This window comes from Lasioglossum baleicum, chromosome 5 (genome assembly GCF_051020765.1).
Source record: "Lasioglossum baleicum chromosome 5, iyLasBale1, whole genome shotgun sequence".
Lineage (NCBI taxonomy): Eukaryota > Metazoa > Arthropoda > Insecta > Hymenoptera > Halictidae > Lasioglossum > Lasioglossum baleicum.
Genome location: NC_134933.1, coordinates 9,826,982 through 9,971,160, shown reverse-complemented (window position 1 = coordinate 9,971,160; position 144,179 = coordinate 9,826,982). Strand labels below are relative to the sequence as shown.

At 43.7% G+C, this 144,179-nt stretch overlaps 2 protein-coding genes across 2 annotated transcripts; both read right to left on the bottom strand.

The window, feature by feature from the left end:
* Positions 1-27,763: 27,763 nt before the first annotated feature.
* On the bottom strand, positions 27,764-33,532 carry LOC143208537 (homeobox protein E60). Its single transcript, XM_076422994.1, has 2 exons — positions 33,518-33,532; positions 27,764-32,873 (listed from the first exon to the last, which is right to left on the bottom strand). Exons 1-2 carry the CDS (start codon positions 33,530-33,532, stop codon positions 32,490-32,492), a joined length of 399 nt encoding a protein of 132 aa, XP_076279109.1. The 3' UTR covers positions 27,764-32,489.
* On the bottom strand, positions 32,871-130,861 carry LOC143208630 (uncharacterized). The gene is made up of 2 exons (XM_076423199.1): positions 128,528-130,861; positions 32,871-41,811 (listed from the first exon to the last, which is right to left on the bottom strand). Exons 1-2 carry the CDS (start codon positions 129,903-129,905, stop codon positions 41,798-41,800), a joined length of 1,392 nt encoding a protein of 463 aa, XP_076279314.1. The 5' UTR covers positions 129,906-130,861; the 3' UTR covers positions 32,871-41,797.
* Between the last annotated feature and the right edge of the window lie 13,318 nt (positions 130,862-144,179).

Sequence of the window (144,179 nt, the reverse complement as noted above, 5' to 3'; positions counted from 1 at the left end):
TCGTCCGACGGATCGCAGGAAGAGAATAGAAGTCGAAGGGCGCAGCCGTGTAGGACTAAGACGTACGTCGGTAGAAGAAAATTGATTTACCGGGTCCGTTAATTAATCATGAAACTAATGGCTCTGCGAGAGAATAAAGCCGCTGTCGGCCGCTCTGCCCGTTCCTATCGAGAAGACAAAAAAGTGGGAAAAGAGAACTGGTGGAACGTTGAAGAAGGGATGATGTAAGGGAGGAGAGAGAGAGGGGGTAGACGACGAATAGTAGAAGAGGCAGAGGTCTGAGAAGAAGAATAAGAAGATGAAGAAGGGGGTGGAAAGAGAGAGGAGAGCTCGCCTTATTCGCTGCTCGCCGAGGGTGGAGCGTTAACGCCGGGTAATATAACGGGTGGCGTCGTTTTCCACCCCTGAATGGGGGGTTGTTCTCCGGTTCCTTGAAGGGGGTCGGTAATGAGACTAATAGACACGTACCGCTCGTAAAAACTGCTTCCGGGAGAGTTGCTGAAGTTTAAACGCGCAGGGGCGGGGAGGGCCACCGGGGGCAATTTTATTTTGTGGTGCTTCGCTCTCGCATGCTTTTCCATGAATGCAAATTAACACGGCGTCCGTTGCCTCGAACGAATCGTTGCCGCGTAATTAACGACGATCCCGGGCACGGTTCACGCTTTCACCGAAACTGCCGCTTTTCGTTTCCCGCCTCCGGTAAACAGAATATTTCGTTTAATTAATACCAGAGCGGCAGGAGATATGGGTCGGCGTCGATACCCGTTGCCGTTTTATCACGTTTTTATCACGCCGATAATGCCTCCGCTCATTTTTTCGATCGCGATTTTTAAGCCAGCCCCGTTCCAGCTCTCTCTCTCTCTCCCTCTCTCTCTCCTGTCGACGGAAATTGTTTCGAACGTTTCGAAGAGCACCCGGATGAGAATTAGCGACCCTCTTTACGTAGAAGCGCCGAGGGGTTGCCAGACAGTTAATTAAAAAGCGGCGGGAAGTCGAATCATCTTTCCTTGGGGCTGTTTCTTCGGTTTGCTACCTCCAAGCAATTGACGGAGTGATGCGGGATTTTTCGCCAGCCAGTTTCATCCCCTAGGTTGCTGTTCCTCTGCGAAGGCGCTCGGAAAATTTAGGGCTTGCTGGAGTTTCAGTTTATGATTTTTCAAATTGTTTTCCTTCTTCCGTCTTCGTCCCGAAAGATGTCACAGAAGAGAAAAGAAAACATGTCTGTAGTTTTAGTAATTGCAAAAGGACCAATTAGGAATTTCATCATGTTGGCTCGGTAGTTTCAGCGTTAATTTCCGAACACCGAATGTCGATGAACCATCGCGGACGACCACTTCGCTAGGCGAGCGCTAATGCCATTAAACGATACCGTTTAATCGAATCAGTATTCCGCAGGAACGGACAAGTAAATCCACTTTGCGGTTCGCGGATCATTTCCACGATACGCGAGCAGGAAACGAAGGGAGCGAGAATAACACCCTCGAGCGGTAGCATATTGTCGAATCCGGTGCGGGGGCAAGTCTCGGGAAAGCGAGGGAACCCTAAGCCGAACAAATCCCGACAAATGGCCGGAAAAATAAGTGTTGTATCGTGATCCGACGTTATCGGCCCGGTTTTACTGGCAACAGTCGACTGTGCCGAAGGGGTGTAGGTGGCTGCTGGGAAGGTCGGATTCTGCGGCCGAAATGGCCTCCATCCCTTTCGATTGTTCAGCCAGAGGGCTGGAAAAGGGTCGCACCCTACGGTGTTAACACCCGCCCGGCTGAAATGTTTGATTAAATAACCGCGTCGATGAATTGAAACGAGCGATCAAGTGCATGACTTGTGCTTTCGAGAGGGTGCATCGGCAATGAGAGGGGTGAAATCAACTCTGTTAGTGTACTCGCCGCGATACTTCTGTCAGCGGACTTGTCTCCCAAGTTGGACACGCTGTTTCTCTTATGCTCATAATGAAGTACAGCAAATCCTAAATTTACGTCCTCGTCTTGTTATTATTACCACGCTTATATTAGCTTGCCGAGTTATCGTTGGTGTTGTTGTTGTATGCGTCAAATCTTGTAATCGAATTTTAAACCACTTCCCGATGACATAGAGACTTGAAACTTTTAACATACATAGTTCAGAACTGGATGACAATGCAATATTAAAAAACAAATTTTAAAAAAAACTGTGCGTTCAGGAGAAAAAGATGTTAATATTAACCGTCACACCTCGTCGTGCGACGCTTGGTAGTACGTCATTGCGTTCAGCGATCCCCACTCTGCGCGCCAGCGCTCCCTACTCCACTACGCGTTGTCACTCCGACTCATCCCCACTCCACTGACCTATTTCGCACCGAAGGAGCTCGGTCAGTGTGGTGTTTCGTCCATTAAGTTCCACTTCGGGCAATTTCGGACTCTATCAAGAGACGTCGTCTCTCGGAGTCATCCCCTCATTCTATCTCGCGTATTTCCATATCTTGCGTTTCTATATCTTACTATTTCATACCAGTATTACTATATCTTGCGTTCCATTTAAAAAAGACTACAAAGTAGAAAATAAGAAAATATATTTTAAAAAACTTTTTAAAAACCACGCTTATATAGGGTGTCCGGTATAGACACATCTAGGGGGCCCCATCTAGGCACGAGACTGTGGCAACTCACGTCTAGATCGCGCTCTGATTGGTCCGTGTTTTTCGTTAATAACTCCTAAACAAAGCCGCGGATAACATTTTTGCAAAGGAAAATGTCGCTTGAAATGGTCACAGGGACCACCCCCTTCCGGGATTTTCACGAATTTTGGGACACTCTGTATGTTAAAATGCACTAAAAAGGAGAAAATAGTTTTTTTAGACATTAGTAACTATAAATAAAAGCGTGGAGCGCCCACGAAGATTACGTCAATATAGTTCGGCGTTCCACGCTTTTATTTATAGTCACTAATGTCTAAAAAAATTATTTTCTCCTTTTTAGTGCATTTTAATGTTATGAAAAAGTTTTTTTTTATATATTTTTTAAAAATCTCTTCTGCATGTCATTTGCTAAACTAATTCGTCTCAAGTGACCCGTAGACCATCGATAATATTGTCAATATTCGCTTCAATATTGACGGAGGACCATATCGATGGAAATATTGGTCGTCTAGGAGCGTATTGAAGCGTCCTATCAATATTGAAGAACCGTTTGAACGTCTAGAAGGTTTATCGTCAATATTTCCTTTCAATATCAGTTGCTTGGGAGATCGCTAAGTGAGAACATAGCTGACCCGCCGAATTCCCATTCTAGTGATCAGGGTTCCGTTCGAGATCGTGATTTCACAACCCTCCTTATAGCGGAATATCGCGATTATCCGGTATTGTGGCGTGTGAAGTCAAAAGATTACTTTAACAAAAACAAACGCAATTGTAATGCAAAAAATTGTTGATGCATTGAAACAATGTAAACCAGACTTTACGGTTGAACAATTAAGAAAGAGAATGAAACAGCCCCGACCATGCAGCACGAATATTTTTGCCAGAATGAGTATTGGTGAGAATATTGATGTGTTTATATTGAAGCATATTAATGCGCGCCTATTGACAATATTATTCATCGTCTAGGGGCCACTTGATATTCCAAAAAGAGTCGTTTGGTCCGATTATAGAAAAAGTTATACGTTCCAGCAGTCAAGCAGCGAATTTCACAGTTCGGAATTGGTTGTCTTTCTTCGAAACTCTACTGTTCGTCCAACAGATTGATAAAATCCTGGAAACCAGCGAAAACGAAATCTCGCAGCATCGAGTTTCCTGTTTTATATATTTACGTTCTACGTTCGGAACGAGCCGATTCGGCAGTGGACCCCCGGTGGCCGGCAAGTGTGAAAGAAAGGCGTAAAGATCGCTGTGCAGAAAGTCGTAAAACTGTCAGACGGCCGTGCTAGTCTATTAAATATGTCCGGGCCGTGAAAGAGAATTTGAAATTCAGCTGAGCGACGACGTCACCGCGAGAGAACGATCGTTGCCGGTTCCACGAATCTGAAACAGTAAGTCCCGAACGGTTCCGAGTACTTTATTAGAAATCGTGTCGCAACCATACACTACATATACTCGGAGTCGTCGTGACCCATTTGAATCGTCTCGGACAGTTCGCCGTGTGTGGACCAACTCCACCGGTTCAGAATCGTATTGAGACGACTATAAACGACTTTCCATCGATGTTTTTCGGTTGGGGGTCCGAGTAAGAGGATTCTCCTCCGGCCGACCAGGAAGTCGAAGCCGGCCGGGGCCCCCGTCGAATCGTTCGTTAGCCGTCGTTAAGCGCGCTCATAAATATTAATTAATAACAAGAGTCGCATCCGCGGTGCAATAATCGCTCATGGCACCGCGGTCCACCGCGACACGATGAGCCAATTAAATCGACCGTAATTTATGATAATCCCGCTGGAATTACAAATTTCCATTCCGGCCCACGGCTGCGGATATTTATCGCGGAGATGCTTACGTTCGCCTAGTCGCATTTGCCAATTCGTCGGAAAACTTTGATCTCGGCGGAAAAGATAAATCTGCGCTGGAGACGCGGCTCATCCTCAAGACGAAGGGAGGTAGACCTTATTTTATTGTCGCTAGCTAAAATAGACTCATTATGTTCAGGTTGTAACAATATCACGTGCAATTCTTTTTCTTAAAGAATAAACTAAGAGACTATAGAATTTCTACAATGTTCTGAGCACGCGTAAATTAGCGATACAATTGTTCGAACCACAAAGGATCCAATTAAATTTGGATTCAGCGTGAATTTTCAGGCGAGATATTCGGCAGATAACGTGGTGAACGAATCCCAAAGACCGCCCGCCATTCCCCAAGCATCCATCCAGTATGCAGGACAATAAATCCCGCTCACAGCAGCGACTCGTCGCAAAGACAGCGACCGGCTTCGCTTGACAATCAACGCGTGCTCAAAGGGGAACGTTGTGGCGAAACCATTAAAGCTCTTTGCATCCTGAATGCATCGGAAAGGGGGTATACACGTCGTTCCCCGAGCATCGAGCGGCTCTCGTGCAAAACCGGCGCGATTTCCGTCGATAATTTATGGCGATTATTATTTTCGCGCTCCGGAAAGGGAGGGCGGGAGAGAAAGAGACACAAGGGAGCGGAGTGGGGGTGGGGGAGACTGAGAGAGGGAGAGAGGAGAGTAAAAAGGAGTCCGGTGAATCAGATTTATCGCCGGTTTCTGAGTTATAAGGCGGTATAGGAACCGAGTCTACGGCTCGTAAGTCATTCCCGGTGTACGTGTGTACAAGACTCTCGCGGTCTCCTCGATGCAACGCGCGGCCCGCGTTGCAAGCGATGCAAGGAGACCGGCCGGCCCGGTGGGTCCGCGAGAGGCCAAGAAGCTCTTTGTTCATGATTGCACTGTCGTGCTTATAATTAGTAACGGATCGCAAGAATCCAGCATGCCGAAGGTACACAGCGTCTGCACGTGGCCTCCGCGCGCGCGAATACGGCTCGGGTACGGAGCCGAATCGGTTCGCGATCGCGAGCTGCGACGCGAACCCAAATGTGTGTTTAGGTATTGCAAAGAGAAACCGCGATATACCACGATCATTTTCCACGATGCTGTATCTTCGGGATCGTGAGTCAGCTGTGATCGATTGTCCCGCGACCTTTGCTCTGCGGGACTGTCAAACGTCCGGTCGATTTCGCTAACCGCGAAATATTCCATTCGACGCGTTTATTGTCCAACAATTGCTACACAAATGCATATAATCGAAGTGCGTAAACATCGGATCCTTCTATTGGTAATTTTAACCCTTAGCAGTCGGGCGGTGACTGAGAGCCACCAGTAAAGATTGTTGTACCATTAATCACAATATTGAATAATGGCACAACTAATCAAGTACTAAACATTTAAGTATTGTATGAGAAATTGTATCAATTTTATATTCATGCAAAGAAAAAGATTAATGTAGAATGTGGAATTATTCTACAAAAACGAAAATAGCTCTGACTGCAAAGCGTTAGTAGGTTGTAAATAACGTAGCAACAACATTAAATTCGTGTTTCACGTATCAATTTTTACCAGAACTTCATAAAATCCGGAGCCCAGCTTGAAGATCATCAAGTTCTCGTTTGTAATTCGGCAGATAATTTCTTGAAGGATATTCTGGATGAGCTGTCACACGACGCGACGCAACGAAAATGAGTTCTGGCACAGTTTCTTAGGCTTCCGAGGGCAGCGCGAAAGGAATCCGCCAGCGAGTCATCGTTTCGTGGAAGCAACGTGGTCCACGCGTGTACCGCAGGGTGCTCGGGGTCACGATCATCCATCACCCCCCTCGATGATAGATACCCGGCCGGAGAGTACTTCGAATTTTCATCGAGGAATCAAACGCGCGGGTATTCTTCTCGTGGCGCGGCGGCGCGATAAATCGCCGGAAAAAAGCTCGGTAACGCGCGCCAGCTCGCTCGCGACTCCGCGCCGGGGAGCAGAGAAAATCAATTTCTTTGATAGATAAATCATAACCGGCGGAGAATGCCTTACGGTGCTTGCCGAACAAATGATCATAGAAGCTGTAATACATAGTGATCCATCGAGATACAGAAAGTCAGTCACTTATCACCCGAACCCAGCAGACCCGTCCCGCGACCATCAACAATTTTCTTTTATTCCGACGAGATCCACGAAGAGAGAATAAAATCAGCGTCCAGGCCGTCCGCCATCATGAATTTCCTTTTCTTCTTCCTCGTCCCTTTAAGAGAAGTCGAGACATTAGGAATGTTCTTTTCCACGGTTTGGGTAAAATGTTATTGTTTCAAGTCTAAATGAGTTCCGAAATGAATTAACATTAAACCTACCGTGCATAAAAAGCGATTAACATGTTTTAGTTTGCAAAATTAGCTGGAAAATAAAAAAATTCTTCCGATCTAGATTATTTCCATTCCCTGTGATTTTTTAAATTTTATGGATATGAAATTGATATAATATCTCATGCAATACCTAAATGTTTAGTAATTGATTAGATACCGGCATATCTAATAATGTAAACCATATTTTGAATAATGATACAGCAATTTTTAGTGGCGCTTCAGAATCACCATTCGAGTGCTAAGGGTTAAGCTGCAGTACACATGCCGAGGTGTCAAATTGAAGTGTCAGGATCGATCGCGAAAAGAAGATTGAATTTAGAACTGGTCCAGGGTGCAAGCCGATACACCCCCACAGGCAAATTAACCCCGGAACACGGACCCTCTCCAAATAGCCATTCGCAGCCCCACGTACGGGACACCGACAACCCTCCTAAAATTAAAGACCGCGGTTAGTTTCGAAGTTGCCGCGACGCCTGGATCTCAGTTGGCCAGAAAGTACAATATGCTAGCTGATTAATGACAAGGTTCACGGTGTATACGACTGTTCCTCCCCTGATAAGAAGCACCCCCGGGACTATGTATTTGAGATCGTGTCCCGGCATCGGTGACTCTGTAATGGGGTTAGATACGGTGGTCACGTTGGCTACGTTTCGCGTCGGCCGCTATCGTGACCCAGCAACCATCGCGATAGATCATCCCGTCGGTCCCATAAACAATAACTTACACTTCACCGACCTGTAAAGCGCGGAGAGACGTCCCACCCCCGCTCCTCTCTCACCCCCGTTCGACGCCCCCGCGATTTCTCAAGTCCCCACGATGTTACTCTCCCTCTCTTTAACTCCTTCTCTCCCCTTTTGCTCGAGGGAGCAAGGAAAATTCTTGATGGTCGTCTTGCATTTGATGAGTAAACTTGAAAATTAATTTTTACCATAATTGATTAAGGTTTCTAACAAGTAATAAATGATAAGGCTGCTGGAGCTGTTAAAAATGAACATATATTATTTAATTTATTAAATGGGTGGCTCAAATGTATCCGCTTGTGACTTATTTTCAAATGAACATTGTCTTTGGAACATCTCCGCGGACAGAGACAACGGTTCGCGAAATCCCTCGGGATCCGGGAATCCCAAAAGAAGCGGAATTCCAGCAGCAACGCAGGAGGATCAAGGAATCGTTGGCCCGTGACGGAGGAACGCGAAAATCCGAAAAACTGTCGGCTCGCGTCCGTCGAGATACAAATGGCCGAGGATCGCGAGGACTTTTGCGAATGAAATACGAAAACACGTGCGCGTCGTTCGAGCATGAAGATGGCTTCGCAGAAAGCGAATCGAGGCCACCGTGAAGCGAACATGCTCGTTTCTTCCTGACCCAACGGCCCCCGAAACGAAAAAACTCGGTGCGTGTACGCGAGAACGACACCGGACAATCAGAGCAGAGCAGGGACGAAATCGCGCCGGGGCACACCGAATTTTCTTGCGGTCGTTCCGCAAGGGAACAGCCCGTACGTTCTCCGGATGACACTCGAACGGTTTTATTACCCGTAATCAGCAGTACTTAAGGCTCGTTCACGTGCGCGATAACGCGCGCCGCCTTCGTAGAAATGCCAACCCCCTAAATCACGCAAGATGGCGCGGATCCTGATTCCTCTGTACGGTGATTATCGCTGATGCGGGGTGTCTCTGTCATTTGTGCTGTTGATGACTAACTCATTCGGACAACGTAAATTCACTCAGGAGAGAACATTTTTTTCAACGTTCTCTTACAGATGTTTCAGCTTGTAGCATTATGAGGAAAAACGTGTCTTCAGTTTTTCACCTTTTTCTCGTCAACAGTGCCCTGATTACCAGGGAACAAGATTCTAATCTTGTCGTGGTCCACGCCGGTCTAATCCAATTCCCGAAACAAGACGAAACGACATGAACTTCTGAAAAAGAGAATTAGAAGAGACCGTCGAAGGTTCTTCAAGGTGATCGTCCACCCGAATTCCGAAGAAGCAAGCGGAAGGGTGTCGCTTAAAGGGAGCCCAGAAAGCCCTAATTTACATTCCCAGAAAAAGGATCGGTATCGGTAATTAAAAGAGCGTGTCAGTTTGTTTGTCGAAGGTTAAACATCAAAGGCTAGGACCAATTACTGCGGAGCGGCACGAGACACAAGCGCACTCGTACACACTGTGGCCATCCAAAATGATCGACGACGAAGAAGAGAGAGAGAGAGAAGGAAGAAGAAGTCGAAGAGAAGGAGAAGCGACGGGTCAGAAGGCGAACGAGATCGAGGGAGCCGAAAATTCTCACGCAGATCTAACGAGTGGTACGAAAGAGCGGGGCCGCGCGCATTCCAGCTTTCAAATCTCACCGCGTGAGTTTCTGCAGCGTTATAATGGCGAAGGAGAGAGGGAGAGAGAGAGAGAGAGCGAGGAGGGAGAGAATTGAAAGAAGGGTGGGGGAAGGAACGTAATGGAATGAGATTTCGCGTGTAGCAATATTTAATAAGGTCCTTAGTAAGGGAGCCACCAAGGGGTATAATAGCGAGAGATGGGTGTTGTGAACGCGTCAGCGGAATGGGACCACCCAACCGGGCCCCGTGCCAGGGCCCGCATATACGGGCCCCGTGTCTGTGTACGTGCGCGGGGCCCCTGGCCGTAACCCGTGGAACCCATGGGGTCCCATGGATCACCGGACGCCTCTCTTTTCTTCCTTCCTAGCTGGAGGGAATGTCACCGGAGTCACCTAAGTCGGTAGCCGAATTGTTTCCATGCAAACGAACGGGCCACGATTAAGAAAGTGTCCGGCCGCGGTCCCTGGAATGCCGGGCCGGTCCCGCTCCCAAAGAAACTTATCGGGATGTTCATCTTCGTCGTCCTTTTGCGTCTTCTTTCGTCGTACCATGTCGGCCACAGGAAATTCCGCGATCCTCCGAGCCCTTTTTGGAGCTACTCTCGGAGCTGGAGCACTTTCCGATCTGCGGAAGACGTTGACATAGATCTTACTATGGTCTGCTCGCGTTGGAACACGAAGCGGGCGTGAACATGGTTTTGGCCCCTGGAGCGCTCTGAACTGCTCCCCGGGGCCATCGAAGTACTGTACAGGATAGAAGAGATTTTATTAATTTATAGTCGTGTCTAAAGTATTCTCTAAAACTGGAATTTTTTTCGACTTTTCTGTACCCCAGAAGCGTGAAAATCTAGAGTAGGCGTGAACCGAACGCGAGGAACGCCCTCTGTGGGCGTGGCTTCGTGGCTCCCGATTTTGACGGAGCCAGAGCAGTGCTCCACAGAGTTATGTACACTCGAGGACCCGAATCACGACTTCTTGATGCAATTTTCACGAAAGGAAGAAGATTGAGTACCTTCCGTAGCACAATGCACAGTTCCTTTTATCTTTAAGTATAATTGTCCTGAATCTATGATTGAAATGAAGACCTCTGATTGAGACGTCGTACTACGGCAAATTTAATGCACTCTCGCAGCGGATAGAATTGTTGCCTATGTCTGCTCCACAGTAGCCAGCAAAGTAGTCACGCAGTCTGCCTATTCCCGGCGAATTACAAGTACACGTTCGACACCGCAACCCTAACGACTCAATCGGCGATTTTCTGTCCTCTTTTTCAATATCCCGCGATCGTAATAGTGTGACGCACGATCGACGTTGTCCGGCGTATAGTTTGTCAAAGGCTGAACTAGATTGCGTTCCCCGGGCTGACGGCCAGCGCAGCGTTAATAGCGATCATAAACGGCGATTGTCGTAAATAGGATGGAAAATGCGCTCCCGGACCCGTTTATTTGAATTGCAAATGCGCCTATTCAGGCCCGATGCGCGGTGATTAGGCGCGAGAAATGTAATCGGTGTGCAACAGCTCGTCGAATTCATAAACAACTCGCCGGCAATTGTTCGCGACGTAATGGCCGTGCGCACCGGCGACGCTTGCCGATTCCAATTTGCTTGGAAATCCTATTTCGCGAAAATGCCCGGCGATAACTCGCGATTTTATCTGGCCGCGTCGCGGGCAACAAACATTTCAAAACTCCGCATTCGTCTTGTCATTTGTTCGTTCGTCGAAGACACCGCGAAAACTTCGGAAAATAAGATACGGTGTTACCGATAATATCAGATTTTACAGCTCTTTATACAAATTGTTTATGTACAGTCTGCGAGGTACATAGGAATAGTTAGATAAAAATGTACGTAATAATAACAGAAATTTAATATAATTGAGGTGTAGGGCATCCGATAAAATTATTACGTGTCAAAATTATAGTGTAAAATATTTTAATAATAATCGGAAAAAACCTTGGAAGTATAAAACAGGTGATTAAGTAATGCTTAGTAATTTTAATAATATACCTGGTATTTCTAGAAAAATAATTCCGAAGATTAAAGGCCCTTATATTATTCTGAAGGAACTTCGAAACGACCGATACATCGTAGGTGACATACACTCACAAACAAAATGGTAATTAAAGAATACAAGCTTCGATAAGTATGATAATATTTGAATGCAAAATGAAATACATGTATACTATTTGGATAAATGATGGAAAAATGAGATTGGGAAATTGTGGGATGATTATGGATGGCCGAAGTTGGGCATTAATCAATTAAAATTTTAATCAAGATTAATTGATTGATGTGTACGATTAAAAAAGGTAATCATTGAAAAATCGACGATTGATTCAATCGATTGATGATGTTAATCGTCAATCGTTGATTTAATTTTTGCCCCAACTCTGTGGACGGCTCTAGAAGATTTGAGAATAGTTATGTACCTCACTTGTGATCGATAAAATAGTTGTCAGTTTGGCCTGTGCAACTGAACAATGTAAAAAGGAGAAAATTCGTGGATCCGAGAGATTCGGCAATGATTTAGCGCAGGTTTTACATTCCGTGGCTCACCCACGCGGATCGATGATCGAGAAGATCGGCGAATAAGACATTACCGTGTCGAACACGAATTCTGTCCGCTCGGTTCGGCAACGATAAGTTTAACGATGCCGAGGACTCGCGATGGAACGTGTCGGCCTCTTAGGAACGCCTTGGCAGCGCATGCCGGCCGCGGGTAATTAAACAGAAAATGGACGTTAATAAATTCTCATGAATGTCCACCGGGCCGATCTACCGTCGTAAAATGCACCGTGGGAAGAACACGCGATATATGGATGACGACGCTGGATGCTGAAGATGCGGTTAGGCGACCGAACTATGCACCCGCGAGAACGAGTCTGCTGCCAAACGATTCAATAGCCGAAGACTAGGCGATTTTGCGAAACCTGGTTCTCCGGAATGCGTCTCAATTCGAACGTTGCAGAACTTATTGGGCTGCGCGAATTTTCTGGTCCCGATTGGATCAGGTCACTCGTTATAATTTGATAAACTGATTTAATTTCATGTTTAATTCAATTTTATGATAGACGATTTTGGAAGATCAATTCAATTTAGTATCCTACCTTCGTGTTAGGGTAGATTAAAAGGTAGCCGGAATATCTGGAGTGTATGCAGAGTATCTTGAGGGTTGTTGAATGATCTAGAAGTTAGCTAGTATCTGATTTATGTTAAACGATGATGCACATTATAGTGCAATTAAGACTCTCGGATGTCGCAAATGTGTTGAAAACATTCAGAAGAAAATTCCAATGTAACCGCATATTCCCCATTCAATTTCGATAAACGATGCACCAAGAATAAACGTCCCAGGACGTCCGCTAATAACCAACATCCGCAAAGTACTATTAACACGAATCTCTAATTCACCTCCTCGCAACCAGTCTGCGAACAGTTGCTGGCTGGGTACACTGTCTCTAATCATCAACTAACAAGCACGTACGAGTGGAACATAATGAATCGACTGTTCCCGGCTGCGGGCCGGCTGCCTTATCCACACACACATAGATAGAGAGAGAGCGAGAGCGGAGATTACCATCGTCGTAAATACATACTTATGGGGTAGCTTTCGGAATGTGTGCGCACGCTTCGCGGCTGAAAATCGTTGGTACGGGACACCATCATGCGAACAAACCCAGGAACGAATCTCTTCGCATGGAACCACCCTCTGCAACCAGTCGATTCTCTATCTCTGTTGCGGTCTCTCTCTCTCTCTCACTCAGCGAGAGGGGGTCGTCCAGCTGGCCGATCGCAATCTATCGATCCCGGTAATCGATCCCACGGGTAACCGCGCGCTAGCGGTCGTCCTATCGTCCGCTCCTCTGTTCATCGCTTAATTATTACGGGCGTGCACATAGTGCGCGTCCGCGATACCGCATAACCAGCGATTTGCGCCGGCGGAATTTATCACCTCCGTAATTGGCAATCGTTTATCCGGTGCAGAACCAGTACCACCGGCGTCGCTATCCAAGGATTATCATCCCGCGACGCCGTGCGCCGGGAGAGCCGACCCTCTCCGGGTACCTTCAATTCAGATCGTTAATTCGCCGGCCATTTACATTTTCAATTACCCGTCTCTCTTTCTTTCTCTCTCTCCCTCCCTTGGCGACCGAGATTCCGAGCACGGCGACCCTCGCGTGCGAGAAACGGCTCTCTCCGTCGAAAACGATTACCGACCCCGTCGACGATGTCCATCCTCGACGACGCCGCGGAAACCCTGGATAAACAAGGAAAACGAGGCAACGCCGTTCCTTGCGATACACAGTGATCGATTTCCTGTGAAATGTCGACGAAAAATCAGTATTTGCAAATATCATTTATTTACGACTAGTAAGGTCTAGAGCTCAGCTACCAGAAGCGTAGCTACGGTACCTACAGAGTATTTATAGTATCGTCAGTGTGTCTAGAGTATCTCCAAAGTAGTAAAAATATGTAGAGTGCATCTAGAGTATCTAGAATACAGCTAAGGTAGCTAGGATGTACCTGGAGAGTATTCACAGTACCCAAAGAATATCTAGAATATCTGGAATCCATCTATGGTACCTAAAGTATAGCTAGGATAGCTGTAGGATGTACCCGGAGACTATCTAGTTCCTAAAGACTATCTAGAAAATTTACAATCCATTTAGAGTACGTAGAGTCTAGCTAGGGTAGCTAGGATGTTCCTGGAGAGTATCAACAGTATCCAAAGAATATCTAGAAGATCTGGAATCCATCTAGAGTAGCTAAAGTATAGCTAGGATAGATATAGGATGTACCCGGAGACTATCTAGTTCCTAAAGACTATCTAGAAAATTTACAATCCATTTAGAGTACGTAGAGTCTAGCTAGGGTAGCTAGGATGTTCCTGGAGAGTATCAACACAGTACCCAAAGAATATCTAGAAGATCTAGAATCCATCGAGAGTACCTAGAGTATATACCAACAGTTCCTAAAGACTATCTAGAAAAAATTTACAATGCATTTAGAGCACGTAGAGTCTAGCTAGGGTAGCTAGAATGTTCCTGGAGAGTATCAACAGTATCCAAAGAATATCTAGAAGATCTGGAATCCATCTAGAGTAGCTAGAGTATAGCTAGGATAGCTATAGGATGTAGCTGGAGAGTACCATCAGTTCTCAAAGCATATGTAGAGTATCCAGAATCCATCTAGAATATGTAAAGTGATGCTTACCTGGTGTATCCAGGTTATCGAACGCGTACTTTTAGGTAAGGTACCCGGGACAGCCAAGTGTCTAGTCCATCCAGCAGAGAAAATGAGAGACGCTCCAATTTTGGCGAGGCGTTATGATTCAATCGTGCCACGTGCACGGTCGCCACTCGATAGGAAGAAGGTCAGGCGATAATTGGATCGGACACGTAGCCGCGTCTAATTTCGCATCGAGTTGAGCAACTCGCGTCTAAGCGGGATTGAGAAGTACGATTCCGCGGGGATCGAGACTGCCCCAGAGAGACGGGAAGAGCGAGAGAGAGAGAGAAAGAGAAAGAGAGAAGGACAGCCAGGTGTCGCCAGGGAGCTTAATTAAAAGAACGACCGAAAGCGTCGAATTGCTGGTTCGTTTGTGGAAACTAGAGGCCTGGCTGGGGTCGGGGAAACGGTCGCGATAAAAATCGTCGTCGCCGCGCACGGTACTGCACCGGCGCGAAATCGAAGCGTGAAATTGCGATTCCCGAGATCGAAATGATCGGTTTCGCGTTGGGGGACGAGGCTATATATAGTATATCGGGAAAATCTGGGTTAATGAGCGTTCCCTGTGGCGTGTGCACACGTTCGTCTGCTACTGGGAGAGTGCTCTCGTATTCCCTAGTGTGTATGTATCTGTACGTGTGCGTTCGTGCGAGTTTGTCTCTGTGTCGGCCGGTCGAGCACGAGTGTGTCGCTTACCGGCGCTAATTAACCCCGATGCTACCGTTCGATCTCGACACCAACGGAAACGATACCGCGAGTGTAACGATCACCGCGGCCCGGCAAAAAGCGAGACGATGCCTTTTTCGACGGACCCGCGAGGCCGGCTAATGCAACCGATCCCGAGAGCCAACGCTCGCAAACGCTGCAAACACCTGCCCGCGATTAGCGTGCATCCTTAAAGCCCCGTGCTTGTCGACTGACCGACAAACGGTGATTTTCCTCGTAAACGGAGAGTCCGCGCCCGAAACGTTCTCGCAATATCGGCCTTCAGACGATACTCGACGCTGGATAATTAGGCGACTTCTAGGACGAACCATTTCCACACGCAATTAACGCTCAATCGCCGATTCGTCTATCGCTCGACGATTGTTTAACCGCTTCGCCAATTTTTACGAGTGCGCTGTTTGCAAGTGTCTATTTTTTTTAAATTCTGCTATTAAAAAATATTGGTTGCATTATCAAATACGTTGCTGTCTAATCAATTACTAAACATTTAGGTATTATATGAATTTCATATTCATAAAACGAAAAAATTTATAAAATGGAATTATTTTATGTTCAAAGAAATGTTTAATATTCGAGTTAAAATTGCTCCGAGTGCAAAGGGTTAAAAGTATCACATATTTAATTTATTTCTGAACTCATTCAGACTTGAAACAATAACAATTTCACCCAGCACGTGGAAAAGAACATTTTCAATGATAGTGTTCTTGTGCGAGACTTTTTGATCGTGGCGATGACGATCGGGAAGGCACGCGAAGCGTTTGGCGAAGAATCGCCGGGCCGGATATTAGAGGAGATTCGCGGCCAATTCAACGGATAGGTCGGGTAACTCGGGCCCGTCGAGTCCCGACTGCGGGAGAGACTCGCGAGGTAATGGCCGATTTTTTGCCCGACCCGGAGACACAGGCCGAACCGGGGGCTTTTATTGGGGCTTAAGCTGCCGAGAAAAGAAGGTGGCTCCATGATAGATGCGAGCGAACAACAGCTACATGGGTGGCCCTCCCGTCACACAAGGCCTACTAGCCACCCCGAAGACATCCGCCGTTGGATATGTACCATGATATCAGTACGCGAGATACGCCCGTCGATCCTGACGACGAATCTGCGTCGACGAGCAGCGACGCAGGCGCCGGCGCTTTTGTACACGTGCGGTCTGATCATGGTTTTCTCGAGCTCCTAATTAGTTACTTCTCCATCGCTAATTCTTTCGTCTTCAGGGTCCCTTGACTTTTTCTGAATTTGTCTTCAAGTTTCATTCTTCCATTGCAATTTTCCATGAATCAATATAAATTATTAAATGTCTACAATCGTCACAAATGCAACTGTAACAGCCCCATGCACTTCTAGATCACGTCAGAATGTGTCTTGCAATATGATTCTTCTGATTTTATACCATTGCAATTTTCTATGAATCAATACAATTACACGTCTACAATCATCACTTTAACTGCAACAGCCCGATGCACTTCTAGATCACGCTGGAATGTGTCTTCAAATTTGATTCTTCTGATTTTATACCATTGCAATTTTTTATGAAACAATGAAAACAATTAAACGTCTACAATCATGACAAACTGCAACAGCCCGATGCACTTCTAGATCACGCCAGAACTGTGTCTTCAATTTGATTTTATATATAAAGAGATTTTATTTATATATATATATATATTCTATATAAAAATCCAACACTATTATGAATCAACACAAACAATTAAATGTCTACAAATGCAACTGCAACAGCCCGATGCAGTTCCCGATCACGCCAGGATCCAGTGCAGGAAGCACCGCAGCATTCTCGGGTTTCCTATCCCACAAGCAACAAGCAATAAATGTATCTATCCTTTATCTAAAGCCAGTGGACTACTCCGAGCAGCCTTTGAAGCCGAAACAGGTTGAACGTACGGCTGTGGAAGTGTCGATAAACGCACGGCCACAATTTGTATAGTCGTAGACAAGCCACCTCGTGGTCCCAGCGATGACTAAGAACTTCTTTATGGGAATGAACGTCAGTCAGAATGCCGGGAACATTTTATCGAATTTTTCAAGCGTGTTCCTCCTACCTGTCCGAAAACAAAAATCCTACATAAATTCCTCAGAAATTTGTTCCCCGCTGTCGTTACGAGATTTTTCAAGATAGAAGCGTCAGCGGATAAAATCGTGAATCTCGTATGTTCGAACGTTTTTTCGTTCGCCCGGAGCCAGGATCAGCGTGGAGGAAGAAGAGAACTGCAATAACTATGGCCAAAGCACGTGAAAATGCACGCGCGCTGCCATGTTTATCGCCACAGTGTTTTCTGCGCTGGTCCCAGCAGCGCGTCTTCGGAGAGCAGAGAAGAAAATTGTGAACAGTAAACAGGAGGTAGTAAACCGTGTTCGCAGCATCCGCCGTGGCCAATCCATAATCCATGGGTTGCGTCAGCCCTCGACTCGTAGTTTTCCACGATTTAACAGCTCGTCTTCGCACTTTCACCGGACCCATGCTCTGTTAGGCGAGCCTTTTCCTCCGGGATATCGATGAAAAAAATCTGCCTTTTCAGAGAATATTTTGATGAAATTAAATTGTAGAGGCGTTTAGTCACAAAGTAAAATAATTAAATTAAATATAACTTGATATATAAACCCCTTCAGTATTAAAATTAATTATGAGATTACTTTAATTTGTGGCTAAACCCCTCTAGGACGCAAGAATTTTGTTCACGTTTATTTCACTAAAATCGTACCAGCTAAATCCTCGAAACAATTCAATAATTACACTGAAAGAAAATTTTAATAGAGACGACCCCGCATTTATTAAATTTTCTCGACCGTCTCGGACGTCGATACAGTCATCAATCCTGAAGCTTCTTGACCCGATCAAAGAACCCGACGCGGCAGAATCGAATAAAATATCGCATCTAAGATACAACGTTCCCTCCTCACAGTATCAAGAAGAAAAAGAAAAAAAGCGGAAAGTCACTTGGGAATCGTTAGCAGGATCTCCGACGGTTTGTCAGGATAATGATGCGACAAAGGCTGGGTTTCGGAGAGGAGTCTCACTCTCCCGTCCGTGGTTTTTCATTTACAAAAACGAGCCTCTGACACGCACGAAATGAAGTACAATCCGAAGTATCAGCGCGTTTCATGGTCGCTGGGCTTGAGTGAAGTATAATTCCCCCTCGGCGATTCTCAGATCGGCGAAGTTTCCTACACTCGCCTGGGAGAACGGGATGAACCCGCGCAAAAAGGACAGATGTTGCGGTCGTCATTGTACGAGCCTTATAGCGAGTAAACATTTTATTGCGTCAAATAAATAAACCAAATCCAACCTGCCGAATCGAATCTGCCGGAGCTAACCTGTCGAACAGCTTTCATCCGACAACAGTTCGATGAACAGGAAAACGCACCATGGAACGTGTTGTTTTCGAAGCCTAACAGAAGTGCAGAAATCTGATTTTTCTAGTGAAGCAATAACTTATTGCATTCGTGATGAATGATACCATTTAATTGTTTGTGTTGGTTCATATAGAGTTGGAATGTTATAAAATCAGAACAATCAAATTTGAAGACAAATTCTGACGTGATGTGGAAGTGGATCGGGCATCATTTGTACTGATTTCCAAATTCCAAATTTAGATTCCGAAGCTTCCATAAAGCTGCGTCAGCTACATGCTGCCGAATAATGCAAATTATGCCTCGTAAACTTTTGACTACTGAAAAACCCATCCTTGCATCCCCTTGAGTGTAATAATTTTTATATCACAGTCTAATGTTAACTCGCGTTCGTATACGAGAAGAAGAATGAAGCTTGTCGGCGTGGTTCCGCGAACATATGAGGACATAAGGCGAAGAGACATCCAGGAACGAGGATTTGAGGAATGCCGAAAGCAGGAGAGGCGTACGCGACCGGCGAAAGCCGCGAGGCGAATGAGGGGAGTGAAGAAGCTCGATGAGATTCTGGTTTTAATTAGTTGGAACCGCCGCGTCGCGTCGGGAGGAACAATCGATGCCATTAATGATGTCGCAGATAGGGAATCAGCCTTCCGAACTCTTGTTCGTAATCACGGGCCCGGACGCTTCTGTAGCCGCCTTGCCGCGCCGCGCCGGTCCCTCTTCGAATTCTTCCAGCCTCGTTCGAACAGATATGATTAAAATCTTCATAGACACCTGCTACCCTCGATTTTCGGCCGAGGAATCACACGGCACTGTGTTGGACATCGTGAGAATCGAGATTGCTCCAATGTAGGACAACACTTGAGATTTTCACTCGGGAGAATTAAATGAAAAAGTCGCGAAAGGTGGAAAATGTGCTGGAGGTCTGATTTTAAAGGGTCTTAGCTGATACATTCACTTGAAAATAGAAGTTTCTTTTTTTCACAGAGACATGCGAGAGAGAGCGAGAGCTTGCAATTTTAATTGGGCAATTTTAAGTGGAAAATTCATTGAAAATGTTGCTTTTAGAAGATTCGTTTTGAAATTTTTCGGGAGAATTAAATGAAAAATTCGCAGAGGGTGTGGTAGATGTGCTGGAGGTCTGATTTTTAAAGGGTCTGAGCTGATACATTCACTTTTTTTTTTGGAAAATAGATATTTCTGTTTTGAACGGAGACATGTGTGAGAGAGAGTTTGCAATTTTAATTGGGAACTAAAGTGGAAAATTCGTTGGAGATCTGACTTTCAGAAGATCCGATTTGAAATTTTGCTTTCTGAATGCGACATTGAGCAGAGCATAGTGCAAGGTTAAAACTAGACAGAGGGTACTCACAGATAAACTTGTGACTTTAATTAGGAAGCGAACTGGAAAATTCACGAAGAGGAAGTAGAAGTGTCGAGGATCTGATGCACCAGTAGGATTTATCGTGAGACGTTAAACACTCCCATTTGTATTCCTTTTTTCCTGTTCAACGCATAATAAAGTCTACAGACAACCTCTAATTAGCTGGCAGGGGCTGCAACCACTAGCCTAACGCGTTCGCTACCAGCGTCACGAATTTATGACGATCATTGTTTCTTGCTTCAGAAAGCTAAATGAATTTCAAAACTGTAGCATGTAATATTTAAGAAAGAAGTTAACGAGATCTGTTCGCTAGGCATTTTCATATTTTATTTTTCGCATGTTTATGCATTTATAGCCGTATATAAAGGACTCCGTAATTTATAATATATAAAATATGCTCCACTCAGGGAGCTCGTTAGCGTGAGAATTAAATTTTGCGCTTCGCGGTGTCCAGAAAACGATGGGAATTCTTGTAAATCGCTGTGACGAGCTCGTAAGTGAAAATTATTATTTTTATGAATAAATCCAGATACAAGAACTTCATGTAATTAATAGACAGCGGATTTTATGCATTTCTGACAAAAATCAGTAGTGTTACTGATTTTGAAAGAAACTAAATTTCTATTTCACTCTAGCTCGTTGCAATTCAGGCAGATAACTTTTATTTTGCACGAAGATCCGCTGTCTACTACTCAATCATCGCTAAAAACATTCTGCATTGATTGCGGGAAGCAGGAACAAAATAGAATATTGTAATAGTCTCTTTTTTGCTAAACCTTTTACTGTTTTACATTTCACCCAACCAATTTCTCATAAATGCATAAAAATCCACCTTAGCAGTTCCGCAGAATGTTTATTGCCGCCAGGAACAATTCCATAAATAATCAAAACTGGTAGATGGAAGCTGAAGGATGTAGAAACGAACGCGTCCCAGTATTCGGAGTAGAAGAGACCGTATAGGACGCAAAGTTTCGAAAGCTGGAGGTCAGTATTTGAGAACGCAGAAGAGGAAAGGAGCACGTGGATGAGCGCCACTGGGCCGTTTACAATTAAGCAATGTAACCGAGTCGCAGACGCGTGGAGCGTCGTGTGTGGTCCCGGGGTTCGAATCCCACCTCTCCCTTTCCACTCTTTCCACCCGGGTACCACCACTCCGTTCGCGGTGTCCCCACCACTTCGAGGTTCTCTTCAACTCTTCTCCTCTACTCTCTCTCTCTCTCTCTTTCTCTGTTCCTCTCTCACTCTTATCGTTCGTTTTTCTCTTGTTTCGCCTCTCCTGCGCCGCGGCTCTTTACCTTCTTCGCCTCGTTCCCGAAGGTGGTGACTCATCCACCTATCGGCTACCACGGATTCGGGAATTCCTTCTCGTTCGCCGTCGTTTCTCGATCTGACGCGAATTTTTGCCCCCACCGACAATCGGGGCAGATTTGTATCGGGATCACGAATAGTATCGAGAAGCCCAGGCGACCCGCTGGTAATTGGCATTGAGGCGATCGTTAGTATGTTAGTATACGGACGCTGGTTGCCCCCTTGATGATCCCCGAGGAAATATTGTCCCGAATCCCATTATTTCCGTCTCCGATCCCCTTTTTTCGGATCCGGACTGTCACGGGACCGCTAACTGGGCCCTCGCGGTTCAGCGGTATCTTCATGATCCCATAACCCTTATGGCGAAACCACTGCTTCAGGTTCTGCAAACTTTTAATGTGCCCGCAGTTCTTATTAAGTCGAAATAAATGCAATGGCATCAATTTCGATTTCTTCGAGATATTTAAAGGAAAAGGATAGTAACGCTGAATGAATTCCAAATTTATGATAATATCGTAAAAATTACAATGAATTAATCAGGTTTAAATAATGTGATGTGGAGCAACTGATAAACTCGTTTTTTTTTTAAATTTTGACTTAGACCACTTTCGTAATTATGGGCACAATTACCGTTTCGATGACCGATAAAAGCCGTGTCCGGAGGACCGAGGATTCGAGAACTGGTTCCGAATAGAGCTGTGCGGGCCGGGAAGCGTGCGCGGTCAGACATGTTTGGAGTCCGTACTTGTCCGGAGGCGCGGACGCGTAAAGGTGGACATGACACTAGGAAACTAAATACCGGTCCTATGAGGGTACACGAGAGAAAGGGAGAGAGAGAGAGAGAGAGAGTGAGTGAGTCAGGGTACCCTGTCGAAAAGCAACCGGGGGACCCATCTCACTTAATTTTCGTTAAAGTCACCTGAATCGGTTCGGGATCGGATCATCGACAGTCCGGTGTCGTCTTACCGACTTCATTCTCTATTCACACTGGGGATCTTGTCTCGCACCTAACGACACTTCGGAATAAATTGGCTTCGATGGGTTTACGGAGAAATCGTTCTTCGCCTGCAACATGTAGATGACATTTTCTCACTCTCTCTCTCTCTCTCTCTCTCTCTCTCTCTCTCTCTCTCTCTTTCTCTCTGTTTATCTGTATCAGGAAATCGTTTTTCGCAACTGAATTATTTATCGCGGCAAGGCCCAAACACGCGACACCAATTTCCAGCTACCCGGTTCGCCGCTGATTTCTCCCGCGCAACCGCTATAAATATTTAAATTGCGCTTCGCTTAAAATTCACCGATTACATCTTTCGTCATTTTCGCAGCAATGCGCCCTCGCCTCGCGTAACTCGCTACCGCGATAGCGATCGCCAAACTTTTTACCCCGGCGCGACGCGACTTTCAACGGGTTTCCAATTTTTCCAAGCTGAACGGCCAACAACGATGCGATTATAATTCTTCCGGTAAGACGTAATTTTGATTCACCGGCTACATCGGTGATTGCGTGTAGTGGAATTGTTGCAGATTTTTCTGGACAAAGAGTGTTCATTAAAATTAATTTAAAATCTGCTGACAATCACCATCAGTGAATATGACCGTACAAGTGATTAGTGTCACATGAAGTGTGTTCTTTTTTTGGGTCTTTCCTATTAAATAGTTTTACTCTTTTTTGTATAGTAATATTGTTCTACGACTTTGTACAATTTATATTTCTTTTCGCACAATATGAATTCATGAATAATACCACTGATACTAATCTTTTTCTTTTGCCACCTCTTATTCTCCTTACAGTGCACTTTGTAATTGCGTTTCAATTGTAAAATAGAATTACATTGTAATTTAATTGAATAAGAGACCAGAACTATGTACAAGTTACATTATAATTTCATTGAATGTAGCAACTGAATTTCCAATTACGAAATAATTGAATAATAATTGAATGATTTCGTAATTATAATTCGTAGAGTAATTCAAATGTAATTCAACGCAACTCCGGTGACGGTGAATAATCTCCAGGAATAAATTCTGCAGTCCGAATAGACAGACAGACATTATGGAAAGAGGATCGACGCAGATCGAGCGATAAAAGGGACCGCTGTTCGTGGTTCGGCAGGCGATTCTCGTTGCCCGGAGAGCAAAGGAACAATAACGAACTCATGTCGGTCGCCTCGCGGATTTCCCCGAAACCGCTTGAAGCCGGGCTTTAATGGCTCAATCCGCGTGTTCCGGCAACTCGATGTGTGGGCCAGCGGGTCGATGGTCCCCTCTGAAATTTTCTTCTGCTCGCCGGTCCCCATGGAAGGCGCGTTACCGGCCACCGATCCGAACAAAACTCGAGCGAGCTTGGCTTGTTTTTAGTCGCGCGAGAGGCCAAATGACCGGGACGCGCCGCTCTCATGCATGAATGCAACGTCAGCTGCCATCCCAGGATATGGCGAACTCTTCATTAACCGTGCATGGAGGGTTACGGGGAACCATGGTCACCGTCTGCGCCAAATTCGACGGGGCAACAGCCCCGGCCACGGACCATTTCAATTTCAATCGACGCACCGTGACCGGACTACGAACCTTCCAACAAATACCCCCTTTATATTTTGCAAAAATGTCAGATATGAATTTTATTATCGAGGAAGAGGCTACTTATATGTACTAACAACAAAGTGCAAATACTTATTTTTAGTTTTATTTGAGTAATTAATTTTTATTCAACTCCTGCCTCCCACAATCTCCCAAAGCTATTCCAGAGTCGTTGTAGCGGTCAATAAAAATAGCAATAGAGTCGAGATTACGCTCAACGATTCTTGCAGACGAGAAACAATAAAAATCGAGGGGAGACTGATGCCTGCGCGGGTCGCGTTAATTTTTCAATAATCTCGCGGCCGTTATTTTTTTTCGCTTTACGAGTCTCTCCCTCGATTTCTAATATTCTTTTTGGCCGTGGCTCATGTTCCTCCCCCATTCTCCGCTTTCGTTGTCCGTGGCCTGCCTCCCGGTAGGCTGACGGTCGGGCTATGCGGGATTAAGAGGAGGATAATAATTCGTAGCGGCCGTGAGAGATCGGTAGACTGAGATCTTCAAGGATGATCGTCGTTAGTGAACGGGGCATTAGTCGTACGGTAGCCGATGCCGATGGATACGCTCGCCGTCAGTGGGGAGCCCCAACGTGGAAAGCAGCGTCGGGAGATCTGATGGTGACGGGTATTAAAATTAATGGTCAGCCGTGTACGCTGACGTGTCACCTTATACCTCCATGCGTCATTTTGATTGACCAATAAATTATCTCGGGGGAAGGCCTCGCGCGCGCGTGTTTGGCCATCGGTTGTTCGCGCGGTTCTTTGCTCGTTTCAGGGAAGAATCCCAGCCTGTTGTGCAATTTGTTGGTTCGCTCTGCCATGCCGCGCCGTGATCACTGCGAGACACTCTCATTGAAGAAGACTCAGCCTGAACGTTGTCAATCCCTTGGGAATCTCGACAAAACCGACGTTCGATGGATCTAACAGTATGTTAACCCTCCTGGATCGTTTATGTTGGGTGCAATATTTCACTCTCCAATTCCTTTCCTTTTTATTTATTTTTTTCCCGTTGATGCTTCAAAGATTTGATGTTCCAACGATTATATGAATATTAAAATTGGGGCTGTGGTACGTGCTCCAGAATATTTTTAGATTTTTGTGAAACCTACGACAGTAATGAGGACTCTAAAAATTGGAAATGAGGGGGATGATCTTCAGTCTTCCAAAAATCGACTAGAATACTTGGTTCACTAAACAATTGAAATGAAAGACAGATAAGTGTTGAGAAGATCTAAGCAGATAATCTCCAGTCTTCCAAAAATCGACTAAAATAGTTGGTTCACTAAATAATTGAAATGAAAGACAGACAAGTGTTGAGAAGATCTAAGCAGATGATCTTCAGTCTTCCAAAAATTGACTAAAAAATAGTTGGTTCACTAAATAATTGAAATGAAAGACAGACAAGTGTTGGAAAGATCTAAGAAGAGACCTCGAGCGAATCGAAAGGATGAAAACCGAAGGTCCACGTGGTTAACCAAGAGAGAAACGAGTGGAGACGAGAGGGGAAACCAGGTGAGGTACAGAGCTGTCGTAAAAATCATACGGTCTCAGATAGGATCGCTCGAAATCCCCGCGGCACGGCGGCGTCCGATATATCGTTGGTACGCGAAGAACGCGACGAGAGGTATGCGACCGCAGTAAGTGCAACGTCGATTGATAGCGCGGGCTCCTTATCAGCAAACCATTTCCACTTTTTCCAAGAGTTATCAGCCCGTTGGCCGTAGTCCCGGCCGCTGAGCAAGGAGGGATCGGCGCGACTCGAGAATTCTACGATGTAATTTACGGCTGATTAGCGGGCTCAATAATTCCCTTCCGTGTTACTTTATTGAGTCCGGCGATCCCGCTCGCGCAATTTCCCCGACGATTTATGGGGTGAGATAGACCGATATCAGACTCGACACGTACGAGTGAACCTGACGCGTGTATGCTAACGCACGCACACCGAATCTGGAAAAGAACGCAAGGAGGGCCGATGTAATCGTTCGCGAATCTCTGCGTTGCTTTTCCACCGGGAAAAAATACATTTCAGAATATATAGTTTAACCCCTTACCGTACCATTTTCTTTACAGTTACAGTGATTAAAACGTCTTTATCCCCAAAAATGTCGTAGAAGGGAATAGAAAATATATATTTTTTGTATGGCTACATTTATTTGAATGGTCAAATATTTATTACTAGATAGCGGATTTTATGCATTTATAACAAAAATTAGTAGATATCCTTTAGAATAGTAAAAGCATTGGAAGAATTTAAAAATGTGATTATTTTCAACGTATTAAACATATTAAAAAACAAAATAAATTTATATTACATTCCAGTTTGTTGCAATTCAGGTAGAAAATTTTTATTTTGCATACGGATCCGCTGTATATTGATTACAAACGAGAATAAAATTTTATTTCATCTAAAAAGAAACACATCATTCAAATTTGCTAGACTTTGTTATAATCTTCATGACGAATCTGGCTCGTTAAAATACGGCAAGGGGTTAAGAGACAAGTGTTCTGAAATTGCTGAACAAGAGGAAAACATTTTACGTTTTGTAAGAAGACTTTGTAAAAATAACCAATCCCTGTGAGGCATTACTAAAAATTGTTGTACAGTTAAAATAATCCTTACAATTATTATAGTCTTCAACGAATCTTCAGTAAATAATAAGACTTCTTCTTAATTTTTAAAAATCAATTTAAACTTGAAATAGATTACCTATGGACAAAATGATGTAGTGTTCCAGATCAAATGAAATGATGAGTTAATAAAGATACGCAAATATCCACATACACACAAAACACCATATTACCTAACTGACGCTGGGCATGAACGGGTCAGAGCGGACCCAGCGATCGCCAGCGTCTCGAAGCTCATCTCCAGGGAAATAATTTATTTATCATCCGAAAGATCGCCTACGGAGATACCAGGAGGATTCATAGATCGTTCCCGAATTAGATACAGCGAAACAATGGGAGGAGGATGTAGCGGGGAGCCGTGAGAGCGGAATCGATGGCGTTTAATGGGATTCGTCGGTTAAAACTCATGGAAATCGTGGTTGTCAGGCGCCTGTTAATGCAGGGTTCGAAGCGTATTCGTCGGAGGTGGCCACCGGCCGATACGTCCCTGTCAGATTAGAATCGCACCGCCGCTTGACAAGACTCGCGCTTCTGTCTGTCCGGCAGCCATTTGCCTGGCTCTGGGGCTACTTCGGGTCAACCCGGAGATCCATAAACGACGATCCCGCTCCTTTGTCCCGGAATCTTTACAAATGAGATACAACCGTGGACAGAAAAGTGGCGGGGCACGCGAGGACTCCCCAGACCGATGCCGCTCGACATTCCTCGATTTTATCCTCGGAAAGTCCCCGCAGAATTCATCAGAGAACTGGTGAAACCGATCGAGACTGATGGACGCTGATAGCGGGTCGTTGCAGTCGATGACGCGGCCTGATGAATGCGGGTCAAGTCCCAGATAGCACACGACGTCTTGAAGACGTCCATTTTTACCTCCATTTTAGGTCTGAAATGCTCTGACGAGGCTGAAAATCTGCGACTTTCACCTTAAAGCTCTCATCTTTAAACGTATGTAGCTTATTGCTATGTTGACCGGTTTTGATAAAACTTCCAGTATGCATATAAGTCACCGAAATTTACAAAACGCATTTTTTAAATTATCGTCACAGGCTCAGATGAAAAGTTGTAAAACATCAATTTCAAAATTTTGTATGATTCCTGCCAATTGCAATCGAAACAAATTTTTGTTTACTCATTCTCCTATTAATCTCTGTTGACGCGTTGTTCCACGGTAAACGTGTTTGCGAACGATCGGCGCGAGAGGATTGTTTATCGAACCGCCACGAGGAAGAACAGGTTGGAAAATTAGCGTTATTGCTTCCGTTTTATAGCCGTGAAAAAGCTTTGTTGTTTACTCATTCCCTAGCGAACCTGTCGGTTTAACATCTTTAAAAAATTCAAGTCCTCTGGATCATTTTTAAAGGAGTTATTTATTTGTGGATATGGAATTGATTCCAGTGGATGGTGCGTCAAGGTTCAGCCATCGCGGAAGAAGCCCGAAGTGAACAAATGCTCCGGCGACCATGTCGGGCGTCGTTTAGAGAAACTTTGATTAGATGATAGAGATAGGACTATTACGCCCGAGTAATGAAACAGGTGTACTATTAGAGATTTATCGGAACCGGAGGCCGTACTTGCCGCGGATAATTGCCGCTCTACCAACTCGGTTTCTTTCGCGTTTCCTTGTCGCTGACTTAATAGCGAGGTTTTCTCTGATAGTTATTAAGCATGGTCGAACGACCTCCTCGGTACTAATGTGTGAAAATCCTTGATCGTTATCTGGACTCATTTACCAGTTACGTTAAGCGCGCGTTTCTGAAATGAAAGTCCCGGACAATCGTGCGTGACAAATATGATTACTTAACGACGCGCCTGTCCGACTGACATCGGAAATCACTGCGTAAATGAGTCACTGGGAGGTCTCGGTAATGTCTATCGGTGATTGTCGTTCGCCTAACTGCCTGCTTGATGACTCCGAATCACGCTTCACGCTGACGCTACCTAGAATTAAAAATAATTCTCGCGTAATATCTCGGCGAACTGAAAATGAGCATCTTCAGTCATTATAAGATTAATAATTATTAGACTGCAGATGAACATGCAAAATAAAAATGTTTTACATTACAACATTCTTGAATTTTTAAAATCTTTTACTGTTTTACATTTCACTCAACCAATTTCTTCATAAATGCATGAAAATCCGCAGCCTAATAATTAGTAATTAATACTAGTCAAAATGACGTGTTGCAAATTTCTTTTTAATTTTACAATCAATTTATTTTGCGAAACCTACGGTCAACTTCCGAAACGGGACATTTCTGCAGCTTCCAACGAAAATAAATACAGACCATTGGTTTGGCGCCCCCGAATGTCTGCCACTGAAATCGCTATACCTGATTTCCCTGGCGCTCATTTATTTTTTTGTGTAACAGCCTTTGAAATATCGTGGGACCGTTCAGGTATCGACGGACTTCCGTCCGTCCCTCAACAGAAGTTCTTGTAAAAAATAATTGTCGCTGATTATTCATCGCAGACGGAGTCCGTTCCCTCGGACGTGGCTTGTACGCTAATGTCGCCTATTACTTACCTCGGATCCTCGAGGACGACTCAGGGTCCCAAGGGAATCCTGCAGGATCTCCGGCGACGGCGCGTCGAAAAAGAAAAATCGGGGAACAGAGCCGAGACCGATGAAATTATTTATCTCCGGTGTCGACGAACTCGACTCCGTTTTTAGTTCCCCGAAAATGCTCAACTTTCGACCATGCAATTGTACAATCAGTGAATCAAGAATTATTTTAGTGGTAACTGTTGTTCGATATTTATGATGAAATATTTTTAAGAGGCTCCACACGTTGAATGAGAAACTTTTAAAATTTATTTTAGTAATTATGTTCCTTTTATCTTTCTGCATCTTACGGACCCAATAAAAATTAATTCCCAATGTGTTAAATTTATCTGTAGGTCTAAAAATTCTAAAATACATTTTGCGATTTTTTAAACAAAGAATGAGAAATGTGTGCTTCCCCTACAAAAATGTAAAAGTTAATCCTAGAATATCCACGATTTCTAAAAATAGTGCTTATCGATTACAAAATTGATGAATCTTTATTAGCTACTGCGTTCCAACCCCTAAAACGAACGAAATCCCATAAAATGGATTTTGAACAAACCAACAATTTAATTGTAACTGATTGTATTCGAGTCAATTCGATTAACCTTCCTGCAATAAAGACTGTTACAGTACTTTGTAAGATTTTGTAGAAGCCACGAGGGTTTCGTCGGGGGGTGTAGATAGGTGTAAAGGGGTCGAAGGTTAAATGAAGTATAAAATGCATTGGCCGACAGCACTCGCCGTAGCGGCGCAGCACACGCACCGCGTTTACGGTATAACGTAGGCGTGGCTGGTTTGATATCAACGATGGCCACCTTTCGACTGTAAATCAATCGATATCTCGCTTGTGCGGCAGCGGGAGGGGCTTTTCATGGGGTTCGCACGAGGCTGAAATACGGCGTCGGGGGTGGAAGCATGCGCCAAATGCTGAATGCGAATCGACCCGCCCCGTGCCTTTTATCCCGACACCGATCCCGAACCACCATCTTTCTCTCGCATATTTCCTCTGTTTCTCACTTGCATTTCGACGATGCAATTCGATAAACATCTCTGGCCGATTGATTTCGTCGACCTCGTCCATTACTTGGGTACGCCTTGAAACTGATTCGTACCCTAATCGCCTCACAAGTTATGCTTTCATCCCCGAAATCCTGCTTTTCGAACAATCTCTACAGAAAAGGAGATTTTTATTTTTAACAAGTATAGGATTGACACAATTCTGTTACCGAATTTGATAAATTAATTTTTGCCACAATCTATTAAATAAACAAAAGTATATTATATTCTACGAGCTATTAGTATTTATTTTTCAGAGATTGAATAGGGATTCATTTTTACCACAATCCATTAAATAAACAAAATTATATTATATTCTACGAGCTATTAATATTTTATTTTTGAGAAATTTATTTTTCATAGATTGAATAGGGATTGCTTCTTATTTTTAAGATTAATGGTTTTGGATAGGAAGAGGAGAGCTGTGGTAAGATGATTAAAACAAGTCGTGCTACGTGGCTCGCGATAGTGGGAATATTTAATTCGATTTTTTTTAAATAATCCTTACAAGATATTTACGCTCGGTTACCGTGTCGAGCGTTTCGCATAGCATAGGTAAATAAATAACTAAGTTACTTTTAAACAGTCTATCGAGACGACGTTCTCGCTAAGTTTCGGCTTTATTTACACGACGATTTATCAATTTCATATATATATATATATATTTATATATTTATACCTATACATAAGTCGTTTCTATTTCACTTCTCTTTTATTTATATATATAGATTCTATTGCACGTCGCAATTGTACGATATCTTACATTTTTACAATAAATTAACGGAATAGAACTAGCATTCTCGCACTCTCTGTATCATTCTTATCAATCGAAAAACCGTTTTCCTCCCCCTTAAAATATTTATTAATTCAGGTTCCCTCAGACAAACGAAACAAAAAAACAAACAAAAAAATCGACGATGACTGTTCTCGACCCGGTATCCTCGAGATTACTGTACAAATGGCACTGTACAACCCATTCTACACACAATCAGCTGACTTAGGTGATTCACGCCCGATCATTCCTCCATTTTTCTTCGACACTGAACTTCTCTAATTGCTAGGAACGCGACGAGTCTTCAATAACGACGAATAACGATCAACTAGATGACCGCCATTCGCGAGAAATTTGCACATCGGGTGACTCGCGAGCTTCCCCATCGACAACGGACTCTCGAGTCTCAAACAGGAAGCTCTAAGACAACGAAATTCGTTCGGAATTCGTTCTGCAGTCGTTCAGGCGCCTATAGTCTTTTCCGCAGACGATCCACTGCTCAAGGTCCTTTCAAATTATCCCCCTTCCCCCACTTGTACTCTGTGTAATGTTTCAACGATCCGGAAGAACTCAATTAAATGTTTCGAATGATTTACAGGTGCAAAATCATGTTACGAATATATCCATTTTATTGGGAAATATTAACAATTCTTGTATTTTATTAGGTTCGAGGGAAAGTTCTGTCGTATTTGGAATAAGCAGTTAATTTTGCTTCTAAATCGAAAACACATGTTGCTGGTGAGTCATTGGGAAACAGGAGTTGTTACAGAAGTCGTTACAAATAATGACAATGTTGTTACGAATAATATTAATTTTAGAACTATCCCTCCAACCTAGTATACAGGGTGTTCATTTGAAAATTTTCCAGTCGAATATCTCGAAAAGTATGAAAGATATTAAATAAGTGTAAAACACGTGTCCAAGGGGAAAGAGGGGGCAGTATCAGTTTTTTATTTGGGTGGCGTTTTCAAGGTTATTTGAAGATCTCAACTTTGTTTTTTCAAATAGAAACCTATATTTTTTCCTATGGGATCTTATTGTACGTAAAAAGACCAGCAATTTTCGTACGATACTTTTTATCCATCCTCTTTCCCCCTCGAAATCCTTGGACACGTGTTTTACACTTTTTTAATATCTTTCATACTTTTCGAGATATTCGACTGAAAAGTTTTCAAGTGAACATTTTGTATATAAATATGAATTAATTTCTTAAAATGAAGTGAACCAACCACTGAAAACTACTTCTCCCTCGCTGCTAACAATTTCTGCCAACTAAATCGCCAAAACATCAGACAGAGGGATACTTCAGGGTGCCAACCCTGATAACCTCGAACAGCCGGTCATCTCCGGAGCGACCATAGTCAGTGGCACTAGTATCCTTAACGAAATAAATACCCCAGTCTATCGTACGAAGAAAAAACGTCTACGAGATTCGATGAGAAATTTGTTTGGCGCAGGAATCTGTTTCTGCCGAAAGCGAAGTGTATCGAAAACGTTTAATCTTTGGATTGTAGATCGCCCATCTCGTGGAATGTAACGGAGGAACGGTCTGTAAAAGACGAGACCTGGGAACAAATCGGATCTTCGTGCATTTGGGCTCTCGTCTTCGCGATCATCCATTCCACACTCTTTCACGTTCTTCCACACTGAACCACGATCGCGAATCGAACACACGTCCAACTTCGAACATGTTCGAGAATCGCGAATTTATACTCGATCAATAAACGGATATTATTGTCGTCACTTTGCTTGCAGTTCCGCTGCCTGTTCCTCTTCTTCTTTCGAGAGGGGCACGGTCGAGTGATTATACAGTCCTTGCGCCATCAGCTGAAGGGCTAGAGGATTCTTCTGGCCGCTGGCTTTCTTGATCTTCGCCCTTTTATTCTGGAACCAGATCTTGATCTGCGCCTCGTTCAGACCCAGGTCCCTCGACAGTTGTTGCCGTCTTCTTTCCGTGAGATATCGATTCTCCGCGAATTCCCGCTTCAACCTTGCCAATTGCTCCCCGCTGAACGCTGTCCTCGGTCTCTTCTCTTCAGGGGTAGCGCCGCTGCCTCGATTGTCCGTCCTTTTTACTCGTCTTGTTCGAGGACCTGGAACACGGGAGGATCCTGACGTTAGCTGCTATCTGCCGACATGTCAGCGGAATTTTGGCTATTTCTCGATTAAAGACATTTCTCTACTTGGTCTACTTATTGTGGAAACAGAAACGAGAGCAAGGACAAGTGCTCGCTCGAAGGGAACCACATTCGATTGTTTCATATTTTTCAGGTGAGCCGACTGAGCAGGGTTATGAGGGGTTTGGGTCAACAGTCACATTACAATATATCAATTTTGTCATTGTAGAAAATACTATTATATGATGTACCTACTAGCAGACCTCAGTTTTTGATTTTTCAATGTTTTGCTCAGGTCAGACCAGTCTGAGCAATGCTGTGAAGGGTTTGAGTTAGCAGACATATTACAATATATCCATTTCATCACTATGGAAAATAATATTCTATGATGTGACTATTTGCAGACCTCAGTTTTTGATTTTTCAATTTTGCTCAGGACAGACCAGTCTGAGCAATGTTGTGAAGGGCTCGAGTCAACAGTCACATTACAATATTACATTTCATCATTGTAGAAAATAATAATTAATGATGTACCTATCAGCAGGGTGCAGAAACCCAATTCAGACCTTCGATTTTTATTCTTCTATGTTTTGATCAGGTGAGATCACTCTGAGCAGTTTTTTGAAAGGTTTGAATCAGCATTAACATTACCATATAACATTCCATTATTGTAAAAAATTGTAATTAATGATAATATTCAGTCCTTCGCTTTTTATTTTCAATATTTTGTTCAGGAGAGAACAGTCTGAGTTTTGTGCTACAAAATTCCACAAATTAAAACCATGAACACCCGAAGTCAAAAACCAGCATCATCAAAGGCACAAAAACCAAACTCAACAACCAAAGATTCAAAGACGAATGGACCTTCAAGGCCGCGAAAATCCCAGCAACGAAGGGCTTAAAAACTCGAGGAACAACGTGGTCGAATTTGCAAAATTCAGGATATTTTCACAGTCGAAGGAGCTGCAACGATCCCGGATCTCCTCTCCCTCGCGAATGTTGAAACTGGTCGGCGCTAATAATTCACCTCATAAACCTGATGCACCGTCCACGGGTCCAGCAGCGGCAGCGAGAGTCTTTTGCGGCCATAATTGCGAATAAATCAAATCGTAACGATCAACAACGGTGTTATCTTGTTGGCTGATCTGCCGGGTCGGACATTACGCGGAAATCCCGCGTCCGGCCGCTTAACACCGTCCTCCATCATAACGCGGCGAAACCTTCATTCGCGCGGTTCCCACTCGCGAATCGCAGTCCGCGAAATATGCCTGGTATTAATGTTACTATGCAGTCGATGTTGCCGTGGAGAAATGTCTCGAGGCAACCGGCGATCATAGTCAGCGAAAAAGGAGAACGTACGACAAAAATGAGGAATTGAATTATCCTCGGAAATCTTGCGTTTTGAAATTTGAGCATTACCAGTTGAACGAATCGATGTGTAATTATGGGGGGGGGGGGTAATGATCATTATTATGAATGAAATTACACTTGTAAAATATGCCATTGATAGACCTATCTAATTTCCAGGCGATTATCCTCTGGAATCTGTTAAGGAGCCACAACGAAATTTAGAGTCGGTGAGGATTGTAATTAATTCTACGAGTTTGATCGGATTCTTTTGATCAAATGTTGATGGAGGATCCTCTGGAGAACTTCGAGAATTTTATGCATTTATTGCCAAAATTTATTGGTCAAACAGAAATCTGTGAATATTAATCGATACGTCGAACAAGACACAAAATGAGAAAGTCCAAGTTTGGTGTACTTCGGAGGTGAGTGTTTTTAAATTGAAAATGCGAGACCGCAAGTCAATTAAAACGGTTTCCCTCGGTCGGCAAGCAAAGTGGGCTTCCAGCCAGCGACTATTAACCGGACTGACAGTCTCTCTCGCAGCGTTAATCAAGGGCGTTGCGCTGAAGAGCGCAGCCAGCCGGTAGCTGACGTCTAACTCAAGGATAGCTCGAGAGGAAATTAGTGTTCCTTGGCGGCCGCACGTCCTCGGTATGCGAGGTACTTTCGGGGATGTACTCTCTCTCGCTTATTCTCAAGGTGAGAGGGCGTCTTAGCGTTATTGGTTTTACCCTCGAGAACTGGCTGAGAGGGGGTGGCACCTTAAATGGAGAACCCAGAGAGACGGGGGGATGCTCAGCGGAGCGAGAAGTGGGTTTCTGAATGCCTCTTTCCAGCCACCGACAACGAGACTACTTCGCTTAAGTAATTAGACTGCCGACCGTTCGTTACCTCAGTCATTTCTGAAGAGGAGAACGAGTAACTGCCTCCTGCGAGCCGCCGCCATTTTTGCGTTCCGCCAACTATGCAAAATGTTCGCACCCCTCGCTAATCGTTTACACTTCGACTACCAGACCAGCAACCTCGATCATTCCATGTAATCGAAGCAATTTATTCGATGGCAGACATTTCGCAGGACTCAACTCTAGCCCGATTCAATTCGTAAAAGATGAAAAATTCGTTTTTTGTTTAATCATTAAATTGCAACAATAGATCGAGACGTCCTTAGACTGTTTGAACCTCTTCACTGTGAAATGACAGTTCATATTGCCAAACGAAAAGGGTCCGAAAATAACTATTAAAATTCACAATTGTTATATTGAGACTATTCAGAATGAGTTTTATGACTAGACTGCGGATGTTTATGCAAAATAAAAAACACTTGGATTGATTGTAAGACACAGGAGCCAAATAAAAATTTCTATTGAGGTGAAACTAATACAATGATGACCTTAAATCTTTTTCAGTATGTCCACTGCTTTAAACTGTACGTACTCTTTTTTGTCATAAATGCATAAAATTCGCAGTCTATTTATGACATTTTTTGTTCTATGATCCTCTGCGATTTTTCAGGCAACTTGAAGATCCCATGCTCGTAGAATTTCTGTTTTTTATTAGCTTACTCGGAAAGCGCTGGAACGAATTAGCCGCGCAAGTCGAGGACGTACTGTACAAGAATTAATTGGACAGAGCACTAACAAGTGAAATGGCAATTGTGCAGAGTGCATCGCCGCCACCGATATTCAAACAGCAATCGAAGAAGCAACAAAACGCGCCGGCGCGGTAGTTTTTCACGTGCTTCCGCGGAGCGACGCTGCGACCGTACGCCATTTATTTCTTGCGGGGAATTTGATCGATGTAATTCAATTGAGTGAAAAACCGGTCGGCTCGGGAACAATTAAACCGCTTCATCATTGTCCTGTCATCTCGGCGACAATCCAGGGAGCATTTTGTCGCCGAAGGACGCGTCGTTTCGTACGAGTCTCCGACATCCTACTGCGACATCCTTCTACGACGTCCATTCGATCCCCTTTCTTCGCTTCCTTTTCTTTCGCCGCTGTTTTTCCTTTACTAAATCGCTTTTCCTCCAACACGTCAAACAGCGAGCCTATTTTCTACACCTTTCTTGTAGAATATGTTATTCATGAACAGCGAGAAATCGTTATTCTGAAAGATTCGTCATTGCAGAAAAATTCAATAAAAAATATTATTGGGTCGTTCACACATTTATAACGAATAAAATAAAAATCTTTCTTTTCTTAATAATTGTGAACAAGTAAAAATAGTACGATTTCTAAATTCTTTAAATATTTTTTCTAAGTCGTTAAAATTAGAATAACATGAGAACCATTAAAATGACAACAATAATATTATACTTTTTCTTTCTGCCAGACAATTCATACAGCTCCGCTTCTGTCAGATATTTTCCAACGAAAAAATAATGGTGTATTCCTCGGACATGTGGTCAATTATCCACAAAGTTTCGGAACGATTCGCCTCACGGTCTCTTTGGGAAAAAATCGCAAAGCCACGGTATTTTTAGCGTTCTAAACCGGGCTCTTCCCTTCGACACGGGTTTGCGTAACGAATCGTAGGAACGCCGGATCGCTCTTTCAGTTTTGCTGCTTGGGTCCCTTGTCACGTTGCTTCTAATTGCACTGGTATCGGCGGGGACGCAGGGGAGGACCTGGTCTGGGTTAGAACCGTCTGGAAACGATCGTTGGAAAAAGAGAGAGCTGCTCGTTGCACCCGGAGCGAAATCATCTTCCCTTTTAACTGCGAATTTCCAAGCTGATCGATCGATAAACCTCTACGATCGAAAAATCTCTCGGAACCTTTTTGCTCGACGCATTCCTGCGGTATCGTTCTACGCTTCTCGATCGGATTCTCTCGATCCTCGATCGGACTTTTGGTCGTGCTGCCTTTGGTCTGACGCAATCAGCGACACCTGGAAAATCGTCGGATGGCTTCGATAGTCCCTGAGATCGGCGAGTTCGCCGAGGAAGGAGATCATTTCTAATTGATTCCTCGAAGCGAGAGTAAGAGGAACGCATCGGCACCGGTCGTCGTCGTCGTCGTCGAGCCCTCATAAATTTGCCAGGCGTTCTTGCTAAACGTTGCTGGATTTTTTCCCCAGCTCAAGGTGAACGGAATGCGCGCGTTTCCAAAGATCGTCCATTTTGTTCGCGGGACTCAATCGCGCTCGATGGAATGCGGACAGCGGCCGACTTTGATTTCTCCTGGAATCTCGCGGTTTAGGTATCGTCTCGGAGAACTCGAAGAAGTGGAGCTAATTGGAGCCATTTCGGTAGCCATTCTTTTCTACAAAATAGTGAAGCCTTCTGATTGTAGATTTTCTTGTACATATATCGATTTGAGAGGGTAAACTCTTTTCTAGGATTGCAAGGATGCGGGATCCGCCTTCTCATTTCTCGATAATGCAAAGATTGGGATTTTCAGTAGTCAAAAACGCCAGATAAAAGATTTTTATCTATACGTTTACGAGGCGTAATTTGTATTATTTGGCTGCATGCATGATAGCTGTACAGCTTTATCCTTCCGAATAATGGAAATTACGCCTCGTAAATGAAAAAACGGGACTTTTGAGGGCAATCGCGGCCTCTATTGATCCTTTATCTAGCGCTTTTGACTACTGAATGACCCCATCTTTGCATTATCGACAATTTTTGCAATCCTGCAAAAACGAGTCTACTCCTTTAAGAGGTTCTTTCATTAATCCATTTGTTCGAGAACACAATTGCTGAATGTAAAAATAGAAAAAAATAGGACTTTTGAGGACGATCGCGGTCTACATTGTTCTTTCATCTAGCACTTTTGAAACTCTACTGGAAACGAGTGTCTACCTCCTTAAATGTTGCCGGAACATCAGAAGTCCACGAGACTCCAGAAGCAATAATTTATTTTCCAAGGCGACTGTACGATCGCGAATCGAGGAACGATCCCGGGCATAGTTGAAGTGAGTCGTACGACTATGAATTGCGTCGTGGCTGGTACGTGCAACGATCTGGCCTGGTCTTAAAGCGCCACTAAACTTGCGCGTCACGTTCCTTTTAATTACGTCTGCCAGCATCGACGGCCACGAAACGACGAATGAGTCTCGGGTCTTGGCCGCGGGCAGAGGGACAGGGAGACGTTAAGAATTCATTAACGATACTTTGTGACCAACTGGAGTCGGCCAGAAGTGGGACAGGTGCAGATCATACTCGAGAAACGGCGTGGAGCGACGATCTACCTCGATCTACGTAGGGGCAAGATAGTTTGAAGAATGCGCGTTGCAGAAGAATGCTTGCGATCCGGAGATGCTGGAGACGATGGCGATGGACGATCTCGAGGTCTTTGTGGGCTAGAAGCACCTGGGAATGAAAGTGATCGAGTCTTTGCACGGAGGAGATCGTTTCCCGATGACTAGGATCATGTGGGACGCTTTCTTGGTGACACGATTCATGCTTGATGGTGACTCTCGTTATGTTCTATGCCAGGGGATCTTAAACTTATGTAGTCCGAGGCCCCCCTCTTGAACAACATTGTTTTTGCAGATCTCATCCCAACCCTGTTCATTTTACTAGACATTTTAATTTCCGAAATTTTTTCGGGATCGGGACGTGTACTCGAAAATTTCGAGTTTCGAATTTATCGGGATTCTCGAAATAATTTATTCTTTATATATTTATATAAATATACCATATATTTAATATAATATTATATGTATATAATGAATACTTAATTATTATACAAAATTCTTTTCAAGAGTGCCTATGTCATATTCTAGAAATTCTCAAGAAACCCGATTTCTTCGGGAATCTCGCAATTTTCGGGAAACCCGATTCTTTTGCGAATCTCAAAATTTCTCGTCCCGACCAACTCGCACACCCAAACTAGTAACAGCAGTGTCAGGTGTTAGGCATCTGAAGATTGGACACACAAGTAACACTACCCAACTGATAGTCACTGATTTGAACGAAATTTAACGTACTTATTAAACACCGAAAATATTAAATATGTGTTTTTTTGTTTCGGCTAAATACGCTGTTTAGGGGTAGAAAGCACCCCTCAACCTGTAGAGATGGAAACGTTTGTGGCTAATTATATCTTAAAGGATACAGTATCTGAAAAAAGTGCTAGATCCAGAATTGTGCAGTTCAGAGTGATGCACTTGATGGCGCCCTTGAAATCGACCTTGAAGTCGATTTTCAAGGTCAATTAAATTTGGAATTAATAATCCGGACTTGCCGGATTTGGCAGTTGCCGGACCTTAAGCGCATCCTGTATCTATAATCAGTAATTTTATGCGATGACTCTAAATCGGTCTTCAGAATTGATTTGTTGCGTTATTTTCCCAAAAAAGAGAAATCAGACGTTATGGGAAAATAGGCTCAAATTTATAGAAAAAATATGAATCCTTTAAGAAATAATTAGCCACAAACGTTTTCATCTCCAAAGGTTGCGATTGAAACACGTAATTAATATTTTTCGGTGTTTAATAAGTACGTCAAATTTCATTCAAATCAGTTGGGTAGTGTTACTTGTCAGTCGTCTCTAACACAGTACAAGCTAGTCCCACTAGCCACGAACACAATCGTCATCGAACCATTCAACAAAGCCGTCAATCAAATCATACTCCGTAGAATCTTGAATTCGAGCAAGCAACCATCACAACCATGTGACGGTAGCGATAACGAGGGCCAATCGAAGTCCTTAAAACCGTCAATACGAACTCGGTGAAGGCCCCACAGTGGACAGGGCTCGTAATTTTCTCATGACTCAAGAGCGACTGGCAGAGAAGAAGCCGGGAAGGCCGGTCGGTCGGCCGTGTCGACACGCTTAGCCTCGTTTGTCCCGCGTAATGGCCGCAGTCATAACTCAGCCCCGCGAACTGACTCGGTCCCCGGCACTCTCCGGGGCCTGATCGAGCAAGAAGACTCCAGTCATTTCTGCTCTCTCGGTGTACAAAGGCGACACGACCTGCCGGATTGATCAGATTCACGGAAACGACGAGTCGCGGGCTCCCAGCCAATATCGGTTTCGATCGGAACCGGCCTTTTTATTGGTCCCCTTCGTGCATCTACAAGGGCCCCCGGTCTATCCGGATGACATGCCGTAGATCTGCCAGCGTTTCCCTTGTTACACGAAACGAAAGTTTGTTGTTCTCGTACTCTGTCCCACGTGACTGGCATACGTCTCGCCTCTTTCCACCGTGACGTTTCAATCTTTTTCTGTACGGTACGATCAACTTCTGTTTCCAACTTGCACAATGAAACTCGTTCTTGTTGCCTGCTTTGTGGATGTTCTATGTTTTTTTTTTTTTTGGAAGGGAATTTGTATTTTGCATAAAAACCCAGTGTAATCATGCGATTGTGGATCTTTATACGAGTTTTAAATTTCATTTTATGGAAAGCCGAATTTGTTAATTAACTCTCATCCGTCCCTCGTGTCAATTTGACAAAGTGTTCCCGAAATAATTTCTACTGTTCTGTTAATTGTAGGTTTTGCCTGAAACTTCATGACTTTTATACATATTTTTAATGCGGAACAGATAACCGGAAAAAACTTAAGAAAGTTAAATGTTAACTCATCAATTTCAATAAAAGAAAAATAATTCGTCGATTTGACACCGAGGGACAGGTACAGTTCGTGCAATGAGGGACGGATGAGGATTAACCATTAACGTTTGTTCCCATGCATCGAAAGAGTGTCGGGTGCTTCGTTCACGGTTTCCGTGGCCATTTTCCGAACAGTTCGCGACCTAGATTTTAATGCGATTCGCAGATTACCTCTCCTAACCTCGCTTTTCCGTTCAGATCGGGTTCTGTTAAGCGCTTTCGCGGAATGGAACGGGAAACGCGACCGGCTAACGAGCGAAATGTCATTCGAGGAATTGAGACCTCTTCTTTCCCATTGAATGGTGCCCGGTTCTAAGACGATTTCGTTCCCAGTCGGATTTCTTGCCACTGTTTAGCACACCGTGGGAAAAACTCGATGAATTTTCGAGTAATCGAGCGAGTTCTGTCTCGGGAGAATGCTATCTTCGGTCGTTAGGGCTCGGAGTTAATGGGTGAAATCGGCGGCGGCGTTTTGTCGCGGTTTCACCACAGTAACTGGACATGGAAACGGTGTCGATCATCTCGACTGATGATTGAGAGGTTCGAACAGTGTTGAATCCTCGGGCAGCTCTATCATCTAACCTGGAAAGGAATTTTGTCAGCAACTTTTGTACTGTTCTTGAAAATGAAAATGTGTTTTTAGAAAAACTAGAGGTTGGTCCAACATAATAGGACATTGAAAATGCGACTGATGACTGCAGTAATTTCGACTGTTTTGACCCTCAGTGGAAAATCTGTGGAGAATATTGTTAGACCACTCTTGTAATCTGTTTCCTGTGGTTAGTACATTTTTTTGAAATTTCTAGAGTCGCTTCACAACATATATTCTCTATTCGAACGACTATGTGAATGACTGTGTACTATCGTTAATGTTTCCACAATAAGTATAAGTAGTAATGGCTTCGGAAAATCTCACGTTCTCTGATGCCATTTCGTCATTAGTCTCTCGCCTAGTTTAGCTCTTTCTCTTTTCTTTCTCTCAGTGTTTCTCGATTGTACGGCCTCTAACAGTGGTTGGTCGTTACTTACTTCGTCCTGAGAACAAAAAAGAAAAAACACACACGGTTAAAAAGCATGATCGTTGACAAGGATTTCATTAATAATAATCAATTATCCATTCTCGCGTGCGTCCTTCGGCGCGGCGATAAAACGCCGAAAAAAAAAGGAACGGCTTATCGCGGCCTCACCATCCGCCCTAACGTCAATTAACGTAACGACGATAATGATTTACGGTTCCGCGAGTTTCCTCGCTACACCTCCTACCCTCGTCATCCATCAGCATAATGCCTCATTTTCGCGAAACTTCAATCGTTCTTTCTAAGAAACGTTCTCGTAAGAGAAATAATAAAAATATCTTCTGAGTTACATTGTAATGGCTTTTATTTTTATTAGAAATAAAGCGTTTGTTTCTCTGTGACAGACAATAAAAATATTTTCTGTGATTCTTGACGTAATTCTTAACATAATTCTATGTAGTTTAAGAAATTATGTGGTATCGAATTAGTAAATTTGTAACTAATTGTAACAATATTCACATTATAATGGCGTTAATTTCGATTAGGAGAGTTCACTATTAAAAAAGATAGGAGTAGAAATGTAACGTGTCTGAGCACTACCGTCCTTATCTACTTGAACTGGCGATTACGCACGAATCAGTATGTATTCCTAGCAATTTAAGCGATTGCCTCAGTAATGACAAGAACATCATCCAAGTTATCCTCTATTTCTAAAATCCACAAATATTCACCACACTCTATAATTGTATGCGACCTGTATAAATAAATTTAATGTTATATGTTTTTTATATGTTCATTTTAATAAAAATAAAGCAGGGATAATAAGTAGAAGCTTCCGGGAGTGTGATCTTAGAAACTCTGAGAAGCATGGACCCGCAGAAAACCGGGCACATAATCGCGTGGGGATCCGCGGTTGGCAAAAAGGTCTGATCGATAACGTCCTCCGGAGAGGTTCATAGTGGTTGATCGCATTCGGCCTGGCCAGATTCCTTTCCCCTTCGAGCGAAATATCCGGCGGAGTTCGGGATCCATCGAAATTCCTGGACAAAAAGCACCCGCGTTCCGAATCCTCGAGCGACAATAACGCGGCCCGGAGCATCGTGTGACCGTGGGACAGTCCTCGGAGAGAATTTCGCGAGAGAGAGAGAGATAAAGAGAGAGGGAGAGAGAGAAAGATCGCAAACTGGGAATCGCGACGCGGATTTCATTGGTGCGCGCTGATTACCGGAACGCCGCTCACATTTTTCCAGGGCACTTGTTAAGGTGTTTCTTGGGGCCCACGGAATCGTACGAAAAGTAGCCGTGGCCTGTAGCCATACCCATAACCATAAATAATGACCATTGATTGGTCACTCGTCGATCGTTACCCGCGAGTACGTGACTGCGTTTACGTTTCCACGGGTCGTTAGCTCGTTTCCATTAAGGCGCGGTCGCGCCGGTTCTCTTTCTCTTTCTCTTCCTTCTCTCGATTGACTATCACAGGAATGGTCGGCATTCAGTAAAACACGGTTATTCGAACGATTTTTCCATGTTCCGACGCTTTATCATATGCTGCCTTTCGCAGGTGCCCTCCCCAAACCGCAAACATTTCAATAGCCTACAACTAACAGCTGTTTTAACTCCAAAATTAAACATTTCTTCCGACCTGAAATAATTCCATTCTATATGATTTCTTCCATTTCATAATGCCGCATACAATACGTAAACATTTTGTAATTGATTAGTAGACTGCGGATCTCCATGCAAAATAAAAAATGTTTGCATTGATTGCAAGACACAGGAGCCAAATAGAAAATTCTTTTTTCTTTTAATTGTCTCTTATTAAGCTGAAATTAATACACTGATGTCCTTAAATATTTGTAATTCGTCCACTACTTTAAATTGCACGTGCCCATTTTTGTCATAAATGCATAAAATCCGCAGTCTATCGATTAGATACCAACATATTTAACCTTAAACCTACCACGGTCAAATCGACTGGTTTACTGATCCATAGTTATTGAAATTATAAAAACGCTTTCGTAGGAAATTCCTTAATTGACTTCTTTATTTAAGCACATAATGAAAAGCGTACAAAGACTTTAAGTAACTTCAATCCTCTCAATTTTATGAGGTGTTTCACTTTTATATGTTTGAGCTTGGTAGGTTTAGTGTTAATAATGCAAACAATATCGTGAATAATGAAACAGCAATTTTTAGTGTCCAAAATTCTTTCCATCCGCCCACTGTTTCAAATTGCACCTACTCATATTTGTCATAAGTTCGTAAAATCCGTGCAGTCTAAACCTGCTCGAGCTGTCACGATGATCGCGAAACATTCGTCTAAGAAAAGAGCGATTTCAATCGTTCCCCGCGGAAACGACCTGGCCGTTTGAACGTGTGGGCAGACGCCTCTCGCGGAGAATAATGAGAAATGGAAATTCGTAAGTAATATATTACTCGAAAAGACGATTAATGACTTCATTTCTGGTTCTACCACCGACCGGTTCTTCCGGTGTGCGCTCGCTTTCGATTGCCCACCGTCATCGGTCCCCCGTGTTTATGACTTTTTTCTGCCCGTCGGAAACATCGCGGAGACCGATTAAATGCGTATTAAGCAAGAAGTCGAGTGGATTTTACATCATGCGAACCGTGGTTCACGAGGAAATGTTCCCGGAATACGGAAATCGATTCGCGGAATGTCGCGGCGACGCCTGGCTACCGTGGATCGCAAACCGAACGTTCCATTGAGTTGCTGGAGAGCAACTGCTGCCAGTTTTGAGCAGTAATCTGTTATAAATTATACATTCGTAGTAGAAATTAGAGCAACAGGAGAAACATTAAAATACTTGAAGATTAAAGATATATCTATTTTAAAATTTCTATTTTGCAAAGAGATCCGCAGTCTGACGATAACAAGCCCCACACAATAAAACAAATAAATGTTTGCGGATCGTCTCGGCGATCAGAATAGCAGAAACACGAGTTCGAGTATCGGTATCGGATCAGATGTGTAGCAACGATAATCGCGACGATCGGGCCGATCGGTTCCGATAAGATCGGCGTTTTAATGTAATAATTAATAACGAGAACAAGTCATTTCGCCGCTCACGGCAATAGTAACAATGTAGGACACCGTGGATCGTGTTCGCCGCGGGTACCGAGATACAACCGTCTGTTATCTGGTATCTTTGTTATCTCGCCACGGGAGCGATGAATATCATCGTCAGCGACGAAAAGATCAACAGTCCGAGTGCACGACCGCGGGCCAATCGATTCCAATGATGCTATCTATTTTTAACGCGACCGTGTGCGCAGCCTAACTTATATTGTTGCCGGTTAAATGGCAACGGACGACGTAGGACGATAAGCAGCAGCAGCATCGTTTCTCGCTTGCTTATTAACCCCAGAACTTGGCCTCTCTCCGTTCGGAACACCGAGTGTGTTCAGTCTTCGTGTTCCACTCTGTGATTTGCTTTCGGCTGACACAGATACGGTTACATCGTAGCAATTGCCAGTCAGCTGCAGCCTTGTGCAGTTTGCTTAAGAATGAAACATTGCCGCCCCGCTCCGTTGCGCTCCGACTTTAACTATACTGACTAGGTCGATGTTATCATTGTTAACGAGCTCTGTCTTTAAGGCTGTCCGAGCTCTTCTAGTTCATCGGACTTCATTTTACTGCGAAGTGCGAGAATTTATCACTGCGCCAGCAGAGATGAAATAGCGAAGAATATATCACTCGTAATTTTAATTATTTCATCCTCATGCGGAGGAAGGAAAATTCTGAAAAAATTCACAGTCCTGCGTGCTATCAGGTGAAACGTTCGTGAATTTTTTGTTCAGCAGAAGAGAAGATTTCGACCGAATTGTGCGACCAAAAATGAATTTAATTTGAAGGGCTATCTTTTCTAGAGGAACGCCACTAAATGACCTTGAATGGCCTTGGAGGAAGTATTATAGGTCACCTTGAAATATTTTTAAAATGAACTGGCACACCACGTATAGAATTCTAACGCGAGTATCTTCTTCGACGGAACAAAAACGCCAATTTATTTGCTCGAAGCATCCTTTATACCTCTCGGCCGAGTGACTAACGTTTAATCACGCCGGCTAGCAAGAGAGCATCGTTGTCTCGCCGTCTGATTTATTCCGAACAAGAAAAGGTTACCGAACATTGCTGACCTATCGGCCATATTTCCTCGTTGACCCATATCCCGTAACGGATCGTCGGTTTTCTGCGGGGAAACCGCGGAGATTCGCGGAAAGTGCTGAACGACAGCCGGTTAGTGTCTATCGCGTGTCTCGTAATGATTACAAGCCGCGTTTAAACGGCCGGGCGACACGTGTAAACGTCAGCCATCCACCACGCGAAATTACGCGACAATTAGATTCACGATCGCGGAGTTAATTGATCAATCTGCAATTAACAGACCACTCCGCGGGGCCGCAAGGCCGATTATCATAGTAACGACTGCCAGTTTGCTTGTTCTACCGGCAAAACCGTTCTGCCACATCGTACAAATGAATTAATCATTAGGAACGCTTATTAAGCCTACTTTTGACTTTAAAAGGCTGCAATTATCCCTGACAATTATCTCGGAAAAAAAGCGGGAGCTGCTCTTCCCCCTTGGAATTCGCGCTCATTGTAATCGCTGCGAGAACTTTTTTGCGACGTGGATGCCGCCGGATAGGAGATTCTGCTTTGCGTCTGTGCTAGTTTATTGCAGGCAAATTCCCGATTTTTCTTGTGAAACTTTTTATCCGCGGAAACAGGCGAGTTAACAAATTTTCCGAGCACAGGAAATTATTTTCTGTCAGTGTAGATGCTCTTCTCACGGGTTCTGTTCAGAAGTGTCTGCTCTGATCAAATGCAAATGATAAAAACCTTCAGTTTTTTCCATCTTCTTAAACAGATGCGTCAGAGAATAGTGAACAATACTCTATTATTCTTTCCAAGACATTACTGTCTCTATATTCCTCTAATAATCCTGAATTATTATACAAACACAGAGGAACAATTTTCTTCGTCTATTACGAGGTACTGGAATCGAATAATAATAAAAATAAATATTGATAATACAAATGAAAATGTGTATCCTCCTTCAATACTGTTAGCAGGACGATTGTCCTTCACCAGCAAAATGAAACCGAAGCAACATCTTGATGGCCCCAAACTAATTTGCATATCTGTTCTAATCAAATATATCCGATCAAATATTGTTAAACAGGTGCATTAGAGAGTAGTGAAGAATTTTCTATTACAAAGTACTGGAATCTAATAATAATAAAAATAAATATTCGTAATACAAATGAAAATGTGTATCTTCCTTCAGTACTGTTAGCAGGACAATGACCAGCAAAATGAAACTAATTTGCACGACTGATAGAATTAACTGGAAATTTGTTAAAAATGAACACTACTTGTATACAATCTAGCATCCCATTAACTTCATTGTCTTACGATCATCCTTCCAACTTCGTCCACGTCGACATTTAAATTTGACGCTCGTGTCTTCGCAGATTACAAATCATAGTTCGCACAACCATTAGCCTGTCCGCCATATGAAAAATCTCGTAGAGCGATTCTAATTTGAGCCCGTCTCGTTGGCAGAACTGTTCAGCTGATCTTTAACGATCGGATACTTAATTTCATTTGCCGGATGCATGAGTGGGTTCACCTGATCGTTAAATCGCAGGCAATTTAAAATGTCATCCGAGCATTTGGCCGGGGCGCCCGGTCGGGATCGATGATTCCGTAGATTGCTGGAAAGGACGTTCTCGATCTCTCGTGGGAACAGGTATCAGCCAGCGAGACGCTTGGAATCGGCAGTTATTCATGGGGAACCGTAATCGCTATCGATGATGGTTATTAATATCCGTTGCACGGTTTACCTCGTGATCGCCGGTATCCGCATGATACGCACTATGATTTAGAAACTCCGGTACCCATGGGACCGAGGTACCATTTAAGATCGGGCCCGATCGCGTAAAACAATAAAAGAATCCTGATAATTGGGTCGGCCCACGGGAAAACAATGTGCGATTAATGCGCAACTTTCCGCTGATCAGGAACATGTCCCCCAGCGATTTTGCCAACCGGACAGCGAAAGGAAGTGAACGTCTCGTGTTCCATAGTTAACATGCTGTCCACATCGAAAGGATACTTTTTTTTTTATGAATTCCATTGCGTAAATTCATCGTCGAATTACGTCAATATATTTTAAAAAATGTGAAACACGCTGAAAATCTTCGCAACGGTCGGACAGAACGTTTCATACCAAAATGAGCCACTTCGCAATTAATCGAAGTTTATGTTCCCTACTATTAGCATCGTGATGTACTCGACAATTTATTAATAACTAGACTGCGGATCTTTAAAAGTCATTAAGGGATGAAATCAATTTTTATTTTACTCCTGCTTCAAATAATAATCATAACAATCGTATTATATGAAACATGAAACGAATCTACTAAAATTCATGCAGCCGTTCATCGCGGAAAGAGATCAGTAGAACAAGCCACGGCGGCCGCCACTGGTCAGACACGAGTTCCGCAGCCTAATGTAACGTGAACGTTTCCTTTCCGTTGTACAAATCGTCGAACGGCATAAATGCATGAAGCATCGTGATATTTATTCATGGCGGCCGTAATACAAACGCGATATTAAAGGTAACACGGGAAGACCATTTAGCCTAATGCGCGATTAGAGTGTCTGAATATTTAAGAGTTCCCGGAGCTCGAATCCATTCATTAGAATGATTTCAGTAGAGGAACACGATTGTTCTGTCGTTTTGCGTTGTTTGTCGAAGGGAAATCTCTGGTTGCGTTGATCTCGACAGCGCGTGGCTCGTTTTGCTATTAGTATCGTCGGCGTAATGTGTCTGTAATTAAGCTCTGCGCTGGTTCGATGAGTACGGAGATGGTTTCTAGCAACGGCGAGATGGTTTCGCGCGATTCTTTCCAACGTTTTCATTAAAATGTCTGAGAAGATCGTCGCGGACGCGGCCTTGGCATCGCGCGAAACGTGATTTATCGTGTTTGCACGCGAATCCGCCGGGCCCCATTAGTATCTCTGGTTAATTAACAATGCCACGAATTAATAGTTTCTTCCATCTCCGAAGGATCTATGGCAAAAGAGGCTCGCGCAACCGGTCGGTTAACATCACTTTCGTCGGATCGTGCGTTTAATAAATCGTCTGATTTACGAGCGCGATTGCTGCTGCAGAAATAAAAATCATTCCCAGCGTGTACAGCTGCTGTGATTTACCCTGATACGGCCTTTGATTGAGTTGCTCGCGTGAAATTATGATTAGGACTAAGAGGTATTTACATTGGGAACGAGCTTGTTATCTTTTTGCAAGTACAAATGGCTCTTTTGAAAATGGAGACACCATGTTGATTAGAAAATGATTAAATGACTCGTTATTACATTATAAACTTTTATAATTATGTCGATTAAAAAATATTTGAACAACTTGAACGATTTTTATATTGCATGATAAATGGCTGCACACTATAAGTATGATTTGACTGTGGATCTTTATGCAAAATAAAAAATTTGTACTCGAATTGCAACAAACTGGAGTGAAGTAGAAATTTATTTTCCTTCGTAATATATTGTATTTAATATGCTGAAGATAATATAACAGCATTCTTAAATTCTTCCAATGTTTTTACTGTTTTAAATTACATTTACTCATTTTTGCCATAAATGCATAAAATCCGCTGTCTAGTTATGATGTAAATGGTAATATACTACATTATGGACTGTTATAAACATTTTTTACGAATGTTTCTGAAGAACGTCTATTCAATGTAATTTTTCCCATGGAATTGCGAAACCAGGATAGCAGCACACGTTGGCCAAGTATTTCTATCGACGATGCTCCCCGTTCGTCGCGATCGATAGATCACTGAGTGATCGCACACGGTCGTGGCCCCGATCGTTTTCGAGTCTCGCGAATCTATTTCTCGCGTTTCACTTTCCCTCGAAGCCAAGAGAAGCCGGGCTTATCTTGATCCACCGTCGGGTCAATACTATGGGAATGCGGCGCAATTAGTATCTCATTAGACAGTGCGACTGTTCTAATTCCTCAGTTTCGCATTAGAAACGTCACTCTGTCTTGGAGGTAACGTGACATTCCCCCTTTCGACCTCCCAGTACGTCTCAGCCCCCTAACAGTCCCAGCAACCCTTCCAATTTTCCCAAGCATCCGGCCGAATTGCTGCCGGTTGCTCACTTCTCACGACGAATGACGTTTCGATCGGGGATTATGGTAACCCTTTCAATGGTGATTTATCGCGGGACTCGGCGAATTAGGTGGGGAATTGTTTCGCAAATTGTTTCGCAATTGTTTCGTTCGATCGCTCTATGTACACGGTGTATAAAAAGTAATGGTCATCCGTTCTAGGGGTGAATCTACACCTCAGGATCGGTGGACGTTTGTACGAGAAACTTGCGGCCAAATTGTTTATATCAAAGAAAATTGTTGTCGAAGTATTTTTTACATCAACATCTTCCGCTCATCCAGACGAGAACAAGTTTGAAAGAAGCCATGTGTCGCAAACAAATAGTTATTGAGATATAAGTTGATAAAGTTTTTGCAAAATTTGATTGTGTGGAGTTATACGAAAAGACAAAAGCCTACTACTACAATCCACCCGATCGTGTCTATGAGACAGAATAAAATCGTGTGCGTGCCTCGAGTTAAACGAAATTTAAAGGGACATTCGTCCATAAGCCCGTACCATAAAAAGTGATCGTCTCCCTGTCCATTCGAACCTTAAATTTGAAGTTGCAAAATGTGAAAGAATACCTTATATTCATTGTTACATATGTATAACAATATTAATCTTAAATTAAAGAGTACGAGTGACAAGTATAGGTACTTAAAAATTTTTCAGAACCTTCTGTTCAGAAATTAAATAATTCGCTAGAAATTATTTTGTATACGTATGTATAGTATCCATTCTCGCAACAAGAAACACAGCGAAAATCGCGAAGTCTTAATTTACGACCTAATGCTATTAAACTTTATGCCTCCAGAATTTTCTTGTGATTTTATAACCTATAAATTCACGAAGTTCCGCAATCTAGTTATGATTATTGATCATTCCACACGTTCCTACGCATTTACATGTACATATATGTGTACAGCTACAGATTTTTTCCCTCGTAGAAACATTCAATATCGCTCGAGTAAGTAACCATTTATTGACGATTAATTTCATATTTCCCAACACAGGTAACAAAATATTTCTCCATCAAACGTAAATATCAGTAATAGGCTTTATCGCCTGCATAAATTTCCATTCCGCAATCCTAAATTGATGTAAAAGCATGCATTAACTTTATTTGTTCACTTCTCCATTCCACCGATTAGTCCAGTTAGTGTGAACTTTTTTCCAGCTTCTAGATTAACTATAAAAAGTTCGAAAACTGGATTTGTTTCAGACATATCAGCGACATGATCTTTACCTAATTGATTGGTCTAATTAAAGCGAACTCTTTTCTACTCCCCGGATTAATTACATCGAAAGCAACCTCCGACGAGATCAAAGAACTAAAGATCGTTGCATCTAGATGAACCGAGAGTCCTCGATTCGCAGGTCAAACGTTAACAAACCTGAAGCTAATCTCAGTTAATCTCAGACTTCAGTTACGCCAAAAACAGAACAAAGGACAATTTCAGTCCATTAACATCAAACGTAAAAAAGCAATTCCCATAACACATGAATGCTGTCCCAGTGGAGTTGAATTTTTTCATTGTAACCGCGAAGAGTCCCTGACAAACGCATTCTCGGCATGAAAAGAGCGTTGTCTCACGACAGGTTCGCCTAAACGGACCTATATTAAAACTAGACACTCGGATTCGTGTTTCTCTCGTTTAACCTGAATCCCGCAGTCACCTTTTTCTATTCGAGTTCGTGCAAGACGCATCTTTCCCGGCGCAGAGGTTTGCTCCGCGGAATCGGTTTGAATGGAGGAGCTAATCAGCGCAAAAACCAAGTGGTCTTTTACGCCAATTTGTTCATGCGTCTCCTCTCGTTTGTTCGACTCAATGTTTCACGGGAAACGATCCCGTTGACAAAAGAACTAGAGGATTGTTTCTGCCGGCGCGATTTTTCCCGGGAGTCCTTTCCAGGTGTCCGTTTGTTGCGCGTGTTCCTCCGCGAGAACAGCGTTTGTTGTTCCAACGAAACTTCTATATTTATCCATCAGCAAAACGAAGGGTCCCCGTATTTGTTTCCATTCCCGTATTCCCCGCCTCGTCACGTCTCATTCCGGTTTTCTCAATGTTTTTCTGCTCCTCTTCCCTCGGTCGGACTTCTCGCTAATTCCTCGGGATTTTCAGCGCGTGCTAATTCGTCTCCGGCCTTCGAGACCAGCTTCTGTACACACTGGCAGAAGTGGTTTACTTTGCCGGATAGACTTCCTTCCTTCCTTCCTTCCTTCCTTCCACGGTGCCACACGCTTCACGAAACGCGCCAGTGTGTCTCTTCCGCCGGAGGGAAAACGGAAACAAATATTCCATTTACCAATCTGCCATGTTCTCAAATTTTAAAGCTTTCAAAGCTACTAATATTGCAAATTTTAAAGCCCTCCAAATATTGAATTTAGCAGATTTCGATGCTCCGATGAGAGGTCTGAAACCTCCAAATTTTAAGCTTCCAGAGCCCCTTTTGGAAATTTCTAAGCTTTTAGAGGCCCCAATTTGCAAATTTTTCAGCTATTACAGCCCCTAAATTTGCAAATTTTTAATCATTCAGAGCCCCTATATTTGTGAATTTTTAAGCTTCCAGATCCCCTAAAATTTGAAGATCTTCAAGCTTTTAGAGCCCCTAATTTGCAAATTTTTAAGCATTGAGAGCCCTTATATTTGTGAATTTTTAAGCTTCTAGTTCCCCTAAATTTGCAAATTTTTAAGCTTTCGGGGCCCCTAAATTTGCAAATTTTTAAGCATTAAGAGACCTTATATTTGTGAATTTTTAAGCTTCCAGTTCCCCTAAATTTGTAAATTTTAAGCTTTCGGAGCCCCTAAATTTGTGAAGTTTTAAGCTTTCGAAGCCCCTAAACTTGAACATTTTTAAGCTTTCAGGGCCCTTAAATTTGTGAATTTTTAAGCTTTCGGAGCCCTAAATTTTCATATTTTTAAACTTTCGAAGTTCCAAAGTTATCAGATTTGGATGTTGCGAGAGCTGTTAAATCCGAAAATTTTGAACTGTTAGAGCCCCCGAATGAGCAAATTTTTAAGTTTGGACTGCTCTTAAATTTGTAATTCCTGAAGCTCTGATATCTCAAAAATTTCAAAATTTTAAAACTTCCATAATCTGCTGATTTTAAAGTTCTCAAAATTCATAAATGTGCATACGGGCACCGGGACGCGCTGCATCAGCCGCAATTGTGCAGCGTTTTAATCCTCACCTGCGAGTCAAATGAACCTAACCTCTTGCCGCGGCACGATGGTGTACGAAGCGGCGGTATTACGCAACATTATTACATTAAAGTATCAGCGCGCGGCCGGCCGCGCAAAGACAAAAATGCACACGTGACCGTGCACAAAGTAGCTCGCGTGTGTGCGTGCGGAAGGAGAGTGGAAGCGAGTGCAATGGAGAAACGAGGAGAGGACTTTCTTCAGAAGGAGAGAGAGTGTATAGAGAGGGTCGACTAAACGACGGGTGCAGGAGAGAAGGAGATAACTGCGGGGTCGGACCGGGTGGTTGAAATTAATGTTGCCCGCTTAATTGGAGCCACCGAGGAGTGTGCGTGTGGTCAAAGCGGTTCTCAACTGGCGTTTTTCTGTCGCGTGCACAAACACCATTCCTCGTAACCACACCAGCGAAAATTTAGAATATTACTTCTTTAATTCCTAACAAAAATTTTCTCTCGAAATTTAAAACGTAGCTTCCTTCGTTTTCATTAAAAATCTTGTGATTGGATGCAGGTTTGTTGTCAGCGTCAGCTGGGAGAAGACAGTTGATGTAAACGTTTAAGGAAGAGGATGATTCCCTAGGCCCTAGGGAATCGACGGCAGGTGCGTCTCTGCCGGCTGCATCGGATGCAACGAGCATAATTCAAAACACGATAATTCCTCGCCGCATGCTTCGAGACACGTTCGCTCGCGTGAAACCGTTTCGAACATTGTTGCTCGAGTCGCGATTAAATCTGAGTTTATTGGCGATCTCACGATTTAGTGACTGCTCGCATCGTCACGTCCTTCTGCAGGATTTAGTTTATGGATTTAATGAGTTTACAGATTTTACAGGCGTTCTCCTTTTTATTTACAGTACAATTTTCTTTTTGTGTAGCCTTTTCTTCGTGGCTGTTTTATGTTCTTGTTTTCTATTCTCTTAACAGTGTACATCAATTTTGGAGGTCGTAGTTAATTGAGAGTTAATCGTACAAATTATAGATTTGACTTACATTTAGCATGTATATTAAATCGAGAAAGGTTTAATGGTGGAATGGAACAGGTTAAAAGCAGGTATTCTCTTCGGCAACGCTAGGTGGAGCACCAAGTACCCTAATCTGCGCTTTGCTATTTCAGCGCAGTAACATTCTTCTAAACTCTACTCCATAAATCATACAAAAATCACGTTTCTTTCAAACTGTCTACAATAGTGTCCACCTCTAAAAAGAGGATCAAAAACGTTAAATTCAAAGTAGACAACAATAAATAATTTCTTCCTTAATTTCTGGCACAAAAAATGATTCTGTATCTGGAAATTAATGCACCATAATATTATTGCGCTTCTTTAACAATATTTAAAATACTGCAGAGTGGTTGAACACTGCTGAAACGCTTGGGTTTCCAAGAAATTACCTCGAAACAACAGCCACGCCGAATCCAGAAGAGGAAAGTGGCCCGTTGTGTGGCGTGACGCGTGTCGTTCCCCAAAACGGAAGAACAGGGCACGGGGAAACGGGGAACGGGGAACGAGCGGGTACACATCGTGTATATCGTGTCCGGCGTTCGGAACTCTCCCTCGAGACCCCCTCTTCCTCGATCCTCATCTCGCGATCGTCGAGAGGGGGGCCCTTACTTATTGTTACTTACGGCTTACGGGGTTTTGGCACGCGAGCGGGCCTAATGTGTTAATATAACGTATGGGGGATCGGCCAGGCACGTATCCGCGCCTACGTACCCCGTGTACGCAAGCTCTTGTATTGGTCGTCGTAAAATCGAACCACCATTCCGTCGAATTCGACTCCTCAGAGTCTCAAAATGATTTTACACTCCCTGTGAACCCGTTTGTACCCTCCCAAACCCGTCAGGAACCTTATGAACACTTACCATAATTTTTCAAAATTTTTAGAGACAGCGAATATTGAATATTTAGCAGAATATTGATCCATTTATTTTTCAGTGGACATCAATTTTCCTGTTCATCGATTTGTAACATTTTTTTGAATCCATTGAAAAATTGAAGAATTTGTTGGTGCAACGTGAAAATTTAGAAAATATTTTTGGTGAATATTTACTAGAACATTGGTCCATTTATTTTTCAGTGGACATCAATTTTCCTGTTCATCGATTTCTAACGTTTTTCGAAAAATTGAAGAATTTGTTGGTGCAGCGTGAGAATTTAGAAAATGTTTTGGTAAATATTTACCAGAATATTGATCCACTTATTTTTCTAAGGACATCAATTTTCCTGTTCATGGATTTATAACCTCTTTTAAAAAGCGAATATTTAGCGAAGTATCGATTCGGTCATTTCCCCACGAGTATCAATTCCCTCCGTAAAAGAGAACGATCGCCAAAATGGGTTTCCGGCCACGGAGTCCAAGGGATTTATGAATTGCAGAATTTAAAGACATCCTGGATCCTTTATGTTGTCCCCGAGATCGTCTGCGCGTTGCCCCGGGGCAATTTGCATGAATCGCATTTACATGAAATCGCTATCAAGATTTATCTTTCGTGTTGCCGTGGAAGAGATTAACGCCGCGCATCAATCATCATTTTGTGACATTACTTCCATGATGTAACAACGAGCCGGACCGACGAGCGTACGGTTTCCGCGGACTTTTATTTAGCACACCGTTCTGCCGTTTCTTTTTCGCTATGTCTGAATTATTAACACAGTAAATTAATTTCCTGATTAATTCAACACGATAACGAAAAAAAAAACATTCCGCAACCGTTCACGGTTCGTAGCAATTTTAATATATTATTTTGACACATTATTCAGTGACAGCTACGCAATAGTCTTTGAATAATTAAATTTGAAAAACAGCTGGAAATTGTTTGAAATAATTTACGACTCCTTTAAGCTTAAGCTTCTTTGAAACAGAATGCTACACCTTTTTGCATTTTAACTTTTTAATATAATAAAACGATCATTGACATCAATTTTACTGATTAATGTACAATTCTAACAGATTAGAAAAGCTAGCAGCAACATCGTGCAATTACCTTTTTACCATTTTGCAGAACAGTTAAGTCGGCGTGTTAGGATGTAAATAATTGCGACGTTAATTCACTTCCGTACATTAGTGCTAATTAAACAATTGGTAGACAGAGTTCGTTCCAGGAAGGATTTCAGCTGGCTGCGACAGCGTCGCGTTTAAATTCGCCGCGTTATTTATGGTTTCTTTGTGCGGGGACACCGTCACGCGACGATTGGTCACGGAGCACGGAGATCAAAATGAGAATAAAAATCTTGTCGTGACGTAAGGCCCCTCAGGGGGGCCCCCCTTTTTTAAACTCGTCCGCTCTTAAATCCGTCACGAAGCATCACGTTGATCGCCCTATTAATCGCGATCCACGCGCGCGAGCGCCCGCTACGTGCAAAAATCACGACGCGCGAATTGGACGATGACACGTGCACTTCTCGCCACGGGACGCGAGCTGTTTCCGGTTGTTATGCTGTTCCGACCGTTTATTTTTAAGACCAAAGCTGTGCTTAAACGGAGATCCCGTCTCGTTCAACAAATGTGCGCGGAACATTTTTAGAAATGCTCCGACATCGATAAATGTTTACAGTGTGTTTCCAATATATAAATGATTTTGTCTGAAAATAGACATGTTATCAAGTAGTCGTTCTCATATTATGGATCCTTAATGAAATGTTTTATGAAATGTAATTTAAAGTGGGTCAAAATAGAGATATTATTAATAATAGAGTCATTAATAATAATAGAGTCGTTCTCATATTAAGGACTTTCAATGCAATTTTATTTGAAAGTACATTCATCAATTTATTAAATGTTTTTGTGGACAGCCTCTCTCAAATATTCTGCTAATTCAAAGTGGGTCAAAATAAAGATTTGATTAACTAGTCATTCTCATATTAAGGATTTTCAATGCAAAGTAGAATTCACGAATTTATCAAGTAGTCGTTCTCACATTAAGGAAATTGAATTCAATTTTATTTGAAAGTAGATTCACGAATTTATTAATTGTTTTTGTGGACAACCTTTCTCAAGTATTGTGCTAATTCAAAGTGGGTCAAAATTGACCCAGATACTGCTGTCGGTGGGCTAAAGTTCGTGGTGCAAAAAGCGGACCCGATCCCTTGATGCTTAAATTAAAAACTCAATCCCGACACGAGATGCCTCCCACGTGGCCGATTATTTAACTGACAGGATCTCGGTTGTTGGTGGTGGTGGTGGTGTGCGTGTCGTCGATTATCTAATCGACCGGTTAAAGGCGAAATTCTTCCGCGAATCTGACACGAGGGCCGCTCGCTTTCGGCAGGCCAGCGAAATTAAGATGTATCGTCGGAATCTGGTGCGGGCAATTCGCATCCGTCGCGACGCCCACGCGCCTTTCCGCCTCCGCGATCCGGGCCCACCCGTCTGCGGCCCAAACACACCCATTCGTAGCCTATTCGATTGTTCAGCAAACTCTTGAACCCGTCGCCAGACCTGCGAACCTTGAACACTCCAGATCCTCCCCCATCAACGACGGAACCTGACTTAGAACGTTCAACGTACAACAAAAATCAAATCAAACATGATTCATTTTCATTTTGGATGACAAACACACGTGAAAGTAAAGTCAAGGTGTTACTGAACGTAAAAAATTTACTAATCATTTTTTTGTTGGTGTATCCCTCTAATGGGCAGCAATTTGGAGTGTTCAAGGCTCACACACATTTCCCAATCAAAAAATTAGTACAAATTCCTCGAGTGCGATACAAATTACGGTAAAAATTTCGACAAGAACCGACTCGTGGTTTCTTGAAAGGAAAATATGTTCTACGAGGACTCCCAGAGACGCTCTCACGATACGTGGTCCTAATTTACGATCGCGTCGAATAGAGTAGCAATGAAGATACCAGATACTCGCATTTCCCAATCAAAAAATTAGTACAAATTCCTCGAGTGATACAAATTACGGTAAAACTTTCGACAAGAACCGATTCGTGGTTTCTTGAAAAGAAAATATGTTCTACGAGGATTCTCCCGGAGACGCTCTCACGATACGTGTCCTAATTTACGATCGCGTCGAATCGAGTAGCAATGAAGATACCAGCGACTCCAGCTTGAAATATTGTTCGAAAAAAGGCGCCGCTCAGCATCACAATCGGAAAGCGATGGGAGCCTCTAATCTCCGGCTACTTATTACACGCATTCCACGCTGGAAGCACAGAACGCAAACGACTACTATTTACGGAACGGATCGCGGGATCTGGTTCGAACGTCGACTATTTCCGTGTCGTTCTGGAAATATTGCCGGGGCAGCTAACTATACGGGGAAGAGGCACAGTGATACTCGAACCGTAATGAAAGGAGAATCATCCGAATGGCGTGTGTAATTCCTGTGACTGGGATTCATGAGGGAAAAGCGCGCGCCGGTAGCCCGAGGCCGGTTAGGATAATTAATAGCTTAATTTCAACCTATCAGGAAGTCATCTCTCACGCGACCGCCGGCGACGCGCGTTTAGTTCTCTCGGCTGAGACTGTCCGCTTTATGGACTCCATCAAACCCGAACGATCCGTGCTTCCGAAAAGAAACCAGCCTGGACAGTTTTTACGGGTCCGGCCCATGGTGGCGGGGACCCGGGTCAAAAGTTGTAGGCGTGCCGAAAGTGGCACTGCAAATAATCCATCGTGGTCATCGTCGCTGAAGTACAAGCTATTGTACTGACAATACATAAACTGTCATTAAACAGCGAAGAAGTTAATCATTAAACAGAAAAATGGCTGTAACATTATTTGACAGCGGATTTTATGCATTTATGACAAAAATGAGTAGGTGCAATTCAAAACGTTAAAAACATTAGACGAGTTCAAAAACACTTCTATATTATGTTCAACCTGTGAAACAATTAATTTCTATGTCACTCCAGTTTGTTGCAATTCAGGTAGAAATTTTTTATTTTATATAAAGATCGGCTGTGTCTAATAGTAACTATAGTGTGTGCGGACATTTATCGTGCAATATAAAAATCGTTCGAGTCGTTTAAATATTTGAATATTTAGATATTTGAATACACAGAGACTAGTGTGTGCGAGGCGGCCGATGTTGCCGGCTGTGTAGCACCGTTGGCAAAACGTTTCGTAATTGGTGGTCGCATTTCGCAGAGCCGAAAGAGTGGATCTGGACCCTAAACCCCCGGACCACTTACACGAGAGCACAGTCGTTTCTAGGAAAGCTTGTTCCCGGAGTCAGTCCCAAGGGGAAGCCGCTCCCGTATCCGCGAATCGTGGGATTCGCTCGTCAACCGGGTTCTTGCACGCGGAAATCCACTGCCATGCCGATGACACGTGTTACGCGCGATTACACCACGTGGCGAGACCCGCGCGCGGCCTTCGAACGACCGTGTTTCAATTCTCCCGGAGACAAGTCACGCGATTCGTTTTAAATAATTATCAATCGTCGGGATGAGTGATACATCAAGCTACACGTTTCTGCAGCGATATTGTTAAAAACCAACGACGATCGCTATCGTCGTGGATGTTCAACTTGATAGATCCTGGGAAGGGCAGTGACACGATGATAAATTGATAAGTAAACTGATAAATCGATCACGTGTCTGTGCGATTCGGTAATTGTAAAAAAAAGTTTTGCATGTTAATCGAGTAACAGCAATTCACCTGGAAACAGTCTAGTTTAATTTAGGGGGAGGGGGTTGAAGAAATTTTTCTAGAAAGAATACTAAGTTTTACATATTCTGAGATTTCCATTTAGTTCTGAGGGGATTGAAAAAATGTTTCTAGAAAGAGTACTAAGTTTTACATTTTCTGAGATTTACAATATGTAATAGTTATAATAGTTTATAATCTACGGTTGTTGTCATGACAGTGAAGGCAGCGCGCGTTAACAAACAGAAGACACATTTAATAAACAACTTTCATAAAAATCCCTACAGAAGCGTAACGCAAAAATGGTGATTGAAGCTTGTACTTTGTTGTATGTTTAAATAAGCCTGGTATAATAAGTTGTATAGAGCAACATTTAAGTCTTGGCACGTTCAATTTAACCATACCTCCAGGAGCGTATTTAAACATGATTTTTAAACCTAACTTTCCCATAATTGCCACGTCCGGCATCCGAGGCAATTACCCGAAACGAACTCCCGACCGGTTTCCCTCTACTTACGAACAAAGTGTCATAAACGATACAATATCATTAACTTTGTTAAATCTCTGCGAAGCCTTTACGAGCAATAACCGTACAAAGATTCAATTTAACTCCGGGACTCCCGCAGTTTCCCCGAAATTGTTTAAATCAATTCTTAATTTCCCCGTACGAATTACACACGAAATTTTAATGAACCCACTTACGTTAATACGTGTACACAGTGCCTGTTTCCCATGAAACCGCTTATATCTGCATAAACGTTAGTCGCGGGTTAATTATCTCCGTTTTCTGGGGATCATAAATTCTCACTGTAGCTCGAAAATCTTATTTCACAATCTCGATCGATGTCCACGGTATCACAATATAAGCTTGTCCCTTTCTCTCTTTCTCTCCTGAAGCGATCTTTGCGAGGCTGAAGCCCGTGGAAGTTTGCGCGCGCCTAATTGTGGAATCATAAAAGTTAATGCGACCGGGTTGGATAGCAAACTCGTTGCTCAACCTGGGGATTCAATGAAGGCGTAATCGAACCGCCTCCCGCGCAGAAAGGATCCCCTATCGTTCCTCAATGTAATCGTTTCATTTTGCATGCAAATATTCGAATTCCCCGTGGCGGAGGCCCGAGCCTAATGGCGGCGATTAATTCTCGCCGCGAATCGCGATTCGCGACGCGCCCCGTCGGCCCGGGCCCTACGTTCCCGATATATTCGCAATATATTTCGTTGTACGGATAAAAGGGTCCGGGCTCCTCGGTTCTGCAGACTTCGCCAAATGAAGTTGCTCCCCACCGTTTTTTGCTCGTGTCGTATTCCATTTAATTCTGCAATGATGCAAGTTTACAACCAATTTTAAGAAGAATTTACTGAAAAATTCACTCACAGTATTTTGTTAAACAGATCTCGAAGTGTACACAAAAACTGTTGCGTGTCATTTTAACCCTTACGTTAAAAACCCAAATATACGATATATTCAATGATTATTTTTATGCTTTATATGTAAATTCATCTGTGATCATCCAAGGACGTAAAAATCTGCAATAATCTCATTAGTTGTCCACAAAAACATTAACCCTTCACTGCATGATTTTTTTTTTTAATAGGGATGAAAAAATTGAAAGAAGGTCAGTTTTTGTCTTTTATTCAAGGGAAAATATTCTAAAAAATTAAAACAACATTTTTTCAAATGAGATAAAATGTGTAAAACACATTCTTAGTTTACTATATACCAGATTTGTTAACTGTATCAGATATGATACACTATGCAGCGAAGAGGGTTAAAGAAGTTATTTAAAATTAATAAGAGCATCTTTATTCAACCCCCCGTTTGCGTAAAGATCCGCAATGATAATAGTGCAATTTATCCGAATAATTTAGGCATAAAAATTAGTACACGTGTACTTAAAACGACACGCACTAAAGTACGTGCACGTGAATACACGTTCAAAACCACGATCTCTAATAAAAATATGAGTTTCGGCCAGGATCTTGACGAAGCTCGCTGTGTGTCGCGATCGAGAGAGAAAAAATCAGCGATGTGTGTGCGCTATAGCGCGGCGAACCGGGGAATAAAGATGATATAGATGCCGGAGCCGTTAGCGTTTCCCTTTTTATCCCGATGGGGGCCGACAGTAGCCTGACTGTCAGATGTTCGGCTGTTGTTCCGAGTGGTGCCCCTCTCTACGTCGCGGGGGACATTATTTGATAGCGGGGCCCGGTGACGGACGGGATGGCAGGGAACGGGGAGTAGAGGGAGGGGTGGAGACGACGAGGCAGATCGGTGTTGGTGGTCCACGGTGGCCACTCGAAACAATGAATTTACTTCATAAATCTCAATTCAGCCCCGGTCCACCGGCCAATTAAACTTAATCTCACCGACCACCGCCGTCGGGACCATTTGCCTAAGACGTATCGACAGAAGGGGCCGAAGGGGAAAACGAAAGGGCCCCGTTTCGATACCGCTGTAATTGCCGTTTCCGACAAACAGCTGACGCCGGGCCTTGTTTTGCTCGTGAGGGACGCGTTTGTCACGGAACGAACGGGTTTCGCGTTGCACGGTGGCTGGTCAAATTGCTAGAGCTACTTTACGGCGCTGCACAATGTTGTAAAACGGTTTACATGTTTATTTACTTGGTCGATTATTAGCCCTAACGCGGGTGCATAAAAGTCCCTCCAGTTATTCATTGCTGTAGCAAATTCTCGAACCCAGGGAACCACGAAATTCCACGGGAATTCCAAGCACAACCGGTCACCTAATACTCGGCTAATCCCCTAGCATTTACGAAAGCTGATTAGGGGCAAGACTGCACTCGAATTGATTGTCCCCGCGGCGCGATCGACCACAATATTTTTGTGGGCAGCGTGATCTCGAATTATCCACCGTGCTTTGATACCCCCGTCGAAAGGTTCTCGTAAGACCGTGTAACCAGTCGGCGAAAGAAGCTTCTTCGGTTACACGCGAAGAGCCTAGACTACATCCTCATCTTACGAGGCTATGCTTCGATGGAATTAGGAGTATTCCCAAAGAGGATCCGACGACCGTGAAAGCGGGAGTGACGTTAAGTAGCGCGTTAACTTGGAAATCCAACATTCCACGATTGTCACGTGGATGTTCGAAAGTGATCGTCAACTTTTTTCTTCTTAATGATCCGCGGTTATTGTGAAAACGAACACGCGAATCGTGCTGCCCGTAGAAAGTCCTCTGGACCGCTCCCTTGTTTGCATAATGTTCATATTAATACTGTGCTTCGCTGTTCCCAGCTCTAACGTTTTCTAATTTCGACAAATATTTATTGCATCCATATTGCAGATTCTGCGCTCCAAATTCACCCATTAAGGGTGAAAATGCACTAAAAAGGAGAAAATAATATTTTTAGACATATTAGTGACTATAAATGAAAGCGTGGAGCGCCCACGAAGATTACGTCAATATAGTCTAGCTCTCCACGCTTTTATTTATAGTCACCAACGTCTAAAAATATTATTTTCTCCTTTTTAGTGCATTTTAATATAAGCGTGGTTTCTAAAAAGTTTTTTTTATATATTTTTTTTTTGAAATTAATTAATCAGAAAATGGCTACAATATTTTTGGAGGCAGCTCGTCTGGGTTGTCCGTGAATACATTGCAATTTTGTGCAGTCCCCACGATCCTGCATCCGTGGAAGCACGAAAAGAAAAGGAAAACGCATTTGCGTGGCAGCATGCGTGTGGTACCAAGCGGCGTGTGGCGCCGTGCGTTTGTGCGTTCATGCGTGTCTCTGCTCGTAACCGAGGCTGCTCCAATTTGAGGCCCGCGCCGCACATATTCTACTATGCTTCCGTCGACACGCAATATAATGCTATCCGGCATGCGAAGTCAACGTTGCGCGCGGTTTTCAGTCGCGTGCTGTTATCGTCCCAGCGTTCTATCCCGCAAACTCGAGTCCTTCGGGTTTCTACGATTTCCTCGAACCTTCTTTGTTGCCATAAACACTGAACCATGGAAGCACTCTAACTCTACAATTTTATTAGCCAAGTCCCTTTGATCCTCACATTGTAGTTCGTCATAAACATACGGCTAACTCAGAATACGTATTCTTCAATTTTGAGAAAATTATTTTACCATGTCACTTTGTCTTCATCTTATGGTACAATAAATTCTGACAATTGCATTCAATTTTCCTGTACAAACAAAATTCTACACTCTTTGCTACAAAGACAGGAAACGAGTGTGTTTAGTATTCCCCAAGGAAACATTTTAGTATTTTCAGTTTCCCCGTGCAGCCTTTACGCCGAACTCTAAAAGAAGATAGGGACCGTCCACGATTTTAAGTCTTCGGTTCGCGAGACTGTCTAATTGCGTTTCGTCTTGTTGCGTCGACTATCTTAATGGTTATTCGTGAACGGTTGAAAACGCTGAACGATAACTTTGTGAACGGTGACGATAAATCTTGGAAGGCGGCGTCAGTCCCCCATGCGTTCCGTCTCGTATGGGTTCCGACATTTCTCTTCCCTCCGGGCTGCTTGGTTGCTTGCTTTCCTCGTTCTGTGTTCCGCTAGGCAATCGTCGCGCGGAGATCCGCGTGTATTAAATTTACCGTGGCCTCATATGAGCCACGAAATTAAGCGATTTCGCGGGAGCCACGTGTAGGAGTCCTCGCCGGCAACGTGCTTCAATTAAGCGAGCACCGTCGTCGGGATTATTAATTCCAAATTAATCCGGCGAGACAGCACTAGAACATTTCCGCTCCGCTATTCCACGATTCCACCGGGAAAACCGGAACGACCTGCACGCAACATGTCCTACGCATTTATGCACAGGGTGGCTGTGCAATCAGCGACAACCATCCGTGAAAAATATAGGATGTTTCTGTAAATTGAAGCTACTCGTTCCTGTTACAAACGCATAAAATCCGCAGTGAATTTCGTCCAGAAGCGCGAAAGGAAATGCATTCAAATTGTTGATTAGGGACCCAGGGAAACGCCAATTGCAAATTATGCACATGGTGGCCCTGCGATCGGCAACAACCGTCCGCGAAAAATTTAGATTCTTTCCGTAAATTGAAGCTACCTTTATTCTTGATACAAACGCATAAAATCCGCAGTCTACTTGCAACTGTCCAGAAATTGCTGATAATGGGCCCAATGAACACATCCAATTGCAAATTATGCACAGGCCCTGCAATCGGCAACAACCATCCGCGAAAAATTGAAGTTCTTTCCGTAAATTAAAGCTACCTATTCCTGGTACAAACGCATAAAATCCGCAATTTAGTTATGACTCATTGAACCGTCCAGAATCACGAAAGGGAATCCATTGAAATTGCTGATGATGGGCCAAAGGAACACGTCCGATTGCAATGGCGCGAGCCTCGCTAATCATCAAAGCCACCCGTTCAAAGTCCGATCGGATCTCGTTACCGCGAAGAGTAAGGGCAAGCCCGGAGCCTAGTGGAGCTGTTTGAAAGTGCGCGGACAAACGTCGGTGTTTGTCTTGTTCGCGGAACGCGTTCTCCGAGCGCAGGAGAGCGTTGGGTCGAGTGCAACGTAAATTCATGCGACAGTAGCCGCGAACGGTAGCCTCGCCTCTTAACTCATCGACGTGGGCAAACAAAAGGGACATCCTCGGGACGACGTGTCGAAGTTAAGACGTCCGGGGGTCGCCGGATGACAGCCAGTCGCGGATAAATTCTTTCCACAGCCGTAGAAGATCGTTGGCCGGGCCTCGGCTGACCCGGGACCAGGGGTCGCCGAGTGTCTCGTAGATCGTTCGCGCCTGTCGAGTAGCTGGTCCAGCTCGTAACTGGCGGTGAAACGAGCCAACGAATCGACGAACAGGCCCAAAAAAGAGCTGTCGTCGAGAGGAAAGGGAGAGAATAACTCTTCAGGGCCCACGTTTCCTCCCGGGACCCTCTTTCCATGGCGTAGCAGCCCCTGCGTCACGACGAACAGGACCAACGGTCTTCGGGGCCACCTCTTAATAATATCTTCCACCACTTCAGGAATGCAATCTCCATAAAACTGCTTCCGCGGCGAGGTATGCCGACTGGCTTCGCGAAATTTCAGATTGGACCTGCCTAACTCACCCGGCCTGTGTTTACTCTTCTCTTTATCTTGCGGACCAGCAGCTTTCTTTGCACTGCTGGCACTTTTATGCGCGGCTTACGAGAAACCCTGAAGAGCGAAGTCGACTTCGAGATGCGCGAACTTCCATTCGAGATCTTCAGCAGAGAGGCTCCGCTTAGAAGTTGACACTCCAAGACGATGCTTCTGATGACTTCACTCTGATGGCTACCCATCTCCATTCAGGCAGTCCATCAATTTTTTAAACACGCTCTTAAGGGGAAATTTATCCACACCCCCAACCAGCTTGTAGAAGCCAACTCAATATACTGTTGCTGATGTTTGGTTCTTTTATTTTTAGGAAGTTTATTTAGTGGTGTCTTTTCTGGTTTCTACGGTCCTCCGAATCCTTTTGTCTCCCTCCTGTTTACGAGGCTGCCTCTCGGAGTCCACGCTAACGAACAAAGCAGCGAAGTACTTTAAGGGCCTGCTCGATCGCGCGACACCAATAAAACGCGCGTCCTTTAAACGACCGGCCTTTGTACCTCGAGGACCACCATCATCGACACACCGAAGTGGAGCTTGGGGTGGGACGTATCAGATTTTCGCGGTTTCTATACTGTCTCACCTGCCGCTCTTTCATCCTCGAGGGTCTGCTTGTTTTAACGAGGCAAAATAAGAACGGCAGAAGTGCTAATTAAACTATCAACCTTGTATTCGATGGTCTGCGAAACAGAAACATTCTCTGCCAAGTTGCAACACTCTATGTCAATCGAAAGGGTAGTTACAGGGAAAATCGTATTATCATTATTTCGTCCATTTTCTCTATTCAAACGCGAGCAAAAATTTTGAAAAAAATCTGACTGGTTGCTACTATGAGGACATATACTTCAGAATTTTTTCAATTTTTTATATCAGAAATCCTACTTCTGACAAATGAAAATTGGCAAAGAAAAATTTGATTTCCTGTTTGCTTGAAAATCTATTTGTGGAAAATTGAGAGTAACAAAAAATTCGAAAAAATTCTGAAATGTGTGTATCTATGGTAGCAATAACTCAGAATTTTTTCTCAAGTTTTTGTAAGGAAAACGGACCAAAAAGTATATATACGATTTTTCCCTGTAACTACCCTCCCGATTGTGATAGAGGGTTGAAACTCGGCGCAAAATGATTTAAATCGACGCATTAGTGTTTTGATCTAACTTTAGCGCATGTTCGAGTCCTTTAACCATCGGTGCCCTTTAAAGCTCGCCATTGTCCGCGGTCAGACCTTATAGCAACGCTCCAAAAATAAAGTCAGCTTAGAATCAAAGCTCCGCCGGGCTCATTAAGGCGAACCAGAGCATAACCGACCGCAAAAGACGATTATAGTTTACGCCAGTGAAAGCCTACCGCTTCCAGTGATTTTCAGGCATCGTTATTACCCGAATAAAATTAACCTCGTTAGTTCCCTTGGACGATAATCCCGAGGAATTCTTGGTTGACCAACAATTGCACTCGCCGTGCAATTATACTGCCGTAAATCATAGTCGGCTACGAGCAAACGAGTCGCCTCGGTAGCTCTGTGTGTCAGCTTCGTCATCGTTAACATTACGAATCAATTTGAATCCGTTTACGTCGACGCGTGCGCACTCGCGCAACAATCATCGGTCGGTCAGTCAACTCCATTAGACGATTTTATCATTATCGCCGGCGTACGATCGTCTTCTAATTACGCGAGTTCCCATGATTATCAATAATTACAATTCTATTAGCATCGTTGCTATTATGGTAGCCCCGCGCGCCTCGCTCGCTCGCTCGTCTACGGCGACCTGTGTACACAATAAAATTCGCTGCAGTTCTCATAAATCATCGGCGTCGGCTCGAACGTCGATGCAACCTTTATGATCGACGAGCATTACCATTTAATTGCAGCCGACGAGAAGTGTAGGTGCATTACCTAGGAATGCTTCTCTACGCGCACGCTACCGGCAATTACGTTTACGATAGCCGAGCATTCGTACGTTTAACGTATCAATTATTCAAGACTCCCTGCAAAATACAAACTGAATCATGTACACAGTTCTGGACACTTTTGTTAACGCAAATCCATCAAAATTATCTGCTTTGGTTTCAAGATACGCCAACCACGCGAACATTCATTTGAAATTCGTCTTTGAAGGAAACCATTTGCAGATCCTTAGCAGCTGCATCGTCGAGTTTCCTCGATCTCGGGACGATCTCATTAGAGAAAGAAGTAGAAGATCCGCATTATCTGGATCGAGCCCCGACGTCGATTAACGAATCCACGCCCATCGAGGTTTTTCCTGGGACAAAAAGCGGCTCGCTGATGCCCGCGAAATTGCGATTTACGTCGAAAACAGGGGATCTGCTTATGGAACGCAGCATCATCTGCAATAAGCAGCTAGCCTAAGCGGGATCCTCCTGGAAACGATCAGGTTGAAACGTCCAGGCCACATGAAGACGCGGCACTCATCCGGGACTGATACAGACAGCTTCTTTTTGTTGAAAAATGCTCCTAACATGTTGGGCTGTCGATTTTACGCATTCATGACATAAATGGGTGGATGTTATTTGAACCAAGAGAATTTCAGAGTATCGACACACGTGCGAGGCATTCCACTGTGTCGAAATTATTGAGAAACGTGTCAAATCGACAGGAGGGGGCCCTCGAAGGCCAGCGACGTCTCCGATATCCCAAGAGAACAGCATCGAACCCATAAAGAACGTTCGTGGTCCCGGGGCCCGAAAGTGGCCAGTCAAACCAGACTCCCGGGCTGCTCGACACCTCGGCTCTCGAGTGTTCGTCTTCGGGAACGAGCGACGAACGGTTCCACGGAATTCTCCGGAGCCGTAAGAACCCCGAGCCAGACGAACGCCAGTACAAATCACGTTTCCCTTCGCGGTGGGGGAGACGATTTGTCCCTGTCGCGTATCCGCAGGATGCATCGGCGCGGATGCAAGGTCGTTGCACCGCGGGCTCTTTCGGGGCCCCGTTCGGTCGTTAACATCCTACGTTAGAGGAGTTAAACCCCCGAAAAGTCCTCCTATTACGGAATTAGCGAGATGATAGACCCGTCAATAACGTGGCTGGCTTTAGCCGGTCCTTCGGGGAACGCCGGGAGATCCGTGGAAAGAGTTGAACGGAGGTTGCTCAAGAAAGAGAAAGAGAAAGAGAGAAGAGAGAGGCTGTCGGCCCGTGGCAATGACGAGGACCGAGCTACCCGGAGAGAGCCGAAAAAAAGAGGAGTCAAGGCTGACCCATAAAAACGTCAAACTTCCCCTAACCTAGAGAAACGTCTTCATTACGAGGCAAGGCTCCCACCGTGTAGGTCCGTGGGTTATACCGACGATGAATAGCGACTATGTATAGTCCCGGAAAAAAAGGAGCAGCGCGAGGCCCCGGACGAACTTGTTCTCCACGAAAGGCTGCTAGCGGGACCTTTACCATCGAGTGCCCTCCACGATGTTCTCCTCCGCTGCTGGGCAAACAGACCCGCGATGCCCGGTTTTCAAGCCTGAAGGTTTCCTAATCGGAGATTTCAGGCCCGACGTCCTATGGTTTTTGCTGTTCAGCCTTGCAAATGTACGCCGTGTCCTTTTCGGATCATTATCCCGACGTTTCGCGAGCTTCGTAACTTCATCAAGCCTTCGAATATTAACTTATACTGTATCTATTTCTAGGAGGACGCGGTTGTCCTCCGAAGGTCATTTGAAGGTCAACATAATTATAACACGATTGCAATTGCTTCGTCATTGTCAATTACAAGATACACGTATAGACATTGTCCCGAAGAATAATTGCAACTAGTGCACCATAATAACGTCGTAATACGTAATAAGTCTACACGTCGCAAGAAATGCCAGCATCAATTACAAGATCCACATATAGAAATTTTTTTTTTAAATAATTGTAACTAGTCCGAAATAAATTTCTTAATTTCTTCAAATGTTACAAATGCATAAAATTCGCAAGTCTAGTCGCAAGTATACAGACTTCATGCAGCCAGGGTCCTTATCAAGATGGCGCCAGCGAATGTCAGCGGGCCAGCAACCCTAATCTGGTCCCGAAGATCGTGTCCACGACTTCAGGGTGGTGTTTCGTGATTTCCTTGCGGAACCGGCAAAAAGAGAACGAGCAAAAAGTCCGGCGACTCTGAAACTCCTCGAGGTCCCCATCAGAGAGATACCAAAAAATTAGGTCGTCGTTTTTGGAAGTTGCAGTCGTTTTGCGAGGAAGATAGCACGATAACGCCGGCAACCGTGGTTTCGTTCACGCGTGAACCAAAGAAAGAAGGAAGGAGGAACGCGTCTGAGGTTCGGTTAATAAAGAAGTCGACGTTTTAATACCGTGGCTCGACAGGGCCTCAGCGAATGCCTCTCCCTCTCTCTCGGATTCTCTGAGAGCCTCTCTCTCTCCATCTTATGAGACGTTTCGAGGCGGCCCGAGAGGCCGAGGAAGACGGTTATAATTAAATCGTGCAATCAACTGGCTAATTTGTCCTCAAGCGTATTAATAAAACCCGGCCCAGTTATCTCGGATCCCTCCTCTACCTCTGTTTCTTCCTCGCTCTATCTTGTATCCTTTCTTTTCCACTTTCTCCTTCACTCACGGTACTCGCGTCTGCTTTCTTTCATTCCGCGACCTACGCACGCGAAACTATTCTTACCGTTTCGCACTTCATCTCCCTGCCATTCCCTGCTAATTCTTCTTTCCGCGCAAAGCGACCCGGCTACTGCTATTTTCGAGCACTCCATTAGGATGGCGAACGCTGCGATATTGTATCCCTCATCCGTCAGACCGGACAGGCCTAACTGTGGAACTACTGGGACAGTCGGGACGAGTCATTCGAGACTTCTTTATCTCGCAATTACGATGCTACTTTTCCGGAAATTAATCGATGTATTAGGTTGGCAACTAAATTCTCGACCTTCTGTTTCGTAATTCTTTTATTGTATCATTATAACCTCATTCATTGACCATTTCTCTTGCACTGTGTATCAATGGGAAGCTCTGAATAATGCGATTAACTTGATATAAAATACTCGTGCTTAAAAAATACACATATAAATGACTTCGTTTCATTCGATTCGAAGTATTTTTATTTTTAAGATCGCACAAAACCTAAATAAATTCAATCTTGTTATTCGTACGGAGTCTAGTGCTCATTAGAATTGAGATAATCCACGTACGTCGGCGGGAAGTGATAATTTATCGGGAAATATTGGAAAGGACAGAAAATGCCACTTACGTTGACAAATCGAGAGCAAAGAAGAAGAATCGTAATGGACCGGCCGAAATGACCAACAGAAGATCAGAAAGGCTAATTAGAGGCATAGAGGAGGCACGAAATGGGGTAATATCGAGCAGGCAAGGGCCAGCAAATTAGTCAAAACAGCATCAGCGGCAACGGCGCGACACTCGGTTGTCCCGGGACCGGTTTCCAGACCGTTCGCTCAATTGAGCGATACACCGGCGCGGTGACCACACGTGTGCACCTCCGTCTCAGTCTTGAGCAACCCTTCCACAGTGGTTCTTCCTCTCGATGAGGAGAATACGGTAGGCGGACGTAACTGTGTTGTACATCGCCGGTAAGTAAAGGGTCGTGTAAAGACTATCTTGAGCCCCGTAACACGCACCGAATCCGCGCGCGAGTGCAACCGAGCCGAGAGTGCAGCAGACCGAACGTCCATACCGTGATTCAATGGGTCCCGTGACATGTCCTTAAATACTACCGAGGCCGTGTAGCCATTTTTTTTTAATCCTTGAGAAACCGCTGGTTCTAGGAGCTGGTTCGACAAAATGTTCGAAACGTTCGTTATGAAATTGCAGACCGTCAAAATATAATTTCAGATGGCTTCTGTCTTTTGACACACTTAATTCTGTGTGCCGTTCCTGTTTCAATAAGTGGCAGCAACATTCAAATCGATATAAAGTTGAAACCCATGAAAGTGCAGTTCCTTGCCGTTGCACCATGCACCGCAGCGAACTGGAAACGTTCGTTATGAAGTTGAAGACCATCGAAATATAATTTCATCTAGACAGTTAATTCTGTGTGCCGTTCTTGTTTCAATAAATGGCAGCAACATTCAAATCAGTACAAAGTTGAAACCCATGAAAATGCAGTTCCTTGCCGTTGCACCATGCACCGCAGCGAACTAAAAATGTTCATTAAAGACCATCATAATATAATTTCATATAGCTTCTGTCTTTTGACTGCTCTTCCTGTTCCAATGAATAGCAGCTACATTCAAATCGGTACAAAGTTGAAACCCATGAAAATGCAGTTCCGTGCCGTTGCACCATGCACCGCAGCAAGCTGCATCGTTGGAAAGGCGCGTAGCACGCGGCGTATTAGTTAACGGCCGAAAACAAATCGGCAGATACCGGGCCGTAAACGCGAGCACGCCGTATGCATAATGTGCATCGCGATGCACCGGCCCGATGCAGAGCGACGATACCGACTCTCTCGCCTAATAGCGCCCCTCGCACAGGTTGCGTTGGCACCGCAACGTGGAAAGCAGTTTCGTGCCGGTGTTTATCCGCGAACCTGGTCCCGTGGATATGTGTATCTACGCGTGCCTCGGTGCGCACGTGCCAGGAATATGGTCCATCGGAACCTGAACACGACCCACGTCGTCGGCCCCATGAACAGAAGAAAAGTGGAGGAGAATACAAATGAGCGCAGCTTCTTCCTTCGCCGAGGGAATGACGGCTCTCCGCTCGAGGAGACCATCAGATTAGAGAAAGCACCGATGTCCTTAACGAAGTTTTTGAAGAGGAAACCACGAGCCCCGGACGCCCGGAGATTGAGAGATATCGGCCGATCCGAGAGCCTTCGAGATTCAGAAATTAGTGGGGAATTAAATTGCTCGGAAGAAGGACGCTGGGAAGAGAATTTCCTTACGTAGAAATTAGAATCGAGTTTCCTTTTGGAGAAGAGCAGAGAAGAAAATCTTTTCTCCGGAGTAGTAACGAAGAACAAAATGTTTGTCTTAAGAGGAACAGTGATAAATGAAATTCCCTCGAAGAGCAAGTAGATTTTGCTTCGATAATAGCAATGAATAAGAAAATTATATAATTTTAAAAATAGTGGTAAGGAATGAATATAATCCAGCAACGGATTGTTACGTTACACCGATTTTATTACGTGGAATAAGGAGGAACAATTATTGCGGTGCTTTATGCAAATTCCTGTCTTAACGGCTCACTTTTATACAATCGTGAAGAAGTTTCTTCTCGCTATCTGACGAAGATAAGATAGGCGTATACATTTTTGCGAACCTGATCGTTTCCCTATATTTAACTCGCACATGCCACGCGTGCATAGAGATCCGCGGTTTCATGGTAAATTACCCTTTAATCATCGAGGTTACGAAGGATACGTGGAATTCCTCGGATCGATGATAATTTAACTGTATTTAACGCAGATAGCATTTTAATAGGCAACGTTAAATTCATGTGTATATGTCTAATTATTATGCATTGCAAATTTTATTCATTGCTGCTGCTTCAGGAGAAGTTCTGTTTGTACCACAGAACCCCTTTAAATTTTGTTTACTGAACATTTTAGCAAATCCTAAAGGAGAATGTACGGCAAGCTAAATGAGAAGACAGTCGAAAGACAAAGAGCACCAGAAATTTTAATTATTTCTATCAGGTCCCATAACGAAATTGGTAGAAATTATAATGATGCTTTCACTGGAACTGATTCTATGCATTTTTGTATCCAAGCACACGTTATAATAAAAATCCCAGAAAATCTACAGTGAGTGTAAACAGTGTGAAATTTTCAGTGTATGTATAACTAACATAGATCTACAAAACATATATTTTAAATCTTCATTAAGGGCCGATTAAAAAGGTTTTAAAAAATGCCATTTTTATTTGTGCATGTAACCTTGTAAATTAGCATTTCTGGAAAATCTTTTTTTCATATCATTTCGTAACCTAATGCTTCTAATTAATTATAAAAAATCAGGTCGTTTGGTACAATTATAAAAAAGTTATTCTATTTTAAAGGGCGCACGAATACTTTTTACACTCACTGTAAATGAGAATACAGTCGAAAGACAAAGAGATCACCGGAAATTCTTATTATTTCTATAGAAATTATAATAATGGAACTGATTCTATGCATTTTTGTGTCCAAAAAAAGCACACGTTATAATAAAAATCCCAGAAAATCTATATAAATTCTATGATGTAATTGTTAAAAGGCAACACGTGTCAATCATTTTTACAGCTCAGTAGGTTTAGTGTTAAGCCGGGAAGAGAGCAACGAGTCGCCGAGGAAATTAATTGAAGGGGAAAGAGTTAACGTGGAAAATTTAGGCGAGCCCCGAACGGGAGTGTATGACAGGCGGAGTGAGAAGACGGGCCGAAAGACAAAGAGTAAGAGAGAAAGGGTATATAGTGCACATAGCAGCGCCCGTAGCATAGGGGAGTGCCTTGGCAAGAGAACGTGGACCACCCACACGGTGCCGCGAGACCACCGTGCTAGCCCACTGGCATACATTAGGCTCCACGGCTCCCCGAAAACTATACCGTGGCCCTTCTCCGCGCCGCCGCGCCGCGCCGATCGGCCCGTAGTCCTCGACGCTGGCCCAGCCGTTAGGTATTTTGATACAGTCGACACCCGTTTAATTAGCATTCGATACGGACGCCGCGAGAGGAACTGCCGGGCACCACGACTATTCTTCTCGTTTTATTCTCTCATTCTTTCGCCCCCGACGCGACGCGACACGCTCCGCGCCCGATTTTTCGTCTTTCTGCACACCCCGCGGGTTCCGCCGCTCGAATTTTCTCCTTCACCGCTTCTACGCTTCGATATTAACCCTCTCACCGTGTTCGAGCCACTTAAAAAATTAGTTGGTGGATGAGATATTGAAAATAACCAAACAAATTTATGTCACCATCAAATTTATTTTAACATTGTCTCTGGATTGATTTGTTGAGTCACAATTAAAATTGCTGGTGCTGCTGAACAATTCACTAAAATAAAAATTAAGAAGTTTCGTGGAAAGCGAACGAAGAGAACGGAGCAGCGATTTTTATGCAAGCAAGATATTGACAGAGGATGAAAATAACTGAACAAATTTATAAATATAATCCTTCTGATGCGTTTATCTTCTTTTTAACATTGGATTGATTCGTTAATTCACAATAAAAATTGCTGTCGCATCTGAATTTACTAAAATAATTCATTGCCTGCAATCTATAGATCGTAACGTGTTGATAAGTCTCATGGAAAGTAAACGAAGAGAATGGAGCAACGATTTTTATGCAGGCAACTACCAGAAGCATCGAAAGAAGAAGGAAGAACGACTTCTTGCACCGAACGAGGAAGTGTCGTTAAAAGCCTGTTGCGCAATCCCGCGAAGAAATGCACATGGCATTTCGGTTTCGCATTTGAGGAATTCGATCGGCTCGAAAAAGCGGGGCTATTTGTAAGAGGCGGAAGGCGCAGCGAATTTCGTGAGAAACCGAGATCGAGCCTTTCGCCGATTTACCGTTCACCGTTCGATATCGGTTGTATAGATCGTAGATCACCGCTCTGTTCCTATCGATCGGGTACGATGGATCGGTACGGTGTACGTGAAAAATCGAAATTGTTCGGAATCAACTTGCAAACGAATAATTTAATTATTGTTGTAACAAAAGAGATCGGTATACATTTTTAAATTTCATTTCCAATTCGACAGAATTTTTATTCATTCGAGCAAGCCAGCGAACAATGAACTATTGAATCGGCTGTTCGTCAAAAGCATAAAGGACTTTCGAAGATTCCAAGAGTCCGCAGATCAAGACGTTACGGATCGTTCGGTAAATTTGGATTTATTCGCGGCTGCGTCGATCAGTCATCGAGAAAGAGAGGACGGGGATCGATGGATCCGGACAGGAAAAATATCATCTGCGGTCGATCCTCGATTCATACGGCGCGGCGTGACAGTGTGTCGGGGCCACCTTGTCGAAGGATCGTGGCACCCTCGTGATTTCATCGACGCGAGTTGAAAAAAGTGGCATCGACGCTGACGAGTCAATTCATCTCGTTCTACTGACCTCAAACGCGCCGGGTGACGTCAGCGGCCGAGCGATCCAGCGATCGCTAGAGGGGCCACATCCAGTTTCGATCTATGTATTCGAGGGCAACAACGATCCTGTGGATCGTGACTCACGCACCCGGCACCGAATCGATCCCGCTTGACCGCAGCCGCTCTCGTCATTTCTTTCTTCGGGGATTTGCTGTGTGCAACTCTCTGCCAATGACTATGCTACAACCCTAACTTTTACTTAGAAAGCTGCACTTTCGCTGGTAAGGGACATCTGCAATTACTCGCTGGGTTAAAATTGTTACGAAATTAATAGACAGCAGATTTTATGCATTTATGACAAGAATTAGTAGGTCTAATTTAAAACAGTGAAAACATTAGCAGATTAAACATATTAGCAAAGAAAATAAATTTCTATTCTACTTATTTTGCAGAAAGATCCACTGTTTACTGATTAAAATTGTTCCTTAATTTCATCCAAATGCAGAACATTTTGTCGAAAAATGGTATCGAAAGATTGAAGTGGAATTAAGAGAAGAAAAAATGTACTTCAGTCTCGTCTTTGTAAGGACTTAGATGGTATTCCCTCCATTAGGTCACGCGAGAGCCGTAGATCGCGAAAATATTTGAAGGTTAGAGAACAATGGCGTTCCAGAAAAAAAATGGAATCGCATAAAAAGATGTCATTGAAATGTTTACTAACGCTCGGTTGGTGGACAGAAGGTTCCTTACAAGGATTTATGTCTTGAAATGGTCCGCGAAGGTCAAAGATCCGGCAAGGACTCGCGAAAGGACGATATTTCGCAATCATGGTCGGAATTAAGCGGCATGTTCGACGAACTCGCGTATTTACACGAGCCCTAATGCGACTCGCGCTGCCAGGATCGTTACTCAGGATCCTCGAGTGGCCTTAGAGAACCAGGTTTCCGTCTTAATGATGATTAACCTGGCCATCGACTACGATTCACCCATTCAACCACTCACAGGGACACACTAAATCTCACCAACACATCTCCCGGTCATAAAATACTCCGGAATCCCTTACCGAATCATCTTTCTTTTTATTCGCTTGTCCTGAAATGGTACCTGGTTTCTTCGGACCACTATACTTCATGCAAGCATGTTATCAAAAATTCTGCAAGAATTAAGTGAAGTACTTCCGAGTACGCTGGTCAATGCTGTGAAATTGAAATGGTGGGGAAAAGTTGGATTACCAGAATTTTAAAACATCAAAATACTTTTGACAACTTAACTAAACCACTTCTTGCAATTCATGCAAATAATTTTGCATAAAGATCCGCAGTCTATCGGTTAGTGTTTCGCGGGCGGTGGACTCTCGATTCGACAGTCGACGGCGGCCGATAGTGATCGATTTCGCGTGGATCCTCGCCACGTTAAACGATACCGCACGATTTTATTAACGAGTGCCGATATCGCGGTGCCGAGCAACTTTGTAGTGCCGCCGGTATAATTAACCGACGGGTAATTAAGAAGGTAAGTACTGCGCGGCCGCGTCTTCGCGCCGCGCACGAAGCCAGACATGATCCGCTTAACGACGTGCAACATTGTTATGTCTGGAACGCACGGTTGCCTGTTTACGGTCCACCGAACAACTTAACTCGTCGACGGGAAACGACCGAATCACTTTGGAGCCGAGCTACATATACACGAAAGCGTTTCGGCGCGAGGCGGTTCTTCATTTTTGCGCCGAGCTACTGTGACTTTCCGCAGACGTTTACACGCGATACTGATTATCTTCCCGCGAAATTTATAACGTCGATTCCGGCCAGAAAGCTTCGACTGGTTTGCGATAACGCGGCCCGAATTGCAACGCTAATTAAATCGAAAGAGATCGGCGATTGCGGTCGATTCTCTGCTGACTTTTATGAAGGCGTTCGTTTTTTAAGATTTCACCGCATTAATTGCAATCTGCACGAGCTACATGGACGTTTATGTAATTATTTGATACTTTTATGCAGTCGAAAACAATGCAAAAATATTTTAAAAAATTTTATCGTGGACATTAGAGTCTGGTATCGATTGCGACAAAATGTTTTAATTGCCGGCGTTTTGCCGGGCACCGTCAAGGAAAAAATTGCACCGGCTGCCATGTTAGAGCAGCATTACGTGCTCTGATTCCGAGGCTGCCGATCAGGGCTAGCAGCGCTGCCATTAAGGGCTGCGACCGGAAGTTGCCTTGCGCTCAACGGCGGGCGCGATTAATTACACGGACGTTGACTCGAATTATGTAGCACGTTAAATTTAGGCCGCCGTTATCGCGATCGCACGCTGTATTCTATTAAGCCACGATTCTGCTTGACCACGTGGCCGCTCGCGAAATTCTAAACAATTTTGCTGAACAGTTTCGTTCACGGGCTCGCGTGGAAACTTTCGGTTGCCATCGCGCCGCCGCGACGGTGGAAAGTTGTAAAATCGAGGGAGACTTTCACGCTGTGCGCTTCCAAGCGAACGGGATTTTTTAGTTAAAAGCGTGTAAGACACAGTACATATATTTTTATTATGCATAATATTAGGGATATTATCATGTAAGTGCTTGTCGGCGAGAGGAGCAAATGAAAATGTATGCTAACGAGGGGAACGCATATTACACGAGATCACTTGTCGGTTTGCTAATTTTTCTGCGAAATCCTGCCGCCTCGCTTTTTATAAGCCAGAAAATTGTTTGGAAATTCGATATCGCGCGGTGTTCTCCGGTGAACGTGGCCTTCGTGAAGGATGTTGTACTAATTAAATAATTGTACACCTGTGTGGGGTTGGTTCTGGGCTGTTGGATACGATAACAGTGAGCGTCGGATTAATTATTTTCAGCGCGAAAGGCGATTTTAGTAAGACTTTAGTTTACAATTATTGAAGTTGTAAAGATGCATGAAATTTAAATTAATTAAATCTTGTTATTTTTATAAGACAATACATACCAGCCAATTTTAATGATGAAAATATTATCTACATTATTAAATATGTTGCTATCCAATCAATTACTAAACATTTAAGTAGTGTACGACGTATTATATGAATTTCATTCCCACGAAACGAAAATAAAAATATATATGGGGTAGGCAAAAAAGTAATTTCGGTATTTTAAGGTGAAATATGAAACCGAATTTCTTTATTCAAGCGATGAACTTTTATGAATAAGATATTTTCTTTTTGGCAAATGATCATCAAAAAAAGGGAAAATCTTTTTTTTAAATAATGTAATGAATAATGTAATGAAAATATCTTATTCATTAAAGATCATTGCTTGAATCAAAAAATTGGGCTCTATTTCACCTTAAAATACCGACATTACTTGCTCTTGCCAACCCAATAGAATGGAATTATTCTAGGTCGGAAGAAATGTATAATTTTCAAGATAAAATAGCTTCGAGTGCAAATTGTTAAAAATCGAGAAAGGTACTCGATTTTTCGGAGAAGAAGATTTATAAGCGACGAGAGAAGCTCCACCCCGGTGGCATAGTGCTCGCGGTAAGTTGCCCGTTGAAACGCGAGTTTATTTAGTATCGGGTATAGTGTATAAAGAGGTCCCCCGCATCGGCGTAACGTATTTTATAATTATCCCCGCGAAATTGCTGGCTGGTACTCGGGGGTGAGGCTCGCGTCCATGCACACGCATGATGCACGCGGCGCATTAACGTGGAAGACGTACGACGGCCGTAGAGGCGAAGTTATGCGAGTCGCCGGCTATGTCGGACCATAAGTGAAGAGTGGCAATTGCCTTTTACACATCTCCTCGTTCCCATTTCCCCCCCACGAACCAAGTGGCGAAGAAAAGAGAGACAGAGAGGGGGGGAGGTAGAAAGAGAAAGAGAGCTAGTGCCATTACGTCTCCTAAGAATCGCTTCTCGCTTTTCTGTCCGCGGCTGTATTCGTGCGGCCGATTGTTAGCGCAGTGCAACCGCGCGTCCCTGCACGTGGATATCGATCGACAGTGCAATACCGCTTCTTCAGGAATGCCGGCCGCACTCAAGGACTGCCGACAGAAAAACGGCTAACTGTTAATCGCGATGCGCTGCCGCGAGTGACAATATAATTCAGTTCCGAGAACTCGGTTTCCGGCGAACCGCCGCGCTGCGACGACGCGCCGTGACGGGGAATTCGATAGACTGCGCTGCCATCGGCGCATCCTCCGCCATCAGAAGTGACAGCATGGTCACCTGGCGCATTGTCCATCTTCACCCCTAACTGAGGACGTCCGCTGAACGACGTGCCACGACTCCTATCCGATTTTATCCGCTATTTTATGAAGTACATGTATTTGTTCAGAACTGATCATTTTTATTCAGAGTTAGATAATTGTCCTGACATTTTTGACCCTTTGGACTCAAAAACCAAACATTTCGAACATTTCCATTCTGTTGCAATTTATACGTACAATACTTACATGTTTAGTAATTGATTAATAGACTGCGGATTTTATGCATTTATGACAAAAATTAGTAGGTGTAATTCGAAACGATAGAAAGATTAAAAGAGTTTAACAGTGTCGATATACTATTTTTACCATGTCAAAATTGTTAATGAGCAAAATAAATGTTTAGTTAGCTCCTATAGATTGCAATTGATATATAAAATTTTTATTTTGCGTGAAGATCCGCTGTCTATTTATTAAGTAATAAGCAAACCTAACCCTTAGCAGTCGAGGAGTGTCTCAGAATCACCAATAAAAGTTGCTGCACCATTATTCACAATATTGTTTACATTATTAAATATGTGTTGATATCTAATCAATACGCAGCGGATTTTTATGCAAAATAAAAATTTTCTACTTGATTTGCAACCAACTGGAATAAAATAAAAATTAATATTTTCTTTCTTAGTATGTTTAATAAGTCGAAAATAATATAACAGTATTTTTAAATTCTTCTAATGTTTCCGCTGTTTTAAATTACACCTACTCATTTTTGCCATAAATACATAAAATCCGCTGTATACTAAATCAATTACTACACAAATGAACAAAGTCATATACAATGGGTTTACTCTAGGTCGGAAGAAATGTTTAATTTTCAAGTTAAAATAGCTCCGACTGCAAAAGATTAATAGTGTTCATTCAAAGAAGGTACGTTTCGGTAGTTCACGAACGAAATACATCGAGTAAAGACAGATTAACAAGTTCACTTTGGTCGACTTCTGTCTGGGATCGCGAGGAAAATTCGCTACCACGCAGCGTAGCGTTTCGCAGGGTTGAACAATGCGATTGCAACTTTCCCCGACAGACAATACGGTTTATTAATGCGCGGGTCCAGTTTCAAAGGTCATCGGCTGCTCTATAAATAACGGCTGGTCCCACGTCCAATGGAAATTCGAGGTGTTGAATTTAATAACCGCGCGGCGTGTTGGGTTTTCTGGTTGCCGACCACGCCAGCTCGAAGCATTCCGGGGAAAGTTCTGTAAAAGATGAAATGAATTGGACGTCAAACGGCCACCACGCCTTGAATGTCCACCTAGGCACCCACGGAGTGCCATTTCGTCGGAGATAGATAGCGAGATTCGATGTTACGTCTGATTTTTACTGTAAACGAGACACTGGTCGCTTGATAGGAGATAAATTCTTAATAGTGGGCCACGCGAGTCCCAGTACTTGATCTTTAGTACCTTTTAGTATGATATACCGCGTGAACAAATATTTGATGCATGCACTTCCTCTTAATCGTCGGCTCTCGAGGATTGGACACTGTTTCTGAGGTTGGAGACGGAAAAAGTGCCTGGAAACGATTGTCTTTAAAAAATCTTCATAGAAAATAAAAATTGTCAGTCCAATATCCTTCTATAAAACCCGGAAAAAGATATTGTGACAGAAATGCAATCAATTTTCCGAGGACATTATGGTATAGAAAGAAAAACATTTTGATCTGAGGTTGGAGGCGGAAAACGCGAAAGAAAAACATTTTGATTTCCACAGAACACAAATATTTTGGAACCTGGCAATGAAATTGATCACTTCGAAAAATATTACATAAACCATTGCAGCTTGTCGAAGTGAGACCGTTACGTTTCGTCCCAAAACTTTCATCGGCCGCGTTCGCCGGTACTCCTTTTTCCGGTGTGTTCGTCGAAACGAAAGTCTTATCGCGTTGGATCGTTACCGGGCGCCGCTAATTGTCACGCTAATTTCCACGGTTGGCTATCGACTCGATACGGGAATGCCTGTGTAAATGATATTTCTCTCTCTCGTTCTCCCGGCGAGAGACGAGTGGCGGCGCGCGGTTCAGTTTCTTTTGCTTCCTCGACGACCACGTACCGAAAACGATCCGGACCCGCCCGTAATGGTAAACGCGATCGAGAGAAATTCCATTGGTACCGGGAATCGAAGCCTTGGGGGGAAGAGGGGGGAGAGTCATTAACACTTCTAAGTTGATCGGCGTGCAACGAGAGAAAATGGGCGAGACGTGGCAGGAACCATAAGCAGAGGAGAACGTGGCCCCGAAGGAGAACCTCGTTCTCGCGGATAGTTCTGTATATCTCCGCGGGACAGAGGCCGTCAACGGGGTCCACGGCAGAAGGGGAGCGACGGGTTTAATTAAACACACTTAATTAACTCTAATGTATGACAGCGAGCACGTACCGACGCTCTACGGAGAGCTCTCTCTCTCTCCTTCTTTCTCTCTCCTACCTCTTTCTCTTTCTCTCGCTCGCCCGATGTTGGTGTTTCCGTTCTCTCTTTCTGTGGGCGCACGTAAGACACGCGTGTCTACAGCTGTACGACGTGTACAGACCGGCATAAATGGCTCGGGCTGGTACACGTGCTGGAGTTCATGAGAACCGGTCAAATAGCCGATCATCGGTCGACACCGCTGCAATCGTTGCCACCGACTCAGAAAAACCGTGCACCTACACCCTGCAGAACCGTAAATGCACCTTGCGCTCGAACATCTTCCGTATCGAACCTGAATCGGGACTTGTGTGGATTGGACATCGATTTTATTAATTCAGCCTCGATCCTCTACTAGCTACGATCCATTATTCAGAGATTCCTCGTGACCAGATGCTGATCCTAACCCTTTAACGGTCGTGGGATATGTATATGTGCTCGTTCCAACCACTCGTTGCGTAATACACTGTCGACTTTATAATTTCAAATAAACAAATATTACAAGAATTTAGGAGTATCAATCAATTGCTTTATAAAACGCCTTGCTATTAATGCAAACAATTTTTTCACAAGCTAGATGCTCTGGAAACTTTATGAAAATCAGCAAAATTAATATTGAAGATAGCGGAAGGTTCGCGTCCCCCAGTCCAACTGGTAAAATGAAGATCACGCTGCTGGTATATCTGATAAAAATTAAGTGGTGAACGAAACTATAGCAGCTAAGAAGATTGTTTACGCACGCACACGCCGCGGACTGAGAGCATCGCGATGAGAATTTAGCCGAGGATAAAACCCGCAGGCCGATGAGTTAGGAATGGGATTGTAGCAGCGGGGTTTCGCGAAACGCGAAAACACGCGAGAGCGAGCCACGAATAGTTTGTCATCGTGCGGCGGCAAACGCGTTTCTCATTCGCGGCGGGCCCTCAGTTTTTAACCGCGGCAAAACCGGATTCGTACGGTCTCGACAGGGTACGTGCGCGTCAAGCAGATTCCCAGCTCTTAATTATTCATGCGGACGGATCCATGGAAGAGGCGAGGGAAATTCGGAGTGGCTCTAAGCGCCGCTGAAAGCCAACTTGTCGGCCGGTGCCTCGCGAACTCCCACGAAGCATTCCACCCCGAGCCAAGTTTTCCGCGTGTCACCGATCAAACACGCTCCGGAACGCTCCTTTTTACCCTGCTCTTACTTCTCCGGCAAGTTTTCTAACCAAACCCCGCCCCCGCAGTCGTTCACGTCTGCACGGCGACGTTGTAATGAGAAAGTTTTTATCGTTGCTCGCAAACTTTTCACCGACCGCGCTGTTTTTCCGTCGCGACAACGCGCGGCTCGTTTCAGCGAGCGAAACGCTTGTTGGCGGCTGGTCTGCAGGGTTTGCAACCCCTCGCCATTTTTCAATCCCACGGGATAGATAAGGATTTAGTTCTCCAATCTAATATAGGTATATTTAATAAAGAAACAAATTATACTTGATAAGAGATAATCGTCTTTAATCATAGTAATAAAGATTGACTGTAATTTAAATACATACATACATGTGTATTACATATACGTATTGCATATTGTGTGTAATAATATATAATGAATTAAAAGGAGGAAATCTAATAAAAAAAAGTTTACTGTTAAAATGTGTTCTTTCAAGGACTCGTTCACGTACAGAAAATTCGTTAAAATTTTCAGCAGAAAATGGTACCGAGCGAAACTAGTAAAAAGTTGAGCACCGATCGAGAGTTTCGAGACTAAAATGTCAGAGAGCTCGAGAGGCAGTTAACCGATTGGCCTCTGACAGACTGACGATCATGAACGAGTGTGATTCGACAGAAAATTGATTCCCGACGCGCACCTGTGAACGGTTCGACGCCAAACTGCGGAGACGGATAATTCTCCACGGTCCTCGAAACAGACATAAACACCCCGTCTGGTCGAGGGAAAAGCATCGAGGCATCTGTTTCGAGGAAAACGGCTCTGGTCGAACCGGGCAAGGTAGCAATTGTCCTTAAGTGGCTCCCGATATTAGTGTGTCTGCACGTTCGACTGAATAGTCTGTCAGCATCGACTCGATGGAAAGAGCAAACGGGGAAATTCGTGACGGAAACACGTTCCCGCGTGATTTATGGGGTCCAGCCGATTAAACAGATGACCGGAAACGAGCGAACGGTGGTCTCGCGGTTACGCGGCCGATTCCACGGGGGAAAGTGTACTACCGCGAAAATCCTAATTAGTTTTCGGGAGCAATTATTCGGCAGCTTTCCAACCGAATTCCGATCGGCCGTAAATGGTAACTGATGGACTCGTCTCTCTCGCGTTTCCTCGTCGCCTGTACTTGCCTGAACGACTTGCGCGCGCGCGTTTATGGTTGTTCGAGAGCCGAGCTACGAAATAATATCCTTCTTCGTTTTCCGAGAAGAAGTTTCTTCGGCGAGAGTTACGCCAGTCGATCGATGATCGCCGATACGGACGGCTCCCATGAATCAAGCACCTGTAAGGTCGGATCCATTTGCGACCGATTTACACAACCCGGCGATACACTGTGCTTGCGTTTCGTTTTCTTGCCGGCTATAGTGAACTGTGCCACGTTTTACTATTACATGACCGGGTATATATCTATATGCCGAGATTCATTGAGCACGTTGCCTACTCGATTCTTTATTCGATGTGCGGTTTCCCGGTAACGAACACGCTCCCTGGAAATCTGCTTGCACTCTCGGATAACTTAAATTATCCGCGGCTGTAAACCTGTCGCTCCTTTCGGAGCTGCGGATCAAATATTGTTTAACCCGGCTGGCTGGCTGGCGGCTGGCTTTCGCGCAATTTTCTCATGGTGACGAGAGTAAAAGTACACACGGGTTTCTCGCGGACGGTGCACGCCCCTGTAAATATGCATTGCCGTTCCTAGGCAATTGCCGACTGCAGCGAGGTGACGGATTTCACGGAACAGTTTTTCAAAGGGCAACGAAATTTCTAATTTCGAAATGCTGGCGTAAGCAGTGACACCTGTCGAACCAAACTGTAAATATTAGATTACTGATCATTATTGGGTGAATTATAAAAACGTTGTTTTTAATGCAACAAAATCATTAATCACAATCGATAATAATTATCTTTGTCTCTTCTAGATTCTGCTGATTTCGAAATGCAGGAATTTCCAACGGGAAAAACTCCACCGTGAGAAGCTGAAGTTAGAATTTCAAACGTGAAGAACCACTTGAATAAATTCTGACGTTAGAATAGACCCACGAAGATCTTCAAAGAGTTACGGTTTTCGCGAGAATCGTTGTTGAAGTGACTTCCACAGAGACGTCATCGGGAGACGGACACATTGAATTGGCGAATTCAGGAAACGTCGAACACCCGACGCCCCTTAGACACTTCTTACTATGTGCTCGAGGCGAACCAGCTGCAGGAGGATCTTCGCCGGATAATCACCGTTAATCTACCAATATTTACAATCTGCGATTCTCAGTCAGATTCCGTGATAGCGTGTGATTTATCCGCTCATAAATTCACAAATCAAACTTCTCAATTTTCCCCGTACGTCGGTGACGGCTTCCAAGGAATCCTGACAGGGATGTCCTATAAGGCGGAAGTCGAATGACTGCATATAAAAACCGTCATTGGCGACTATTATGGCAGTAAACCTGTTAGCCTAAAAGAAGGACGTTCCAGAATGTGCAAAATGAAATTGACACACAGGGATTCTTATGTAGCAACAGCAGCCAAATACTTTCGAAGAGAAGAAGAAGAAGAAGAGACAGGAAAAGCGCAAAGGGGTCGGAAAGAGTGCGATGAAACTCCGAGAACCCGATCCAGGAATCCTGACAGAGAAGTCCTGCAAGGCGGAAGTCGAATAACTATAAAGAACAGTCGCTGGTGAGTATTATGGCAGTGAACGTGTTAATCTAGAAGAAGGAGGTTCCAGAATGTGCAAAATAAAATTGACACACAGGGATTCTTATCTAGCAACAGCAGCCAAAATAGTTTCGGAAAGCGGTTCGCGACGCAGCAGAAGAAAAGAAGAAAAAGAAGAAGAGACAGGAAGAAGGGGAAAAACGCGGAGGAGTCCGAAAGAGTGCGACGAAACTCCGAGAACCGCGCTCGGCTTGCCATTCGGCCGATCGTCCCGTTAATATCGCGAAATTAAAAGCCCATAATTTATGGGCCGTTTGAGGACCTGGTGCTATCCCCTGAATTATGGCTCCCTTAACTAGACTTGAGTTACGACGAGCCACACCGGGGCCCGTCCTCTTTCGACTCCTCTCTCTGCTCTTTGACTTGTCCTCGTCCTTCTCTTCTTTTCCCTTGTTGGCCCTCGCACGCCGCGCGAAGAGAGAGTTCGAAGTGCGCTCTTTCTCCACTCGTGCTCCTCGATTTTCACCCACCTATTTCCGTCGTGGCACCTTGACTCTCCGAACAGATCCGCCGAACTCCCGGTTCGCCTTTAAATCTCCCCCACCTCCTCCCTTTTTGTATCCATTCGCCCCCTTTCTCACCAGACGCCTCGCAACGTCAACCCCTCGCTCCACCTACCCCTCCTCCCTCAGGAAGAAATAAGCCAGAGCTTGATTTCTAAAGGTGAATTTACGATCTCTTCTGAAGAGGACGATCGAGAGCTGGACTACACGTCCGACATTTTCGTGTCGGACGCCCAGCCAATCGCCATCTGTCACCTGGCATCCCCGGTCAGGTGACTCCGGTCGCTCGCGAATCACGGAAATCCTTTTTTTAATTTCCTCCAACCGGCTTCGACAATTTTTACTTTGCTTTTTTAACTCTTTATACTTAATTCTTTTTTAGAAACTGTTGAAGACATTCAGGTCCATTTAAGTATAACCTTGAAATTAATTAATTATTTATTTATTGATGCCATAAATCTAGCTTGGTTTATATAGCATACATTACTATAACACACTGTATAACCTTGAAATATTAAACTTAACGCAAGAAAGTATAAATTTTAACGGCAAGAATCCCGAGATTGTCTTCCGGAGGAAAAAAGTGTGGCCGTTAAAGAGAATCCGAAGGATTTGCATAAAGTGAGACTTTGACAAAGAATACGTAACCGCTGGTCATATTATGTCGTACAATTTACACACAGATTACGTCGGAATTAATGACGATCATAACAATTAATAACGCAAGCCATCTGTCGTAAAAGTGTCCGTCGCCTACTCGTAATTGATAATTTATGACGATCCCACCAAACTGACTGTGAAGGCCAACAGACAGCAGAACGATGTGGTTTCTCCGAGTATTGTCACGACTTGTGGACACATGATCGACGAAGCGTAATTAATTAAGATGTTGGCTACCGAATCGACACAGATATTTTTCCCTTGCATTTCTATTCCTTAGAATGATTCCTAAGAATAATTCCTAGAATAATTTAAGGTACTACAAATTAATATAATACCTCGTATAATAAACTAATGCTTCTAATTGCTTACAAATTATCAGATCGTTTTGTACAATAATAAAAAAGTTATTCCGTTTTAAAGGATGTACGGAGACTTATTTTGAAGGCATGCAATAGATACAAATTTTCTCCTTTTTCAGGAAATTACGATCTACAAAAAAGTTTTAATAAGCGAAACCGTAAAAGAAATCGTAGGGCAAGGGGTTAATAAGACAATTAAAAGTAGAAACAAATTTTCATTTGGCTCCTGTATCTTGCAATCAATGCAAACATCTTTAATTTGCCATATAGATCCGCAGTCTACAAATGATATCAGCAATATTGTGAATAATGGTAGAACAAATTTTTAGTGATGATTCTCTCTCTCTCTATGTGTCACCCCCCGACTGCTAAGGGTTAACAGATGAAGAGTACAGACACGAAAAAGTGAACTTTGAATATCGATTGAAACGAGAGCCAGGCGAGCAGGAACAGTTTCGATTCCCGAATCCGATCGTTAAGCGGATTAACGTTCATCGGGGTAAAATTAAGACCGGTTTTAATTGCCCGTGAGGCATTTTCGGGGCAATCGAAAGTTCGTAATGAAGTGTTCGTCGCAGGCCGTACGCGGCCGCTTTGTCGGTAGTCCGGGGCTTATCTTGCCGACCGCGAGATAATAAAACCGTTCCCCGCTACGACAATCATTTAATGGCTCATTATCGTGACGACGTTCTCGCCTCGTACACGCCCCGTACCGCCCCACGCCGCGGCGCGCCGCCGCTTCGGGCCGGGCGCGGGCCAACAGTTTCGCGACCAACGAAATCCACGTAATTAACCCGAGCACGAGAATTCGTTAAACCGTCCTGGCCCCTCTAGATTGCACTGGCTCGATACTCTTTGGCGGCGTAATCAATGATTATCGAACCGCCGAAATGCACTCGGATAATGACCGCCTCTAACAAGTCACTCGATACGCCGAGAAATCGGCATGCGACCGCATTGTGATACTCGCACATCAACTCCCACAGAATCAATAAAAAATTTGTGCAACTGAAAAATGTTTCGTGTAACCTAGATGTCACCTGTAGCGTTTATTTGCGCAACATTATTGCGTTCTCTCAGCTGCGTGCGCAGTAGAGGCGGGCTGCTCACGCGCGTTTCGATCATGTCTTATTTTACGCTGTTCTATTCTGTTCATCATTTCAGTCAGTCATTTCGACTGCCTTAACTGCGCAGCTACGACACTGCAACAATTCTTGGAAGTTTTCCCAGAACTGTTTTATTTCGACATATACAACTTACGTGAATGTTTGTTTCCGGAACGAATCTTTTTATCGCGGATCGGTTTTTCTGTCGGAAGCTCAATAGTGTCGAGCGAGCACAGCCAACGAGATTAAATTGACTGGTTTCTTGCCAGTGGCATCAAAGATCATTATACGACAGCTTTCGAGCGCAGAACCTTTGAGCCGTATTGTTGGCTATCCAATTACACCGGTTTAAGGATGTTGCGTCTTGTTGAGCGCGAGAGCACGCCGATATTATCTCGCGCCTCTGGGATCTCTAATCTAATCAATTTACACCGGTCAATCAGAGAGACCGGCGATAAAATATTCCCGTTTAAGCCCCGTTTCACCGTGGTTTCACGGCCTTCCCACTCGCGTTACACGTTTTAAACCATCGCGTCGGAGATGAAGTCGTAAGCTGCTCTGTGTGCGCGCGCCAGGTGCAAAATTGCCCGGTTGTATACACACCGGCGATCCTTATCTCGTCTATTCTAAACCATCACGCAGCCCTAATAAAATCCGCTCGAATGTACCGATTATTGACAATTGATAGAAGACACGCGAGGAACGCCGCGACCGGGCAAATGAAAATCGCGTTTCAGACACCACGGAACTCCGGGATGTCTCTATCGATTCCGTGCAATTGAATCGTTCCACGGAGAAAACACACAACTGCACAAAAATATATGCACTTATCAATCATCCTCAACCCCTTGCTCTGTGATTCATTTTACGGGCACTGCAATTTATTTTTTGCTCAGACCCTCCCGGAACAACGAGAAAATATCGATTGCTGAAGGACTATCACGTGTATAATCTCATTCTCCAACAAGAATAATTTTAGATCTTCTTCTGCATAGGCTTGCAGTATTTCTAACAAAGCTCAAGAACTTTCACGAATATATAATCTCATTCTATAAATAGAATAATTCACTTTCACGTATATAATCTCATTCTCTAACAAGAATAATTTTAAATCTTCTTCTGCAAAGGCTTGCAGTATTTCTAACAAAGCTAAAGAACTTTCACGAATATATAATTTCATTCTATAAAAAGAATAATTTTAAATTTTCGTCAATGTGTGTGTGATGGGGGACAACTTTCCCATCATTGAATAGAAGACCGAGAAAATATCGATCGCTAAAAGACTTTCACGTATATAAACTCATTCTCTGAAAAGAATAATCTTAAATCTTCTTCTGCGAAGGCTTGCAGTATTCTTGACAACGCTTGCAAATTGAATAAATAATTTAAGACCTATAAACGTGGTCGAACCGCGATAGAACGGAGCACAGTGCAACCGGTAGCCTACTAGTAGCTCAATCATCGTTCACGTCGATGCAGCTCGAGATAACAAAGAAATAAAAGACGGCCGAGCAATCCGAGTCGGATTAGAAAATATATGCGTATGTTAATTCGCGCGAGGAAGCCATTCGCCTAGTCCATTCATCTGCATTCATCCTCGCATGATCGTCCCACTGGAACACACTTCGTCACTGCCGTTAATAATCGAGAGTCGGTCTCGCGCGAGTTCAACGCTCAACTCTATCCCGTTTAATCGTCGAATCGCCTCAAGATGAAGCCATAAAGATTATAATAGGTGCGCGCGGGCAACAGCCGCACACCTATCTCGCCTAGCTGTTTCGTTTTATTAGAGTCGTACTCTGCAAAGGCAGAGAGACGCCCGGCGAAGTGCGTGCACTATCGAATCGCTCTGCCACTCATTTTCATATTCATTAAGCTGGCCGCCCCCTGAAATTAACATGCTAATGACAATAACGAACGCTAGCTGTTCTATTTCGCCCCTACTTTTGAGATCTCACCTGGTTTTCAAGTTTAATTCGAAAACGTACAGTCTCAAAAGAATATTGTTGCCAATCTTCATCGTCTTCCTCATCGTCTCAATCCTCCTTAAATCCTTTTTTTCATTATTTCAGAGATCTCACCTGGTTTTCAAGTTTAATTCGAAAACGTACAGTCTCAAAAGAATATTGTTGCCAATCTTCATTGTCTTCCTCATCGTCTCAATCCTCCTTAAATCCTCTTTTTCATTATTTCATATTTCCGACAAGAAGAGTTCCGACGTTCATCTTGAATTTCACCCTTATTTGCAAATCTACATCGTCTTCCTCATCGTCTCAATCCTCCTTAAATCCTCTTTTTCATTATTTCATATTTCCGACAAGAAGAGTTCCGACGTTCATCTTGAATTTCACCCTTATTTCAGTGATCTCACCTGGTTTTCAAGTATAATTCGAAAACGTACAGTCCCAAAACAATCCTCCTCAAATCCTCTTCTTCATTATTTCACATTTCCGACAAGAACTTCCGACGTTCATCTCGAAGAGAAACCTCGAAGTCTCTCTCGCTCCCGGGGAGACACGCGAGCAGAAGACGGGAAGAGAAAAAGCAGACCACGAGGCTAATCCATGTAGATAGGACAACGATTCCTCGATGTATCTTAAGCACCGATAGCAGCCGCGATTAGCCAGAGCGCCGGGCTTCGGATTAGGCGAACTTGTCGAGCTGGAAGAGGTCCTGGTGGACATGACTTAGCGTCCTGGAAGGGACGTCGGTGTGCACGATGCTCGGCCATCAACGACCCCCGGCGTCGAGGGTCAAGAGGTCACCTGTGTAAAACCCGTACGTTACTACCGGCAGGCTACGCGGTCCCTCGAACGTTATAAAGTCGCGTAACACCTGTTAAGTCCGGCACTCCGCGAGACGGCACGAAATTTCCATTCGACCGCTAATGATTTACCGGCCGGTACCCTGCCACGGTGCTCTGCGCCGGCTGCCTTCCGAGAAACACGGTCGTTGGACTCGCTGGCCGATGAGTTTCCACCATAGAAATCCTGATATTTCCATAGGGATGAAGCACCGTCACGGTAGTCGCCGGGATCGCGACTATGGGGAAGCTGTCCGTCTCCGATCGACCGAAGCTACTAGACTGTGCAACTTGGAAGTATCTACTTCGTAGTTGGCAGTTACCCAACAGAACACCACCTCGGGATATCATCGAACGCACCTTGCACTTCAACGCATCGTACTCCTCGAGTGCAGTCGCGTCAAAGGAAAGAACGCGGCCGCTTCCGCCGTAAATGGGTTGAAGACAGTTCTTATCCACCGCAGGATAAGACTGAGGCAGGGGCACGAGGAGGAAGAAGCAACAGCTCAAGGGGGTAGACTCGTTTTTCCAGGATTCAAAGATAGGATTTTTTAGTAGTCAAAGATAAAATACGCTATACGATATAAACGCCATTTTTTTCGTTCACGAGACGTAATTTGCATTATTCGGAAGCATATTTTCAGCTATTTTGCCAATTAATAATCAATAATGCCAATTACGCCTCGTTAACGTAAAAATAGGACTTTCTTTTATCCAGCGCTTTTGACTACTGAAAACGCCCATGTTTGCATTATTGAGAAATGAGAATGCACATCCCGGACCCCTGCAATCCTGGAAACACGAGACTACTCCCTTAAGAGGGCTGCCATTATTAGTCCATTTGTTGAGAGCACTACATGTGCTGAATATAACGGGAACGAAGAAAATGGGTGGCCGGCTATTGGCATAAGCGTTCCAAAAGAGGAAGCCAGACTATCGTCGGTGGATACATCGGTTCATTCATAAGTGGTGGCGCGGTTTGGTTTCCCCGGTGCGACTGTTGTTTCGCGAATCGTGGTATCGGGGATATCGGGATCGGAGCAGGGAACGGTGACGTGTGCGCTCGTGCGTGCCGTTCGTCCAGGTGTGTAGGTGTAGCGGTGTGGTGTCGGTGAGGGTGTAGGTGCGTCCTTACACAGTGAAAAGGGGCCCGGCCGGTGTGTATGGCCGCGGCGTAAGCCGGTCTACTTGGGTGGTCCGTCGAAGAAGGGACCGCACGCAGAGGCCTATCCCCACCAGAAAAACGTCTCGGCGTATCTCTCTCTAGCGTCCTCTCGGTCGCTCCCGCGGCCCATAGCATCGCAGTCCGTGCACACTACTGCACACCACGCAACCGGACCCCGTACGTGCACGCACCCGGCCCCTCCGACTGGTAACGTGTGCGCGCGGATCGCCGGAATATCTCTCAATCTAGCTGGCTTGAATTCCGGCCGGTACTTACCGACGGCCAGGACTACTCTCTAAACACGGCTGAGTAGCGTTTTAAACGTTATTTGTGTCCGCGTTAGAATAAATTTCGAACCGACCTCCAGAGCCGAGACCCGGCTCTACACACCGAACCCAAAGACTTCTTCTTCTTCTTCTTCTTCCTCTTCTTCGTCTTCTTCTTCTTCTCCGTCGATGGAGGTCGACGCCGGGTGGCATTTTCGCGACCGCCGATGACAAATCGCGTGTACCCCTTCTTCTTCGGCCGTTTCACCTGGCCAGATGATTTTTTGCCCGCTTAGCAGGGAAACGCGACTGCTACGGGCATTGTTCAACTAGCGACGTTTGCACTCGGCTTTCGAAGACTTCGGACGTCTCTGTATGTCAGTTTCAACCTACCGAAATTTCTGATAAAGGAAAGAAATTTCTAAAGCTGTTTAGTCGAATAAGAATTCTCGCAACTGTGTCTCATACGCGAGGCACTTCCTTTCGCGAAACATTTAAACGATACAGTAAAGAATACAGTAAAAGTGGATTTGATCGTTCCCCACTTATTCAAACAGAGTCATGCTCGGCTCTTAATGGAAGAACTCATTGAAACTGGCAAGAACAGTAGAAAGAGCAGTTGTTGAGCTCCTATTATATGAACTACCCAGTTATCAGAACCGTCACGTACCCCGACATGTTCGGATAAACGGAGTTTCTACTGTACCATTATGTCTGCGGGTTTATTATGCACCGTTTTAAAGCCCGGAATCTAAGCCTCGGGGCTCACAATTTTCTATCATTTACTGCTGGGTAATTAGCGAGCAAAACGAGTTGATCTTACACGAGTCTAATGGTCAATATAAGAGCGAAATATTTATTGAAACGGAGCCACCCACGGCTTCAGCTACCTCTTTGACATTTCCTCCTGAAAAATGTAACTTCTAACTTCTCCTCCAAACATGTGAGAAAATGAATTCTCTGTCAACATTTTCCGTGGACCATGGGACCATCCTTTGAGCAATTGCCGTTTGGCCTGGTTGACCACAGCGTGTCCCATAATTCCCGGTGGCAGGATATCGTTTTTCCTCGCTCGCTCCAATTATCGCGCAGTTTAATTGATTAAGACCGCGTTCTCTCGACGGATCCACGGTAGCACAGGTGTCCGTCAACGTTCGCGGATGATGCAACGTCATTAGCCAGGAGCATTATCCGCAGTTAGCAACAAGATGCCGCCAGAAATGAGAAACCCGTATGATTTCAGCAACGCCGCCGCCATTCGAAGATCCCGGGCTCCCTGGAAGCTTGTAGATCTCTGGAAGGGACTCGATTAAATCCTGCCCAGCGAGTTCGTACCCGTGTTTATGCGATCATGTATCCGCGTGTGTGTAGATTTATACGTGTATGTGCTCGCGCGGACGTGCCGCTTCATTACGCGCCGCGGAGTCAGGAATGCCAACGCTCCGTCGCGATCTAATGACTCTCGCTATTAGTCAGCCGAGAGTTTGGCGAATCTGCCTAATCGAGTTGACAGTGTACACGTGCGTGAGCGCACACCAGCCTACCGAGCCTCTCTACAAGCGTTCTATCGCGGAGGCGGAATTGATTGACTGATCGGGGAACTGAACTTTGCCGCGCCGCGAGCCGCGATCGTGTTTGCCGAGTAATTAGGCGCAGTGTTTGTTGTACTGCGCCTCCGCTGGGCAAGAACCTCCCGAGTTGCCTCGGTGCTCGATTCGATCCACGGATTTTCCCGAAGAACAATCTCGGCGTAGAAACCTCGGCGGTTTTGAGGAGTGTTTGTACTTGTGTATCTTAGTATTACCATTATGCACAGAGTTACCTAAAATGTATTATTATAAATTGAATGGATCAATTGGTTTTGAGGACCAGCGTGAAAAATGAATCTGTAAGGGTTGCTAAGTAATCAAGAGTAACCTAAAATATATTATTAAATTGAATGGGGATCGATTAATGTTGAGGAACAGTGTGAAAAATGTCTGAATTCGTAAGGGTTTGTCAAGTTACCTAAAAGTTATTATTAAATTTAAAGACCGGATCGATCCAAGATCGATACAATTGTAAAGGAAAAACGTTCCTCAGCAGGGTCAACAGCCAACACAGCTCCAACGGACATATAAACAAAATAACTGGTTTAATATCGTTCCGACTGGCATAAATTATCGAACAGGTTCCGCGGGCGACTCGCTCTTTGGAACAACGAGCGGATCCACCGGTGCTAATATGACAGACGAGTCAATTGTGGCCAATAAGAATGGAAATGGTAGGCAGCCGCGATTTGCATACGGTGCGCGGCGCGGCGTTCCGTGAAACGCGTCAAGTGAAACTAAACGTGAGCCTTTCTTATCGGCGCGTTTAATACGTTTACACCCGAGCGACATTCCGGGAACGGTGGCCACCGCTCTCAACGCTCTCAGCGATCGAGAACAACGTTCTTGAACAAGCTCAGTCGGTTTGAGCCTTCGCACGCGCACTTTGACGCCCCCGTCGTTGATCTTAGATTTAATTAAAGATCTCAACGGGTGCGAGACACACAGAGAAAGGAGAGTGGGGGAATCTCGCAGCACGATAACGCTTAGTTGCATGTTGAATGAAAGAATCGCGCGGCTCGACGCCGATGGAAACGGCATCTAATTAAGCGCGATTATTATTGTTCGCGGTCACGGAAACTGCCAGATCCATTTATGCAACCGGTGCTCACGGACGTCTCAACTACGCGATTCCCATCTCAACACGTTTGTAGTCGTTAAGCTGTTTGGTGTTTAACGCTTGACCTACCACCACCGGACTATTTTATTTTACAATTATTGAAATGATATAAAAATGATTTCATAAGAAATTATTGTAGAGCAGGTGTTACAGTAGGAACCGCACAAAGTTTAAATAAAATCAGTGTTATCATTTTTCCAAGAGAACATGTGACTGGATAAGATGATAAGGTAAAGACCGTTGATGTAATATTAGCATGAAATATGCACGCTAATCATTGTGATCGTGTCAACCGATCTTCCCGTAGTTTATGGATCGCGAGGCTCTCGAACACCGGATCCCGACCGAGCGGAAGCAATGGATAAATAAACCGCAGACCGGACGGCGTTTAATTGAAATAAAATCAACTCGAAGGTAATTCCAAGGTTCTCTCCCGCGGATTCCTTTCTGGGAGCCCGGGTTTGACTTCGGATTCCCGTGTGTGTGTCCCGGGATCCGGGGCTGATAGAGCGATTTTGTCCGGTGCTCGGTTCAAGTATAGGCTGTCCGTCGGCTTAACCGAATGAAACCAGTCCACTGGCTGACAGTGCAAACAGACCCACAATTTTCTCAATGACCCTGGTACTTAACCAAAGTAACCGTTGGCAATAAAGGACCCGCGAGCTGGCGATTAAGCGGAGTATCACCCTCGGGGGTCTTCGTCGTAGTCACTCTTCTCTTCGGGGGAGAACGATATACCTCGACCCGTCTTTCGCCTTCGACGATTCGATCGTCAGCAGGGAAAACAGTGAAACAAGCATGATTATCCGGTTAAAGGATCTCATTCTCTTTAAATAACCCTTCTGCGCTGTGTTCGTTCAACGAGTAGCGAACCTTGCCCAAGGTACGAGCCATATTCTACCCTAATCTTCTATACTTTGTGGTTACGATGTCTCGGTTCGACTGTTTCAAGGGGTTCGACCACCTCGACGACCTGGAAAACATTTTTTCCAGGGAACTTGAAATTTCGGGCAAATTATTAGGTTCGAGGGAAAGTTCTGTCGTATTCGAAATAAACAGGTAATTTTGCTTGTAAACGAAAAACACATCTTACTAGTGAGTTATTGGGAAACGGGAATGGACAGATTATTTTATAAATTGATTAAAATGTGTTCGTTAAAATGCGACAGAAAATATTTCTATGCTTTCAGCTGTCTTGCTAGAGCAACCTGCACGGAAAGAGATTCCTCTAAAATTGTTCCAGGATCAATATCAGCGATCTCAATTAATAATCCCTAGTAAACTGAGACAGTCTGGCAGAAAGATATAGATCTATCAATCGATCGTGAATCGCCCCGGTAAACGTAATTGAAAACACATTGACCGGTCGTTCGCAGACGTAATTTCAGCGAACCGGTTCTATAGGAGAAAGAGAAAGCGGCCATTAAGCTGAGGAAACAATCTCAGTCGAGTGAGCGGAACAGGAGAAAAAAGAGTGGCATAGTCTAAGATATCGATAACGCCGATATGAATTTATGAATGATCCAACCGGTTTACGGTGATCGACCGAGGGAGTACGCGATCGAGCGCAAGTGGCGAACAGGCATGGAAAACAGCGGTACTGTTGCTCCTGCGAGAAACAAACTGAAATAAAAATTGACAACTTGGCAAAATATTTGAAGAAAAAGATCCTAAGGCCTCTAAGGTGGTCTATTAAAAATTAAAGATGTCTTCGATAACCTTCACTTAAAAATTATCTGAGACAAAAGTTGACAAGTTGGCAAATGTTTGAAGAAGAAGATAGTGACGCTTCTTCAGTATCTCCAAATTTTTCTAAGGCAATTTATTAACAATTAAGATAAAAATTGCCAGAAACTTAGGTTGTTAAAAATTAAGATTTTTCGATAACCTTCACTTGAAAATAATCGGAGATAAAAATTGACAAGTTCGCAAATGTTACAAGAAGAGGATGCTATTCGGTATCCCCAAATTTTTCTAAGGCAATTTATTAAAAGTTAAGATAGAACTTGTCAGAAATGTGTGGAGAAGACGGCGAGGTCTCGAAAGAGTCCACGGACTGCGATGACGATTCCCGAGGACGATATTCTTTTTAGTTGTCGCGTACGGCTAGGATTCTTTTCGCTCGTGCGATCCCGTCGAGAGGATTAGAAACGTACTCTGTCCCGATCGGTTGTCGCGTCTCGATTTTCCTGAAGCAGACAGGAAACCCGTTCACCGTGACCGGACCGAGGGGATCGAAGGAAGGCAAGAGTGACAGAGGGATAGGTCTCTCGTTTCACGGGGATAAAAAGAGAGCCGTCGTAGGCGCTGTGTTGTACGCGTGCGTCGTGGTGGACCCTCACCTCGGACAACAGGTTATATAAGGTCGGGGTCCAAAGTAACCATTATCGAGCACGATATCTTCGTACCTGGTCGTTAGAGAGAGCAGCCCCCAGACCACGAAGAGGAACACGAAGAGCGTACTTGAAGAAGACTCGTTACATTACAGAGAGTGGAAAGAGCCCGGCCGTAAAGTGGCCTTTGTCATTGGAGACTTCCTTGAACCTGGTTACCGGGTCCGTTTTGGTATCGAATGCTTTTTAACGATGAAACAGGGCCACCTTTCTCCCTCTCTCTCTCAATATCCTCTCTTCTTTCTCTTTCTCTCGAATCTCTTCCTGTCTTTCTCTGGCTCTTCAATCGTGGCTTTTCGAGAAGCAGTTTGCTCGTCAGCTTCAGGTCCGATAATTATTGCAACGACCGGTACCCCGGCTATCGACCGATCGCCCTGCGAACCATAGCTTTTTATCGCGGACAGGATTACCAGGTTTAAAGGGTCCGTTAGCGAAAGTGGACGCGGAAAGAGGACGGGGAAACCGCAAGGGACCGTTGAAAGAAAGGCCGATAATTAAAATAACAGACCATCGGACGCTCGAAATTGTACAGAAATCGGGCCACAACGAAATTTTTGCGGTCGTTCTGAGTAAATGTCGCGAGACGTTTCTTCAACCTGCTAACCAGCCAGGACCTACCCGGCCTTGGCATTTCTCCCGCGTGGCTTCTCGCTGGAATACTCTTCTTCTCTTGCAGTTCGAACAGACATTCTGCACTCTGACGCCTTCTACAAACGGTCAGACTAACTTAGGCGCGCCTGTCAAATTTTGTTTCGAGACACCTGTCAAATATATGAAAAATTAATACGTCGTCTAACGGTAGTTAGAGGTGGACCTTCTTAAAAATTGTTCGATAGTTGTAACAGCTTCATTCGTGAGAAATTGTACGAAGCAGGTTCTTTAAAAATGGCTCTGATAATTTGTAGAAAATCTTGATACAGAAGTCGTACGAGAAGACTTGCTATGCAAAATCGTGGAATTGAACGTTTGTCCCCGAAACCTGCTGGACCAGACCGAGCAAGTAGAAACAGATGGCCGAGCCAGCCTCGATAAAGACTCTCGATCCGAGGACAGGATGATCGACCGATACTGGTGGCGGCAGGGGAGGAGAAATATCGATCCGGATTCACGTGTACACCAAAGGGGCGTTACTCCGTGCTTCACCTGTCTCCCGTGGCCGCTAATTGTGGAACGTGAACGACGTTTCATTGTTCGGTCTAGCTACGATTTAACCTCGGTGTCATTCTTCACGATCCATCAGAAAAAATGACGATCCCCACAAATCTCCCATTATGTACGTAAATAAATTGTGTATTTACAACCTCGGGAACTACGTATGCAATTCCGCGATTATCAATAGACTGGGGATCTGTGTACAAAATAAAAATGTTCATTACTCATTTTTCTCCGATTGTCAACGCGTCAACTCTCAGTCTTAACTTATTTAAACTTGTATTTTGCAGAAACATATACACCGCACAATGCTCTCGCAACGAATAATTTTTCTGCCGGGTAAAAAAGCACGATTCGATCCGAAGATTGAACGCTTCCGATCTCGATTTCCTGGATCTGTTTATCGGCCTCGTTATCTCGAACCCCGCGGGATCGCCGAGCATGAAAAAAGAAGAGGGGTAAACGAGCCGACAAATTTAACCGAGCGTACATGCAGGACCTCGAATTAATTTAGCGAACAATCAGCGCTCTCGCAGCAGAGACCCGTAAAAGGAATGACAGAAACCGAGAGAACGAGACCGGGGGATTGCGTCGCGTCGGTAGGAAGAAGAAGAAAGAGAACGACGACTCTCGGCTCGAAGTAAAGGGAACCCGGCTGATCATGGTCTATGATTATGTTCTTGACTTTCGCGGTCAAGCTCCTTCATCCATGCTTCCACGGCTCCCTCTATGGTGTTCCTTCCATAAGGCTTCGTGCCGCTATTTATAGAGGCTTATTACTTTATTGCAACCCGACTCTCTGTACGCGTTCCGCCCACGCGGTAGCCGTGCGTTTTTCGGTTTCGAGGAATAACACGGACACGCGTGCACGATTGCAATTATCCGATGCAAATCATCGACGATTAACCGACGTAATTAATGAGCACGCTTAAGTCAAAACCAGCTGGAAGAACTTCTTTCTACGTTACAACTTTTAATCCTTTTTATCCTCCTCCTTAATTATACATTTTCAACCTCTGTCTACATTACAGTTTTTTTATAAAGAATGTTGTTGGATCTCGGATTTGATAACAAAATCGAAAATATTCTAACACACAAAACAAGTATACGTGTCACTATTAATTATACATTTTCAGCTTCTGTCTACATTGCAATTTTTAATCCTTTCATAAAGAATGTTGTCGGATCTCGGATTTGATAACAAAATCGAAAATATTCTGGCACAAGTCTTCCATATGATTCGCGATTAACTCCTTGCCTTACAATATCGTGTCAGACTCGTGATGAAGATTCTGCACAGAGTCTAATAAATATGTATGTTATAAATTTTCTTTAAAGCGAAATGAAATGTTATTACGGTTTTGTTCATTTATAGTTATAGGAGAACATGTAGGCATACAATAGATATAAATTTTCTGCTTTTTTAGGACATTACGATCTACAAAAAAGCTTTAATCACTGAAACCGTAAAATAAATCGTAGGGCAGGGGGTTAATTGTACATTTTCAACAGTTTTGTAAATGTATAAAATCCGTGATCATTTAGGGAATTAGTGTCGCAGATCGATTCAAGCACCATTCGGGCCCATAGTACACGAAGTTGAGGGAAGATGGGCGATTTAGGGCCGCAATATTTCTGGATATGGAGAGATTGTCACCGGTTTGCCGAGGACAGAATTTCGCCGATCGATTAATAGTATTCAGGGACGTATAGTTCGGCGAGGCCACCCTGCAGCCGAGTTTCGCCACACACCTTGCCGGCATCTCGCCGTAGGCAAGAAGGCGGTCGGCGTCTCGGCTCATTAAAGCTAATAATGTGGATTTACTAATCTCTCTACTCTGCCGGGCGGATGTGCCCTACCCCTTGCCCCCTACACCCTCCTCCCTTTTGGAACCACTGTTCCCTTCCGTTCCATAGTCTGTGCCCGATGATCGGTCGATCTGCGAGATCTTCTTTCCCGAGACTTTCACGCGAGAATGCGGTTTCGGTAGCCAATTGACTCGCTACCTACCGTCTGCTCGTGCGAACACTCTGCCAACACCTTCAACAGCCACGAGACACACCTGAGAACGCGGCAATGGATCCCCGAGAGTACCAATGGGAACTATTCTTCGGTCTGAGGGTAAATGTGCAGAATGAATCTCGTTTTCTGGCGATTTTAAATGAGTTGAGATATTGTGTTCGTTTGTAAATTATCAATAATGAACACCTAATACAATGTTCGTCACGAATCAAGTGTGCAGAGTGAACCTCGTTCTCTGACGATTTTAAACAAGTTGGCAAATATTCAATTTAGAAGAACATGTTCGAAACAAAAATTGGTTTATAGAATAAAATATACTCTGTTAGAGTTTGTAAATGACCAATAACGAACACCTAATAAAATGTTCGTCGCGAGTCACGCGTTGCACGTCCAAGACGTAACACAACGGTGAGACAATTAAACAGAAATTGTTTCCACAAAATTATCAAACGCGTCGATGTAGTAAAACCGCGAAACAAGCTCCGAAGCAGTTTCGCGGGGGGGTTTTCGCGTTCGTTCCGCAAAAACACGACACGCGGTGTATCCATTCATGTCCCCCTTGTCCAGGGGTGGGGGGAACCATTTATCATCGTGGCTTTGTCGTAAAACGTGAGAAAATCGTTGTTCCTCGCCCCGGGACAAATTAGCTCGGTCTCGCTCCACTTATTCTTACGGTGAAAAAATGTAATAGACCGGCGCATGAGCGGCGATAATGCCGGGCTTTCGAGTCCGGCGTAATTAACTAGCTTCGAGCCATGGTTAACAGTGCTGTAAGGAACTTATTACGGATAATATAATTTTCGTAAGGAAAAACCTAATTGGCGAACGACGGCGTTACGCCGTAGAACGCGGGGACTCCGAAGTGTCGGTCCCAGAAGATTGATATGTACCCGGTTTCTGTATGTATGTATATTCAGTACCTTCGACAATTTTTAATGACCGGTTTGCTGATCTCAACGGTGCGTGAAATATTGTTTTTTTGCGGTGGTCTAGTTTTGAAATGTGTAATTAGACGGGACCATAAAATATCTTTATTTAGAGCTGCTTGACGGTGCAGCGGCTCTAAGATTCAAATAACCACAGTCAAATTAGAGGCAAATTTACCTGGATAAATATTATGATTTTCTAACGTTTTTGTTCCGTTCGTTTTTGTACGTACTCGTATTAAAAAGAAATAATTCTGGTGCATTTAGTTCAAGTAAGAGATTAGAAGAATAATTATTGTTGAAATGTGCAATATTCAGTATTTCAGAATTTTATTTTGTTTCCCAGGTGAGATTCATACGACGAACACAGCATTTTAAATGAATTTTGTCGTACGTGCTCTTATCAAAGAGAAACTTTTTTGGTGCATTTAGTTCAAATAAGAAATTAGAGAAATAATTATTGTTGAATTGTACAATATTTAGTATTTCAGAATTTGATCTCGCGCCCCAGATGATTCAAACGACGAACACAGCATTTTAAATGAATTTTGTCGTACGTGCTCTTATCAAAGAGAAACTTTTTTGGTGCATTTAGTTCAAATAAGAAATTAGAGAAATAATTATTGTTGAATTGTACAATATTTAGTATTTCAGAATTTGATCTCGTGCCCCAGATGATTCAAACGACGAACACAGCATTTTAAATGAATTTTGTCGTACGTGCTCTTATCAAAGAGAAATTTTTTTGGTGCATTTAGTTCAAATAAGAAATTAGAGAAATAATTATTGTTGAATTGTACAATATTTAGTATTTCAGAATTTGATCTCGTGCCCCAGATGATTCAAACGACGAACACAGCATTTTAAATGAATTTTGTCGTACGTGCTCTTATCAAAGAGAAATTTTTTTGGTGCATTTAGTTCAAATAAGAAATTAGAGAAATAATTATTGTTGAAGTATGCAATATTCAGTATTGCAGAATTTGATCTTGTGTCGATTGCAACGATTAGCACAATGTTTTAAATAAATTTTGTCCAATTCCTTGGAATGAAAAGTTTCGGAAGCAGCAGCAGCCTGCCGGTAGAAACAAAATAAAGAAAAATTTCGCACAGTCTGTTACGGATTGTTTCATCAGGTTCGTGTTGCACGTAATGACAGGATGTACACGCGGGGCCCTGGTAGAATTCACGTCCCAATAATCCGGAACGCCCATAAATTTCGGCCTCTCTCGAGGAATCACGCGAACGTCTCTGTGTTGCGTAAAGACAACCGGATATTTATGCCCGCGAGGCAGTCTCGCGAATACGAGTTTCTTCCATCGCATCGGTATGGTAAAGTATGGTTGAAAGGTCGAGCATCGACCTGCGCTTGCTACCAGGGCGCCTGACCTGGTTATAGAGCTGATCAATTTTTTATCCGCCGTGCATTTCGTCACTTGGACTTGCACGGTGCCGTTGCCATGTTTCCGTTTACCGCATTTGTCATGACCGTGTCAACGTAATAGAAACGTTATTTTACAAGGAATTTATCTCCCTCTACGAACAGAAACCTACCAACCCCTTACCTAGCTATTTATTCGCAATGTACATGAAATTGAATTTTTCTTACAAGTTAAATGTTATATATATTTAATCATGGTTGTCAAACGACGAAAACAAAAAAATTCCAAAAACACGTATCCCCGATTTTAGTCCATAGATTACGTACACAAAGTTTCATAAATATTGATCAACAATTAATAAGAAATATTGCAAGCAGAAGATGAATTTTGAAAATATTGTTTAAAGAAATAATTTTTTCTGAAATCTCTTTTTATATCATTGTCCAAAAATCACCGCTACTTTGAGAGCAATTTTTATCCCCTGAACATGAATGTCAGCAGCTAAAGGAAAGTACGTGTCAAATATGTTTTAACAAACTATATCCTGTATAAATTTCATTGAAATCGGCGTGTTACTCCCCGACAATGTTTGTGTACATTAACAGAGAAGGTGTTGGAATTTTTCTATTATTTGCCTTCAGCTTTTTTGCCTGGGATTAGTGTCGGATAGAAATCAATTTCTGTTGATCGCGTGATCGGACGAGAGGGACGGCGACTTTAATCAGCTTTAATCAACCGTGACTCGAGACATTCCACACCGGGCGACATTCGAAACAACGGGCGTCGATAGAATTTCAACGGTTCTCTGATCTCTGCCGGGGCTGTCAACCGGGTCGGTGTCTCCCCCCATTTGTTTTTCGACGAACCGGTGGCCCCGGAGGCCTCGGTGCTTCCCCTCTCGACCGTATAAATTCATTAAAACAACCCTTCGGACCACGGGGGTGTCGCGCTACACTGTGTCAATCGAATTCCGTGCATAGCTCGCCGAAGGGCGTTGCCATTTTTACGCACCGGCCCGAATCAATCGCGTTTGCACAAGGGTTGCATACCTCGACCCGCGATATTTGCATTCGGCTGTCTCATCTTTCAGTCGTCTTAGTCCCCGGAACGGTTTTCAACGACTCGTCGCGTCGCCTGTACGCTACCCTGCCGAAGTATTCCCGACACTCGCATAGCTCGCGAACGCCGAACCATCTCTGGAATGTTGATCTTTCATGCTATTTTGCGCACGGTGTCGCTGCATCGAAGATTTCATGATTTTGCGATTGACAATTTTCATCCAGCTGCGATTCTATTCTTGATTACAATCTTCATATTTTTTAGTGATCAGATTTATCGGTATCTTTGCGCATTTATCATTAGACTGATTGGTATCGTTATGCAAAATGAACGGCTTCGTTTTTTGTACTCCAAATTTCACCTTTCTGTAAATCACACTTTTGGAAGAAATACAAAACAAAATAATACAAACAATACAATAGAAAATTAATATTTGCTACCTGAATTGCAACAATCTGGAGAGAAATAGAAAATCTTCTTTCTTAATATGTTTGATAGGGTAAAAATAATGTAACAGTATCATTAAATTGTTCTGTTTTAAATTACACCTACTCATTTTTGTCATGAATGCATAAAATCCACCGTCTAACGAAATGAACGTGAATCAAATGAAAACAATCGTATACAATGGAACAATTCGAAAGAAATGACCAATTTTCAAGTGAAAATATGTTGGACAGCAAAGGGTTAAATCTCTCACATTCGCAAGTCAGAATTCTTGTAATAACATTTAAACATTCGCGTGTTTTCATACAGGACTCAATTAAAAGCGTTCCTCGCGAAATTACTTAACGCGGCTCGCCAAACATATTCCCCCGAGGTAGGTATGTTTATAAACTCGGCAACTTTACGTGCAACAATCGACATCGCTCATCTCCCAAGTCGTAAACTTCGAACCACGGAAATAGAATCAGATTTTTCCGAACAAGCTATACGAACGTCTCTCGAGAAAAATCCTCGGGAATGCAACCGGCAGCCAATTAGACTCTCGAAGCAGGATAAATCAGCGACTCCTCTCACGAGGGCTTCACAGGAAAATCCAACGAGCAGGAGAACGATATTAGCATAGATTACCGCGTTACAGTTATTACAGAACTACCGAACCGACTTGGCAAGAAATTTCGTGCAAAGCTGACCCATTAGGACAAAAGAGAAAGAGAGGGCGGAGAGAGGGAGCTCGCGGTAATTACATAAGGGAATCAATTAAGCACGTGAATACCTGAAGAGCTATATCCATCCACCTACCTACCGAGGGTTATTAATGAACTCGTCAGATACCCGTTAAACGTTCCCAGCTCGAACCAGCGCAGCGGCCGGGCCACCTTGTGCCGCCGACATCAAGCTATTAGTTGCCGCGAGCGACTTTCATTATATTTGTTTATAACTCCTATGACTTTCCATGAAATCTTCTGGAAAAATTTGTACTGTTGGTCCAAACATGTGCAAACACATGTGCAAAGTTTCAGATCGCTGGGCTCGATCGTTTTGTTTATATTAATTCCCAAATGTCGTTAATAGACTGCAGATCTCCATGCAAAATAAAAATTGTTTGAATCTTATTTCTTCCCTTAATGATTATAAAGAGATCATATATTGATATCTTCAGTTTTTAAAATATTTCTACAATTTTGAATTCCATCTACTTAATTTTACTATAAATGCATAAAGATCCGCAGTCTAGTCGTTAATGTATATTAATTCTGATAATTTCATTGTCTGGAATAATATACAAGTGTTTTCTAAAATCTTTAAAATGTGTTAAATAATTGCAGACATTAAAACGACGCTCATGGAATTATGCATGAAAACCCGTGGATCCCATGGTCGGATCGATGGATCGCTCTTCTCGCGGGGATATTTATATTTCGCATGATGCTCCTTGACCAGGCGAGTCGCTAATCACTACCGCTCGTAGACATCTATATTATTATTGACAATCTAATAAAGAAGTCAGTGATCGATAACGAACGACACCGTCTTACCGTGGAAGATCGTGGATTTATTTATCGTAGGACGGGAACGCAACCGGTCTGGCGACTTTCGAAGTTGACGACGACGAGCGTAATCAAAAAATTCAGGGTTGTATGTATATCCGTGGACGTTTCATTACGTGATGCGCACCGACGTGTTGCGTGCGGTATTGTTAACGAGATTGAGGAAATTGTTATGGGGAAAACGGTCGGAAAAGTTGCTGCAGCCCGACGTAAACTAGCCTCCGTTCGCACGCGACCCTCCATTTGCAACGACTGACAACGGAGTGTACGTGTAATAGATGTGCACGATATTTGTGAACAATTTATCTCCGGTATCGTGAGATGCAGAACAAATTTAACAATGACTTTTGTCAATTAAATTAAATTAATACTATTACATTGGATTTTAAAACAGCATAAATCAAATTGGTGAGTATATTTTTATAGTAAAGACGAGTCAATACCTTAAGTTTAATCATGACTTTTGTCAATTAAATTAAACTAATACTATTACATTAGATTTTTAGAAAGCATAAATTAAATTGATGTGTATATTTTTAGAGCAAAGACGAGTCAATACCTCAAGTTTAATAATTACTTTTGTCAATTAAATTAAATTAATATTACTTCATTGGATTTAATGAAAGCATAAATTAAATTGATGTATTTTTAGAGCAAAGACAAGTCAATACCTCAAGTTTAATAATGACTGTTGTCAATTAAATTAAATTAATACTATTACATCGGATTTAAAAAAAGCATAAATTAAATTGATGTGTATATTTTTAGAGCAAGGACGTGTCAATACCTCAAGTTTAATAATGACTTTTGACAATTAAACTAAATTGATACTATTACATGGGATTTAAAAAAAGCATAAATTAAATTGACGTGTATATTTTTAGAGCAAGGACGAGTCAATACCTCAAGTTTTTTAATAATGACTTTTGACAATTAAACTAAATTGATACTATTACATCGGATTTTAAGAAAGTATAAATTAAATTGATGTGTATATTTTTAGAGCAAATGCTGGAACGAGAAATGAAAATTTACAAGACGAATCAAAATGGCGCGGATGACCAATCTACTTCCCAAGGACTCGAAAGTGTCTCATGATCGCCATTAACGTTCGAAGAAAAAGTCCAGGAATAGATTAACGGAAATTGTGCATTGGAGATTGCGAGGAAGAATCGTCCAGCAAAATTGGATACCATCAAACAGGAGCATGTCTCGTTTAAATTCGATTGTCGCCGATCGCGGGGAAACCGAGATTAAAGGGATTTCGGATCGAAGGGATATTGTGGATTGGAAATTACGAAGATTGATCGGCGGTCGCGGAGATTGGCGTCGGGGCAAATTGAAACCCGACTCCTGGTCGATCGGAAGGGAGAAAAATCGGCGGTGTAACAGCGAGCAACGAGATCTCCGCCAATGACGGATGACGTTCCACGCGGCGCGGCGATCGAAAGGGACTGAATACTTTAATCAAGAGGAAAGTCGCAACCGGTCCAGCGGGTTCGCGGAACGCGAAACAAAAAGCCGGCTCGCACGATCAAAAATATTCGATCGCGCTGCGATCATGCTCGCGATCACGATCGTTAGCCGGTCAGGTGGAAATTTGTTGTGTGAATATATATCGGCGAGCCGCCGCGCAATCGCAGATCCGCGTGCCAATATATTCAATGGCGCGCCATTATGCACCGGGCGATGCACTCGGCAATGCACCGCCCTGCGCGAGCTTCATTTCGCGCCGATCGTTTCGCCCTGCAAAACGCGCCATTCCACCGGCGATTTCGCATCGAGAAAAACTTCATTCGTCTACCATCGTTTCGATTGTTTTGCAATTATTTCGGAAAATCGAGGACACCTCGATAAACACAGTATTTAAATTACACTGTAATTGCAATACACAATTCGAACCTTCCACTTAATTTAATTGCTAATTACGCGAATCATGAGTGTAATCGAAATGAAATGTAATTGCAATACAATATTCTTTGTTCCAGCATTTATTTCACTGATAACCTTTACAGTTGCAATATTCGACGAGATGATTTTCCTTCCGAAACTATAGCTCGATCACATTGAGAGACCATTGCAATCGGAGGCTGACAAATTTCCCTTTTTATAAACTTCGCATGAGTAAAAATTATCCGGTTCTTCCGACCGTTATTAAGGATCCTTTCCGACTCGCAATAAAACAATATCTCTAAGGAGCCACGTTTCGGAATGATACGGTAATATAATATTGTCCGATAAAATCGTGAGGCGTGCAAGAGACAGAGGTGGAGGGGAGGGGAGCGGTTCCAGGCGTCACGAAAGAATTCGAAATCCTGATGAGATCTTTTCATTGGCCACTTGAACCCTTTTAACCCCTCGCGTTTAATCCGTTCAATTCACTGTACACTTTTTTCTTTTGTGTTTGGTGGATTGAAACGGATCACTCGATGTAATCGTTTCTATGAAAGGTTAAAGTGGACGATGTGGGCCGGCCATTCGGAAGTAAGGGCGTCGAAGTAACTAACAATTTCTCTGTTTAGATTCTTCTTTGCCCGTAATGTTATCTTACAGTCGGTAGGGAGGTGAAATTTAAAGGCGAGTTAAAGTCTGAATTCGCTGCGAATGTGTGCTCGCAGGCAACATTGCGAGGAAAACGAATCGTTGAATGCGCTATAAAGTGAGGTAGATCGTGGAGTATAGGTATACGACAGGACCACCCACATCGCGAGCCTAACCGCCCGATGTCTTCGACCATAATTCATCCTAAAATGACGGAGTGACTGTAAGGGCTACGGGAGTTGATTACAAGTGTGATCGATCCCCTGCTATCCTGGTTGAGACAATCATCCCCTATCATTTCCTTATTATTTGTTCCTTTCACTACGCGACCGCGAATCTTCCTAATTCTAGACGGAAGCTTGCTTCCATTCTGTTCCTCGAAACAAGCTATATTTTAAACGACTGCTCTGTAGATATTCGATTTCTGTTTAAGGATCACTAGACTGCGGATTTGATGCATTTATGACAAAAATGTGCACGTACAATTTAAAGCAGTGGACATGTTAAAAATATTTAATGACATTAATGTGTTACTTTCAGCTTAATAGTATAATTAAAAGAGGAATACAATTTTTATTTGGCTCCTGCGTCCTGCAATCAACGCGATCATGTTCTATTTTTTGATATCCATGACAAATATGATTTATGACAAACATGTACACGTACAATTTAAAGCAGAGGACATGTTAAAAATATTTAAGGATATCAATATGTTAGTTTCATCTTAATAGGATAATTAAAAGAGGAATACAATTTTTATTTGGCTCCTGTGTCCTGCAATCAATGCGAACATGTTTTGTTTTTAGATATCCATGACAAATATGATTTATGACAAACATGTACACGTACAATTTAAAGCAGAGGACATGTTAAAAATATTTAAGGACATCAATATGTTAGTTTCATCTTAATAGGATAATTAAAAGAGGAATACAATTTTTATTTGGCTCCTGTGTCCTGCAATCAATGCGAACATGTTTTGTTTTTAGATATCCATGACAAATATGATTTATGACAAACATGTACACGTACAATTTAAAGCAGAGGACATGTTAAAAATATTTAAAGACATCAATATGTTAGTTTCATCTTTATAGTATAATTAAAAGAGGAATACAATTTTTATTCTCTCCTGTGTCCTGCAATCAATGCGAACATGTTTTGTTTTTAGATATCCATGACAAATATGATTTATGACAAACATGTACACGTACAATTTAAAGCAGAGGACATGTTAAAAATATTTAAGGATATCAATATGTTAGTTTCATCTTAATAGGATAATTAAAAGAGGAATACAATTTTTATTTGGCTCCTGTGTCCTGCAATCAATGCGAACATGTTTTGTTTTTAGATATCCATGACAAATATGATTTATGACAAACATGTACACGTACAATTTAAAGCAGAGGACATGTTAAAAATATTTAAGGACATCAATATGTTAGTTTCATCTTAATAGGATAATTAAAAGAGGAATACAATTTTTATTTGGCTCCTGTGTCCTGCAATCAATGCGAACATGTTTTGTTTTTAGATATCCATGACAAATATGATTTATGACAAACATGTACACGTACAATTTAAAGCAGAGGACATGTTAAAAATATTTAAAGACATCAATATGTTAGTTTCATCTTTATAGTATAATTAAAAGAGGAATACAATTTTTATTCTCTCCTGTGTCCTGCAATCAATGCGATCATGTTTTATATTGCATAATGATCCGTACAGTATAATGATCACTCCTCGACAAGAATTTGCACGTTTTTCGTAAATAATTTTCAACGCGCTTTATTTCTCTGCAGTTTCTTACAATTCCAAAAATTCTCGTGTAGCTGCTCGCGTGGCTCGGATGAATACAGACGTTCACGTGATCGTTTGGAGAGCGGAAATCGGCGTTATAATAGTTTGCAAGCCCCGATTAGGAGTCGAGCAAACGAGCCGAGGCCTGTCTATGCGTTTCGCATTTTTTCGCGAGTGCCCCTTTTATCTCGGCTTGTACACCTTAAAGCTTAACGAGCTTCACGGACTTTGAGCGGTGCACCGAGACGAACATAATAATTAATTTGACGATCGTGTAAGCCACGCACCGCGGCGCTGGCATCGTTCCGCAGATAATTCGTATTAGATAATCGCGAAATAATCGTGCATTTATGCGTCGCGGTCGGTTCGCTCGACCAACGGCGGCCGCTGTAATTAACTTTCCACGGTCTCTTTCTCTCTCTTTCTCTCTCTCCTCTTTCTCCGGGAGCGGTGATTAATCGAGACGTGTCTATGAATTTATGGATTTCATTTAATATCTCAATGCACGGTAGGCGAGGGCAGCCGCGGTAATTGAAACACGGCTTTGTCGATCGTGAGAGGCAACGGCTGGAATGACTCGCGAGCGCAATCCTACTTAACAGTTTGATAAAGTAATTAACTATAAAGTACCTTTAATCAGATAGTACATTCTACCGATTAGCGTTCGCCGCACCGCGCTGTGGTTCCACGGGTATTAAGCTGGCCATCATGGTACTCGGGTCCATTTATTCATTCTCATTTTTGAGACATTGTTCTTTTTCGTAGATAAATTTTACATTGAATTTGTAAATTCACAATTTTATCCATTGGCCCTCTTGATTCCCGAGGGTTTTCAATGCGTCGAACGACCGGACAACGTTCGTCGTACCGCAAGAAATACACCAGAAGCGGTTCTGCTCGATTGTCGGAACACAGGGGGACAGGTGCGCGGAGAACGACCCCATTTAAATGCGCAGGTATTGCGCAGACTTGTTGTTCCGACGAGCTGCTGGAAAATAATGGACCGTGCGTGGGCGAGAAACAAACGCGATCGACAATGCACGCCGTAATCGCTCGCAGCTGGAACAGCTTTGTTCCCAGGCCCCAAATGAAATTTCCTTATTATCAACCTGCAAGACACTTCTTCAAATTTTCTCGTCCCCAGCCCAAATAAAAAAAGTCATTCTGATTCATGAAACTCTAAATGTTCAGTAACTACAGTGTTAAAAATACATTGAAATGAACGGAAGCTCGATTGCAGATCTTTTAATGAATGATCAAGAGGGATTTTCGCGAAACTCGGAAATTTCTGCGAGTCCGCATTGCGTTTGGAGGAATCGCGCGAGCGCACGCCCTGTAATTTACGGTCTCGCCCTCGGCCCGCACACACGGAAGTTCATAAACCGGCTCGGCTGATATATGGAGATCGTAGAGGTCTGTGAGAAGTCAACGTCTTTTACGATTGCTCCAATTATTAGAGAAATGGGAATCTCCTGGGAGAAATTCCGCGAGCGAGATCATAGAGCTTGCCGGTAGAGCTAATGATCCTATAAAAATTGTAATTACCAGACCGTTATGCTAGTTTTATGCGTCTATCGTATATGCCTGGTGCACGGAAGATTGATAAATAAACGCGATAATAAACGTACAAATTGGATGCTTGTTCCCCTTCTCATTTTTCCAGAGGAAGTACTTCGAAAGAATAATCTGCTCTGTTTGGCTATCCACGGTTTTAATGGTAACTGCTGTGGGTCTTCGCGTACTTTTATACCGTTTACGATTTCGTTCGGATACTACGGAACCGTGCGTTGCCGTTATAGCAACTGAAATATAGGCTTTGTTCATTTTATGCGGACACGTGCTGCTATCATTCAGTACGAATGTTCGATTATAATATTGATCCCTGTCCGTAGTACTATAAACGTCCAGATTTATAGGCACTATGAGAATATAGGCTTTGCTCGTTCTATTCCACAAGTTTTGCTACCACAGAGCAGAGTATTCTTAATATCAATAGTGTTTATTTATTCCTGTTCAGAATGCCATCGTAGAATTAAGTTGAAACAGAAAAATTGGACAGGTATTTCAATGAACGAAACACCACTGATTTTTCTTCAGTTTCGAACCACTTAAAACAATTTCAAACAGAAAAGTGAATTGTTCTTTTTTGCTGCATAAAACGTAGCTAATTTTTCTTAAATGTTCACACCACTTCGAACAATTTCAAACAGAAAAGTAAAGAGACATTTTGGCGAATAAAACGTAGCTAAATTTTCTTTAATTTCAAACCACATGAAACAATTTGAAACAGAACAGTAAACAGACATTTTGTTGAATAAAGCACAGCTAATTTTGCTTGAATGTTCACGCCACGTAAAGAGACGTTTTCTTGAATGGTCACACCACATCGAACAAATTGGAACTCTCCGTAAAAGCTCAAAGCGTACCTTTGCCACAGATTTACGTTAGTAAAATCAAAAAAGATACGAACCGGACGAGGTAAAAATATGCTGGAGGTAGCTCCGATAATACAGACGTCATCTGAAAAATGGAGTCCGGGGACAGGGAGTCTCGTTAATAATTTACCGAATCCGGTGCCACGTGTCCCCGCGTTTTAAGGGAATACCCCTATGCGAGAAGAATCCGAGACACGAGTCCCGGCCCACCCACGTATTATACAAGCTTGTAAGAGATTCCCGGCCCTCCTTCCTCCCTCTTTTCAACGGGGATCATATAATACACCTACACCCGTCACCGTGGCGAACACGCGCGCCTGTACTATACAACACAGCAGAGAGAACTATACCAGACGAGAAGAGGCGTTCGTCGTGTCTGTCGTTCCCGTCGACGACAGGTCCACTTCCGGCCCGAATTCGCCTGCTTAAACGCTTCCTCGTGCCGTGATTTATTCGTTTCAGTGACCGTGGCGGGACTTAACCTGCTAATCTGCCGCCGACGATTTTGGCAGGCCCGACATCGATCATACGCCAGGACTCTCCTGTCTTCGTTGATTGTGCGATATAACGTTGCTGTAGCTCCTTGAAAATTGTTATCAAAATTACAGGAATGTGTCTATTCGAATGTTTAGCCATTTAGAAGCATTCAGTCTCGAGGTGACGCTTAGCATACGATGAGAACATTTATGGAAATAGATATTCCCAGACGGAATTTTATAGTGCTCCTTGAGGAACAAGATTGAAAGAGGACACCTTTCACCAAAAAAGAAAGACACATTCCCGAAAGAAGACGGAATCACTACGTTGAATGCATTTTATGCAGTCATTCGATCCGTGAATCCTCAAAAGAATGACTTAGGTGTATAGAATGTCATAGTTGGACTGGTTCGCGTGTGTGGGAGGCGCTGACCAAGGCGAAGACGTTGTTTGTCACCGTGTATAGTTGTTTGCTCTTTAAAAATAACAATATTAAATTTATTTAAGCTTTGTGCGGTTCGTATTCTAATGTCTGCTCTACTAAATGTATCGATTTAATTATTCACCACGAAAACATCTTTATAATTTCAATAATCGTGAAATTAAAAAGCTGGAACCGGTCAGTTGACTAGTAGTGGTAGGTTCAGTGTTAATAACATGTTCGTCTCGCTTTTTCCGTGATTAATCCTTCGAATTTCGTATCGCAACTTTGTAGGAACTTGCTCGAAGTGGCTCAGTATCGATTTATGTAAAATGTGATCAACCGGTTACACGGGTTGCAGATTCTCGACGGAAAAGTGTTCGGCCGATGCGCTGGCCGAGTTAATTCGCGGCAATGAAACGGTGACAGCGCGACGAGATTGCGACAGGTATCAAGATCCGCGCGCCGGGGCATTCATCATACGCGGCGGCGCGCCGGGGTGATTGAGTTCGCAGAAACGGAATTTATGATAATTATTTTCCGAGAAGTTTCACCGGGGCGGCTCGCGGCTAATGACGTCTCAACGCCGCCGTGCTGGTGCTGCTGTGGCTGCAAATCGAGACGCGTAGGTGGCCCCCGGAAGGAAGCCGATCGTCATACGTCTTTACGAGCATACGATTAAGCAGCCGAGGGTACATCAATCTCTTCAGGGTCACGCGAGCTGGCGACCCGGGATGCTGATTAACCAACAAGGCGGATCGGTGAACGCGAAACTTCTTGAAACGCGGTCGCGAATTGACCGGACTGTTTCCAATCCGGAACGATTCCGGATTTTCCCTTGTTCTCGTTAATCGTGGGTCGTGATGCTATGGTGAGCAATAAATTTGGCGAAATTGACTGACCATTGAACGATCGTTGAATGATTATTGAATGATCAGTGAATGATCAGTGAATGATCAGTGAATGACCATTGATGGACCAGTTAATTACCATTTTGGGTCAATCAGACCTAACTCATATCATTGATTGACCAGTGACTGATCATTGAATGAGCATTGAATGTGCATTGAATGAGCATTGACTGACCATTGAATGAGCATTGAATGACCATTGACTGATCATTGATTGACCATTGCTTGACCAGTGACTGCATGACCACTGTGGCTGATTTACAATTTTACGGACAAATTTCTCTAGCAATAGAGTGAATAGACTGCGGTGCTTTTAAAGTTGACTCTAACTGATCACTGGATGACCAGTGGCTGACCATTAACTGACCAGTGACTATATATCGTCTGCAACGTCTCGCAAAAATCTGAAGAATGTAAAAAATGTGTGGAAAGGGTGAAATCCGTACAGATTGTCAGACGAAAGTGAACCCGTCGACGTGGAATCCGCGAGTAGATTTCACAACGAGCCTAATCGCTGACAATCTCGCGCGATTGCTAATATCGAAGAAGCCTCGCTGGCTGCTGCCGCGGCGCGTCGTGTTCCTCAGGGAGCAATCGTATCGAGAGAACCATTCGGAAAGAAAACGGTAGCCTCGTTAGAAGCGAGTTAATTGATTTAATGACAGAAAATCCCGCGACGGGTAATCGTCGGGCATATTACTTCAACGTGAAGTAATTCCTCCTGTTTCTTAGAGGCTCGATCACGGCGACTTCCTTTCACTAATGGGTCCTCTCGGTTTCCCTCGAGCGATCTACTGTGACGAATTCGATCAAATATCGCTGCACGATGATCCAGACGATCGTGGAATTTTAGAGACATTTAGGTATTGGGCTGTCAAAAGGTTGATCTCGTCATGTACAAATCCAATGAAAATATGTAATCAATAATCAAAGACTTGTTCAACTTTTCATTAGAGGACATTTATATTCAACCATTGCTGCACAGAACGTCGCCAAAAATTCCGGAATTAGGATTGATACATGCAGCATGACGACCGTTTCGAGTAGAACCTGATCGAGGAATGTAGAGAAAAATGTTGATCTCTTTATGTACGAATCCAATGAAAATATATAACCAATAATGAAAGACTTGTTCAACTTTTCATTAGGGAGCATTTATATTGAACCACTGCTGCACAGAACGTCACCAGAAATTCCTGGATTAGGATTGATACATGCAGAATGACGATCGTTTCGAGTAAAACCTGTCGGTCACGGCCGATTCTCATTAGCGGGACATACTCCGCAGCTTATTAACGTCGGAAAAGCATCATCGGACGAGGCGAGCAAGGACGCGCGGCTCGTGCACAATTAATTTAAAAGTTAAACGCCACGGAACACGCTGGGAACCGCCGCGTTATTAATTACCCGATACTGCGCCCGCATCTTTCACGCTGTTACCTTCAAATTATCGTCAAAGAGAGTTGCAGCCTGATTCATCAAAGTCGCCCCCGCCGACCTAGCCCGGCCCGCGAAACTGCGAAACGCGGCTTCTCTACGTTAAGGGTGTACGCTATGTAGCTTCGCGCTCGCCGCGAGCTATCGGATCGTTTGTCAACATTAGGCTTCTATGGAGTCGAACGGCTTAGGAGGATTACTCGCAGAACAGTGCTCGAATCATCAATCCTATTCTCGTTGACTGGGACGAGGTGTTCCTGCAAGGATTTTCTCCGTCACAAACACAAAGTCCACACTCTTATGTATCTAGACAATCAAAAGAATTTTATACACCTTTATTGTCTGCTGTCTTTTATGCATTTACGAATTTCTACAAAAATGATTGCGCTTCTCAGCTACGAAGAGGCCTGTTTAAGAGCCTGTCGGTAGCCGAATGGTTGAAATCGAGCCTCAGAACAGGCAATCCCGTGCAGCCAGAAGGAAGACAGGAAGGGAAGACAAGAGAATAGAGTAGAATGGCGTTGGCGGTGGTTATCGGAGCAGGCGGCCGTGTAAAAGTTTGCTCCGTTGCGCGTTACGCCCGTAAGTCAGGGGGATATTTGAAAGGCGAAGGAACGAGGGAACGAAAGAACGAAAAGGAACGTTCCGGGGCCAGCAAATGGATCCCCCGCGGTGCCATCCGCCGGCTTGTTAATCGGCCGATGGACGCTTCGAAATGCTCCACGGTTACTGCATCGGACGGGTCCGAGCAACGTGTTAAACCCACCTCATTGTCAGCATCGCTCCGATGTGCCTGATATCCTTTCTCCATTTTAATTCGATAAACCTGGATTAACCCTGTTATTTTTCAAAACGGGAACTACTGTGGCCTGTCCGATGTAAGTCGATGGCTCGGAACCAGCTTTCGTCGTATTTCGAGTGAGGATTGAACAAGGAATCATTTTTATGTGTACCATTTATTAAACCGTGCTGGGTAAATAGTAAAGGGTATTAATGAGTGATAAATGACTGTATCAAGTGTGTGGTAACAATAATTCATATTTAAGCTAGGAACTGTAGAACGTTGCGGTTCACACGAGACCTGGCTGAAGCCTGAAGACTAGAACGGAAAGATGCCTTTTCAGGGATGTGAAAATTGTGGTGGGGGTGGCAAAGAATACTGTGGGAGAAAATTGGCAATGTCTTCGACTCATAGACTAATTTCAACAAGTCTCAACAAGTTTTTCCAGTCATAATGACCATAGGTCCATTTATCCAGCAGCTCGAAAACAAATTCGCAACTTCCAATGAAACCGAGCAAAATCGATACGGGGATCAGTTAAAGCTTGAAAACCAGCAAACGAGATTATGAACATGAGCAACATTCGAAACGGTGGCTGGATCGTCCAAGATGAGATTGATTATGCATATCGGATCAGGTTCCCGAGCAACCTGGCCGCATTTAGATAGCCAGACGTGTGCAAATCGAAAAATACGTGTTCCCCAGAGGAAAGTGTATCTTTCCCGAAGGTTCTGGTTACGCGTCGAACAGGAGCCTGCCAATTTGATTACCGACACGCGCGTCGCGGATGTATAATCACGAGAAACGATAGAGTTGTCGTTGATCCGCGACTGTAAGACCGCGCCTCCTTAATTATTCGCGAGCGGACGTTTGTCGCGTCGTTACACTGCCTTTCGTCGCCGACAGCATAATTTCTCCATCGCGCGTTGCAAACGTTGGACAACTGTTGTGTCGTATCAGCGAGTTCGCGGATCCCGAGATTTTCCACGGAGATCCACGGAAAGTATCTCCGTTGTCGAGGCTCGCGGCACGCGTGATGATATGGTTGCCGGGGCCTAGCGATCTACAAGAATGATAATTACGCGAGTCGTTAATACGTCGTTAAGTGTGATTTTATTTTAACGATCGGACGTGCTCGATTTCCTCCGTTGTCGCCGTCGCTCCGGAATTTCTGGCGGATGCGCAATTACAGTCGTTTATGAGCAGTTTTTAATGCCGTTTCCGAGGATAGAACTAACTTTTTTAATCGATCGCTGCGCGGATACTACGGTAATGGCCAGTTGCCAGGCTTCTGCGTATCCCGCGGTTCCGTTTTATTTGCTTTTCGGTGTTTTATCGTGGAATTGATGTTGGAGTTTGATTGGCGAGCCGCAATTAACCGTGGCTGCTCTAGATCCACTGAAATTGCAAACGTCAGGCTTGTTTTTATTTTCTGACTGCCAGAGGTGTGATAGATTTTTTCGGAATATTGTTACACCAATCTATTTGTGTGCTCTTGTCACTTTATGTTCCATTTAATTACGAAAATATAAGAAACGCGGAATTGATGTTGGAGCTTGATTGGCGAGCCTTTTGTTATTTCTTAGAAAATTGTTACGAGGTTCTATTCGTGTGTTCTTGACATTTCATTTTCGGTTTAATTACGAATAATGTAAGAATCGTGGAATTTTATTGTGCGAGTTGATTCGGAAGTAGTGGGGGAGAAGCAGTATCCAATGGGATCGGGCCGATCGATAATAGGAGAATTTTACGATCGGAACGAGCGATCGTTTAAAGAACAAGTCCGCCATTAACGGTCGTCCCGTTACACCTCGGAGCATGGTCGCCGTCTCTCTCGAATGGGATCGATAAATCTCCGCGGTATTTATCGCTAAGATTTCTCATCGCGTGTCAGCTCCGACGCGGCGAGAGTATTCGCCGGTCTGAACAAATCCGCGTAACACAATACCGCCATTTGTAGCGGCGCGACGACGCCGGCCACCGAAACGATCCTTGTCTACCTGGGAACACACTTTACGATATCTGGAACGAACGGAAGCCATTCATAGGATTCTGCGGCCGGCCTCTAGGCCACAGGGTCCCCGAGAACAGTATTACATATAAGTATACATACTGTATACAAGCGGATGGTGCACGCTCGTAGACGCTCGTCAACGCTCGTCGGGGTTTGTTATCGCGTTCGAACGCGGAGAACGGGAGGCACCTTCTCGATTTAACCTTAATAAGATCGATGGATCCCGCGAGGCCGGCCCCCTCCTGATATGGAGCAACCTGCGATCGATTCCACACTACTCGATCGCGCACACTGGCTTGACTCGAGCGACCATAACCGAACCCAGACACAGGAAGTGGAGAAGGTTGGATCTTCTGATTGAAAACTCTTCTTTTAAAGTTCGGGTGCAGGTAAATTCTATAGTACTGGATCCAAATCAGATTATTCTCGGTCTGATTGCTACCGATTCCGATTTTTATCACGTTTATAAAACAGGAATAATATACGGTACGAGCAAAATATTAATTGTTGTAAATCTGTTGCAGGTGCTGAAGGTTAGCAACCTGTAGATTATAAGTATGAAAATAATTCTTGTCACCACTGCAAAATATTCAACTATAACTTCAGAAAAATTTTACATCCTCAAAAAAGAATCAATAGATTCAGAGCAAAATGAAAATGTTATAAAAATGCTTGTATCATTTGCCTGACAGTGCACAGGAAAGTGGAGAAGGATTGGCAATCTACAGATTACAAGTATGAAAACAATTCTTGTCACCACAGCAAAATTTCCAACTATATCTTCAACAAAATTTGACATCCTACAAAAAGACATTGAATAGATTCAGAGCAAAATGAAAATGTTATAAGAATGCTCGTAACAATTGTCTGACAGTGCACAGGAAAGTGGAGAAGGAATGGCTGCCAGCAAATTAGGAATAAGGAAACAATTTTTGTCACGACTGCAATATGTATATCCACAACTACAACCTCAGAAAAATTTTACTTCCTCAAAAAAGACATTGAATAGATTCAGAGCAAAATGAAAATGTTATAAAAATGCTTGTATCATTTGCCTGACAGTACACAGGAAAGTGGAGAAGGATTGGCAATCTACAGATTAAAAGTATGAAAACAATTCTTGTCACCACAGCAAAATTTCCAACTATATCTTCAACAAAATTTGACATCCTACAAAAAGACATTGAATAGATTCAGAGCAAAATGAAAATGTTATAAGAATGCTCGTAACAATTGTCTGACAGTGCACAGGAAAGTGGAGAAGGAATGGCTGCCAGCAAATTAGGAATAAGGAAACAATTTTTGTCACGACTGCAATATATCCACAACTACAACTTCAGAAAAATTTTACTTCCTCAAAAAAGACATTGAATAGATTCAGAGCAAAATGAAAATGTTATAAAAATGCTTGTAACATTTGCCCGACAGGAAAACGTGTGGAGAAGGATCGGCAGCCAGCAGCGGATCAGGAATATGAAAATAATTAGATTAGCATGGGCCCGGCCATATATCTTTCAGGTGAGCATTGTCGAGCATCGTGTTGCTTGTTGCCTCACCGCACCGGTTCGCAGGCGCTGTTATGTTCGTCTTTCGTTAACATCGCCGCTATCGCGTCCCGTCCTTGGCGCGCCATTAGCGGAAAGGCTCCACCCTCCCGACACTTTCGACAGTCCTCTCTCGTCCCTCGGAATCCCGTGTAAAGAAAGGAAACGAGATCTCTGCGATCGTTATTATTAACTCTCGGCCGCGAACAGGATCCGTACGGGCGTTGCATAATTAAAGGAGCGATCGAGGCCGCGGGCGATCTACCCGATAAAAACAGCCAGCCCCATAAACCGCGATATGCCTATAAATCAAGCTTTAACGAAATTCTCGCTGCGAAATAAAGAGACATTTATTTGCGGTTGTTGATCTTCCACTGCACCATCGATCCGTACACTTCTCTTCCAAAATGATCCATCAATCCTCGTTTTACTAGACTTTGCATTCTAAACATTCTTCCGCTAATAAGTAAGTCTTAAATCTTGTACAATAAATTGAATGTTTACAATACGTTTATAAAACACGTTCAACTGCAAACACCAACAAGATTGCAAATTTTGTACACTCACGATATATGCAAATTAATAAAACGCAACTCAGTTTATGCATCAGGCTATTGAAGTCCATATATGCTTGACAACATCTTCACAAAACATATTCAACTTCAAAGAACAAAGTTAATAAAGCACAGCTCGGTTTATGCAATGGGCTATTGAAGTCCAAAGGGGAACTTCTAGAATGGAAACAAACGTCGCCATATTGGCTTGACAACATGTTAAAGTACCCAGAAGTAGCAAAGAAGTTTGCAGCAACTTATTTTGCAACATTTATCGACAAAATTACTTCACCGATAGATTCCCAACGGCCGACAATGTAGCCATTCCCAAAAATGGCAAAGACAGCTTATACCTAACTGGAGGCAGAGAACAGTTTCAAGCGTAGCAAATTTTCACGAGCACCGTTGCCAATTAAAATTGCTATGCATTAACGGTGTCGCTAATCGAAACGCGCTCGCGGGCCCTTTCTCCTCGTTAAGAAATCGTATTCGTTCGGTTCGGTTCGGCTCGCTCGTTCGTTGCCACCGAAGATCGTCGATTTATCGCGACGCCGGTGACCGCGGTTCCGTTGAGCGTTTTTTCTCCGCAACCGTGTATAGATCTCCCAATGGAAAAATTTTCCCTGCTGCTTCTCGTTAATGGAAATATCTACCGTGTGCGTTGCACACACTCAGCCCAGAAAACTAATTAACCATAACTTTCCGTAAATGGATTTAACGCGCGCGATACACTTGTTTTATTGCCCGGCCGCGACGAAGGCGGTAATTAATATATTCCAAGGCGTACGGGACCGCGTCGCTCGCCTTAACAACTGAAGAACCTTGCTGTCGATGTTGCTGAAAATTAGTGACGCGGGAGAATTGGGGTTGAGAGCGAGTCAAATTAGGGAACGAGTGTGATCCTGGAGCGAGTGCAATTTGAGAATAAGTAGAATTATTAGATGATTGCGTAACTTCGTGTCCGAGATTTGAAAATAAAATTCAATGGTTAAATTTTAAAGAATACAACTTTATTAATCAATTACACACATAGTCACCATTCTTTTCTAATTGTAGAAAATTTAACCATTTTTTAATTTTAATTTAACCAATGTTTAACCGAATCTTTAAAATTTAACCATTTAATTTTATTTGCAAATCGGGCACGAACTTATGCAATCATCTGATATTTAAGAGTAAGAGAATTTGAGAACAAATGGAGTTTGAGGGTGAGTAAAATTAGGGAAAACCAGTGTAATTGCAGAGAGCTAGTAGAATTTGAGAATAAGTAGAATTATTTAAGAGTAAGAGAGTTTGAGAACAAATAGAGTTTGAGAGTCAGTAAAATTAGGGAACGACTGTAATTTTAGAGCGAGTGCAATTTGGAAGCGAGTAGAATTTTGGAGTAAAAGATTTTGAGAATCAATAGAATTTGAGTAGAATTTAAGAATCAACAAATTTGAGAGTCAATAGAGTTTGAGTAGAATTTAAGAATAAAAGAATTTGAGAATCAATAGTTTGAGTAGAATTTAAGAGTAAAAGAATTTGAGAATCAATGGAGTTGAACAGGGAACGGCTATAATTGCAGAGCGAGTGCAATTTGAAAGCGAGTAGAATTTTAGAGTAAGTAGAATTTTCAGAGTAAGAGAATTTAAGAGCAAATAGAGTTTGACAGTGAGTAAAATTGAAGAGCGACAGAGCAATTTTCGTTCAAGCAGAATTTCAAATCTCCAATTTGAGATCAAATCCCATTTTCAAGCTAGCGCAATTCGAAAAGAGCTCTCTCATGCTCAGAACAGGCCGGGAGCCATAAACGGTCGGATCTCCTTCGCCTCGCCTACTAAACAAAATGTTTTATAGTTGGCAGGCTCGTTGAGTGTTCGAAGACAGCGTAACGTAACGTGACCGTCGCACGCTAAAGCAAGAGAGAGCCGGTGTATATGCGTTATCGTCGAGCATCCGACAATCGCGGTTCCCTAACGGGCAGATATACGAATAATTTGTAGAGCCACGCAAAACTTGCGTAACTCCCGTAAAAGCGGTCGTATAATTACGTTCTTGATCAGCGTCTAGGATAAAAAAAAAAGTCAAACTCGTCCTGCTCGGCTCGCTGCCTCGTTCAAACTTATCACTGGACGAGGCAACGGTTTCAGACGGTTAATAACAAATTTATCCCCGACGATAACACACTAGCCGTCGCATGTGTTTCATCGGACGACGAGAAGACCGACGATAAAGAGCCATTAACACCAACCGAGGACTCTCTCGTTTATACAACGGCTAAACCACCGAGCCACCGTGAACAACCTGCTCTCAATAATTCTCTATTTTTACGTGACTGTTCTGGCTTGATTATACACGAGGAATATTGTAGAGGAAGTCACCTAAGTCTCGAGGAACTAGTGTTCTAACAATTTAAACGTAAGGCAGAAAAAAATCTGAGATGCTTCGTTTTGACAGTTCTAGTGTTAGCTTGTGAAGAGCATAATGAAAAATAGTGAGCGCCCCGAGGAACGTTTCTTTGGTAGTTGTGCCCCGAAAGTCGTTTCGCGGACTTCGCGTTTTTCTGTCGCGTCCTAGCTCGTTTTTGCCATTCGCGCAGCTAGCAATAGCTTCAGAGCCGTCAGAGGCAATAGTCGCGCCGGTGTTCACACGTGAACATGATCAGCCACAAAATAGTCCAAAGCATCTGTCCAAGGATTAATGAACATCTCCTTGTACGTGGTTCTCGCGTATAATAATTTCGATCATTAATTAGCGGTGAACAAGCCGCAGAACGTTTGTGCGACAGACGTCAAACGAGCCGCGGCAAGAAATCCGTCAGCGACACGCAGGGAATAGTCCCAGCCACAGTCACGACATTAACAGTCACGGCGAATGAAGTCGTACGTCCGATGGAACACGTAAAAGTGTTGAATTCCCGATTAATAACCGGTAGTTTTCGCGGTGAGGGTGGGTAGGGCGGTTCCAGGCGACGAGTTCGGGCCGCGGACAAACGACAATGTCGAGCCGCGTTCCTATTATGTCTTTACAGCGCGTAATTTCGCGGCCGACAGATAAATAGTCCGTTGAAACGGCAACGATAAAGCTTAATCACTGTTATTGCACCGGTCGCGCGGCTTGATACCGTTGATCGGCTCACTTTTTGCGTTCCGGCCGTGCGTGCCCGCCAATATCCGGCTCGAGCGCCGGGCGTTTTCCGAGGAAACGGAAAAATAAAGTCGCGAATTGAGTCGCTAAATGGTAACTGGGCCGGGTTATAGCTCTCCGTTGCTATTACGGGTACGAGCCGATCGATTTCGTTTACGGAAGTACCTCAAGGTTTGCTGAATACGCTTTTCGTTAAATGGAACGCTCGTCCGGTATTTTTACGGTGTTTGTCCTCGATCTAACACCGATCGAAAATTTCGTCGGTAGTAGGACACGTCTGTGTTGCTGATTGTGCAAATGAAGTTATTCGATCGAAATATTTCCATCTTTCTGTCTAATTTGTAGACTGCGGAATTTTGTGCCAGATAAAAATTGTCAATCAATTCGACGTCATTTAATTCTTCTAATGTCCGTCTTTTCAGTCTTGTGGTTCGTTCATCGCTAGTCTGCGGATCTTTATGGAAAATAAAACTTGTCTGCTTCGATTGCAAGAAATAGAAACTAAATTGAATGTTATTTCTTCCCTTAATGATCATAATAGAGAAATTCATTTCAATTTTTTAAATTGTATAACAATTTTGAATTTGATCTACTGGATTTTGCAATAAACGCACAAAATCCACAGTCTACTGATTTAAGAAAATATATGATAATATAATACATGGAAAAATATATGACCATGATAATATTTAATATGAAAGGAGGAATATATACGGGGAAAAATATTTTTCTTCAGAGTTACACGCACGAATTAAAGTCTTTAGAATGCTCATGAACGAATTCGCAACTCAAAGCAGGATCACGGTCTGGCAAATCATTTTCCGGAAACTCTGGCGTCAAGAAAGCGAGCCGAACCGGCGGAGGAAAGTGATCTGAGAAATTCGCGGCATTATGCGTATTATTAAAATACAATGGCACGACGGCGTCGAACCAGTTGCGTTGTACAGATTCTTTTTCCAGCGACGGGTAAGTACAATGATCGCAGCGGCGCAATAATTTTCGCGGAACACGCATCCGCGGAACACCGGTTCCCCGTTGAAAGCCTCGGCCTTACGGCCTGCGAAACACAGAAACACAGGCGCGATCTAATAGGGCGCAATTATTTACCGATGGTTTGCATAAGAATACGACAACTGAATGACCTATAGGAAATTGTTGTCCCCCCGTGGCACAAAAGCCGAGAAATAGTTAGTCGCGTATCCCGCGAGCGTTGATTTATGGGGCGGAGGGAGCCGCTTATATTCCTCCAGAGCCCGCTTAACAATTGTTTCCTGACAATGAGCGTATATCAGATATGAGTGACACGACGAAACGTTTTCTACCATTCATCAAGCCGGCACTCGGCCCAAGCGACCAGAGTAATTACACGTTTCCCCGTGTCGTTTGAAAGGAGCATCCATCTACGTGCAAAACCGGGAAACAATTCGCGAGAGGCCCCGAGATAAATCTTCGATCCGGGACCGGGAAATGCGGCGAACGCATTGCTGACAAATCGGTATCGGGTTCGGCCAGACGTGCCGGGGTCACCTTAGCAACTTTTAATGGTGTCCATAATCTCCTAGAAGAAGAGAATTTATGTCTATTGTACGTTCTCCAACGGCTGAACACTAGCAACAACAAAATAGAATTTTATCTCGGTTCGAAGGAAATTAACACTAAACCTATCGAGTTCTAAAAGCGACTAAAATATTCTCACTTAGAAAAATGACTCTATTTAGATTTTGTACGATTTTTATTACAATATAAGCAACTTCATAATTTAAATAAAAACGACGCAATCTGATATAATCCTTTCTCCCCATCGATAAGAATTAGCATAGTTCAACAAACTGCCGTGTTTCGACATCGAGGAGCGTGCACATCAAAATCACAGCTGAATTTTATTTATCGATCGATTCCCTCGATCGCCGTGTCGCCTGATGAATATTCAAAAACGAAGATCGATCGGGGACAGCTCGAAACTCGATTTCCGTACATGGTTCCGATGTAACTCGCAAAGTTAGTATCTACACGTCTTAATTAGCCGGCAGCATAACTGAATGAAAAAGAACGAAATGGCAGAGAATTCGATTTCCTGAGGTTCGTCGGCGGATGAATTATTAATACCGGCTAGACAGCGGATCTTTATGCGAGATAAAAATGTTCTACCTGAATTGCAACAAACTTCTTAACGTGTGTAACATGCTGAGAATAATACAACACTATTATTAAATTGTTCTAATGTTTTTACTGTATAATTTTTGTCATAGCATCAAATCCGCTGTCTAATACCGGCAATTAAAATCAGAGTGTTCAATCGAAGACGTGGATCAACGATCACTGTGGATCATAGCCGATGGCCGAGCGAGTTTTATTATTTATGCTCGCGATATCGTCACGAGCATACTCTATCGGAGAGTTGTGGGATAATTAGCCGGTGTTGCCGGCCGTAAAAATCGGCTAGTCGATGGCACGAATAAAATTGTCGGGATCGTGACGGGCCCGTTGCTAAACAACGGCCTCCGCTTGCATAACAAACGGTTTGCATAGCGAAACCGTTTTCTCCCGTGGCGCGAAAATGATTTCTAGATGAAATTCCAACGGCGCGATGCACTTCATGCGCTTCATACAGTTTGTGCACTTTATGCACTTTGTGCAGTTCGACGGATTTTACGGGCGTCTAATAAGCGACACCGTTATCAAGCGATAGTGTTCAGCGTCGCCACCCTCGCGAAAATTCAGCGCGAGGGAATATAAATTGTTGCCGAGAACTATAGCTCGCTCTCCGTGGAAACAACGCTGATTACGTTAACCGACCTTTCGCGGGACCGTTGCAATTATTTCGCGAGACCCGTTGCAATTATTTCGCGCCCGATGGGAATTCATTTCTGAACTTGCCGACCGGTCGCCATATTTCTTTTTCGTATTGCGAAAACACCGTGAGACCATTTCTGCCTCGATGAGCTTGGCTGCGGCACTTTCGCGCTGATTGCTATGATACTTAACACACTAGTACATTGTACTTTTAGAATAATAAATTTGAACAAAAGTTCTCGGACCTATACTTTCTACATTCAATTTGCTAGTTGTTTATGTATTGAGACTGGTCCGGAGACTTGTGGAAAATCAAATGAATTCAGAGAATCTAGCCGAAAACTTTTGCAGATTACTCTGTAATACTCTGTATACAATCGATATGCTAATTAGAAGGTGCTAGAATTATTCATATCTCGTGTGCACTGTTCAGGAAATTCCAACATTCATGTGTATTGAGTGGAATTGGATCGGAATTGATCTAGCTGAGAACTAGCTAAAACCGACAATGAAAATTAAACGTAGCTAGAAAGCTAGAGTTACTTCCTTGAAATCGTCAAGAATCTTATCTCCACAATTTCCGAACGAAAATTTCGTCAAACTGGCAGGTCAAACTCTAGAGGTAGCTAGAAAACTGACTAGAGTTCCATGAAATCATCAGAAATGTCCTGTCCACGATTTCCAATCAAAATTTCGCCAAATTAACGCATTCGATCCAACCAAAACCGTGCTGGACAATGCACGAAGGCGATCCAGAGAGCAGAACTCACCAGAGGAAGGTCGATCCGAGTATCTGGTGCAGTAGACCCACGCCGGCCAGGGCAGCTGCTTGCTAGGTTCGGTCGCAGGTGGTCCAGGCGTGTTGGCAGCAGAGCTCGCGGGGATACTGCCTGGCGAAGTGTTAGTCGTAGAACTGGTCTCCGAGCTACTCTTCTCCGAGGTCTCGGAAGACGACTCGAGAAAGTCTTTCGTCAAATCGATAGGTCTCGACGAGACCTTCTTAGGTCTGGACTTCTTCAACGAAATGGGATCGGTAATCCTTCTCCCAAAGTCAGCCTTCAGAATATTGTCTATACTGAACTTCAGCCCTGCTTGATGTTGCAGGTTGTTGTTATTGTTATGATTATTATGGTGATTGGTGTTGTTGATGCCGTTGTTCTGTACACCGTTGCTGCCTGGCACAGTCCTGCCGTTCTCTTCTCTGATGCCGGGCGAGACAGGACTTCCAGGGTCTCTTTGGAGGATCTTGTTGACGGAGAGTCGATGCTGGTGCACGGAGTTCGCGGGGATGTGTTGCACCTGGGAGGTTTGATGCAGATGCACGTGGCTGTTCGCGTGGTGGAGGTGTTGTCCAGGATGAGGCATCAGCGAGGCGGTTTCTCTGGGGTCTCTGCAGGCTGCAGGATGGAGGACAGGGGTGGTTGCTTGTAGTCCGGTGACCGTCATGGCCGACGGAGGCGAGAGAGACAACCTGGTCACCAGGGGGACGCTGATGGGCGTTCTGTGGAGCCTCTCGACGGTCGGGTAGATTATCTCGTGGCCCAACGTGTGCTGCACCCGCGTCGGATAATCGAGAATCTCGGAATCCCTCGAGGAGTATCTTGGCAGCAAGTGTTGCGGATGATTAGACTGGTACCTGGGCACTATAACGTCCTGAATCCCTTCGGGACGACCCGGTGACGACGCCGTGGCCGATGAAGAGGCTGGCGACCTCACGGACGAGGCTGTAGGCGACGACGGAGGCTGACTATACCCTGGCGGACTAGGCGCCGGGACGTGGTTCGATGTTCTTTGATAAAACGAGTCGTTGCAGCTCGTCGAACTCGAAGGCGACGGTGTCGCCGACGTCCTCGTGTTCTCCTCATCTCGAAAGTCACCGCCACGGCTGCTCGCAGACTCCTGGTCGTACCTGACCGAGCCACAGCCCCGGATTCCAACGACGCTGGTGGGCGTCGGTTCGCTGCCGACGCTCAACACCTCGCTCGTGTCGCTCTCGCAATCGCTGTCAGGATTGTTGTCACCTCCCCGAAATTGCTCCCGTTTCACCGACTCCTCGGACTCCAGTCTACTCGACAGGTGATTCTGCCTGATTTCGTGCAGCTCCGACGACTCAACTCCCGTCGAAGCCTCCGGGGACCTGTTCGACATTTTTGGTTTCCTGGCCTCTCGCGACGAAACTTTAGACCTTGCAGAGGATCGCGGGGAAAGAGCTAGGCCATGCTTGTCCCGGACCTCTTCATGTTCATATCGAGGAATTGTCTGACGTGTTTAGTTCGTTTCTCGATTTGTCAGTGCGATGGCTTTTTGCTTTGCTCTTCGCTTACCTACCTCACGGATTCCGTCCGCTTGTAGCTACCTGGACTGATGATCATCCTGGGACAGGACACCTGTCTAGTCATCGGTTAAAGATGCTCGCGGATGTCTCTCCTGGTTGATACACTCTTCCGTAAGGGAACTTTAATCCCCATGCACTAAGTACTCCAGTCCTTTGCCGACGGACACTGTTCGACCCTGTTCATGACCGTGCAGCACACCTGATCCCGAGGTGGTTGCTCATCCTTCTCCAGAAAACAGTCGTTCCCGGACTCGACGCACCGCGGATCGGGCTCACCGGTGCCGGCGACTCATTCGTCCGACTGACAGTCCGATTGGCAGCTACCGGTGCCGTTCCCACGGTGGTCCTCGGTCATCGCGAGCCCGTCGGACCACAACGGAGCCCCGACACGCCCATAATCCATCGCACTCTCACTGTCCCGTGTGTGACCGACGGTCTCGGAGGATCCTCGCGGGAGAGGAGAGTCACAGGGAGGACGCCCTGGGTCCGAGATCCAGGCTGCTGGCAACGCGCACTCGAATATTCCGGCTTTGCCGAATTTGCAACCAAGCCGCAAGAACCGAAGCAAAAGGGACGGACGAGGCCGGTGACGGAAAACGGGTCGGGGACACGACGGTCCAGGCAACGATCGGCTGGCGAACGTGTGGAGGTCCTGCACGGCGCTGGTAGACGCGAGTTTCAACAGAACCGTTGTGCGACGCTGTGGATCCAGACCGGGCTGGTTGTCCAGTTGGTTGCCGCGGAGCGTCTGCGGCGAGGAAGCGGCGGGAGGGCCGACGATGGGCGTTCCTGGGCGTCGATTCTACGCGCGGCCCGCCCACCGCTGACCTTTCCAGGGGTGAAGACCCTGTCGAGGGGCGCGACCACTCGACATCTGCCGGCCGACGCGGGAACCCCAGGCCTAACTCAAACCTAACCCAGTGTCAGAACCGCCCATAGACCCCCACTCCACCTCTCTGGACGCTGATAGGCAACTCGGAACCCACTCTCCCTACTTCGATCCCCTTTCTCCGTCCTCCTCCCACTCGACAACCCTGCGACCGCCTCACTTTCCCACCAACGATCGCCGCGCTCGTCGCCCCCTCCATTTTTCAACGCCACCACCACTCTCCCCGTGTTTATATCTCTGCCCTCTCACTTCGACCACCTCCTCCTGTTCCCACCTGGCCGGCGCAACGCTCTCCGCTTTACTTCTGGCTCCTCTATCTGCTCGCCGGTGATCCAGTACGCTGCCCCTGGTTCGCTTGTCCTTTTTAGTCGGACGGTGTGTTCGTGTTCGTCTTCTCTCCTCCTTCTTCACCTTCTTCTTCGCCTGCTTCCCGCTCTCGCACTCGATTTATCCCCTCCGCCGCCCGTTATCACGTTGGGTTTCCAGATTGTCCACCTCCCTCTCCACCTCGCTACCCCCCAGCCATCCTCTGTCTCCAGCACGTTCCGCCTGTTCTTTCTGATTCCTCTATCTGCTCTTAGGTGATCCGGCTCTTAGCTCCTGCCACGTTTAGCTTCTACACCGACCCCCGATCTCCGGCACCCCACTACATTCAACGGTGCTGGGATCCACAGCCCCCGAACGCACGGCGGCGCGGCGCGCCGTGACGGATGGCCAATCTACCTCGACGAAAATAAAATCTTTTAATTCCAGCTGTTCGAGGAACGTCGGGGAATTCATTTTCTACTGATGACCTCGGTGCGCGCACGGGTCACTGCACGCCCCAGGCGACGCAGTCCCTATTCGCGCACTTATTGGGACGTGTGCTCCGAAATCTGGTTTTCGTGTGTTTTTATCATTCGTGCTGACAGATGTTTATTGGGGGTGGTTTCTAATGACAAGCGAATAATGTTTCGCTGTTTATGTTTAACCTTTTGCAATCCTCCGTCCTAGAATAATGTATATCAATTTTTTTCTTTGTCTCTTTCTGTTCTCTTTCTCTCTCTCCACCTTCGGCTAATAACTTTTTTGATCTTCCGCTGTATCCCTTCTTCCTCTCCTTCTTCTTCCCTGCATCCTAGCGAAAGTGAGTAGAAGGAGAATTTATGAATTGTGTTGATTCTCATTTCGATTTTAGGTGGAATCTGGGTGGTTTTCTAGTCTTACTGTTTATTAGCGAGGCAGTGGGGACAGGTATGATGATTTCAGGTACTCTCCGTGCCTCACAAGTAGTCTTCTGCTAGGAATTTGGCCGATTGGGTCATTCCACTCGTTCTAGCCGAATTATTGGCTAAAGTGTGCGACGTCACGGCCTAACCATTGACTGCGAGCGAGGACCCCCTTTGCAAGAGTATGCTCTTTCGAGAAACCACGCCTGAAAGATCATAGTTTGCCAGGAAACTTCTTTTTTCTATCGATCCCCACTCTCCACTCGAACCTTCACCCTCGGTATTCATCCTGGGGCGATTAGTATGTTCTTAGGATCGGCTCTGTCTTCGCCCACTTCGGTTCCTGTTCCTCCGATCGTTCCATGACCGCGATCATTTTCCCGAGCACTGGATAAATCAATTGCGAACCACCGCGGCGAGAACCACTACATAGCGATCCTATGATCGCCGCTATTACGGTAATACGCCGTTGTAACAATGCCCATTCGGGCACGTTCTACAAGCCTATCTGGCCAATTTGATCTGTAATAGTGAGTTATAGGGGGCCGGGGTTAAGCTCGAAACAATTTGCGTGCATTCTTAATCGGCCCGAAAGATTGAAGCAACTATTTTCGAAGCCGCGACCAGAAACGCGGCCTTTACTCATACATATTTATTCGACGGAGACTGGCCGAGCAAATCGCGATCAACCTGCCCAAAGAAAACCCTTATCTGATCTATTTACTTCATTGTTGCGTTTCTTGCCGGCTTAACTATCATCGGGACCGATGCGTTATCGACTGGACGAGTACCTTGTCATGATCCGAACGTGTATGTACTTCTTCATCGACCGGTGCTACGGAAAATTGAACCGTTTTCTGTAGACTGCGAAGTTTTATGCAATGTAAGAACTGTCTGCTACGGGAGCTACATACATACTTCTTTTCTGGATAATAGTGAACAGGTGGAAATAATACATATGTGTATTTAAATTTTTTAAATCAATTTTCTGCTTTTCGTTTGATCAATTAATTTTTCTCAAATATGCATCAAATATAAAATTACTAAAACAGTTCTCAAAGAACACACATAAAATTGCTTTTATCAGAAAACTATCAAGGCTGTTCCTAAAAATTCATTATGAAATTGCTCCCTTCGAAAAAGCATTAAAAAACAGGTTTTGGAAGGTTCTAAAAATTCATACAAAATGACTAAAACAGTTTCAAAAGAATCAATATAAAATTGCTCCTATCAGAAAACTATTAAGCCAGTTCCAAAAAATTCATTTAAATTCTAATCCTTCAAAAAAGCACTAAAACAGGTCCGAGAAAGTTCTAAAAATTCTTACAAAATTACTAAAACAGTTCCAAAAGAATTCATATAAAATTGCTCCGATCAGAAAACTATTAAGGCAGTTCCAAAAAATTCATATGAAACTGCTCCCTTCAAAAAAGCATCAAAACAGACGGATTTCGCAGAAGCGGACAAGGAGAAACTGCATCTCTGCAGTCTTCGGGGGTGTGCGTTACTGCGCGGCGACTATCGATTCCCTCGGTTTTTCACCCTCGAAAAGGTGGCGTGCATGCGCGCCGTGAATCACGTATTCATTTTTCGTCTGGTCTCTGGCCGGAGGAGCTGCCGTGGCCGAGCGTCAACGTGCTCTCTCTCTCGGGGCGATCGTTAAGCCTCATTACGGGCCGATCTTCGAGCGGATAGACCGTGGCTGAGCGCAAAAAAATGTCAGCTCGTAAATCGTCGGTCAGGTGAAGTCGAAGTGCGTCGACATCGATCGTCGAAGACGATGCTGCTTTAAACTTCCTCGACGAGGATCTCGAGCGATTTCCTCGTTTCTGGTTTCCCGATCGACCGGGGATTATCGAGCGATCGATAAAGATCACCGGAGCCTCTTACGCTTGTTACTTTCACTCTCGTGGGCCCGCTTATCGGATAATAACGCCGATAATTATGCGAGCAGCGTCCCTTGCGGCGTAAAATACATATATGAATTTTTCAGGCCGAGCAAAGTGGAGCGTGGTGGAATGAAACGCCCATTTTTTTTAAATAACAAAAACACATTGTGAACATTTTGTGAAAAATAATTCTTCATTGTCGTTTATATAAAATTAAAATTCTTTTAGAGTGAAGGGAACCCTGATTCAGCAATTTTAGAGAATTGTTAATTATTGAATTTTCGAAGCTCCCAAAGCGGTTCACTGTATTTTTTTCAGAAGGAGAATTTATCGTCGAGCAATTCCGGATTCGCAATGCGGCGCTTCTACCAGAGAACGCGGAAATCTATGCTAATCCGATCGGATCCTACACCGGGATAGTATCTAAGCATCGTGGCTTGGTGAGACGCGCGCAGAACCTTTTACGGCTTCCTTCAATGGGAATTGTCATTTATGGGAATTAAACGGTGGGGGCGACTTCGATTGGCAGTTGCATGGCCGGGAAAACATTTTGCACGAGCTGCGGTGGCTGCAAAAAATATTAGCACTCTAAATTGTTGGTTTCCGGACCGTCTAGCCTCATTTCAAGTCCATCATTTATTTTCTTCGAAGATATTTCGCACGACATACAAAATCGTTGCTGTCCCCTTTCTACGAAATGACAATTTTTCGAAGATCTAGCATTCGGTGCAGAAATACCAGTTCGTAGCCGTGGCACGCTAATTGCTCCGCGACAGGCCGCTCGTTACGAGGGGAAATTCGTCGGAGAGTCCGCGAATAGCTCGTTGCGTAACCGATGATCGTCGTGAATCGTTCGGGAACATGTCATCAGGAAGTAATAATGAATTGTTGGCCGCGTTGACGCGAGGAAGCGATGTTTACGCGCGCAACCTGTGTTCAAGTTATCACCGAGAGCTGAACGGTTAACAAGCTGTTTCTCGTATCACCGGCGGGCTCTGCTAGTTAGCGGAGAGTCTCCTCCTTTCACCGAGTAAGTCAAATTAAGTGGCAGCCACGCGAATCGCCGCGCTGTGAAAACTAGCCTCGGCTTTGCCTATCCGACGCGACGGTCTCACGATTGACTGTCGTTTTAGGATCAAAGTGGATCTGTGTCTCTCGCTAAATTGCTTTTCGTCGCGTACCTAATGACCTACAATTACGCATTTTATGCTGTTGTCACGAGAATTGATGTACCATATTATTTCTAACTCTCTCTTTAAGTTCCTGCCACGCGTAGACTAAAAAATTAACCCTTAACAGTCGAGGGATGACTTAGAATCGTCACTAAAAATTGCTGTACTATTATTCACAATATTGTTTACATTAAATATGGTATCTAATCAATTACTACACATTTAAGTATTGTACGAGGTATTATATCAACTGGACATCCATAAAATAAAAAGAAAGTCATATACAATGCAATTATTCTAGGTCGGAAGAAGTGTCTAATTTTCAAATTAAAATAGCTCCTTCTGCAAAAGGTTAAGTAGAAGCATTGGTTTACTGGATAACGTGCAAGAAAGATTTCGAAAAAATTGTAATTCCTACTTCACGTAGGGATCGTTTTAGATTCAACTATTTCTTCGCGGAAAGTATTCGTGTTTATAGATGGTCTACACGTCCTCGAAATTTCAAATTTTCCAAATTTCCAGATTCGAAATCTGCTCCATTATCTCATCCAGTTTCTCCATTATCTTTACAAATGATACCAAAATAGATTCGAAAACGCTCGCCTTTAAAATGAAGAAAATCATATACAATGCGATTATTCTAGGTTGGAAGAAATTCTTAATTTTCAAATTAAAACAGCTCCGTCTGCAAAGGGTTAAGTAGAAGCATTAGTTTACTGGATAACGTGCAAGAAAGATTTTGAAAACATTGTAATTGGTATGATTTACGTTGAAAAATAATAATGGCACTTTCTAAAACCTTCTTCACGTAGGGATTGTTTTAGATTGAACCATTTCTTCGCGGGAAGTATTCATGTTTATATGTAGATGCTCTACACGTCTTCCAAGTTTCATAATTTTCTTCATTATTTCTCCATTATTCATTATTTCAGTTTCTCCATTATCTTTACAAACGATACTAAAATAGATTCGAAAACGCTCGCCTTTAAAATTGAAGAAAATCATATACAATGCGATTATTCTAGGTCGGAAGAAATTTTTAAAAATGTCTCTAACTGTTTATAGCTTTCTCTGTTAAAGCGTCTGATTGATGTTACACTTTTTTCAATTGAAACCATTTGGCTCGATGCTATTGAATGACAAGAATTAAAACAACTCGCGGATTCTAAGTGTTCCAGGAGTTCGTCCAGCCCATTCCTCGAGATCGAGCTGAATCCGAAGATCTCGGGATTAAGAGTGGTCCATGGTCCGAAAACCGGCCGAGGAAACGCAGACTCGTTACGAACCAGCGACCGCGGCGCAGCTGGGCCTTCGTAAATTTCGTTAACGCGGTCCAAGTCGCATTCTCGCGTTAACGAGCACGTGGACGCTCGTTAGTGTCCTTCGGGGGCTCTGTTTAGCTGCACCCTGCAGATTCGCTCCCATTCGTCGACGGCCAGCCACTCCTCGAGTCGCGCCGCGCCAGTGCCTGATTAAATGGCCCCCGAATTTTAATTGCACCCTGTGTGCGCGATACCAGGCACCTGGCTCACCCGGGGTGAAGGGGTGGGTTCATTTGGGAGATTAAATACTCGTTCCAGAAGCCGGTTAATTCGGGGTAATGGACGACGAGGCGGAATCCATCGGTTGATTGGCTCGCCGAATAATGGACGACGAGGGGACCAGTCATTTTTGACGGCCTCCGCTTCCATTTTGTTTCCTAGGCTCTTCCGAACCGGAAATTGCCGGCGAGGATCCAGCACACCTACACCCTGCTGGTATCAAGCAATTATTTATTTATTATTGCTTTAGACCGAGTTGTTGGTTCAGCAATTACACTATTGTTACTTGTACCTTACGTTATGTATTTCTATGTATAGTGAGAATGTTTTATGGATATTTCTCAAGTTAAGATAAACGCGTCGTTCACTGATTACAAGAAACAGGAGCTTTAATTCGTTTCAATAATTCATCGATACATACAAAATCGTTTTACCCTTTTATTGATTCATGCAGTCTCATTCCTGCTACAAAAGCGCGAAGAACTTCACGCAAAATAAACTACCTACCAGGAATCCTTGAAGAACAAAAAGATGTTTCAATTACAAAACAGTCCTCGCGAGTGGCCTTCATCTCTTCACCCATAATTATTTTAATACGACTCCACTGGATTTTTCCTCGAGAGATCAAATATTAAATATTTCCGAGGCATCGCGCTACAGCATGATGAAGATAAAGATCACCGTTGTCCCAAGCAAGAAGAAGAAAGCAAGCGAAAGCCGAAGGGAAGGCCGTCAGGAATAGCAACAACGGTTCAACAAAGTAGCTTGTCGTTCCAGCTCGAGACTGCCGCTTATCAGAGCAAAATTGGCACCTTCTTTCCCATGCAAATGAGTATCGAGCAACCCGATACGCTATCGAGGAATCGATATACACACGGTGGTTGGTGGCACCCCATCGTTGCATCGACCAATTATTCCCGAGGCGATAGCATCTTAATGAAAAAGAAATTCGCGTTCGCGAAAATAACAGTTGTGGACGGGCATTAAACGCGTCGACTCGCGTCGGACGATACGCCTTCTGGGGGAAATCGTTGCCATTGGAATCGTTAATTCGGCCCTAAAATGGGCACACTGTCAGGCCGATGGCGATAATCCATGGCGGGATGAATCGAATGAAGTTCCCATGAAAATTTCATTGCTTAGCGAAAATGTTGCTACAAGATAAACACGCGCGATCAGTTTCGAGTTCGAGATGTTAACATTTTGAATATTTTGTTGCCGGGCTGAATGGTACCAAAAATATTCTTGTTAATTCTCCGCAATGGGAAAATTCAATCTGTTCTTGGGCTTATTTTATATTACATTTTATATAAAGTTAAGTAATGATATTTGGTCCCCTCAGGGTTTCAGATCCATTTACCACTCTCCCCCTTTTTCACTATCACTATCGCCTAATTTCAACGGGACCTACAGTTTATAAAGGTGAGTTCCGAACCACCTATATTATTTTATATATATTAATTTAAAACAGGTTGAGGAGCAAGATTTGCTTCATTCACTGGTCAGTTCATGAAAAATAAATTCGTATTTTAAAGAAAGTTGAGGACCATGAATTGCAATATTTAGTGTTTAGTTCTTGAAAATAAAATCATATTTTATAGCTGGTGGAGTACCAGTATTTGCTACATTCGTTGTTCACTTCCTGAAAAATAACTTCATATTTTGAAACAGGTTGAGAACCAGGATTTGCTACATTCATTGTTCAGTTTCTGCATAGACATATAGAGATAGACTGCGCCGTCTTATGGGCGAGTTGAAGCCCACAATGGCGGCGCGCGGTACAAAGAGTGAGAGAGAGAGCATTAGCCGGGGTCCATAGCGCTCTCTTTCCAATTGATGTATTTATTGATGTTTTATTTTTGTTTTTTGCCGCCATTGTGGGCTTCAGCGCTTCGTACAGGCCGCGCAGTCTATCTCTATATGTCTATGAGTTTCTGGAAATAAATTCATATTTTACAGCTGGTGGAGGACCAGTATTTGCTACATTCGTTGTTCACTTCCTGAAAAATAAATTCATATTTTGAAACAGGTTGAGAACCAGGATTTGCTACATTCATTGTTCAGTTTCTGGAAATAAATTCATATTTTACAGTTGGTGGAGGACCAAGATTTGCTACATTCACTTCCTGAAAAATAAATTCATATTTTAAAACAGGTTGAGGACAAGGATTTGCAACGTCCACTGCTCGCTTCCTGAAATTTAATTCACTTTTCAAGCCAGGTTTTGCTCATCACGATTTGCAAGGTCCTCTGCTGGGTTCCTGAAACTTAATTCGTGTTTTAAAGTCGAATGTCACGATTCGGAAGATTCGGTTCCTGAAAAAGGACTGGCTTTCGGGGCCCGGGAGCCGTTCCAGCTAATTTTTCTCCGGGACACCGTCATTACCGAGTGCCGGTGATCACGCGAAATCACGCGAGAAGGGCCCCTGAGTTATGCTCGCAGATAGGTCACGGCGGAAATCGTCGGAGAGCATCTATCAGAGTTTATCTGGCCGTGGAGCTACCTCCCCGAGGTTTAATCTCGCTGGCGAATCGCACCGCGCCGGGAACCAGTCAGCCGTGTTCAATGAAATGATTTAATCAAAGGTAAACGAACGCTTCGGGCGTGCGCGAAATGCTCGTACATTTTCGCCCTTCGGTCTTATTTTATTTTTTCGCGTTTTATCGGGATCGATCGGTTCGTGAAAAATGCGTAAGACGCCGCCGACGCCATATTTCGCCGGCTATCTACACGGGCCGAGTGTTTGCTTTATTAAATGCTATCCAATCGCTAATCTTTTCCGAAGATTATCGCCGTTGTTAATGATCGACGTTTAATGATCGACACGGTGTCGGACGCTTCCATTATCGGGGACACGGTTTTCAGCAGATTATTTGCTTCGTGTTTATTCGGGAGATTGTGCTGCAATTTATTGGGGCTGCTTGAAAAATGGGAATTTGCAGAAATGTGTTTTTATGCTTAATGCGCGTTGATATTTTATGGAAAATGTGGAATCTATTTTATTGGCAATCTCTGTCTCCAATCTTAGCTCGTTCTATTTGCTTGGAGGGGAACTTCTGTCGTATTTTAAATAAGCAGGCAATTTTTAATGTTTCTATTCGGAAACAGGAATTGACAGGTTATCTGTAAGATGGCAACAAGTTGTTACAAATAATGGAAATTATATCATTGAATAATATTAAACATATATATTTTTCTTAATTCATTCAAATGTTTTCTTTAAAATACGACAGAACTTTTCCTCCAACCTAATAATTGTCTATTAAAATTACATTAATTTTTAGAGATAGCCGCGATCAACGGAACACATTAAAAAAGATCGAACCTTAAATCATATTAGAGAAAGTCTCTCCGAGCTAGTCATAATTCGTGTTATAACTGTTTAGAATGTAATATACATGAGTTATGTACATGTACAATATACAAACACTTTATGTATGAATTTACAATGAATATAAATAAAGTTTAATAAAGACTATGTATTAAAAAGAATATCTGAAGAATATCTCAATTTTTCCCGAACGTCCCACTTGTCGTAGAGTTATACTACTGATTTCCGCATTACTGTACTGATTTGGAATTGCAAAAATAGCGGAACTTTGAAAAACAAAAATATACCAGCGTCTGACTTGTCGTTAAGTTGTACTACTGAATTTTGTGCCACCTCCTTCGATGTCATGTCCTCCTAATACAAATTTCAATTTTCGAGATTTTTGGAAATTTTCCGGGTTTTTTTTTATTTCTACTAGGAGAACATTATAGTAAAAAAGGTGGCACAATTTTCAAGATTTTTTAAAGATTTGTATCAGAATTTCTACAGGGTGTTAAATAAGAACACATTGGCTTGTAAAAATATATTCTTTATTTATTATCATACACATATTACAATTTTAAATTTGTACAGATGGTGTGTGAAAAGTTTGCATATAAATTTCTATTCTTTATTTATCGCTAAGTAAATTACACAACTGAAAGTCCGCTTGTTGCGACTAACAATATGTAAAACCGAGTGATTCTCCCTTACGACTGTGGACCATCATACCATGCGTGTACTGTTGGGCGGGTGGCAGGGGTCAGTACACTAGCAATCCACATAGCAGCCAAACGTTGAAGGCACCACTGTACAGCGCCACTAGAAAGATAATATTTTTATACATACAGCCTTGTTTTACAAAATCAAGAGAATATTAATATCGGATAGAAACAGTCTAGACATAGAAATAAAAGTATAAGGAGAAGTTGCAATAAGGTAGGTGATAATATACAATAGGGCATACTGTTACAACTTTAGGCACAGTTACCGACGAGACAGTCGGTGTCCACGTCCACACATTTATGAACAGCAACGTGGGTTTTGTTTCCTGCTAAAGATGATGCTGGTTTTGTTCCATGTTAAAGATGCTGTAAAAGCTGTTCCAGGGTAAACATGATGCGCAGACAAAAGTGGCACGGCCAATCCCCGGGCGTGAGCACTCTCATATACTCTCTGATCATATCCGGCTAGGGAAACGGGGAAACAGCAAGCGCACGTCGTCGAATTATGTGCAGCATTCGCCCGGTAATAATTCAGCAAACGTTGCCAGCCATGGAGACCTAACAGCGATTCCGGTCGGGCATAACTTCCGCGAGCCGCTATCGCGGAACTCCACACCTCTATTTTATTAAGTGTATACATACACACGACGTGCTTTACCACGCTGACAACCGACACACTGTGATCCACGCGTACGAAGATGTTCCTGGAACGTTAAAACGCTTCACGAACCGTGATTGTTCTCTGCGACAGGAATTTTATAAAAATTATCCGCCAAATTTATGGCAGAGAGATAATTTTGTACACTTATTACCGAAGAGAATGCACGTAATACAATTTTTATTTTGCATGAAAACCGACTGTCTAATTCTTATTCTGATTATTTATCCATCTAGGATATTCTTTTTCGAATATTCCGTTATTTGGATTTCCATTCTTGGAATCTGATTTTTCGATCAACCAGCTGGAACAGAGGACTCGATTTTATGGGGCAGCGAATTCCCAAGGGGAGTTTCACGGACTCGATGTCGTAGATCCTGGCTTCCTCGCGGCGTATCAACGCGATAACTCGATTAGGCGTGATAACAGAGTATTTATTAGCCCGCGAGATTCCATTTTGATATCCGCCTCTCTTGCAACGATGCGTCTCTCCGACCGGAAGTTGCACGTCTAGGAGTACACGCTCGAATTCGCCACGAGATACCGCGGACGATTGAAATATTGGGCTGTGCGCCTACTTCCACGCAAATGGAAAAAGTAGCTTACCTAACCACCGCAATATGTGCAATTCTTTCATCATTCTTTGCATAATGAATCTCAAAATGAAAACGCATATGCAAAGTGCATTTTATAATCGAATAACAGCAATTCATTTGGAAACAGTCTAGTTTAACTTAGGGGTAGGGGCTTGAAAAAATGTTCCTAGAAGGAATAATAACTTTTACATTTTCTGAGATTTACATTTAGTTCTGAAGGGATTGAACAAATGTTTCTGGAAAGAATAATAAGTTTTACATTTTCTGAGATTTACTATACTTACATTCAGTTCTTAGGAAGTTGAACAAATGTTTCTGGAAAGAATAATAAGTTTTACATCTTCCAAGATTTATATCTGGTCTGAGGGGGTTTAAAAAATGTTTCTGGAAAGAATAATAAGTTTTACATTTTCTGAGAGTTACATTCAGTTCTGAGGAGGTTGAAAAAATTATTCTAGAAAGAATAATAAGTTTAACATTTCCACGCAGAATATTCGAGCAGAGAAGGCGGCAGAATCGAAAGCTGATCGAAATAATTCAAGAAAGCAGGTTCATTCGAATAATGGAAATTCCATGGGCGAAATTCTTTTCGCGGAAGGGCTCGATTCGCGTAGCAAAAGGGCGCGATCCGGCAGCACAGTAACGAACTGTGTCTCGGCCGGCGAGCATGCGGCAATTAATCAAGCCGCAATAAATTAATTGCCGCTCCGGCAGGAATTAATTGCCACCCGGGCAATAATTATGGCTAACGCAGAAATAATTATCGTGCGCCACGGCGACGCTTCGTTGATTCTCCCTCGACGATAATCCGCCAGTAATTCGATACGTACGTATATCTCGATCGATACGGACCTTCGCCCGGTCTCACACACCCTCGCCTCGATAGCAGGAACCGCTTTTAATTTCAATAAAAGAGTCGCAGCGATAAATATATCGTCGGACAGCGACGCGACGACCGGATTAATGCATTCGCGAGCGCCGACACACGAAATATTGCATCGAACCTGGCTACGATTTTATTGCCTGACGCGAGCGTCCTTTGTTAATCCTCCTGTTAATTGCATTAAGAAGACGTTGCACGGAAGCGGCAATTAAAACGTGTATCCTCGTTAATGTCGCGATGGCAGTATTATAATTGCTAGAAGTAAACCTGTCATTAATAATAAATCTCTATTATTAAAACTATAATTTCGACCGTTCCGGTACATTTTTTTAACGTTCATTGATCACTGCAGATTTTATCTATTTATAACTACAACGAGCAGGGAATTTTAAAATAGTAAAGAATTGAATAAATTTAAAAACACCGATAAATTATTAAATAGAAAATCACAATTTTCTTTGCCTCTGCTTTTTAACCGATGCAAATAATTTTTATTTTGCACACAAATCCTTTATACATTTATATCTAATGAAATATTAAAAAAAGGCTTAAATATAAAATTTGATAGAATTTTGTACAATTTTAAATGTAGGATTTTATTTCATTCCACTCTCTTAAAATTTGACGACAAAAATTGGAAAATGCATGAAAACATCCGCAGTCCACTGATCAGAATAGCGAATGCTATAAGTCAGAGACGCGACAAAGAAAAATGTGGGACGCTCATAAAATGCATTTCATCTGCCATAGTTGCAGCACTCGAAACGTTTTCCCTGTCCAACAATAGTACGAGCATCGATAATGCACAGCCTTCAGACTACCGTATTTTTCTTTCGTTATCGAAAGAGCATCGACCAACAAATGGCGGGTGTTCAGGCTCGTTTTGCGGATGAAGTATTGCGTGGGTTTTCACTTTTCCATCTCTCGTGGACCGGCCATTTGCGGCGATCTTTGAGAACGATGCTCGGAACTCGGTGAAGGATACGCTGTTTGGGAAACACGATTCGTTCCGTGCCATAGCCATTGTGATCCGGGACACGTCGAATTTTTCAAAATCGGCCAGGTAGAAGCCCCCTTTCGTCACGCTGGTTTCTCGCTCGACCCTGACTGCCGGCGATCAATAAAATTGTCAACGTTCTGGCTCTACCGATGATCTTGCGATCTGTACATTTTTCTACAGATTTATTGATTGGTTGAATTTTTTCGCCTGGTCGA

What these genes read in the sequence shown, in the direction of transcription:
- LOC143208630 (XM_076423199.1), bottom strand. Translation starts at nt 129,905, where the DNA reads ATGTCGAACAGGTCCCCGGAGGCTTCGACGGGAGTTGAGTCGTCGGAG.